At 45.5% G+C, this 144,179-nt stretch overlaps 4 protein-coding genes and 1 pseudogene across 6 annotated transcripts in view; 2 read left to right on the forward strand and 3 right to left on the reverse strand.

Annotated features, from left to right (window-relative positions):
- Window positions 1–12,349: 12,349 nt before the first annotated feature.
- LOC132452887 (uncharacterized) lies at window positions 12,350–14,549 on the reverse strand (annotated as a pseudogene).
- A 5,584-nt stretch (window positions 14,550–20,133) lies between these two features.
- On the forward strand, window positions 20,134–76,330 carry vipr1b (vasoactive intestinal peptide receptor 1b). Its single transcript, XM_060044472.1, has 10 exons — window positions 20,134–20,236; window positions 21,215–21,312; window positions 26,070–26,199; window positions 47,019–47,178; window positions 47,341–47,401; window positions 47,633–47,705; window positions 69,455–69,546; window positions 70,030–70,159; window positions 74,072–74,113; window positions 74,843–76,330. Exons 1-10 carry the CDS (start codon window positions 20,177–20,179, stop codon window positions 75,032–75,034), a joined length of 1,038 nt encoding a protein of 345 aa, XP_059900455.1. The 5' UTR covers window positions 20,134–20,176; the 3' UTR covers window positions 75,035–76,330.
- A 26,291-nt stretch (window positions 76,331–102,621) lies between these two features.
- On the forward strand, window positions 102,622–104,332 carry LOC132452680 (uncharacterized). Its single transcript, XM_060045399.1, has 4 exons — window positions 102,622–102,729; window positions 102,968–103,129; window positions 103,218–103,307; window positions 103,837–104,332. Exons 1-4 carry the CDS (start codon window positions 102,628–102,630, stop codon window positions 104,161–104,163), a joined length of 681 nt encoding a protein of 226 aa, XP_059901382.1. The 5' UTR covers window positions 102,622–102,627; the 3' UTR covers window positions 104,164–104,332.
- A 38,385-nt stretch (window positions 104,333–142,717) lies between these two features.
- The window catches only part of hhatlb (hedgehog acyltransferase like, b), an 85,422-nt gene continuing 83,960 nt past the window's right edge, over window positions 142,718–144,179 (reverse strand). Inside the window, exon 13 of one of the 2 annotated variants that reach the window (XM_060044675.1) lies at window positions 142,718–142,957. The gene's annotated coding sequence lies outside the window, so the exon portion shown is untranslated. The remainder of the gene's footprint in view (window positions 142,958–144,179) is intronic. The other variant, XM_060044674.1, reaches the window with a different exon arrangement.
- The window catches only part of sec22c (SEC22 homolog C, vesicle trafficking protein), a 9,415-nt gene continuing 8,547 nt past the window's right edge, over window positions 143,312–144,179 (reverse strand). For both annotated transcript variants that reach the window (XM_060044679.1, XM_060044678.1), the window contains exon 7: window positions 143,312–144,179. This exon is cut by the window's right edge and continues 1,497 nt beyond it. The gene's annotated coding sequence lies outside the window, so the exon portion shown is untranslated.

Here is a 144,179-nt window from a genome sequence, read left to right on the forward strand (position 1 = left end):
GTGGCGTGACAAATCAAAACTTGTCGCCGGTTTTCTCTCGCGAAAAATTCGCCCAATACGCGTCTCTACGTTCACTTGTATGGGATCTTGTCGACCCGTCGCGTTTGGTGCGAACGCAAAAAATTGGGCAATTTGGCTTGCAGATACTATTGAATGGTGCGCATCTGGGGGGATTTAGAAGTGGGTATACGCAATGATGACTGAAAAATAAGTGGGTATACGCCGTATATCCACGTATACCCTGGACTACACCAGTGGACTTACTTGAAACTGACATCCCTGAGTCATATGCATTTAAGAAAAGAAGCCTATTACAATTTTACAATGACATGTAATGCATATAGAAGTTTAACGTGGGGAACCTGCTTAAGTTTAGCCTACTTAATCCCTTTATACCTTTAACAAAAAGACTGCAGATTAATATATTATTGTTATTGATCGCATGTTTTCAAGGTCCTGCATGAGATAGAAAACAATGAATTAAAATAAATATTACTGATAGAAACAAGACAAGAACAATGTCACTAACAGGAGGATAGTTATGAGAAAGCCTTCATATTATAGCGTTCACATTACAAGCCCTCATTTTATATATATTTGCCGGTCTTCAATACATGGATTTCTCAGGTACGTCATCACTGTTGCACTGTGCAAACTCGGGGCAGAAAGAAGCAAGCAACATCTACCAGCCTGTACAGTATAGAGTATTTCATGACCGTTCAGTGTGCATCTCAAACGTGTGCATCGAACTAACTTCACCGAGGTGGCGAAAGCTGGGGTTTCTTCCAACGTTAAAAGAGTAGGCCTAAGCGTTGAACATTTCGTAAAGAATGTTAAACAGTATCACAACCACAGGTAGTCTGCCCTAGTTCTAGAGTTCATTAATCTTGTAAAAACAAAAAAATCATTCTTGTTAATCCACTTCTTTTTACTTACCGACATGAATATCTGAAGATCCGACTTCAAGGAAGATCTCGTGTGAACCGTGATTTACAAGGCTTATTTTTACCGCGAAAAGAGAAGATCTCGCGTGGACCGTGATTTAGAAAAGTACAAGTTACGCCTCATAGTACAAGTTACGCCTCCTACTACAAGTTACGCCCACTACAAGTTACGCCTCCGTCTTGCAGGATGCAGACAGACCCTACTCTCCCATTTGGGCTAAATTAGTTTAGCCCAAAGGCTGACCTTGGACCAGCTAGCACAGTAGCTACAGTACAGTGACCTTTGACCAATCACAGCACAGTAGCGCAAGTGCAGTATGGCGTATGTGTAGTTAAACGTTTCTACCATAATTTATTTATTTAAATAAATGAATAAACTTTAAATGTATCCATGAAATATAGTTGTTTCTGTCACACAAATTAATTAAATGCTGACTCATCTATGTAACATTTTATTATTACGCAGTGCATTACAGAACGCACTGCTTTTACTGTGCGGTCAGAATATGGCCGGTAATAGTGCATTTGTAAACGGGTCAACAACGTTTCGTATCGATACATTAAAAAAGCATTAACAAGTGTGTGGAGAAAGTGGCCCCTCTCCCAGCTGCATTTCAGCGACAGGCTGTAACAATAAGGTTCTCTAAGGAATCGGAAATGATCAAATTTAATGTTGCATACAACATTGCCAAAGAGGAGTTGCCATTCACCAAATTTAAATCCGAAATTATTCTCATGAAGAAAAATGGATTAAACGTCAACCCGACGTATAGCAATGAGATGGCATGTGCACAATTCATTGCGGTAATAGGCGACACCTTAAAGCAAAAGACAGCTGCGGACGTCGGAAACGCCACATACATGTCCTTCACGATTCACGGCGAGACAGACGTCTCGACCAAAGAGTGTGTGATCGTCTACAGCCGCATTTTTGCCCAAAGGGATACCGGTCAACATTTTAATTGTTTGGCCCTGTGAAGTATTGATAAATGTTAGCCCACCCACCCAAAAGCACCACCAGCCGTCACTGCACACTACTATATTCTCTTGCATAAACAACTATACTCTCTCACATACACCACTATACTCTCTTACATACACTACTATTCTCTCTCTCACACACTACTATACTCTCTTGCATAAACAACTATACTCTCTCACACACACTACTATATTCTCTTGCATAAAAAACTATTCTCTCTCACATACACTACTATTCTCTCTCACATGCACTATTATACACTCTCATACATACATGTAAAGGGAGTATAATAGTGTGTGTGTATGAGTATACTTGTGTATACGCGAGATTTTAATAGTGTGTTTAAGACCAAGTATGAATTCTGACCCAGGCGGCCCCTCATATGTGTGCGTGTGCGTGAGTGAGTTACGCTGCGTTAACAGTACCATCTTCTCTTGGCAGGGTGCCAGGGGATGTGGGATGTGGTTGCCTGCTGGCCCCCCTCCCTGGTGGGAGAGGTGGTCACCATCACATGTCCACATTACTTCAGTTACTTCAGCGACCAGCAAAAAGGTAAATATTTACCTTGCTCAAAACACAACCCATGTTCTGTCCTATGTTTCATATGCAATGTTTACTGAGCTGCTTGGTTATTGGTTGAGTAACATTACACAAGATTACTCAACCATACAACGCTATTCTAGCACAAACACACTACACAGGCACACAAACCTTTCGAAAATGATGTCTTTATGTTTTAATCATTGGTATTTATCGTGTTTCAATAAAATATTCCCAGTTTGGGTTTAATTGTATAATAACTTAATCAATGCACCGACAAAACTTCTCACTATATATTTGTGTAATACTTCATGGATAAATTCCCAGGCGTTTACCTCCCTTCAGGTAGACTGTATTGATTCAGTATTACACACACGCAGCACCACTGAGACACAGTGTTTAGGGAAAGGTTATCCTCTCTTTGGAAGGCGGGTGAATGCCAGTGCTCTGACGGTGCTCTGCATGTTGCATTGTGTTGTGAGGTGAAGGAATGTCATCGGGAGGCAGAAGAAGCTGGTTATCAGGTGAACTTTATTACTGGAGCCATGACCAAACAGGTTTCATGCTTCCTACTAATAACTCTTGTTGTGTCTCAGCATTTCCTTACTTTGAGCTCAGCGTTAAAATGTCTTCTGAACTCAACACTCGCCTAATTTCTAGTAAAACTGGCCTTATCTAATTTCAACTAAATAATGTGGAATGAGTGAATGCGCAAGTCAATACATTTTACATCAGGGTTAGTACCTGTGCGAGATGCAACTGGGTTTCGTTCTTGCTGATTACAACACAGAAAAATCAATCTTCATTTGTAACAGTAGTGGAAGTTATGTTATTAAAGAGGCTTTTATTTGACTGCACTAAAGGGGAGTAAAGAGAGAGCGAACTCACAGTGATATAAAGGGTTTCCTAAGCAACTCTTGTATGAAGGTGAATGAGCAAAATATTTCCAATTGTCTGCTTGCATCACCACTTTGCCATGTCCTGGACTCACCCCTACCTCGCATGTGAATCTCCTATTCCGCAATTTAACACCGCCAGATAGTGAACCATGTTGTCGTGGTTATTAGGAGTCATTTCCTAATTGGGCACTACAGTCAAAGGCCCCATAGAGAGGCTCCGGGCTGGGAGACGACTTGGCCATACTTCTCAGTGGCCATTCTACAAAATATCCAGTGATCTCAGTTGTTTACACAAATACTATTTAGTATGTATTGTTAATCCAATTACTTGAGATACAGGAGATCTGCAGAGGAGGAGGTGCAGACATTCCGTGAATCAGAAACCATAACCAGTACACCAACCTGTACTCAATCCCCATAAGAAATCCCCTTTGGTGTGTATGTTTTACCGCTAGTGTATTTGTAGACATTTAAGATGGTATTCAGGACTATACGTATTCCCCCTGTCTGGCTGGCTGGTGGTTGACAGAGCTTGTTAACAGAGGAGAGAATCTTCTGGACCGTGCATTCCAACGACTTTACATTCCCCGAGGTTCACCTTTAAGGCATTGGAGGCTGCAGGTGAAAACTATTTCCAAATCTCGTTGTTTGGACAACATTATCGATAAGCCTCGGTAGAACCCTGCAACAGTCGCCTCCGTAAGTTCTCCCCTGGGCCTCATGGGGTTAGGGTGTGTAGCAACCAATAACATAATAATGCCCAATAATGTAATATCTGCCAACAACGTAATAATTTAAATGTAATATATAGTGCTTTCAAGCGATTAAAATATTAGATCGCAATTAATCGCATTAATGTCATAGTAATGTCATAGCAATTAACTCATTAATCAAACATCTTTTTCTATTCGAAATATCCCTTGATTTCGTGCTGCTAGCCTTTTAGTGAGATCAGAAAGTGTTGAGAAGGACAGTAAGAAGAGAGACCCGCAGTGAATTCAACACGGCCCCCTGACGTCGGGTAGGTGCATGACAGTGGTAGGCCTACCGTAAAACTTCAATAGCCCAGACTATTATTTGTTTCAATCACTGAACTTTCAAACAAAACTCTTTGCTCAGCAAAGATGGGAAATACTATAACATTTATTATTTATACAGTATGAATATTCATATCGTACGTAGGCCTATACACATTACCAGGCTATCGAATAACGCCTACACACACACACACACACACACACACACACACACACACACACGCAGACACACACACACACACACACACACACACACACACACACACACACACACACACACACACACACACACACACACACACACACGCACACACACGGTGGCGGAGTGGTAAACGGGAGAGTCGGTAGAATTCCCGGTGGGCCGTTAACGTTTCGGGGCTGTCGGGCTGATTACTGCGGGATAACAATATTGCGTTTATTAAGGTTCCTTGCAGTGCCGTCCGGCAGCCTGAGCTGTGCGCCCGCAACCTCTCAACAGATGCAACACTCACAAACTGTCAACATTGCAACCAAGTCGATTTTGTCTAGAGGGGAGTAACTGAGCGGCCCCTCCCAAAGTGGTACAGCCCAGATGGGCCTTGAACTGCGATTGGTCAGAAAGACGTAACAGCTAATGACAACATTGAACTCTTGTGCAGGCTCGAATAGCGCGTAGACGTGTTACACTCGTTAAAGCGGCGCGTTAGTGGCGTTAGACGCGGAATACGCATGTAATGACGCACGTAAACGCACCAACGCGCACCAACGCGCAAAGAATTTAACTTTTGACGCGCCTACGCGTGACGCTTAGCCGCGATAGCCAACCAGCGTGGAGCTTGACCCGACGTCACTGGCAGAGAGTAGTGACGCTTGCACAGAAGCATATGGCGGACATCTTTCTTTATTCTGGGTGGAAATAATAACATAGTTACGCCATTAAAAGCGTTTATGGAAACATTTTTAGCGAGAAATGTGGATTTTACTTTCATAATGTTCGCTCGGTGAATGTGAAGGATGTTTGGTTTGATAGTTATGAGGGAACGCTCCATTCAATTGCATGGACAGCGTCTTTGGTTGCTAAGCAACCTCAAAGTCTTGGCGGACTATTTCTCTGCTGATCAACACTACGAATGCTGGAAACACACCAGATACACCATGTGAAGTTATTTAACCCGATTATTGTTATTTATATCCGAGATTATTTAATCTAAGCCGATCTAAACTCTATCATGCACCCAAACACGGCGGCGTTTGGGTTTCGTACCTCAGACTCGTAAATCCAGCGCAGCCACAGGCGCGTTAGGCGCGTTGAATCCTTTTTGTGACACACAATGATTAAGCGTCAAGTTTGGCGCGTTATGCGCGTTTTTTAACGCGAGTAACGCGAGCAGTCTGACCGTAGCATGACACACAAAGACACACACACTTTTAAGGAGTTTATCACCCGCTCCGTATCCTTGCTCACCCAAACAAGTTTGTGCGGCGTGCTTGTTGTTTTGTTTCCGGTGTAGATCCGGTATGGTGTTGCAGTTTTTGTAATATGACTAGTTGCTAGACAGCAGGTGAAAAAACTACGTTTGCCAAGCCAAAAGTGCATTAATCGCGCGATAAAAAACTTAACGCCGTTAAAATTGGTTTGCGTTAACGCCGTTAATAACGCGTTAAACTGACAGCACTAGTAATATAGCCAATGACGTAATAACTTGCCAATAATGTTATAAAGTTGTTGAGCCAATAACGCATTCACTTTTTGCCAATAATTACGTTATTGGCCATGTATTAAAAATGAATGTATTTGAAAAAGTATTAACTGAGCCAATAATGTAATAACTGAGGTATCACTTTATTTTATTTTCAATTTCGGAAGAGAAACTGTCATACTGAGCCTTAATAGTGCATCTTGCAAAACATGCTTAAATATCTGACCTTACAGATACCCCTCCACCCTCATACCCCCCTCCCCTGGATGCCTGAAAGGAGCCAAGAGTCGATTTATATGTAACTCTTAGGGTTCCGTAATAGTACTCTGTGTATCCAACTCCGTGAGGACACAGATGCTTCAACAGAGTTGTGAGCCTTTCGAAGTTCTGCGTTGCAGTTTTTAGTATGGTATTGCAATTCACCGCTGGAACGCTAGGGGCTGCACGAATGAGACATTAGCTGACCAATGACAGCCATATTGGCCGTTAATACGTTATTGGCCGTTATTACATTATTGGTTGCTACAGGGTGTAAGCCTAGTTAGGCTCCCGTGGGCCTCATGGGGTTAGGTTGTAAGCCTCGTTAGGCACCCCTGGGCTTCATGGGGTTAGGGTGTAAGCCTCGTAAGGCTACCCTGGGCCACATGGGGTTAGGGTGTAAGCCTCGATAGGCTCCCCTTTAAACATTGAAACCCCTCTGAAAGAGTGGGTTTTCAGACCAGCACTCTAATACTATCCTTACATAGGCCTATACATGTATGGATACATACTGCTCCCATTGTGTTTTTCACAACTCTTTTTTCGTATCCTGGCGCTGTTCATTGAACTGAGGAAGGGCAATAAACTCTGTCTGCACTCCATACTGATGGTCAATGTTTTGACAGTAAATGGGCTCTCGTCCTAATAAATGCCGTCATGACTTGAATTTCCCAAGCATCCTCTTTATAACTTTGGAGTCAATCAAGTCTCTCCCGAACACTCATTGGGTTGGACACAGGTTTGGATTTGAATTCAGAGAGCAGTCCTCGGGGGCGGATCGTTACTGCAGCCATATCTACCACACTAAAGAGAAGATTGTAAATCAGTGATAAAACCAACAGCCACATGGGGTCATTGACTGCGTCAGATACAAGACACAATGCAGAGCACGCCACTGGAATGAATATACTGTACTATACTCACTGCCACTTTCTTTTCACTGCTCCTGCGTCAAGATAATGCCCTCCATTTTCTCAGACTCATCTCTCCTCCTTATAGATGATTCCCTTACTGAGGGTCGTTGGTGGGTTCCCATCTCTCTTCATGGGAAGGCTTATTTTAGATTTGTATCTGTATGTCTTCCCTTCAATCAACACCTCTCCTCCCCTCCTCCCCTCCTCCCCTTCGCTCCTCCTCCTCTCCTCTCCTCCCCTCATCAGCTCCTTCCTACCCTCCTCCTCTCCTCTCCTCCTCTCTTCCTCCCCTCCTCCTCTCCTCTCCTCCCTTCCACAACTCTCCCCCCTCCTCAACTACCCTCCTCTCCTCCTCCCCTCCTCTCCTCCCCCCCTCCTCCCCTCCTTCTCCCCTCCTCCCCTCCTTCCCTCCTTTTCTCCTCCTTAACTCCCCTCATCTACTTCTCCCCTCCTCACTCACAATGAACAAATTGAAATGATCATTGTTATTCAGTTTCTTTGGCTCTAAATGAGACAGCTTGTAACGTAGAACGTTACAAGCTGTTACGAGTGTCAGAAACTTTTAGCGGTACATCATCATGGGCATGTATTTAGGGCGGTCTCCTCCATAGCTCCTGTCTGCTGGGAGGATTCATTACCAGGAGCGGTGGAGAGGCTCTGGCCATTAAGATGAAGGAGTTTTAAGTCTTTCCTTAGCCTGTCTTGGCCCTGGGCCGAGACATTCTAACCCCTTTCTCTTTAGAGGCAGCAGTCTGAGTGGCTGCATCAGAAGGTTAGGGAGGTGACATGGAGACTATGGCTGTATTGTTTTTGTGTTGCTTTGGAGCATGGCGTGTTTTGTATCATGTCTTGGTAGCCGCTCTCAGTTCCCTGATCTAACGCCCTTTGTACGCTCTCTGGCTGGGCTGTCAGATGGAGGAGGTACTGGAAACCCAGCAGCTGCTCCAGTCTGAGGGTCAGGGTTAAGACGGCGTGGTGCTGCTCTGGCTGCTCCAGTCTGAGGGGTCAGGTTAAGGTGGCCTGGTGCTGCTCTGGCTGCTCCAGTCTGGGGGGTCAGGGTTAAGAAGGCTTGGTGCTGCTCTGCTTGCTCCAGTCTGGGGGGTCAGGGTTAAGAAGGCCTGGTGCTGCTCTGGCTGCTTCAGTCTGGGGGAGTCAGGGTTAAGAGGGCCTGGTGCTGCTCTGGCTGCTCCAGTCTGGGGCTAACCGTTCTCTCACAGACCGCTGGCCTCACAGACCGCCCAGCTCCTACTACACATCATATACAACATGTACAAACTATAAAACATTTTCACACATTCTAAAGAAGTGTACTCCCGCCTTCTCCAATGAACCAAGAAAGCCGGCTCCTTGACTAAGGGGGATTTTACCCCCGCGGTTTTACACAGGCAAGACAGTGAAATTGCATGGCGTTCCAAGCTGCGACTGTTCCGGCTTGGCAGTGTAAAAATGCCACTCGCATCAAATACACAACATGTACGCACATTCGACATTCTAATAATATACACAACATGTACACATCATAGACACTCACATTATATACACACTATACCAGGGCAGGAGTGGGTCTCACTTTGGGGGGAGCGGGTGGGTGTGCTTTTTATATTTACGAGCCACTGAACAATGAAACCCTTTACTGGACTCATCTGTCGTACCTCCAAACCAACAAAAACGATTGACACACAATTGAAAAATCACCTAAAGAACCCATTGTTGGTTTCTTTAGTTGATTGGAGGCTCCCCCGTTGTGGGAGGCAGTGAGTGAGAGGTTGTGAGCGCACAGCTCAGGCTGGCCGGACGGCGCAGCAAGGAATTTTCTAAAGGCAATATCGTAATCCCGCAGTAATCAGCCCGGCAGTCCTGAAACGTTAAAGGTCCCATGGCATGCTACTTTATGGATGCTTTAATATAGATATTAGTGGGCCCCTAACACAGTATTTGAAGTCGTTCCCGAAATTCAGTTGTGGTGCAGAATTATGTAGCTTTAATGCACATGGGGAGGAGAGAGGCGGGTCAAGGAGGAGGGTGCCCTGAGCAGCTTGCAGCCATGGTACCATGCGCTCTTTTTACAGTGGATGCATCGCAATGGCGAGGCGCATACAGCTTTTGGCTGTGTTCTGTACATTTTCTAAAACACTCCGGGTGCCCCAGCGGGAGTCCTGGAGCTCTATATCTAAATAATATCATATTATACATTGTTATATATGTCATATAATAGATATTATCACGGCCATAAGCTGTGTGCGCCTCCAGACAATAGTATGAATTTCAAACGACACAGCGATGGGTTCTCCGATGTCTTTGGTATTTCCACTTCCACATCAATCTGAAGAAGACTGAACTGCGACATGGAGGAGGAAGGGATTGTTGACCGCGATTGGCTCCCGCCGGAGCCCCGCTGCCCGCTACCGAGGGACCACAGCCTCGGCAGTGGGCAGCACGTAGGCACCACCTCCTCGCCAGCGGGCAGCACCGAGGCACCACCGCCCGAGGCGATGGTGCCTCACGGTGGCGGTGCCTCGCGGCAGCTAGCAGCGGGGCTCCAGTGGGAGACAATCGCAGGCAACACTCCCTTTTTCCTCTGTCGTGGTTCATGTATTTCAGGGAATCAAAGCCAAAGTTCCTTTCCCCCAATTCCTTCCAAACCATGGCTGAGATAACCCCCACTACGATTCTCGTTGTCGAAATAGGGCTGGGCGATTTTTGCGGTTTAAACGATTAATTTGGATTTTTACTTTGCTACGGTTTGTGAAATGGCTGAACCGAAAAATCGCGATTTAAAAACAGTTCTAGACTCTTCAGATTTGTTTTGCTTTAAGGGACTCCGTAGTAGCCTCCTCTCTCACTTTCCAGAACGCGTGCAAAACTCAGCCAAAACTCAGCCTACTACAATCACATTCACCACGCCCCCGACAGACGTAGGGGAGAGCCGGGTTGATTGAAACACTTTTCTGTTAATCGTCTTTTTCAAAGATGACGTTACGTATACTAATAATTTGTGTTCAACAACTCACATGTGTGTTTTCTTAGTTACAAGTGTAATTTAATATATATGTTGGATGATCGAGCTGTTTTTTTACTTTGAATGTAAGTCGACATCTGTTTCAAACGCCCCGCCTAGTCGGGACGTTTGAAACACATGCGGGACGAATGAAACATCATATTTTAAAAATAAACTATTGACCTTACTCTTGTTTTTATGCAACCATATTCATATTATTATGGCATGAAACAAAAAACACAACTATTTATTACAAAAAAACTACCACAGGAAGGATTATACTTGCGTGCTGAACGTAGTGACGAAATTTGACATGAAAGCCTTGCGTGGTTTTCGAGGAAATCGCTGTGTTTCAATCGTCCCGTGTTTCAATCGACCCGGATCTCCCCTACCATAAAAATGTCCACGAACACAGATGAAGAACTCATTCATAAAAAGGGTGCTACTTCAGTTGTATGGAAGTGGTTTGGGTACAAGCAGTCAGACATAGAACAAACTGTTCCGTGTAAGGTTTGTAGAAAGTCGAACGCATTTTACAAGTTTTTCAGGGATGGCCTACAAGATCTTTTTTTTCAGTTTGATTTAAAAAAATCTTTGCACAATAATGACAGCCAAGTGGTGCTGATTTAATTTTTTATTTTTTATTCTCGAACAACTGATTGGTTCACATAGGCCTAGATTACCGTATTGGTCCGAATATAAGACGGCCTTTTTTCCCCTCGAAATAGGTCTGAAAAAGTTGGGTTGTCTTATATTCGGGGTCTAGTATTCAGAGCGCAGTTTCTCTTCTTCGCCTCTCCCTTTAAATGGCAATACACATTCGCGGCCACAGGTTGCGCCAGAAATTGGTTCCGGGAAGAAGTAGTCCAGCGTCCTTAACAACCAGACCGTTACCGGTGTTTCAAGACAGGCTGACCATTAGAGACAAGTGGCTCAAAAGTGAGTCAGGTCAATCAACAACAGCGGAGGAGCTATGATCCCAATTTTTAAATAATGGTCGTCAATAAGGCAGAGTCAAGTAACAACTGCCAAGCTGCCAAGAAGTTTGGGGTCACGGAGTGTAACGTAAGAAGATGGCGAGCACCAAAATAACGTCTCAAAGACGTCAACAGTCAGCGCAAATCCTACCGTGGTCCTCAAAGTGTCCGTTTCAGTGAGGTTGACCGGAGAGTTTTTGAATACGTCAGAGAAAACGCGCTTTCGGCGGAGCCGGTGGAAGCGGAGCAGCTGGGGAGCGATGACAGCGAGAGCAAACACAGCGGGGCAGAGGACGTGTGTGAGGGATAGAGAGACATCGGAGGAGAAGTTTGGCGAATTTTAGTTAAGTTTAGTTAAATATGTGGCCTGTATTTTTCTATGTTATTTAAAAATGTTCCCAATGTTGCTTGATTATTGCTTGATATTAATTTTGAATCATACTGTACATATTTTGCCTTGAAAGTGCCGTGGCCTTTACTGGCATTATTATTATTGTCATTAATATAACAAGTGTTTAATTCACTGTTCTTTGTTCTGCAAATCTGGTCTGCAAATCTTTTTTTCTAAATGTTTGTGTTGAAAAACGGGGGGTCGTCTTATAATCAGGGTCGTCTTATATTCGGACCAATACGGTACTTGGTAATCTCCTTTATTTTTATTGTGTTAATAAAGAAAACATGTATTTAAATTTTGCCTTGGTCTTTTTAATTTGTTTAGAGGAAAACAGAAAAAGAAAATCGAGGTTTAAATCGTAAATTGTCCATTAGTTAGAAAAAATTGAGATTTTCTTTTTAGGCCAAATCGCCCAGCCCTTTGTGGAAATACAAGAGACGTCAGAGAGTCCAACGTGTTATGCGGCATAACACCAAAAGCAGAGCGGTTATCCAAATAACAAAGAAGTGTACAACACTTCGTTACAGTATGTGCAATCTCACACACACACACACACACACACACACACACACACACACACACACACACACACACACACACACACACACACACAGCCATTGGGGGACCATAGGCAGGCTAGGGGAACTCATATTAATGTTAGAAAACCTCATAAAGTGAGCTTTTCATGCCATGGAACCTTTAACGGCAATTCTCCAAACTTTCCAGATTACCACTCCGCCACTGCAATATCCGCACTCACATTATACGCACCACATGTACACACTATCTTCTCCAGGTCAACCTTCAGCTCCCAGTCTTGTGCTGGAGAGCAGGTAGGTTGAGGGGGTCCTGGAAGATGCTTTTGGCCTCAGACCAGCTCTGTTGAAAGTGATGGTTTTCTTCGCTGGGCGGATATGTTTGCAGTCGTTGATTCCGCTGCAGAGTGAATATGTAGCCCCCTCCCCCAGGGCTTTCGAGCAGGATCTGAGAATATGCTCATGGGTCCCTGGATCAAGAACTTGATGCGATGGGGCTCCTTTATCCAAAGCTCGGCCCATGACACCTTTCGCTCCACCGCCTGCTCCCATCTTGTCCCGGCTCCCTGCTGCTGGATTGTAATTATCCGGCTGGCTCGCTCCTCCAAGACTGACGCTCGCACCTCCTCCAGGATCATGGGCCTCCTGTCCTTCCTCTTCGCCTTGTCGAAGCGTGGTTTTGTGCTACGACCAAGGCCAGCCCTCCCGCGTGTCACCATGCCTGTGTCCCCGCCGAAACTCTGCGACCTCGACGGCCTCTGCTGCCTTCCACTTCCGACCTGTTCTGACCTGGATGCCGGCCTTGGAGACCTTTGGGTCGCGCGACTCTCTGTATTGCAGGACCTCCCTTTTACGGGTCACCATGAATTCTTCCATCAGGCTGCTGAAGGGGAGCTTCAGCATGGTGTTCTTCCCATTCAGGGCAATGTTGCTCAAGGTTCGGGGAAGACCCAACCACTTCCGTAGGAATTTGCTGACCCTCCTCTTGAAGCCCTCAACGGTGGAGATCTTGATTTCGTAGACCAAGAGGGGCCAGAAGATCCATGTGAGGATGCCTGACTTGTCCACAGCCGCCACCCACGCTTCCAGTGGTTGCTCGGATGGATTCTGTGTCCCTCAGACTGCAGTCGAAAACCTTCCCCAGGCTCTTCCCTGGTTTCACGCTGATTGATGGTATCTGAGTGCCGCCAACAGTCAAGTGGTGATTGTTGACGGGATTGCCCTTCTTTAGCACCAGGGATCTGGATTTCACTAGTTTGAAGCTCATGCGAGCCTAATTGATCTGTTCCTCCAGACTTTTCAGGATCAACCTTTTCTCCGGGACAGATGTGGTTGTCACGGTCAGGTCATCCATGAAGGCCCTGATGGGAGGTTGTCGGACACCAGACTTGGGGAGGGGTCTTCTGCACTCAACCTCAGCAGAATTCACCAGCATGATCATTGCGAGCACGAAGAGGATCACTGAAATTGTAATCACTGAGAAATTGAGATCCACTCCGATTTTGTCCCAGAGAAAACCCTCAAACTGTAGCTGTAATAGTCCAGTATGAGGTCTCTGATCTTGCCTGGGACGTGGTGCCGGTTCAGAGCCACCTCCACCAGCTTGTGGGGTATGGAGCTATGGACGTTTGTGAAGTCCAACCACAGCTCCACCAGGTCCCGCTTGTTCTCCCGGACTTCCCGGATCATCTGGGTGACCACGCCTGTGTGCGACTGATCAATGTTCTCTGATCGATGTTCTCCCAGACATCTCCACTGAGGAGCAATCTTGCCCCTCCTCCAAATCACCTTCAGGATACTCCAGTGCCTGTGGAGTAGCCTCGGGCAATACTTACACCTTGTAGGTTACCTCACTTGGTCCTGGGGCTGAGCTCGCTCTTGCCTTTTTGAACACCTCCTGGGTCTCTATCAAGGTGGGCTCCTTTCCCTGGAAGTCCAGGGTTGGTGCAGTTGGATTATTCAAGAGCTTGCATTGGCCCAGATCTTGCTCCCTGGTTGCGTCACTGAAGGTGTCTCTGAGGTAGCTGTCGATCTCAGATTTGGGGGAGGTGAGCTAACCGCTGCGCTTCTGCCCCAGCAGCTGTTTATTAAAACCGAACGGGTTAGGCTGGAAAGGGGGTCCGCTTCCTGATCCTCCCCTTCCTCCGCCTCCGATGCAACTCGGCTCTCGTCAAGGTAGTAAGCTTCTTGCGGACGATGCGGGCACAGCTCTGAGAGAGCATCCCACTCCTCCTCACTCGCTTCGTTGTACTGTTGCCTCAGGCTCTTCAGCTCCTTCCTGAGATGGAGGAACTTGGTCACTCTGTTGCTCATGGTATATGGGGCTTTTGCTGCTTTATTTTCTTCCAACCCGAATCTTTCTGCTGCTAGAGAGACAATGATGGTGGTCATTGATTGGAGGCGTCTGTCAGCCTCCCTCTTGGCTGTTTCTTCCATGATGGAATCAACGTCTTCGTTGGAGCAACTCCTTCTCCTTGCTAGCTTGGGGCCACTTAACCCGACGATGTTCTGATATTCTACGTTGTGCTGAGGTTTGTGTCACCTGGAGGTCCCGAGCACTGAGGGTTGACTCCGGGCCTGGCTCCTCCTGCGTCTAACCAGGAGTAGCTCCTGTGCGCTGTGACACTTGCACCATTTGCACACATTTCAATTTGGCCTGGTGGATTTTCAGGCCACGTGGGTTCTTGCAGACTTTGCCACAAAAACATCAGTCCTAGTTCTGTATATCATTTTCATGATGGCAAGTGAAGAAAAGCCTTTCCCACACTGATATGTGGTCTCAAAATCCAAGGAAAAAGCGCACAGCGATAAGCACAGAGTGTGCACTGTGTGGCTGTGTCCAAAAGTCCAACAACGATCGCCCTCTAAATCCTTCTCATTATACACACGAATTCTGCAGAAATACACTCATATACTCAAATATCAAATCTACTCACGTAACATCAACACATCTATGCACATGACCTCTACACACGTACACATCCTAATAATAATAATGATCCATTTTATTTTTTATTTATATTTATTATTATTCTTGAGACTCAAGGTCACCTTACAAAATCAAACAGTTATAAGAGCAAGCAAAAACAACAACAACAACAACATAATAAAACAGTGTACAAGAGAAATTAGTGGGGTCATTCTAGCCCAAGAATGCAACTGATTTAAAGGGAGTAGGCTTGTCTGAATAGATACGTTTTCAGGTGAGATTTGAAGGTGAAAATGGAACTGGCTGAGCGACTGAATGCTCTTGACCCCATGGTAACCAGGCGAGCAGGTGGGAGGATGAGCTGGATGGAGGAAGAAGATCTGAGGGAACAGATGTGTGTCTTGATATGGAGGAGCTTGGTAAGAGACTGAGGGGCAAGATTAATGATGGCCTTGAATGTGAGGAGAAGGATATTGTAGATGATGCGATATTTGATGGGGAGCCAATGGAGTTGCTACAGGACAGGTGTTATGTGAGTGATGGAGGATGTTTTAGTAATGATACGGGCTGCAGCGTTTTGTACGTAGATGGAAGTATGCTGACCGAGGGACATAATTGATATGGGACTGAAATAATAGGGTGCTATCCAGGATGACACCCAGACTCTTGACCTGGGGAGAGGAGGAAACTGATGAATTGTCAATGGAGATGGAAAAGTATTTTTTTAAGAGTGGGTGGATTTGGTGCCAGTAAGGAGGATTTCAGTTTTATAACAGTTGAGCTTGAGAAGGCCAAGAGGGAGGAGATAGATAATGAACAGGAGGGGTCAAAGGACAGAACCTTGGGGTACACCAGAGGAGATGGGGGAAGAATGGGATCTAAATGTTTTGAGTTGGACAAACTGAGTACGGCCAGAGAGATACGATTTAAACCAGTCCATGGTTGAATCCGATATTCCAAGGGAGGCAAATCGGTCAATGAGGATGGTGTGGGAAATGTGGTCAAAAGCCGCACTCTGGTCCAGGAGGATCAGAATGGTGAGTAGTCCAGAGTCTGCAGCCATGAGGAGATCATTGGTTATTTTAACAAGAGCTTTTTCAGTGCTATGAAGTGTGTGCCCTAACTCACTAGACACTAAACATTGAAACGCTCACTTTACACTAAACATTGATTTGTGGTGATGTGCAGACGTATTTTTCGTTTATTTTGTTTTGTTTTTTCTGGAAAGTCAACCGGAGATTATTGTTTAATAAATGTGTCAGTATCAAGACTCTCACAAGTATCACACTCTCTGTGTGCTTTCAAGGAAATGTGTGTCGGACATCTTTGCCTCTAACCTGAGGTGGAACAAGAAGGGTGAGCAAAGGGTTTGCCACTACACAGTGATACGCACACGAGACACTTAACATTGATACGCTCATTGTACACTAAACATTGATATGCTCACTTGACGCTAAACATTGATATGCTCACTAGACACTAAACATTGTTATGCTCACTAGACACTAAACATTGTTATGCTCACTAGACACTAAACATTGATACGCTCACTAGACACTAAACATTGATATGCTCACTGGGTACTCAACATTGATAAGCTCACTAGGCACTCAACATTCATATACTCACTGAGCACTCAACATTGATACGCTCACTAGACCGGAGGGGGCGGTATGTGGCTCAGAAGGTAGAGTGGGTTGGCTGGTAACCGGAAGGTTGCAAGTTTGATCTCCGGAGTGTTGAGGTGTCCCTGAGCATGACGCCTCACCCTAACTACCAAGCTGGCTGTCGCCTTGCATGGTTGCCATCGGTGTGTGAATGTGTGCATGATTAGCTGAATGTTGGGCAATATTGTATATATTATTGTACAATATTGTACGCTAAACATTGATGCACTCACTATCGCATAGCAGGAGCAGTGAAGCGCTGACCTCCTTAGCGGGGCCTTCTGATTCACACACAGGACACTTTCAATCACCCGCCAACAAACCATTTGCAGGCAGCAATGATTTGATTAACATGAGAGCAGGCTGCTCTCCATTAGCAGGAGTGGGAGGTGTTGGGATCCAGCTCCGCCAACATGTTGTGTAGCTTCCACTCCACAAAAACCTGTTTTATCAGCACTCCTTGTGTTGCATTACACTGCATTTTCATTAAGGAAAGACAACAACTGAATGAGCAAATACAAGTCAGTAATATCCCTACATTATTTTCGTAGATGAGGAACTCCATTGCAAAACGATGCAGAGAAATGTGAAACTGATATATTATATTGTTGGTTTTATACCCTTGTCCTTATAATTATCTTTTCTGACAAAGCACACTTAAAACCTCAACTTGCAATCATTTCCATCACATCTATTCACAGTTAGGATTTTCAAAACAAAAGCATTGGGTGGTCATGTGATTGCACATGATGAGATAGGGTCAATAAATAAGAAAAAGGCTCTACTCGTATTGCAGGGAACATGTTGAATCCCTGCTCGACTCTGGGCCATTTAATTATCTAGAGCTTCCGGGCGGGAAAGAGATGAAAGTAAGTGTTCTGATTGAAGATTGGCTGCAATTACCCATTCCACCCAGACAGATGGGTGGGACTGGGTTTTGGCTTATTCCTGCCCAGTTTCAATTTAAAGCCCTGAAAAAAACCTGTTGCTCTTCCTCTGAGAATGAACACTCATTGTAAACGCATATACTGGACCTACAGGCAATATTTCTCCCACACACACACACACACACACACACACACACACACACACACACACACACACACACACACACACACACACACACACACACACACACACACACACACACACACACACACACACACGTGCACATGCACATACACACACATAGAGCCAAAAGGCTAATGTTCTCCCAGTCTTTCAGGGAGGGGGTTTAAGGCAGTTTCAGGGTTCAACAAGTTGTGCTCTATAAGCTGTGCTGAATTGTATCGATGGAATGGTGTTGTTCCCTCTGCATTTTGATTACACAATCAAACACTATAGAAACTCACATCATATACACAACACAACGAGAAAGGGCGAAGCCTCCTCCTCTTCAATTTGCACAATCACAAACCAACCAACCCCTATATTCTGATATAATGAACCCTGATGTTTAGTTGCCGGGATTCTGTTCCTGGCTTATTCTTACATTATAGTCACGCCCAGTGAGGCTGCTATGGAAAGACTCCAGGAACAGCTTTACGATCCTCCGTCTCATTGTAGTGACTCAAAGGTGTTCCCTCTCTCTCTCTCTCTCTCTCTCTCTCTCTCTCTCTCTCTCTCTCTCTCTCTCTTTCTCTCTCTCACACACACACACAGAATACAGGTGTTGTTCATATGAATACTCACCTCTCTGAGTGATAGACCTGCTGTAGTGGGAGTAGGTGGTATCTTGAGTGACAGACTGGCTGTCAGAGGGGGTGGCAGGCTTTTGAGTGACAGACCGGCTGTGAGGGGAGGTAGTGTTTTTTTGAGTGACAGACCGGCTGTGAGAGGAGGTGGTGGTCTTTTGAGTGACAGACCGGCTGTGAGAGGAGGTGGGGGTCTTTTCAGTGACAGATCTTCTGAATGTGGACCTGTAAGTGTCTTTTGAATGGGGCCCAGGATTGAACCTTTCCCTTCTATTTGTCTCCCGACAGCCGTTAAGAGCCGGGCAGTTTTATACAACCCCAGTGTTTAATGTTCAGTAATTAACAAATTCAAGGGAAGGTAGGGGGAGGGATTAAACGAGTCTCAAGGACCTAGTATTAAGCAACTGTGGTATGGATCCCATTACATTTGATATCTGCTCTTGTTCAGGGGAGTCGTTTTGCCTACAGACACCCTGTTCTTTTAGAAACGGCTATTCCAGTCTTATATACTCCACTGGAACATGTGGTGAAAACATGTAGAAGATGAAGTGTATTTTGTGAACACTGCGAAACTTGTAGATGGCACTATCACATTAGATGATCTCATTATGAACGCCCTTTTCTTTTGTTTTAATTTTACTTTGGAATTCTGTCCGAGCTACGAGGCTCTCTCTCTCCATCCTGTAACGCAGCGATAGATCACCAGACTTCTCAGTGACAGCAGCACTACAGCATGGTCCAGACCCTAGCCTCAGCTCCACAACGCCAGACCTCTCAGTGACAGCAGCAGTGCAGTATACAGTGTGGTCCAGACCCCAGCCTCTTCCGCAGACAGGAACAATTTTAGCGTTGACTGCATTGCAGCAAGGGTTTTTAGACCTTCTTCTCAATGCCTAAAAATATTCAAGCAAGTAGGAAGGTCAAGTCACGACAACAGATATGGTTTTATCACATGCATCAGAAAACTGAATGGGCTGTCATGGCTCATACATGCATACTATGGACTCGTGTTTCAACGTTCAAATTTGCATTTCCTTTCCGGAGACAGAGATGATAATCAGAAACTCTTCTTATACAGTGAGCTCACGTAGACATTTCAGCTGCCGCTGCATGTAACCTTCCACTGAGTGTCCTCCTAACAGGACATTGTCTACACGGGGCCTCCCCCACAGTAGTACCATGTTAAAGGGGTGGTATCATGGTTTTTCAACTTTCCCCTTTGCTTTAGACTGCTATATGACGTATACATGTTTTACGTCTGATAAGCTAGAAAATCTAAGTATGAGCCAGGGGGAGCATTCGCGTCCCCCAAGAACGGCCCTCAATAAGTGTGTGAGACAGCCCGTTTGTGTTCAAATATTTTGCAAAGCATTCGACCAATCGAAACAGAGTGGGCGTGCTGACCAATCACAGCAGACTGGGCAAGTCGGGAGGCGGGCCTTAAAGTGTCACGATACAAAACAGAATGTTTTTGAAAGACACTGAAATTGATTTTGCAGAGATGAATAGTCTGAGAATAATAAGAGGTATTTCGAACATACATGCATGTAACCCTATTCTAGTAGTACCCCCAAGTGCAATTACAAACCCTAAAAAAGCATGATATGGGATCTGTAAGGCTGCCGGTCCCATTCCCTCTGCCGGGGTGTGCAGACCGGTGTTCTCTGAACCGACGTTCTGTTTCCAGGTAACCTCACCAAGACCTGCACCGCGGACGGCTGGAGCGAGATGCTGCCCATCGACATTGCCGTCAACTGTGGCTACAACCACAACATCAGCGGGGACGAGGTGAGGCCACACACCGACAGAGACCCTGAGGGCCCCCCTGCACCCTAGCGGGATCTTTCCGCCACACAGCAGGGAGCCAGCTCACAGAGCCAGGGGGATTGTTTATTTGCCGGCAGGAGATTCAGGAGCTGACAATGGTTTACTCATGTCCACCCTTGAAATCCTAAAACACAGAAGACTGCGTGTATCTCCCTCTCGTCAGGGAGTCGACAGTACTGCCAAACCTCAAAGTGATAATGATCTGGACGGTTCTCCAAAGGTATCATAAAATGCGTGTGTGTCCTGAGAGATGTTTCAGCGTTCAGGACGCCTGGCCAGCGTTTCAATCTCTCTGTCTGTGGAGGGCTGTGTCTGGAGAGATGTTTCAGCATTCAGGACGTCTGGGCCTCGTTTCACTCTGTCTTTCTGTGGAGGGGTGTGTGTTCTGAGAGATGGTTCAGCGGGCGGCAGGGAGCTGGCCCTCGTTTCCCTCTGTCTGTCTGTGGAGGCTGAATATCCTGAAGGATAGGAGGGCGTTCTTTAATGTTGTCTTCGTCTGTCTCTTCTGATGCCAAATGTTCGCTTGGTCAGACCTGCCTTAGAAGAGAGAGCCTTTTAACCCCTGCATTGAGTAATGGATAATGTCATGTTGTAATTTAATGAGTAAATATATAGGAAATAAATAACATGTCCTTGGTAGATGCAGGTACTCGATAGCAGCCGACATTTCTGTCCAATGCCTCTCAAGAAGGATCTTTCAGACCACTCGGGAGAACAAAGGGGGCTTGCTCAAAGACGCCGACCACAAAGCGCCAAGCGTTGGTGATCAAACCCTCCGGCCCCCTGGAGTTAGACAGGCATAGGACATCGCTCTGACACTACAAGGACATCTTCAAAGCCTTTCCTCTGTCCAGCAGCGTCACACACCCAACAACAAGCATCTTTGTGTTTCCATCAGAAGCCCTTTTGTTGTTTGTAAGTGTCTGCTGTCTCCTGCAGGGGAGGTTCTTCTGGCAGGTGAAGGTGGGCTACACCATCGGCCACAGCGTCTCCCTCGCCTCGCTCCTCACAGCTGTCCTCATCCTCTGCATCTTCAGGTAAGCACTGGGACCCACACATCAAACACCCTACCCTGCTCCTAATCTCCCACCCTGCTGCACCTAATGCTCCACCCTGCTGCTACTAATGCCCCACCCTGCGGCCCCTAATGCCCCACCCTGCTGCTCCTAATGCCCCACCCTGATGCTCCTAATACCCCACCATGCTCCTAATGCCCCATCCTGCTGCCCCTTATATCTCAACCTGCTCCTAATGCCCCACCCTGCTGCCCCTAATTCCCCACCCTGCTCCTAATGCCCCAATCTGCTCTTAATACCCCACCCAGCTCCTAATGCCCCACCCTGCCCCTGAGCCCGCCCCTGTTTCTAGTACCCCATCCTGCTCCTAATGACCCAGCCTGCTCCTAATGCCCCTGCCTGCTCCTAATGCCCCCACCCTGCTCTTAATGCCCAACCCGGCTACTCCTAATACCCCACACTGCCCCTAATGCCCCACCCGGCCCTTAACACCCCCATCCTGCTCCTAGTGCCCCATCCTGCTTCTAAAGCCCCTTCCTGCTCCTAATGCCCAACCCTGCTCCTAATCCCCCATCCTGCTCCTAATGCCACACCCTTCCCCTAATGCCCCACCCTGTTCTTAATACCCTACACTGCCCCTAATCACCGCCCGGCTCCTAATGCCCCACCCTGCCCCTAAGTCACCACTCAGCTCCTAATGCCCCACCCTGCTGCCCCTAATGTCCAACCCTGCCCCTAATAGCCTCCACTCTGCTCCTAATGCCCCATCCTGCTGCCCCTAATATCCCATACTGCCCCTTATGCCCCACAGTGCTGCCCCTAATGCCCCACCCTCCTCCTAATGCCCAATCCTGCTGCCTCTAATATCTCACCCTGCTCCAAATGCCCCACCCTGCTGCCCCTAATTCCCCACCCTGCTCCTAATGCCCCAACCTGCTCCTAATACCCCACCCTGCTCCTAATGCCCCACCCTGCCCCTAATGCCCCACCCTGCCCCTAATACCCCCACCCTGCTCCTTACGCCTCATCCTGGTGCCCCTAATATCCCACACTTCCCCTAATGCCCCACCATGCTCCTAATGCCCCACCCTGCCCCTGAGCCCGCCCCTGCTTCTAGTACCCCATCCTGCTCCTAATGACCCAGCCTGCACCTAATGCCCCACCCTGCTCCTAATGCCCAACCTGCTCCTAATACCCCACCCTGCTGCCCCTAATGCCCCTCCCTGCTTCTAATGCCAATCCCTGTTCCTCATGCCCAACCCTGCTCCTAATGCCCCAACCTGCTTCTAATGCCACACCCTGCCCCTAATGCCCCACCCTGCTCCTAATACCCCACACTGCCCCTAATGCCCACCCGGCTCCTAATGCCCCATCCTGCCCCTAAGTCAACACCCAGCTCCTAATGCCCCAACCTGCTGCCGCTAATGCCACACCTTGCCCCTAATACCCCCAGCCTGCACCTAATACATCACCTTGCTGCTCATAATGCCCCACCCAGCTCCTAATTCCCCACCCCGTTGCCCGTAACGGTCCACCCTTCTCCTAATACCCCACCCTACCACTAATGCCCCACCCTGCTCCTAATGCCCCACCCTGCTCCTATGCCCGTACCCTGCCTCTAATTCCCCACACTGCTGCTAATGCCCCACCCTGCTGCCCCACCCTACTCCTAATGCCCCATCCTGCTGCCTCTAATACCCCCACCCTGTTGCTAATGCCCTATCCTGCTGCCCCTAATATCCAACCCTGCTGCCCTTTATGCCTCCGCTCAGCCCCTAATATCCAACCCTGCTGCCCGTAATGCCCCACCCCGCCCCTAATTCTCCATCCTGCTGCTAATGCTCATCCCTGCATCCCCTAATGCCCCCGATCTGCGGCCCCTAATAGCCCACCCTGCTCCTAATGCCCCACCCTTCCGCACCTAATTCCACATCCTGCCACTAATTCCCAACCCTGCTCCTAAAACCCCACCATGCCGTTATTTGTTCTGAGAGAAAGAGACACGAGAAAGGGATAGAGAGAGGGGAAGAGGAGAGTGTGAGAGAGAGTTAGGAGAGTAAGAGAGAGAGACAGAGAAAGAGAAAGAGAGAGGGAGAGAGAGGGAGAGGGAGGGAGAGAGGGGGGGAGGGAGGGAGAGAGAGAGAGGGAGAGAGGGGGGGAGAGAGAGAGAGAGAGAGAGAGAGAGAGACAGGAACGAGAGAGAGAGAGAGAGAGAGAGAGAGAGAGAGAGAGAGAGAGAGAGAGACAGGAACGAGAGAGAGAAAGCGAAAGAGTGAGATTGAGTTTTTTCTAAACTTAACTTTAAGGCTTGTAACTTCCTGTGTGCTCGACACCTCCTTAACTCTTGGCTTCATGTAATAGTAGTCTGGAGATGACATCTATTATGTTGTCAAAGGGGGGCCAGCTAACTGCTCCAGCATATGACAGTGAATTATCTTTGATTGACCCCCTACGCTGTTGGCATAGAAATTAAAATAATAAGAAGGCTTACGTTAAACCGTGGCAGCATAGCGGGGGGGGAGAACAAACACTGACACCAGAAATTAGTTGTCCATCCCCCCACCTCCCCACGCTCCCCTCCCACCAGGCCTTCTGATTTGCTGTGTCTCCCCCGCGGGACGGCGTTGTGGGAGCCTGAAGGGATCAGGTGGACAATGATGTCTCTGATCTGTGACAGCGTCAGGGGATTGATCCTCTGCTCGCTCCCTATTGACCACAATCCCACAATCCCCCGCTCTTGACACTACGAATGAATATTGTCAGCTTACATTGGCATCATGACTATTCTCTAAGCCAGTGGTTCTCAAACAGTGGTACGCGTACCTCTTGAGGGACTTTGGAGTACTTGCAGGAGGTAATCAGGAAGTTTCACTTCCGAAAGCTAGACAATAGAAAATCGAGTTGTTGAAACTTAAATCTGATAACAAGGAAAAAGGAAAATATATGAAAAAGAAAGAGCATCCAGAAACAGAGCATCCAGTCAATTTCAGGAAGAATTTATTTGATAAAACTTAAGAAGAAGAATTGTTGAGCACTGCATGCAGCACTCACCTTAATATACTTCTACATGCTCTGACCCTCTCCTAGCATCTGCTTTTTTGTGGGGAGAAATTAGCCAACAGTTACATGAAGCACAGGCCCATGTTTCTCATTAAAGGTCCCATGATATCCCACCAGGTGTGGGCCGATTAGCTGTTACGGAAATCTGTCCCTCATGATATCACAGTCGGCATGTCCACCTAGATGTGTGCTGGATAGATCAGTCTACCAGCCTACCCAGTGGACTGTAGCAACGTTTGCTACAGTCCACTGGGTAGGCTGGTAGACTGATCTATTCGTCACACATCTAGGTGGACACGCCCACCTGTGATGTCATAAGGGACAGATTTCCAAAACGGCATGTAACGGCTAATCAACCCACACCTGGTGGCATGCCATGGGACCTTTAAATTGTGAGCATTTGTACCCTTTTAATTGTCATGTTTATACTGCCAAATAGAACGCACATACATTATTTATGTTCTTTTTAATTTTTTTTCCAAAATAGTTTTTGGCCGATATCATAGAGGGGATAAGTCAGTAGAAAAGGTTTGAGAACCACTGGTGTAAGCGAACCTCAGGAAGGGCTGAAAGAGCAGCCGTGGTCAGCGTCAGTCTTCTCAACAAGTGGTTCGTCATCTGTTACCTTCAGACACGCTGGACCTTCAGCGACTCGGTTTAGTATTGCAGTGTTCAGGTTGCTACGTCATACCTTGGAGCAGCATGCAGTGTGCAGACCTTCTCAGACCCCCACTGGTCCATCCCTCTTTGATCTGACAGTATTCTTTCCTTCTGCTGAATCAGTTTGTTGTACTGTTCAGTTAAATGTAATGAAATGCTAAGTGGTGCAGATCTGCTCTCATGTTATTCTACCAACAGAACATCTGTGGGATTTACTTTGAGAACTTTGGGATCCAACTTACAACTTCCATAAATGCTCTTATCCTCTCATCATGAACACATATTTATATAAAACCATGATGTTCTTCAGATCCGCCCATACAAGGTTAATTAAAATGTTATCCTCGCACTGATTACAGCTTCTATCCATTAACTTCAAGAACGTTTGGTAATAAGCATGGGGACCCTCTTATCAAAGGTTTTTGTGTGTGTGTGTGTGTGTGTGTGTGTGTGTGTGTGTGTGTGTGTGTGTGTGTCCCAATCCCAAGCCATCTAAAGGACTCTGCCTGCTGATGTCCTGCACCTGCAGGAATCTGCACTTATTATAATCCATAATGAGTGTTTTATGCTGTGATTTTATCAATTCTAATCCAGTGTGTGTGTGAGTGGGAGAATCCATGTTTGTTTGAGTGTGCGCGTTTGTTTGTAAGTGTGCTGTGCATGTGTGCATAAGATAAGATGCTTTTGTATGGTGAGTGTGTGTGTTTATGGTTAGTGTGCGTGTGAATTGTCTGTGTGTATTGTTAGTGTGAGTGTGTGAATGGTGTGTGTATGTTTGTGTATGGTTGGTGTGCATGGTGCTTGTGTGACGAATGAGGAGTGTGTATGGTGTGTGTGCATGGGTATGGTGTGTGGGTGTGTATGGTGGGTGTGTATGGTGCGTGTGTATGGTCCGTGTGTGTGTAAGGTCGGTGTGCGTGCGTATGTTGGGTGTGCGTGGTATGTGTGTATTGTGTATGGTGTGTGTGTATGGTCAATGTGCGTGTGTATGGTATGTGTGTGTGTCCCAATCCCAAGCCATCTAAAGGACTCTGCCTGCTGATGTCCTCCACCTGCAGGAAGCTGCACTGCACCAGGAACTACATCCACCTCCACCTGTTCGTGTCCTTCATCCTGAAAGCGGTGTCCGTGTTCGTGAAAGACGTGGTGCTGTACGAGGTGGGGGAGGAGAACTGCTCCTCAGGGTCGGTAAGTCCACAGACCTACACACCTTCAGCTCAACGGTGAGGTTAGGATATGGGGGCCAGTGTTGGGCAAGTTACTTCAAAAGCGTAATGCATTATTTATTACTTGTTACTGTCATTTCAAAGTAATTAGTTACATTACAATATTACTGTCTTTGAATTGTAAGGCATTACACTACTTTTACATTACTTTTGCATTACTTTCACCAAAATAACAGGAAATATGGATTTGGTGTTCTCAATAGATCTTCTTGTGTTCAATGCAGCTCATTACGCAGCAGGAGGTGATGTGGTTGGCATAATGACTGAGCTAGGCTTAAGGCTAACAAATGTACAATATAATGGTTGCATTTATGGCTCATGGTGCAATACATTTTATAATAGGAATACTGTATCTTTAGGTATTGAAATCAATAGAGATTGTAAAAGTCATGACAAGATACACAACCCTTTTTACATTTCTATCCCTTTATTTTCTTTCATTCACAGAGAATTCATAGCATAATGAATGACATAGCTAGACCTACATAATGGCTATGGCCATAGGTCCCCCCCCCCCCCCCCCCGTCAACCACTCAGTGCAGCTTAAACTTGGGCAGTGAGACGGAAGCCAGTAGTGCAGCTTTGGATTCAATTTTAGTGTGACAGACTGTTCTGTGTTTAGTTTGGAAAAGGAGGTGTGTCCCTCGGGAGTTGCCGTAAGGGGGAAGTTCGGGGAAGTGTTACGCCTCGTGCCCACTACCTCCGTCCGTTGACTGATCCCCATTGACTTTGAATGGGGACGGACGCGCAATGCATTGTGGATCCGTCCGTTCCGTTGGAGCCTTCGGCTCTGTCAAAAAGTTGAAAAAATTTCAACTTTTTCGGCAGCGACGGATCCGTCATCCAATCAGATCGCGTATGCAAATTTAAGCACTGTGACGCGACTCGGGCTCTGACGATACTGGAAAGCGGGAAAGCGGGTCATCTTGCATCGCAACAAGCAGGAAGAAGCGGGAAGAACCCGGCGAAGCGATTTGATTGGCTGACGGATGCCTCTGCAAAGACTACTCCCCCATCCGTCAGCCACGCCTTCCCACGTCCGTTGACTGACGGTGCCATGTAGGGTTACGCTCATGTGTTGTGTGCTGTGGGTGTGTCTGAGATTTAACTCAAGCGGAGTTGGCTGCTGAACAGTGACACACTATCTCGTCTCCGGTCCCGTTCATTGTTTTCTATAATACTACAGATAGGCGAACCCAGAACGCTCGGCTACAGTAGCATACCCATCTCGCAAATGTAGAGTCCGACTCTGCTGCCGCTGTCCTCTTCTCCTCTAGCAGTAAGACGAAGTAAACATTTGCGCCTTTTTTTCTCCTCTGCGAATCTCGCGGTGTTGGCGAATTTGTATAAAAACAACACACCAGTAAATTTCGGGTTAAAATTGCATTGTAACGCGCGTTACTGAGATTTGTACCGAGTAAAATATTACCTTTTTTTTTTGGTAATGCCTTACATTACCGCGTTACAGCAAAAAGTAATACATTACAGTAATAACATTACTTTTGTAACGCGTTACTCCCAACACTGATGGGGGCTCAGCGTGTTGCCTGCTGACACAAAACACAAAGAGGAGACACGGATCCCCTATAGCAGTACAACTCCACATGTAGGATCTATTTGGTCGGATTAGTGACACTCTAGCTTGACGTTCCGTATTTCCCCTCGACATATACCTCGTCCAATATCCATAATAATCCAAGGGACAACGACGTGAAGTTTGAAAGGTTTACTTCTCAAAATCAAAATACGAAAATCCTTTTCCATAATATGAGGTTATGATCAAATGAGAGCGAGAGAGGCAGAGGTAAAAAAACTGTGTGGCTCCGCTCTTGTTAATCCTGACTGTCACAGGTCGTAAACACAATAAAGTTTCCTCTCACACTTCAAAATATGGTACATCTGGCCTTATTCAGATTGAAACATAACAAAACAAACACATATTACATAGTTACACAAACTATGTGTTGACCACTTTCAGAAAAACTGAAATCCCATTAACGGTGAAGGCCATGGTTTTGTTTCTGAAGTCAAGTTGGACAAAGCCGACTTCTGAGGGTTCAACCAGTCGGAGCTGGTTTTGTCCAGCGTGGTTCCTCATCATCCCAGCAGGTTGACGCAGAGAGCGTAGCCAGGACTTTTCAACAGGGTTGGCCATTATTTTGATTCCGATATAGGCAGTAGGCCTACAGCAATTGTCCCAAAATTAAACAACACTTGATTTCATCAAAGTTCAGACGATAAATGGAAAACCGTAATATCCTACATTGATTATACATTATTCGGCCCCGGAAGGATTTTAAGGCACAACATGCAGGCATGAATGTGATTTTGACATTGAAAATGGAGACTACTAACTAACTCAAATAGCTAGTGAACACCATGGAGAAGAGAACCACATAAAGTAGCCCGGACAAAATATTAACAAAAGGTTGTAGGCTATTGTGAGCGCTTTGTAAACATGTAACAAAAAACAACCTGGTCAATACAGCCTGAACCCAAAACATTGATTCTGAAGAAGGTACTACTCAAAGTACCAAAACATAACAGAACAACTTCTGACCAAGAAGGCTATTGGGTTCAACAAACATTTCAAGGATTTACAATTCCGTGCGTGCGTTTCGGGTGTGGCTGGGTTTGACTCGGAGAGAGCTGAAGCGCTGGGGCAAGGACTGGACTGGGTAGACAGGTCGGCAGGCGGACCCCTGGACTGACGGGCAGAAGGATTTTGAGAACTACTCACACTCTGAGGCATTGAGAGAGCTCTCCATGCCTGTGGTGGTCAAATCTAATCTTGGTCTTTTTAAAAATGACACCAACATTTATTTTGACATATTTGTAGACTAACTGAAGTTAGACTACAAGTTCCAGCCAATGTCGTCACAGCTTACGGACGCACACTGCGGCCGCCTACATAGCTTAACCCAATCAAAATTAAGCGTAGAATATAAAAAAAATGAACAAAAATAGCATTTCTGTAAATATTTGTAACATAATGATACTTTGCTGAAACAAAATGTATGTGACACAATTTTGTCATTATGTTGAGTAGTATATGGGCTGTTTTTGCGTTCCTTGAAATTCAAGTTAATGCAAGTTAATAACTTATGATAGGGTGGGCCAGCTGTCAATCATAGAGGCACTGGCCGATGTTCGCCTTTTTGTGCCTACGTGCCAGGGCTGATGGCTGGTGTTGTTGAATCACTCTTATTCAGAGTGAACCGAACAATGAACATTAAAGAAGTCGTTTCTCAGTGTTATCACAACAGTGCTCAGTGGGCTGGTTGGAGAAAAACATTGTTTTGGAAAACTATTATGCAACTGTTATTATATCTTCTTATATCAAAGATATCAAGCATATTTAATCTAATTCTACACTTAATTTATAGATCCAAGTGTTCTTATTGTCCTTTAGGATTAATAACGTTTTAGATTCAGCCCTGGTCTCACGTCGGACTCCCTGATGGTGGTCCTAGTGGGTCTATGTTACACTGGTCCTAGTGGGGTTCCAGTGGTCCTAGTGGGTCTATGTTACACTAGATGCGTTTACATGGCACAAGAGGTCATGGGACAATCACTTAATCATGGCAATCTCGCCTATCTCCAAGCAGGGGCGGACTGGGGGGAAAAAGTGGCCCGGGAGTTTCTGTCAGACCGGCCCACTCAATACACGGCGCGCGGCCCACTAAGTACACGCCGCGTTGCCCACTCAATGGATCGCGCGTATCGAACAGTCAGTGGCCTTCTGGGAAAAATACCCATACACTTAACATTATTTTGGATGATTACAAAGAAATTACATCATATATGTATGTTTGTTTTTTAATAACATTTGGATCCACCAATTTGCCTGGATGGACACATGGAATAAAATGATTATTGGCTATTGTAACACTCCAAGGTAGGTATAGTTTGCTAGATGAATATGCTTAACTCTTGGCTAGTATCAGATGGTTATACAAGTATAACTACAAAGAAAGAGAGAGAAAGACCACACAATAAAGAAACTGGAATCAGAGGGTAGAATTAGCATGAACAATATATTAGAAATGAACAGAACAGAACATACGATGGGGTGTGAACATCAGTGGTATCAGTAGTGTTGCATGCTGGGTGTGTGATTGTTTGTGTGTGTAGGGGTGCTGAATGTGCATAACAAAACAGTAAGTTACATAACGACGTTCCCGAAATTCAGCCGTGGTGCAGAGTTACAGCCACTCCGAGCCAGTCGCACATTGAGCTTCCCCCAAATGCGCTGTTTTGGTGGCTGTAGCTATAATGCAAATGAGGAGGAGCGAGGCGGGTCAAGGAGGAGGGTGGGGGTGTGGCCCTGAGCAGCTTGCAGCCACGGTACCATTCGCTCTGTTTACAGTGGATGTATCGCAATGGCGAGGCTCACACAGCCTTTAGCCGTGTTCTGTAAATATTCTAGAACACACGGGAGTCCTGGAGCTCTATATCAAAATATTATCATATAGCCTACATAGCCTATATCATATAATATTATAACGGCCAAAAGATGTGTGAGCCGATATTATGAATCTCAAACGACCGCGTTGGGTTCTCCGACGTTCCTGGTTCTTCAACGTCCTCATCAATGTGAAGTAGACTGAACCACGACAAGGAGGAGAAAGGGATCGTTGCCGGGCAGCGCTTAGGCACCTCCGCCTCCGGCGGTGGTCCCTCAGCGGGTCTCAAGCTGGAGACATTCGCCGCTAACAATCCCTTTCTCCTCATGGGTTGAGCGCATGCGTAGAACTGGGTGCCGCGTTGCGTGTATAAGAACCAATTTAGAGGTGTTTATTAATAAGGTGGAGATCTTTTCTTACTTTGGACTTCCGAAGTCTGTAAAACACATATTAGAAGACACTTAAAAAAAAATCGAAAAATAGTCACCATGTGTGTGAAGACCGATTGCGAGTAGCAGTATAAAACTCAGTCAGTGCGATTTTGATTAGATAGGTATAGCTCTTGGAGAAAATTACGCTTGTGCCGCTGTGATAACCATTGTAGAGCTGATGATGATGGGCGTGGGCCGGTACATAATAGTATTTTGGGCCATCGGCCCACCGGGGATGTCCCCGGTATTCCCGATGGCCAGTCCGCCCCTGTCTCCAAGGCTTAGAAAAAGAACCCGCTCACGGTGCAATGTCTATACCAAATCTGTCTGACTAGCTAAATAAACGGACCATTTTCCCCATCGCTTTTCACCCAACTCCTTTTGAAGTCATTCTTTCCAAAGGATGTAACTGCTTAACAATGCTAACAAAGAGACCAACAGTAGGAGCATTTTTCTGAAGCCAGCATTTTGTGACGCCCTTTTTACTTGCTGCCAGCAAAATCTATAAGAGGTATGCATCATCTTTACTTAAAAATAAATAACCAAGATAGAGAGATAAGAACGTTACACTGATATTGAGGCCCAATGTTTTTGTAATAATCAATGCCACTTCCTTCCAGAAAGACTGAATAAGTGGGCAAGAACAAAAGACATAGGCATGATCGACCAGAATGTCCCCACAGTCCCTCCAGCAGCCTAGCTGGGTACCAGTTTGTTTTGACTTCTGTTTTGGGGTGATAAAAAAACGAATCAAGTTTTTCCAACAGAAGTCCCTCCAGGTCCGGGAGTTGATGGAGGAAAACTGTGTTGTCCAGGCATTCAGCCATATGTCTTCAGTTATTACAATGTTCAGTTCTTTTTCCCATCGTTCCTTCACATAGTCTGTTGAGTCCTTGTTCAAAGATATGATTCCACAATACAACTTGCTTATCAGACCTTTGATGTTTCCAGAATTATATGCATCAATAAATATTTGAACAATAGTTGGTATTTCTCTTAAATTAGCACCTCTTATCTTCTGTACGTCCACACCAGGAGCGACCATAGCGTCAAAGACGCTTTGGTCGCTCACAAAGTTTTCTGTTCGCTTTGGTCGCTCAAGTCGCTCATGACGTACAATTCAATTATGCAGACGCATTTAAAGGAGCCGTATGCGTTTAGTAGGCCCTACAGACAGCCAAATCAAATAGTGAACTCTCCCATACACCTTAACTTGGCCATATTGCCGAGACGGTTTTGCTTGTTCGATAAAGTGCTTCGACAACAAGTAGGACAGTGATTCCCCCCAATATACAAAAAATCCTAAAATGTAGGCTAAATACAACCGAGAACAAAAAACCCTGCGTGCTGTAGTAGTTAAAATATGTTTCACTGATCTGGATCTGCAAATCATGATCTGCACTCATTCGTCACATTCAAAACAAATAGACATTAGCGCACATGGCTAATTTGCATACGTGCACAGGACTGGTTGGCTCCGCAAGGCAAATAATGGAACATATCTATCTATCTAGGCCTTTCTGTCTATCTATCTATCAACGCGTGTCTAGTTTTAATGTGATGTATTGTGTGTATGTCCAGTCAGACTTGTTCTGTGTGGTCTTGTAGGCTACTGTCCTGTGTGGGACGAACCACCTAAATGGATTCCCGACGATTTGTGTCGTTTGGTATTAATAAAGACTTGACTATCTATCTATCTAGACTATTTAATTAAAAATTATTCACCTCAGGCTCCGTGAATAGTGGGGAATAGAGGGATAAATGACAAGGGATATATCTCTTGTCTTTTATCCCTCTATTCCCCACTATTCACGGAGCCTGAGGTGTGAGCCTCGTCTTGTCGATTAGTTTGTTTATGTGACGATTTCAAAAACTTTTTTGGTTTTGTTTAAAGCATGCTACACGCGATTGGTTGGTTAGATTGGTGGCATGTAGAGCAAATTATAATGATTCCCGCTTAAATACGAACGTTCTAGATGTAGCCTATAAATACTCCCGCTTATCATCGCTTGATATCCAAACCACTATGGCGTTTCGATCTCTGAACTGAAAAAGGGTGGGTTCGTACAACACCGGGTGCCCAGTTACAGCCGCGATTAATACTTCAGCCGACATTTTGTTCAGTGAGTGAATAAAGGTAGGTAGGAACCAAAGTGCCTGCCGATGTTCCCTGGGATCCACGCAAGCGAAGAGCGTCTACATTCCTATTGGCTGTCAGTGTTTGGTCGCTGAAGCGAATAATAGTGATTTGCATAAAGTTAAAAAGTTTTCAACTTCTTTTTGACGCTCTGGTCGCTCAACTTTGGCCGCTGGTAGCGTTGGTCGCTTTGGTCGCTTTGGTCGCTCTTGTCCATAGAAAGTGAATGACTTCCGGCGATTTGGTCGCTCAATTCGCTTCTGGTGTGGACGGACAGTTACAAAAATAGTCACGAAGCTGCAAGTATCTGTAAAAGTCTTGTCTGCCCAGCCCGTATGTTTGACATAGGTTGTCAAAGCTTTTAAACTTGCCCATTTCAGCGGTCTTACAAATAGCAGTAATACCATAATCAACCCACTGTCTATACCTATGATCCTGCAGTGCTGGTATGTAGTCAGGGTCGTAGGCTGGCCATCTAAGCATTTTAATGTCTCTTTGGAGTTTAAAACATTTTACGACTTCCCTCCATACTTTTAGTGATAGATTAACCCTCTACTTGTATAATTTCGTTCTCCTTGTCAACAAAGCCAAGCAGTGATTGTATTGGTGAATCTGTTATAGATAACCATGGTTTTCCAGTTGGCAACGTAGGATGGGTTACACCAATAAACCAAAGGCCTCAACAAATAATATTTTCTTAAGGAAGGGAGGGCCATGCCCCCCCTTTCCTCCGGCAGCTGAAGGGTAGAGAATTTTACCCTTGGTTTCTTTTTATGCCAAATAAATCGAGAAATATGCTTACCCCATTCTCCAAATTGGTTCTGGGGGATTTCTACTGGAAGTGATGAAAAAATAAATAATAATCTGGGAAGAGTATACATTTTAACGGATCTAATTCTACTGCCAAAGTCGAGAGGAAGGCGGGCCCATCTAGTGAGGTCATCATATATATTTTGATTAACTGAATTATAATTGATAACAAATAGCTGTGAGAGATCCTTAGGTAGACGTACTCCAAGGTAATTTATGTGAGTTGAATTCCAATTAAAATTATACCTTGTGATAAAGTCTTGCGTAGGACAATAATTAAATGTCAAGACCTGGGTTTTGTGTACATTAAGAACAGAACCTGAATGTGTTTATGGAAGTCCTATTTTGTACCTCCCACAGATATGCCTTTAAGTCCGTCCTCCTGCCGAATTGCTTCAGCCACGTTGCAAAATTATAGAGTTGGAAACACTCCCGTTGGGAGTAAAAAAAAAGCTTGAATACAGCATAATCTTTGCTAAAGCCAAATCTGTTCATCACTAAATAGAGGAATTCCCACCCAAACAAATCAAAAGCTTTTTCAGCATCCAAACTGAGGACCATAGAGCTACTATTTTCCTGCCTAACCTGCTGAATGATATGCAATGCTCTCCTTATATTGTCCTGAGTTTGTCTATTTTTTATAAAGCCTCATTCATCTATTAATAGTGGCATTGCGGTTTCCATTATTTTGGTTAGGATGGTTGCGTAAAGTTAATAGTCTGTGTTTAAAACACTAATAGGTCTGAAACTACTACACTCCATCTTGTCCTTTCCATCCTTAGGGATGACTGATAGCCTCGTTCCAAGAAGGGGGAAGAGAGCCTTCTTTTAAGACAAAATTAAAATAGGTTACAAGTAAAGGGAGCAGATGGATTTGTACCATTCTGGGGGGAAACCATCGGTACCGGGTGACTTGTTAGCATTAAGACTTGTAATAGCCTTTTCTATTTCTTCTACTTTTATTGGGGAGACAAGTTTATCATTAATTTCTTTACCAAATACAGGAAGGTCTAAGGATTTTAAAAATTTGAGTATAGTCGTTTCATTACTATGTTATTTTTGAGAATATAAAGATGTATAATCATTTTCAAATGCCATTTGTATACAATCGATACTAGTAGTAATCTTTTTTGTCACAGGGTCTCTAATCTTGTGGATTGTATTGTCCGCTTGTTGCTTTCTAAGCCTCCAAGCTAACAGCTTTGTCGCTTAAGGCCTGACTCGTAGTATCTTTGCCTCATGAATCTAATATTTTTCTCAACTTCCTCGCTTGATATTTGATCTATTTCTTGCTTTAAATTTCTGATTTTATTTATGATACTGGCCTCTTTATTGACAATTTGCGTTCGCTCTATTAATTCTTCCTGCAGTTTTGATAATTTTCTTGCTTTTATCTTTTTCAACATTGATGTCCTGGCTATGATTTTCCCCCTGAGAACGGCTTTACCTGCATCCCATAAAATACTAGGATTCACATCTCCGGTATCATATCCTGTAAATATGAGTTTAAATCAGACACTATTGAATTCCTAAAAGCAGGGTCATTCAACGTACCGGTGTTGAGTCTCCACAGTGTTTTGCGCTGTCTACTGTCTAAATGTAACGTCAGATAAATTCCAGAGTGGTCCGAGAGGTCTTTCGGGCCCATTCTACAATCCCTTACTCTATGTAAATCCCCACCATACATAAAGCAATAGTCGATTCTAGAGTGAACTGAGTGTCGCGCAGAATAAAAAGTATAACCTGGGACTGATCCATGCACAAACCGCCATCCATCATTCAGTCCAAGGTCTTTTAGTACTTTATTTATATATTTCTCAGTAGCGTTATTTTTCATCTTTCTATTCGTTGTATCTAGTAGGGGTTGAATTAGCATGTTAAAGTCTCCGGCAAATATTAGAGTCCCATATGTTTCAGAGGCTATCAAATCAAACACCTTTCCAAAAAATTATTTATCACTCCCAGGGGGGGCATATACATAAAAGAGAGTCACTTCTATTTGATCTATTTTTCCTTTAATGAGAATGAATCTACCATCTTTATCACCTATTTGGGATATAAATTCGAATGTAGTCGAATTTGAAATTAGTCCGGCAACTCCCCTCCGTTTTCCATTTTTAAATGATGAGTAAAAAGAGTTCCTAAAGCCCATTTTTTTAAGTTTTTTTTAAGGGCCAGAAAGGTGAGTTTCTTGCCAAAATGCTATGTTTACCTTCTCCTTTTTTAATTTAGTTATCATTTTACTTCTTTTGATCGGATTATTCAGCCCATTTACATTCAATGACAGTATGTTATAGTGTTGGTATTGCATTATGTGTACTCATGAGCAATTGTACTGAGTTTAAAATAAAGTAGAACAAGAGAACTAGAACAATAAAACAGAACATCAAACTGAGCTTCTAACAAGCAAGGTGACATGTCGCCTCGACAGTGAGGGGACCAGGCCACAAAGTGGGGCCCCTCTGTAGCAAAAAGAGAGAAAAAAAAGAAGGAAGAAAGTCTCGTGGCTCTCTGTCTGTGCGCACCGTAGGTATCAGCAGTATAGTACAGTGTATTTGTTAAGTCAAAAGAAAGTGTCGGACAGGGGTTTCATCAAGGTCAAAAAACACTTGTTTGTTTTGGACACTGTTTTAAGATGTGTTCAATAATAGTCCTTAGTATCTTTCAGGATATTTATTTAACATTCACAGGGTTCATCGACTAACAGACATCTCTTGGGTGGCCACGAACTATCTTCCTCCGACCTCCGTGCCAGCACGCATGCGCACATGCCTTCTCGCTCGGTACGGAGGCTCACCTGTGACAATGCGTATGAGCATTGCATATAGTTCTACAGACACGCAGTTCCTTTTTCCAAGCTGTATAGAGAGCCTTCTCCTTCACTGAAAACCGGAGGAACCGAACCACTATCGAGCGTGGAGGGGCACTTGCAGGAGGTTTTGGTGCCAGAGCGCGATGAGCGCGCTCTATACCCAGGACACGGCCCCTATCCAAGGGCAGACTGTCTCAGAGTTCAGTCTTAATCAGGTTTTCAACGAAGGTTACAGTGGATGTACCCTCGGCGTCCTCCGGGACGCCATATATCCTAACGTTGTTGCGCCTGGAGTGACCCTCCAAATCAGACACTTTATCCCGCAGAGCTAGTTGATCGCGAAGCAGTTGGTTGAGGGCGTCCTTCACTCCAATGTCCCATCTTTCCATATCGGCCATTTTTTCCTCCATCTCATCAATGAGTTTCACCGCGCCCTCAATCTGACCAGCCGTATCTTGCATTTTCCGGACTATTTCTGTGGAAAATTCCTCCATTTGTTTTTTAATGTCCTCCCGAAAACTGGCATGAAAGTCTGAGAGGTCTTTTTTCAATTCGGCTCGGAACGCTGCCATACCCGCGGTCATAACTTCGCTCACGGCTACACGGATTAGGTCCAAAGTATCGCCTTCTCCGGGGCCGCCATCTTGACCTGCTAAAGTTTCGCTAGCCGCATCTCCTTTGTCGATTTTCCGATCGGCGTTGTATCGTAACCCATATCCGCCTTTCTTGCTTTTATCCCCATCCATTGTTATTCAGTGTGTATCAATTTGAATGAACAAAAACGCTTGAATTAGGGGGAATTTAAAGGCTGGTACCGGAGCTCTGTTTCTAAGCTGTCATGCTGTTTCGCGCGCCACCGGAGGGTCAGTTAAGAAGTATTTTAACGTTCAGCCTGCAAAATTACTAGTAGTAGCCTACTCATTTACAGTTATCTCGGACGCGCGCAGACACTACGATACGCAAACACGTCATTAATAAACACCCATGTCCCGTCGCTTAGCAACCGGACACGCTTACCGGACTACTTACGGAGTGGTAACAATGACGTGAATCAGGCAATAAATCCACTTTCCTTGACAGCGGTCAAGTTCGGTGTGCATAAAAATACCGACGGAGCTCAGTGGACCAATTGCGAACTATTGCAGCTGCTCTAAGTTAAACCCCAATCTATTCAGAATAAGTGTATGCATGTCGATTAAAACAGACTACACCACCTCTTCTATTCGGCATAGAATTCTATGCCGAACAGATAATTGTAAACCGAATGAGGCGTATATATGATCATTTTCTATTCCGCATAGAAATCTATGCGGGTCAGATGTGTCCATGTAAACGCGGCTACTGTTCCTAGTGGGACTACAGTGGTCCTAGTGGGACTCCAGTGGTCCTAATGGGGTTCCAGTGGTCCTAGTGGGACTCCAGTTGTCCTAGTGAGACTCCGGTGGTCCTAGTGGGGTTCCAGTGGTCCTAGTGGGACTCCAGTTGTCCTAGTGAGACTCCGGTGGTCCTAGTGGGGTTCCAGTGGTCCTAGTGGGGCTCCCTTACAGTGGTCCTAGTGGGGTTCCAGTGGTCCTAGTAGAGCTCCCTTACAGTGGTCCTAGTGGGGTTCCAGTGGTCCTAGTAGGGCTCCCTTACAGTGGTGCTAGTGGGGTTCCAGTGGTCCTAGTAGGGTTCCAGTGGTCCTAGTAGGGTTCCAGTGGTCCTAGTGGGGTTCCAGTGGTCCTAGTGGGGTTCCAGTGGCCCCAGTGGGGCTTCCTTAGAGTGGTCCTACTGGTGAGGATGGTCTGTAAGATGTTGGTCTTCTTCATTCAATTTTTGTAACAACAACAAATCAATCGCACAGTGGTAAGCTTCATTATGGTGCTCCCAGTTAGGTATGTCGACCGAGGGGGCATTACAGGCCAGGCTGAAGCCCAGTCCTGGGCCGTTATCACTGCTCTGATAGGGACTGTGAGCAAATGTGCTCGTGTGTGTGTGTGCACAGGTTCTTGCATGCAAAAGCAGTGTTTGTAAGGGTATTGGAAGTGGTGTCTTTAAAGGCTGGGCTTTGCTGCAGCAGACTCATCCGCTGATCTCTGGTGTACATGACCCATTCGTCTTTGACAGCTGTGGGCTAAAGATGGTGCACCAGAGAGTGATTTGAACTGATTTGCGAGAATTCAAACCAGCTGAAGGAAATTAGCCAGCAGGGGCCCAATCACATCGTTCAACAGACCGTGAGGAAACCAGTTCCACGTCCAATGAATCCCAGTCTAATCTGAGTGTCTGGTACCACCAGACACTCAGAGAACCTCCACGAGGAGAGAGACATGGACAAGCCCGTCTTTGGGTGTTGAGGAACCTTTGGACGGACAAGCTCAGGATATGATTACTGACAGCGAGGGCCCGGTCCAACCCTCTCTGGATGACCGGCCCTCTCCCAGGAGCCAGGTGTCAGGCCCCCAGTACACAGAGGAATAAGACCCAAATCCCCCTCCCAAGAGCCAGGAGCCAGGCCCACGGGACAGGAGGACCTCCACCCTGACCCTCCCACCAGGCCATTGGGACACGAAGACCCCCACCCTGACCCTCCCACCAGGCCCATGGGACACGAGGACCCCCACCCTGACCCTCGCACCAGGCCCATGGGACACGAGGACCCCCACCCTGACCCTCACACCAGGCCCATGGGACACGAGGACCCCCACCCTGACCCTCCCACCAGGCCCATGGGACATGAGGACCCCCACCCTGACCCTCCGACCAGGCCCATGGGACACGAGGACCCCCACCCTGACCCTCACACCAGGCCCACAGACAAAAGGAACAGACCCCCACCCTGAACCTCCCACCAGGTCCACGGGACAGGAGGACCCCTACCCTGAACCTCCCACCAGGCCAACGGGACAGGAGGACCCCCATCCTGACCCTCCCACCAGGCCCATGGGACACGAGGACCCCCACCCTGACCCCCCCATCAGGCCCACGGACAAAAGGAGCAGACCCCCCCCCTGACCCTCCAACCAAGCCCACGGGACACAAGGAACAGACCCCCACCCTGACCCTCCAACCAGGCCCATGGGACAGGAGGAACAAGAACCCCACCCTGACCCTCCAACCAGGCCCACGGGACACGAGGACCCCACCCTGACCCTCACACCAGGCCCTCGGCCAAAAGGAACAGACCCCTACCCTGACTCTTACACCAGGCCCACACAGGCTACTTCTGTCCAGTAACTAGTGGTAGTGTCTCAGAGGCCAGTCCAGCTCCTCCAAACCCTGTCCTAGGTGGCCCCATGTGATGAGGGACCACAAAGAACCCACATAGCTCCAGCAGCAGAAGACAAAAGCAGAAGAGGGGCAGTATGTATTTTGACTCCAGTCAGACCTTTATAGGTTCTCTCCTAGTTTAAACAGATCTTATCATTAACATTTTATACAATGCCGGTCTGTACTGTCAGTCACTCTCTTTGCCTGTCTCTCTCTCTCTCCGTTTGTCCCTTGTCTGCCTCTCCGTCTGTCTCTCCATCTGTTTCTCCACCTGTCTGTCTCCCTGTCTGTCCCTCTGTCTGTCTGTCTCTCTGTCTGCCTGCCCACCTGTCTCTCTGTCTGTCTCTTTGCCTGTCTCTCTGATTGTCTCTCTGTCTCAGCATCACAGGCCAGTATCCGTGCGTTTGTTGGGATGGATTAGCCAGCGTCCACACCACTGGCATTTGTCTGTGGAGGGTCAGTGTGTCTGACCCTTGACCCAGTGGTGCGTAGCAGTGGCTGAGGTCCGGGGATGGTGAGTGTGGCCGCTCTCCAGGGCTCAGACGGTTAATATTTCATGGTAAGCCTTCAGACGCATCCAGCATTTATAGCTTCCGAGGGGGAGGAAGAGGAAGAGGAAGAGGTAGAAGCCAGAAGCTGTGTTTGTGTGTGTGTGTGTGTGTGTGTGTGTGTGTGTGTGTGTGTGTGTGTGTGTGTGTGTGTGTGTGTGTGTGTGTGTGTGTGTGTGTGTGTGTGTGTGTGTGTGTGTGCGTGCGTGCGTGCGTGCGTGCGTGCGTGCGTGCGTGCGTGCGTGCGTGCGTGCGTGATGTGTTTGTTGCCGAGTAGGAGCCAGCGGTCTTTGTTAATGCTTTGTTGTTTTGCGCATCTTCATCTTGCTCCTCCTCATCATCATCATTGTTGTTGTTCCTTATTAATAAATGTCCACATCATATCATTGTTCTTCAATCCATATGCCTTTTTTGCTTCGGTATTTTATATTTTTAATATGCATTTATGGACTGCACATGGAGCCGTTCCAGCCTGGTCTGGCTGCAGCCTTCGGAGAGGGTTAAGGTTAGAAAGCTCAGAGTGTTCTCTCTGCTACCTCATCACAGGGTTTGGTCTGGCTGCAGCCTCCCCCCTCTGGGAGAGAGCTACGTGGGTTCTCTGTGGTCCCTCATCACATGGGGCCACCAAGGACAGGGTTTGGAGGAGCTGGACTGGCCTCTGAGAAACTGCCACTTGTTACTGGACAGGAGCATCCTGTGTGCTGCCTGCCCACAGCTGGCTGTTGACCCCGTGAACCAGAGAGTTCCCTGCTCCCAGAGGTAAAGATCTTTGTTCAAGAATCACTGGTCTCATATGACCGCAGCATTGAAGATTACCATATGCCAATATGTCTCTGGTTGTGATAGCAAGCCGTGCTGAATAAATTATGCAGGGCTTAATATAATGCACTATAAACCAGGGCTACCATGCCTGGTATCATCTATGTGTTTGTGCCCCCCCCCCCCCCCTTCCAGGGTGGTTTCAGAATTCAAGGAAACCTACTCCTTCATTATGTATTCTCTTCTGCATAACACCCAAGTTATGAGACACATCCTCCTCCCTAAAGCCCCCTCTTTTAGATTAAAGAAGATATGCAAGCTCTGCCGGACACACACAGACATTTATAAGAAGCCGCCGCCTCCCTGTCCACAGACCAACTTCTTACCTTCTGCTGCTGTGAGTTCAGCCTGTCTCATGTAGAGCTTAGAGGGATCCTGCTTTATCACAGCACAAAGCACTGAGGGAATGTCCCAGCTACACCGTGACGGAGCCCATCTCCGTCCTCCTCCGTCACCCACAGGACAAGACAACGAGCTTCAAAACCGCCTTTTGGCACACACTCGTCCACTTCCTGTCCATCTACTTACCCCGAGGTGTGTTTCCTGTTTACCACTGCAGGCCTGTGTGTCGAGTGTCTACCGTCTGTATGCTGTGTGCTGGGGGAGGGGGTGTGATGATTTATACAGTGGCTCAGGTGTGGGGACTACTGGTCCGTGAGGTTGTAGGTACGATCCCCGGTGTCGGGAAGCCTGTCATGCGAGCAACATTCGTCAACGCTGACGGACTCCTGCCGCCTTGGACCTGAATACACCTAGGGTGGTACTTTGGATATAAATGTTGCATCATAGAATTCTGTGAGTCGAAAAATCTCAACATTGAATAGAAGCCAGCTACCGGTTTTGGCTTACGACAGCTTCTTAAATTGTATATATTATATTGTTACCTGATTTCACCCGAACCAGTTTTTTTTGGTATGCGTGTGCATGCATAGGTTCACGTACAGCCACTATACACCCCCCTGGTCCAAAGACAGCCGGTGACAACTCGCACTATCAGGAGGTGGTCCCCTGAGATGGAAAGTGCCCTGAGAGACTGTTTTGACACCACAGTATGGGATGTGCTGATTGACCCGCATGGTGAGGACAGAGAGGGGATGACACACTGTCTGATGGAGTCCTGACAGTCCTGTCAGGACTGTCCGCTGCTACCCTAATACCAAGCCATGGGTAACGCGGGAAGCCAAGGCTCTCCTCAAGAAGAAGAAGGCTGCCTTCAGGAGCAGGGACAGGGAGGCCATGAAGGCAGCACAACAGGAGGTGAAACACTGTTTGATGGAAGCTAAGGACAGCTACAGAAGAAAGGTGGAGCAGGAGCTGAGGTAGAACAACATGAGGGAGGTCTGGGAAGATGTGAGGACCATCACAGGTCAAAACACAAAGACCAGAGCTACAGGGGGGGACAATGCAGACAATGGAGAGGGCGAACGAGCTGAATGACTTCAACAGCTTCAACCAGCCCTCGTCCCCCCGAACACCCCCACCCTCACCGCAGCCATCCCTCCTTCTTCCCTCTACACACCTCCCCCCAGACACCACAACACCCCCCTCCCCCCCCCCCCCCCCCACCTCAGCACAATCCCCACCTCACATCACCACAGACCAGGTCAGAGGAGAGCTGAGGAAGCTCCGGCCCAGAAAAGAAGGAGGCCCAGACAAAGTGTGTGTGTCCGAGACTACTGAAGACCTGCGCTGCAGAACTGGGGGAACCACTACAACGGATCTCCAACCTTGGCCCGCGGCTAGGGAGAGTGCCCATGCTCTGGAAGACATCCTGCTTCGTTCCGGTTCCGAAGAAGAACAGGCCCAGCGAGCTGAATGACTTCCGACCGGTGGCACTCACTTCACACCTGATGAAGACGTTGGAGCGGCTCTTCCTCAGCCTCCTCAGTCCCCAGGTACAACACGCCCAGGACCGCCTGCAGCTCATGTACCAGCCAGATGTTGGTGTGGAGGATGCCATCCTCTACATCAGGGATGGGCAACTGGCGGCCCGCGGGCCGCATACGGCCCGCATCCTCACTCAGTCAGGCCTGCACATAATTAAAATAAATCAATGTTGGGCCACTGTTTTTCAGTTTTGTGACATCATTGAATGATGATGTATGTGAGCCCTTTGCACTGATAAAAATACTACCCATTCATGTGGCTGTTTGAGCATGGAAAACATGAAATGAATGTATGTTGGTTCAAATAAAATACCGCACATAGATTATGTTTCTGGAAGATTTTTTAGTTAGTGGCCATCCTCAAAATGCACCAGAATACCGGAAATCATATCTACCAAATACAAAATTGTGTAGCTTCTCTCAGCTCACGTTAAGTTGAAGTGTGCAGTCATGTGGCCCTCTGATGGGTATGATGAAAAATGTGGCCCTCTTTATCATGAAAGTTGCCCATCCCTGCTCTCCATGTTACACCAAGTCCACTCCCATCTGGATAAGGGAAGCGGCACAGTGAGGATTCTCTTCTTGGACTTCTCCAGTGCCTTTAACACCATCCAGCCCCCTATGCTTCAGGACAAACTGAACAGGATGGGAGTGGACCCCTATCTGGTGGACTGGATTGACGATTATCTCACTGAAAGGCCACAGTACGTCAGGCTGAAGGACACCATGTCTGACACTGTGGTCAGCAACAATGGAGCCCCCTAATGCAAAGTGCAGGCCCATCTTCTCTTCACCCTGTACACCTCAGACTTTTGTTACAACTCGGAGCTATGGCACATACAGAAGTACACCGATGACACAGCCATCGTTGGGTGTATCAGGGGTGACAGAGAGGAGGAGTATCAGAGTCTGGTGGGGGACTTTGCTCTCAGGTGCCACACTAACCGGCTACAGCTCAACACCTCTAAGACAAAGGAGCTGGTCATTGACTTTATGAGGGCCAGACCAAGCCCGCAACCAGTCCTGCTAGAGGGAGCTGAGGTGGAGGCTGTAAAATCATACAAATACCTCAGGGTGTGGCTGGATAATAAACTGGACTGGACAACAAACACCAGCTACCTGTATGGGAAGACACAAGCAGGTTGTATTTCCTTAGGAGATTGCGGTCCTTCAACATCTGCAGCAAACTGCTGTGGATGTTTTACCAGTCTGTGGTTGCCAGCGTCCTCTTCTACACTGTGGTGCGCTGGGGAGGCAGCATATAAAAGAGGGACACCTCCAGACTGGATAAACTGATCAGGCGGGCCGGCTCTGTGGTCGGCATGAAGCTGGACTCACTGGTGACGTGGCAGAGAGGAGGACACTGGACAAACTGCTGGACATTATTGACAATGCCAGCCACCCCCTGCACAACGTTGTCAGCAACCAGAAGAGCCTGTTCAGTGGAGGGCTTGTCCTTCCCATGGTTAGAACCAACAGACTAAAGAACTCCTTTGTCCCTAATGCCATCACACTCTACAACTCGTCACTCGAGGGAAGGAGGAGGAAATAGAGGAAATACAGTAAAAAGGACAGAAGGGAAGGAGTGGTGCACTGTGCAATAATCTAATCTACCCACATACATAACTTGACACTATTCTTCTTTTTTTGTGCAATAACCTAATTAACCGCTTAATTTAACTGCTAATTTAATTTATTTAACTGCTAATTTCTGCGATTTGTCATTTATCATTTATTTATCCACTGTATGACAACACAATACCATATACAGCCATATATTTATCTATATTTATCCTCGATACAGTTCTCTATATTTATTTTCTTTTATTAAAGGTCCGAGCAGCGAAGCTGCTTGGCCCCTATTGTTTCTGTAACGTTTTTTTTCCCCTCAAATTATGTAAAAGTAATACTGCAGCCTATACCGTAGGTCGAAAATTCTTGAAATTTGCACTTATGGTTACCAATAACCCCCTCTACCCATAAACCCTAATAGTGGTACTGCACCCAAAGGTGGCGCTATTGTAAATAAATCATGAATTCGGCTAATTTCTCCTCACCAGAGGACCTGGACTCAAAATATTCTTTCAGAATATTAATCTCTAGAATCAGACGCATTTATCAAACCCTGAATGCCTCTTATGCCCTAAAAATGTACACTTATCCCACAATTTCATATTAAACCTCAACATGATAAAAAGATTCACAGGCTACAAAATAATAATAAAAAATTCACCAAAATCGCCAAATAAAATCTTTAGACCAAGCCTCACAAAAATCATTGGACAGAATTTGTTTTACTTAGTTCCATTTGAGAAATATTGGCCAATAAAGTTGGAGCAGTTAGCCCATTTTTCTTATATGACCATTTTGATATTGTATAAAAAACCATACAACTATTATTAGGTGGATACCAATACCCCCCATTACTAATAAACCCAAATTGTGGTACTGCACCCAAAGGTGGCGCTATTCAAAAAAATTATGAACCAGCCTTATTTCTCCTTGCGAGATTTACCTGGACTCAAAATTCTTTCATCATATTCATCTCTAAAAACGGATGCATCTATTCACCCTGCCGTGTACTGGTGATCCTTAGGTTGAGAGTTTGAATCCTGATTAGGGCATTATGAACAACCTGAACATGACATTCTGTCATTGCCACTCATTTAAGAAACACAACACCTAACGGCACCTGAAATTCATCAGGCAATCAACATTCCACTTTCAACATTCATTAGTTTCTAAGAATCGGTCTGCCAAGACACAAAATGGCATTAAGGGGAACTTCTTCTTTAACAATTTTTCCTTCATAATGAACTCTGTCATATCAATATTTCTTCCATTAGTGTTCTTGACAACAAATGTTTAATTTCCCCAGAAGATTTTTCAGGTATTTGCTTTTAAGAAAACCCTTAATTAATTTGAGAAATGTTTCCTTGGAGTGTTCTGGATGTTGTGTGCTTATCAATAGACATTTTGACCATGTGAATGAGGCTACATTTCAGGTTTGTCAGTGGCTCAATGGGGTAATGCATTGTACTGGTGATCCTTAGTTTGGGAGATGAATCCCGATTAGACAATTATGAACGTGCTGAAAATGACATTCGGCCATTCCTATGCAGCCCAGTCACCTGAAAGCCGAGGCACAGTATGCCATTAAGGGCAACATCAACATCTTTCCTTCATAATTATATGTCATATTTATATCTTCCATTAATGTGTTCTTGACTTTTCGTTTTGCTCGGACCCCGTTAATCACGGCTAGCGGTTATATTTTTACTTGAATCCTGTTTTACTTCCATTCTTATCTCTACTTTCAATATTAGCTAAGATTTTACTTATTGTTTACTTTTTATAGTTAGCAAAGAGTTTATTGTTTTATCTTATATTGTATATATATTGTGTTGTGTTTCTGTAAGCTACTGGAAATTCAATTTCCTTCAGGGTGTCATCCCAAAAGGATCAATAAAGTCTAAGTCTATGCGCGCATTGGCGTGTGTGCATTTGTGTGTGCATGTGTACGCGGGCACGTGCGTGTTTGTGTGGGTGCGTGTTTGTATGTGTGTGCGTGCATGCGTGTGTGTGTGTGTTTGCGTGTGTGTGTTGTGTGCTTGTGTGCGTGTTTGTTGGTGTATGCATGTGCCTGTTTATAATTGTGTCTATGTGCTTGTGTGTGTGTTTAGAGGCTGTTGGGCTGCAAGGTGGCGATGGTGTTCTTCCAGTACGGCGTCATGGCCAGCTTCTTCTGGCTGCTGGTGGAGGGGCTTTACCTCCACGCCCTATTGGCTGTCTCCTTCTTCTCCGAGAGGAAGTACTTCTGGGCCTATATTCTGATTGGTTGGGGTAAGAATGGTTGTCCAATCATGCCTTTTTACCACACTGCAAACAAAAATAGGAACTTGACCTTTAGAGGCAGTATAGATGCACAACAGGAAGTGACAGGCAGCGAAATTGATGGAAGAACGTGTCTAGATTGTGTTCATACGTTTGTCATTGTGTCTCCAGGAGGGCCGATGGTCTTCATCACAGCTTGGACCATCGCAAAGGCCAAGTACAACGATGTGGGGTAGGAACCGGCCCAGACCGGAATGAGTGTGTCCTGGAGTGACAGAACAAACCCAAACTGGAATGAGTGTGTCCTGGAGTGACAGAACGGGTCAAAACTGTAATGAGTGTGTCCTGGAATGACAGAACCGGACAAAACTGGAATGATGTGTCCTGGAGTGACATAACGGGCCCTAACCCGTTGTTACCTAGAGTGATGCTGGACTGACTTGTGTTTGTTTTCCTGTGCCAGGTGCTGGGATATCATCGAGAACTCGGATGGGTTCTGGTGGATAATTAAAACTCCCATACTGGTCTCCATTTTGGTACGTTCCCACTAACGTACACACATTCTTCATTCATTATCAATGTTTACTATATCATCAAAGACGAAATCCGAAAGATAAATTCAGATTTTTGGCATATAGTCCAGGCAAACTCAGATTTGACTAGGAAAAAATTGCAAATGAAATATAGCTAATTTGCATAAATCCAATATGGGTGCAAAAAAAATCCATAATTTGCTCTGACAAGGCAAAAAATCTAAAATCTGTGTTTTTGGACACCAATATTATTTGGAAATATGGTTAATTTATTTTTGATGAAATTCTCATTTGCAATAATCCAATATGACTGCCAAAAATCTAAATTTCCCATATTTTTGCTCTCAGAAGACATATTCAACTGATTCTAATTAATACAATATTGCTTTGGTACACCAGGATTCATTTGAACTATATTGCAATTTGAGTGTGGTGGTGGAGTAATGCACCACCAACAAGAACTTACTGGAAATCTCCACCGGACTTCAGACACCATAGGACATCAGCATGACTGCTTTGGTTGCCTGGAGGAGAAGAGAGGGTCATTCAAACAGTGCAGGGGGGTGACTAAAGAGTTCATACTTGATGGCACACAATGATGGAAGATCTTATGTTTGCTCTCCCAAGGTTACCAGTCTCTTGAATATCAGCTGTGGGTCCACCTTTATGGATTCTCCTTTGATCTTCACAGCTGATCTTGATCAAAGTGTCATCGTTTGGTCAGCCTTCCGCAATATGAACTCTTGAAGCATTCTCGATGAAGGGATCTCTGTCTCTGAGATGGCTGATCAAGTCTAGTCTGTCACTGAAATCTCTCTCCTGTCTGGCCTTCGACATATCTTTGTGCTGTTCGCTGGTTTCATAAGATACACCACTGAACTTCTGCATGGCATCTTTGAGTTTTGCACAGGCAGGCATCTTCATGACCCAAATTAAGCGTTGAGTCTCTGTCATGCCCTTTCCTTGCGTCGGGGCCCATGCATCTTATAACTTCTCATCATCACCTGTTCAATTATGAGGTCTGTGAACAGTCCCCCCCAATACGCCGCACCACATGATATCCTTCCACAAACTTCTGATGGACATCTGGGTGTTTCAGACAGATTAATCATCTAATGAAGGTATACAAATGCAGACTTTGCATATAGCCTATGTCCGGATGCTTCAAAGTATGGCAGCATTTCATGTACCAATTAAATGAATGGACATTCAGTTGCATGTCCGTTCAGCTTTAAGTATCCTTCGAAGGATGTCCACCATATCGAGATATTGGACCCATCATTTTGCTGTCCGTGTAGTCATCGTTTCCTTCTTCTCGTTTATTTTACCTTGGATTGTCACCAATGCTTCTGCTGAACACACTTCTACCGCAGATAATGTACCAGACATTGCACCATCATACAGTTTTGCTGCTGCTGTCAAGTTGGTTGTGACTATATCTCGTTGTGTGTCTTGTATCCCTTCATAATTTCCGTCAGGATCAGATGTAGTTATTTGGTCTTCAGATTCCTCAGCTGTCTCCTAGGTTGGTACTGGTACATTGTATGCATCTGCAACAAGAATGGGGTTGAGTGCAGCATCTACTAGCATATGGCCACGCACTGCCCTTTACACAGCCTTGCAAGTCATCATGTGGCTGGCCGTGTTGCCAGGTTGTACAACCTTGTGGACTTCTTGCAGTCCTGAGCCTGCCATCATTGAGTGAGTGCTTGCACAGGGCGTGTATGATGCGTCAGTGCAGTAGTACTGGAGTAGTAGTGCTTGTAGTTAGTGTATGCTGTATGCTGCCCCTGCTTGCTACTCTCTGCTTTCAGCTACTGCCGTCGCCTAGCCCTCTTTGTAGGGGGTGAAAAGAGGAGCCGAGTGCGTAAGTCTCCTCCTGCTGATACACAGCCTCTCTACCGCCAAGACTCCTACAGTGCCTCCTCGTGGCCACACACGGTAACTGGTACCTTGCGGTTCCAGGCTAAACTGGTGGAGATCTCGGAGCAGCAGTGGGCCCCAGTGACACAGTGTGCAGGCCCGCCAGCATGCGGACACGCCCTGGCACCTGTCAACCACTGTCCCAGCTATGGGTAAATAGTGAGCAGATAGGGCTCTGCCATGGTAGGCCACCCATCTAGGAGAAGGTCACTCCGAACAAAAACCACAGGTGTTGCTCGCGCCTGGCTCCGCACCGTATACCACCTGAAGGTGTGCAGCAAGGGTGGACGAAGGCATTAAGCCTGAAACGGCTAGAGTAGGGCTGTGAGGAGCTGCGCCCCACAGTCTTTAATAATGCGCAATGTATAGCTTCCATGGAGACACAAGACATCGATAATCCTATACTTCCAGCGGCGGGAGTCCGCAGGAACCACGCAGCGGACGGTGGTGCTGGTCCTCCTCCGGGGGGACACTATGACGACTCAACCCCAAACCCTCTCCAACGGGGAGGGAGGGTTCAGTCTGACCACAGCCCAACGTCCAATGCACTCTTGCGCTGTAGAAGGCCACTTATTATGGCAACCTACAACGCAAACACAGTGAGGGAAGAGGCGAGGTTGGAAGAACTAGCGCACTGTGCCGAGGATAGGGGAGTGGAGATCCTGGCAGTCCAGGAGCATAGGAGAGTACACACAGACCAGACAATTAACTATCGCAGAGTGGGGGGACGCACGTTCATCACCTCATCTGCATGGCGTAATGATGCCCAGGCAGCAACGGGTGGCGTGGGACTCATGGTGAGCCCCCGAGCACGAAAGGCCCTCCGTAGGGTGCACTCGCACACCAACAGGATCCTTAGTGCCGATTTCGAGGGGAACCCAGTAACAACGGTCATGAGTGTATACTCTCCCACCAACGTAGCACCGATCGAGGAAGTGAAAAAGTTCTACGATGACCTAAGAACAGCGATCCACCATGTGCCGGCTCACAACTTCCTCATAATCCTGGGGGACTTCAACGCGAGACTCGGACCGGAAGACGCACCGTTCACGTACCACACCAATACCAACCGCAACGGAGAACATCTAGCTGCCCTTCTTACGGAACATGAACTACTGGCCGCCAACACCTTGTTCCGTAAGAGAATGGGCAAGAGATGGACATTCCAGGACCGAGCCAGCAGTATGCGACGTCAGCTGGACTACATACTGGTAAGGAGGAAGTGGAGGAAGTCCATCCTAAATGCAGAGTCCTACAGCACGTTCGATTCTGTAGGCTCCGATCACCGTGTGGTCGCCACGAGGCTGCGCCTGAGCCTAAGGGTCCCCAAGAGCGCCCAGAGAGCCCGGCCCGACTGGGAGGCCTTCGCGGGAAGCCCTGAACTCCAGGCCAAATACACAGCGGAGGTGAGAGCCCGCCTACATCTGGCCGAGGAAGGGGAGCCAACGGCCTACGAGCGGTTCCTATCCGCCAACGAAGAGGCAACCAGGAAATGGGTGCCAACAAAGGGGAGACATAGAGCCTCTCCTAGGTCCAAACACCCGGAGGTTGTGCGAGCGCGGACACTGGTGGAAGAGGCACGCAGAAGCTTTGAGAGAGAGGGGACCGCAGAGAGTCGGGAGGAGCTGAACAGCGCCAAACAGCAGCTGTTCAGCACCTACGACAGGATCAAAGGGGAAGAATTGATGGAGAAGGTGAAGAAGGTGGAGGCAGAACATGGCAAACAGAGATACAAGCAGTGGCGTTTCTACATTAGGGGCAGGTGGGGCAGTGCCCCACCAGACCCACGAGATGGCGCTGTTGAGCAGAAGGCGCAATCCATTCCTACTTCGTGGCAAACTATATATATTTTTTTATATACAAAGTAGCGTACACATTTGTGTGAATAAACTTGACTCACAAGCATTATAGCCTTGTTTTGGAGTAATTTGATTCGTGTGTTCTACTGCCTGTGTGCTTGCTTGAATGAACGTTGTCTATATTTACGTTTCCTGTTTCCGGAGGGGCAAAGACCCACGCTGCCCCACCGTTACCATAGAAACACCAATGAGCGCGAACCACACCGGCCAAAGTTAACATTGAGGCTAGGGGCAATTTCAAATTTGCCCCTAGACGTTAACTGCGTAATCTACGTATTCTACGTAATGTAGAATTACGTAGAATACGGGTGGGGGCCTGCACGCGAGTGAGACCGTGTTGGGGGTTGCCGGGGTAACCGGGGTTTGTTTTGGTCCGGTTTTCAGCTGTTGGTGACAATGTTGACAATGTTGTTACAACGTTACGGGTTTCAGTGACCTGGTTTTTGGTTCATTAAAACTACCTTCAACTACTAATGACTCGACATGATTATGTCACCGGCGAGGTCGTTACACTATATTATAGTGCGTACCATGTTGGCGCTCTGAGATTCTTTGGAACGTTTGCGTTTAAAATATAATGCAATATTATTATTATTATTATTATTATAGGCAACATCTTTGTGTCGTACTGAGCGCTAAAGCATGTGAAATGTATTTAAATAGGATGTCTGCTCCCTGCTGGCACTCAAAATGCAGCCCATAGTATACCTGACTGGTCTATATACGTAGGCCTACTGTTATAATAATCAGCTACCTCTATTTTTCTGACGTAATATGACGTCATATAAATTTGCCCCACCAGAAATTTCAGGCTAAAATCGCCACTGGATACAAGGAGTCATGGAAGGTCATAAACGAGATGAGTGGGCGCAAGAAGACGAGAGAGGGACAGCTAGCAGGCTGCAGCCCAGAGGAGAGAGTGACCTCCTGGTTCACCCACTTCCGGGATCTCCTAGGCACCCACCCAACAGTGGACGGAGCTGAGGAAGAGATACCTGCAGTCCTCACAAACCTCAACATTGACGATGGCCCCTTTACAGCTACGGAGTTTGCCACAGTGAAGTCCACCCTGAAGCAAGGAAAAAGTGCTGGGCCGGACGGTATCCCCCCAGAGGTCCCTAAACACTGCGATCTCGATAACATCATACTGGAGATCTGCAACCAGGCTCTGATAGAAAACATCAAACCCGATATATGGTCCCTCTCTAATATCATCCCGGTGCCCAAGTCTGGAGATCTGGCTAAGCCGGACAATTATCGTGGCATTAGCCTGACCTGTGTCATAGCGAAGATGTACAACCGCATGATACTAAACCGGATTAGGGACGCCATTGACCCACACCTGAGGGACAACCAAAATGGCTTCAGAAAGGGAAGGACCACCGTAGGCCAGATCCTGGCCTTAAGGAGAATCATTGAGGAAGTGAAGAGGAACAACTTGACAGCGGTGCTATGTTTCATTGACTTCAAAAAAGCATTTGACTCAATAAACAGAAGCATGATGCTGAAAATCCTTAAAGCTTACGGGGTCCCCCCGAATCTACTCCGGGCCACAGAGGCCATGTACAAGGGCACAAGAGCCAAGGTGGTAACTAGGGGTGTAACGGTACACAACAGTCACGGTTCGGTACGTACCTCGGTTTTGAAGTCACGGTACGGTACAGGACGGTTCGGTTCATAGTTATGGTGAAAAAACGGATTGCTTGACAGAACGAACATAAGTTTAATTAGTAACGAATTAAACACAACAGTTTTAGCTGTCAGTATGAAACATACAAATAAAATGATGCAATTCTCCAATAACCCTAACATAAAATTAATGAAAAATCCAGTTTTAATGCTCAGTCTAGGCTCTTTAAGCTGGTATGTAAACAAAGAGTTTGTAACATATTCCTGCAGCTCTCTAAAGCTCTGAAGTTCTCATAAATATAATCAATCATTAAATAAAAGTGCAACTGCAGCCTTAACTTAAATTACAGCTTATGTATTTTATAATCTATTGGTGTTTTCATTGCCTCTCGTAGGTCAGAGGCAATGAAAACACCAATAGACCTGGTGATGGCATTTGCCCGTTCTGAATTCCCAGACAGGTGTAGGGGTTGATTAAATAGTGTAGGGAGCTGGGTTTGAACGATTTGAACAACTTTTTTTCATTTTGCAGCGGTGACAGTAACACCTGGATGGTGCCGTCACGTTAAAATTGTACCGGGGGCGAAAATTTGTGCAAGTTCGATGTGTTTCCATTTGCATAGACGATCGCTGTTGAACAATGTCTGCACACAGCTTTCGACTTGTCCACTCGTCTTTCCCCATTGTGATAATTAACCTGGAATCCAAAGTTCTCCCACACTTGGGATTTAAATGACAGGGGGGCATCTTCAAGCTCCGGTTTTCTGTTGTCGCTCGCCATGCAGTTCGCTCTCAGTTCGCTAGTCGACATCAATCCACACACAGTCGCGATCGCGCTCTGCTACTGCTACTACGCGGAGTTCGCGCACGTGCGAGCCGAGCCTAATAAGGCTAAACGGTCCGGGGGGAACTCCGACTTCAAGTTTTAAGTTCCGCACCGCAAAACAAGCATTTACATTCGCCATATTAACGCTATGTACGCCACATTTACGGACCGCGGTACACCTCTGTAACCGCACCGAAGTGCCTGTACCGTGACGGTTCGGTTCAAATACGTGTACCGTTACACCCCTAGTGGTAACCCCAGATGGCATCAGCGAGGGGTTCGACATCCTGGCAGGGGTGCAGCAGGGGGACACTCTTGCCCCCTTCCTCTTTATCATAGCCCTTGACTACGCGCTCAGGAAAGCCATCAACGGGCGGGAGCAGGAGCTGGGCTTCACAATCACACCAAGGAAGTCTAGAAGAAGCCCTGCTGTAGCCCTGGCAGACCTAGACTACGCAGATGACATCTGCCTGGTGTCTGACCGCGTGGAGCAGGCAGAGGAACTCCTGAACAGAGTAGAGGTGGAATGTGCTAAGGTTGGCCTCAGACTGAACATAAAGAAGACTAAGGTAATCACCTATAACATCTGCACAGACCATCTGCCGATTACAACATCAGAAGGCAGCTCTTTGCAAGAGGTCAATGACTTCAAATACCTGGGTTCCTGGGTGAACTCCACAGAACAAGACCTTAAGATCAGGAAGGCGTGGAGGGCCCTGAATGTTATGTCAAGCGTGTGGCGCTCAAATCTCCCCCGTCGCATAAAGCTGAGCCTATTTCATGCCACTGTGGAGTCCGTCCTCCTGTATGGCTGCGAAAGCTGGACCCTGACGCCCACCCTGCAGAAGTCCTTGGATGGGTGCTACACCAGGATGCTACGAGCAGTGCTGAATGTAGACCAGAATGCCCACATTACCAACAAGGATCTGTACGGGCGGCTGCCGAGGCTCAACCAGAGGGTAGCATCCAGGAGGATGAAGCTGGCCGGCCACTGCCACAGACATCGGGAGCTCCCGGCCAGCAGGCTGGTCCTGTGGGAACCAACGCGCGGGCATCGATCGCGAGGACGTTCCGCGCTAACGTACGTGGACGTGCTTAAGAAAGATGCGGGAGCTGAAAGTTCTTCGGAGCTGGCCGGGTGTATGGAGAACTGAGAGGATTGGAGACTCCGATGGAAGCTCGTCTGAGGACGACCGAGAGAGATCAGGGGTCTGATGCTGCCCAGCTCATGTGCATGTGAAATCCACCAAGCCTGAGGATCATGTGCATCAGGGGACTGGTGTCTGGCTGAGACCGGATAATAATTTAAAGCTTTTCGGTATGAGGACTGGTCAAATGTGAGGACTTGAATTACATTATAATTGCACAGCCTGAGCTGATTAAAATTGCAGTGTAGAGTAGATGCAGGATACATTGCTTTGATCAAGGCCAATCATTGGTAGGAACATTAAAGAAGCCTTTCCTGGGTGGTGACCATGGTGTAACAGCTGCATCATTCAAGACCAGACTGGCCTTGGGGAGTGAAGGAGTAGTGAGCTCTTCCTCAATACATGGTGTAAGGGCAGGTAGGCGAGAGGTGCTATTGATGAAGAGATCTTGAAATACTGAATATTCAACCCGGTATCACGCGATTGCGTGCTCCTGCGCACAAACGTTAATCTATTGAAGCGTGTTCCAGAGCACGATAGTCCGACTTTTTGCGTGCTACACAGAACGAAATGTAAACCAATGCATTCTGAATGGGCGTGTTCTCAGACAATTAACGTGCTCCACAAAACGGTACGAGAGAGAAAGAGAGAGAGGGAGGGACAGAGAGGCTTCAGAAAGGGTGTGCGCAGATAGTACAGTGCACCCTAGTTATGTTTATGCCAAAACCACAAATGCTATATATGTATATATATATATATATATTGCCTAATTATATATATTGCCTACATATATGTATAGGCTATATATATAATTAGGCTATAATTATATTATTTAGCGTGTAATGAGACAATCTATAGCCAAATTGTCGAAGATGCCCGAGAATCTCCGGGGATATCAGCATGGGAAATCGGCGAATCAGACCCATGAACCTATAAAGAAAGACGTCATCTCAAGCGGGAGAGAACGTTTGCGGTGCTGGTTTGTGTCACGTAAGTACAGGGCTCTCATGTCTCATGCATTCGGCGTGAGACACACGCAATTCAACCCATGCACACGCTCGAACCTGGGCTCACGAAAATACGTGACACTGTCACGTTATTTAATCTATTGAAACGTGATCAGGGACACGTAGGCCTATTTTCTAAATTTTGTATTTCAATTGGAAGTAGGCTAGTTGTCGTGTCACTAAGCATGACTTCCAAACTAAGGTTCTGTCCGGGAGCGTTCTCCTAATGTCCCTTATGGAGCTCCGTACAGATCATTAATTGTTGAAAATTGTCTGTGATAACTAACAAATGACAGCTTTTGGCCACCCGTTTCTACTTAAAATTGTCTGTGATAACTAACAATATGACAGCTTTTGGCCACCCGTTTCTACTTTCACCTTTGATACTGAGAAATTGTGACAATACACGGATATATTAAATGCAGGTGCGCTGCTCTGTAGGCAAACCGCGAAGGAAAAAAGGGTAGCTGCTTCATCTGTTCTTTTTAGAATTGTATGTCTTGATGTTTATTTTATCTAGCCATCTATTCTCTTGTTTTTGGCTATGTGAATGAACGTCCGCGTCGATGCCTCGATCGCAAGTCCAGTGTCGCGAGCGGACGTTGCCATGACATCTAGAAATCATACCGTATTTAATGGGTTGTAGTGAGTGTAACATAATTCACCTACAGTATTTTGTTATGTGTTGTTCTTTCAATTGTGTTAGGCATGTCGTTTACTGTCTTGGTGGTTCAGGGATCGCTGTCCCTTTAAAGATTACGAGCGTCTCATGACGTCAGAGCCCATGCGGGATTTGTTTACATTCAGCACGTTTTGATTTCCTGTTTCTCTCTTACTAAATAAACGAGTCACACAACTGTGTGCTCAACGTGCGAAATTGTATCCCTCACTTATTGCAATTTCCACAGGGTTATCATTAATATTGATGTGTAGGGGTTGATTATAACTCGTGAATAATATTGTTTAGACCACGGTCTGGGGGAATACTCGTATTCTGATTAGCTGTGCGTGCATTAACTCCTGATATAGCCCTACAGACACCTGCTTAGTAGTTCCAGTCAATGTTTAGATTCTCTGCCCGAGCCCGAGCCCGACGCGGGCCGGGTCGGGCCGATATTTCCCACCACTATACTCGGGCCGGGTCTTTGATCGAGCGTTTTTATTTTTATTTTACCATTGGTTTATTGGCCTAATCTGAGGAGAAATCTATGCCATAAACAGAAATATTATAGGCCTTTATTGCACGGGTCTTCTCAATGCCGTGGAACGCTCCATTCACTTGCATGGGTAGTAGTCCGGTGACTTGTCTACCCCAGGGTCTTCCGTTGCTAAGCGACGTCACCGTCTTTGCGGACAAATTATTTCTCTGCTGATCAACACTACGAATGGCCAAAAGACTTGTATCCCCCCCCCCCTTAAATAAATACTATGGCAGAATTATTATTATTATTATTCTCATTCAACTTGAACATGTGTTTTTACAGTAGAGTGGTGGAGGGATGACGTATGTTGGCCAACCCGGAAGTGAGCGTCGCCCTGGATTCCCTCGACAAAAAGCCAACGGGTTTTGCCATTGGATTTTGGATTATTGCAGGAACATTTGCATCTTTGAAGCACCTCCTCAAAAACTGTAAATAAATAAATATATAAAAATAACCGTGCTCCAAAGAACGAAATGTAAACCAATGCATTCTGAATGGGAGTGTTTCTCTGATTTTTCCATGCTACACAGAACCAAATGTAAACCCATGCAAATAAAGACTTCATGGTCATAATAATTTAAATATCATTAATATCCTGAGTGTGTAGGGTGGTATTAAATTTTTTTCAACGGGGCTGCATCCAGTCATTTGACCGTTATGGTTGCTATGGTGGTTGCTATGGACCGCCCCCTCTAATCCTTACATGGCTCTAAAAACCATGTAAGGATTAGAGGGGGAGGTATCATATATATGATACCTCCCAGTGGTGGAGGTATCATATATATGAAAGAGGGCATTCAATTATACTATAATGATAAATTAGGAGGCCGAAGCCCTAAAGGAAGTGATGCAATAGGTGACTGAGGGTCAACATTTGAGACCCCCTTTTATCAAAGGGGGTCTCAAAGGACGCATACGCTTCAACCTGTGGCTCCAGCCCTACAGGAAATGACTCAGCAAGTGCTCCATCTCGTTGCACCTGCACCCAGCGGCTCGCTTGAAAGATTTTGGCCTGAAGTTCTTCCCAGACCTACACCCTAGCCATCCAACATGCATATCTGAGAATCAGGCCTCTCTTTAATAATGACAAAAAGTTATGAGAGAAATACACATTAACTTTTGTTATCTCATAAGCGGCGTGGTGCCGGCTCCTTTTGACCTTTTGACCCCAGACTTCTGGGGGAATAGCTGAATTAATTCATTAGTCAATCAGAAGTATGTAAATATCTTCCCGGTGGAGTAAGAGGGCGAAAAAGGTGTCCTTCAACATCTACGCTTCCAGGCGATTGCAACGGTGCCACACATGAGCATATTCTAACATGTTAAATGGTAGTAATTAGCTGTCGAAATTGGAGGCCTTAATCAATAATGAGCAGCTATTGATTTGCTTCCTGATGGAAATTTGTGACAAATGACATGTTATTTAGCATCTACACGTTGGGTTGAGTCCAATGACACCAAGCATGACACTCTAGCAAATGGTAACATGTATTTTACATGGTACACCTACATGATCTCGGTGTGGCAAGAGGGCGAGCTTGATCTCATTGGACTCAGCTTAACGTGGAGATGCTAAATAACATGTAATTTGTCAGAAATCTCCATCGGGAAGCAAATCTATAGCTGGTCATTATTGATAAAGGCCTCCAAAATCGACAGCTAATTACTACCCCGAAACATATTCAAATATGATCATGTGTGGCACTGTTGTCAAAGCACACCTTGTTTGCCCCATTAGGCCACCGGGAAGATATTTTCATACTTCTAATGGATTGATTCATGTTTTAAGGTTCTCGGAGTGAGACTTTAAGTGGCTGCAGCAGAAGTGTTGAGACGAAAGATGATATCAAGACATTTATAGAATATTCCCATTCAAATTATGATTCTTCGTCATAACATCCGACCAAACATCCTTCACATTCACCAAGCGAAGATTATGAAAGTCCAGGCCCCCCCTTCCTGCACTCGGGGTCCGACTGGGCCAAGTTTCAGGCAGGAAGGGCCCCCCCTTCCTGCCCTCGGGGTCCGACCGGGCCAAGTTTCGGTGCGGGGGTCCCAGTTAGGCCCTAGAATAAGGCAGGGGTTAATCTAAACCGGGAAAGAGGGGCGCTGCGCCTCCTTGTTTCAACCCAGCGCCTCCTTGTCGAACATTTTTAATTACTTAAAATCTCCCGGAATGGAGAGCGAGCGAGCAAGGCCGCGCACAGGAGACAGACGTGCTCCTAACCGCGTTCGCATCAGCACAACAGAGCGAGCGCGCAGCACAACAGAGAGGGATCTAGAAACTGTGCATGAGGCAGTGTGCAGTGTGCACGTGAGCCTCAGGCGCCTCCTGATTGGCCTGGATCGGTAAGTCAACCAATCAGTTTACAGTGTAGGCGGGCTTTTATCTCTTCTCCCGAACCAAATTTATCAGTTCAGTGAATCTGAGAGTGTCTGAGAAGAAAGAAAATATAGCGTTTGGTGACTTAGTTTACAGTGTTTTTAAAAACGAGTCAACATACTGGTCCTTCACAAGCCTCAGAATGATCCATTTCTACCTCAAATTTTCAAAAGCTCTGCACCTTGATGTTTTCCCCCTTGTGAATTTTTTCTAGAAAAACCCCTGATAAGGTATTCAAATTTCAGGGCGGTAGGACCTTCCTATCTCAAAAACTGTTTTTCCACCACATTCTGAACCATTAGGTCTGGCAGGCAACACTTCTGAGGGGCTTTGTCCAAATGACAGTCCATTTGGGAAAAAAATAATTCTTTAAGGGCTATAACTCCAAATCTCGGATATGTCGTTCTCGGGGCCCCGGGAAATGTGTGTAAACATTTAAGTATCCCTGGCTATCTCAAAAAGGCCGGAAAAGGGGCGTGACCTCCAACAGTACAGAAAATGTAGATAAGACAGAGGTTAGTTTCTAGTCCCCATTTTTTGTGGGATGGAGGTGTACATTTGTGGCTTAAGGTGTGTAGACACAGCTGGCCTGTGGCCACGTTTTTGAAGTCTGGGGTCAAAAGGTCAAAAGGAGCCGGCACCACGCCGCTTATGAGATAACAAAAAGTTCATGTGTATTTCTCTCATAACTTTTTGTCATTATTAAAGAGAGAACTGATTGTCAGATATGCATGTTGGATGGCTAGGGTGTAGGTCTGGGAAGAACTTCTGGCCAAAATCTTGCAAGCGAGCCGCTGGGTGCAGGTGCAACAAGATGGAGCACTTGCTGAGTCATTTCCTGTAGGAGCCACAGGTTGAAGCGTATGCGTCCTTTGAGACCCCCTTTGATAAAAGGGGGTCTCAAATGTTGACCCTCAGTCACCTATTGCATCACTTCCTTTAGGGCTTCGGCCTCCTAATTGATCATTATAGTACAATTGAATGCCCTCTTTCATATATATGATACCTCCACCACTGGGACGTGGCAACAATTCTCCAAATCCATATGGGGAGGGGAGGGGGGGGATGCTTGTGGACAGTAGGGGTGTATACTCGACATAAATAGGAAGCAAACTCAGGAGAAGTAATGACATCTCACAAATATTTATTTAATAAATTGTTTCATATAACACTGCCTCGTTAAATCAATGAGCTTGGTGTTTTGCTTTCAAAAATAGGTTACAGTAGAAGTCTAAACTGCAGAAAATAAAAACATCCAAGCTGCCTTTTAAGGATACCTTGGAATATCTGCCTATTTTCTAACCATCGGACCCTAGTTTACAACAAAAACAACACAATTGACGGCAGCTCCTTTGCCGCGTGGTTTTTAGAGCCATGTAAGGATTAGAGGGGGCAGTCGATAGCAACCACCATAGCAACCATAACGGTCAAGTGACTGGATGCAGCCCCGTTGAAAAAAATGTAATACCACCCTACACACTCAGGATATTAATGATATTTAAATTATTATGACCATGAAGTCTTTTTTTTCATGGGTTTACCTTTCGTTCTGTGTAGCATGGAAAAATCTGAGAAACACTCCCATTCAGAATGCATTGGTTTACATTTCGTTCTTTGGAGCACGGTTATTTTTATATATTTATTTATTTTCAGTTTTTGAGGAGGTGCTTCAAAGATGCAAATGTTTCTGCAATAATCCAAAATCCAATGGCAAAACCCGTTGGCTTTTTGTCGAGGGAATCCAGGGCGACGCTCACTTCTGTGTTGGCCAACATACGTCATCCCTCCACCACTCTGCTGTAAAAACACATGTTCAAGTTTAATGAGAATAATAATAATAATTCTGCCATAGTATTTATTTAAGGGGGGGGGGGGGGGGGGGGGGATACAAGTCTTTTGGCTACTCGTATTGTTGATCAGCAGAGAAATAATTTGTCCGCAAAGACGGTGACGCAACGGAAGAAGCTGGGGTAGACAAGTCACTGGACTACTACCCATGCAAGTGAACGGAGCGTTCCACGGCATTGAGAAGACCCGTGTAATAAAGGTCTATAATATTTCTGTTTATGGCATATATTTCTCCTCAGATTAGGCCAATAAACCAATGGTAAAATAAAAATAAAAACGCTCGATCAAAGGCCCGGCCCGAGTATAGTGGTGGGAAATATCGGCCCGACCCGGCCCGCGTCGGGCTCGGGCTCGGGCAGAGAATCTAAACATTGACTGGAACTACTAAGCAGGTGTCTGTAGGGCTATATCAGGAGTTAATGCACGCACTGCAGCCAATCAGAACACGCGTATTCCCCCAGACCGTGGTCTAAACAATATTATTCACGAGTTATAATCAACCCCTACACATCAATATTAATGATAACCCTGTGGAAATTGCAATAAGTGAGGGATACAATTTCGCACGTTGAGCACACAGTTGTGTGACTCGTTTATTTAGTAAGAGAGAAACAGGAAATCAAAACGTGCTGAATGTAAACAAATCCCGCATGGGCTCTGACGTCATGATCTCGTAATCTTTAAAGGGACAGCATCCCTGAACCACCAAGACAGTAAACAACATGCCTAACACAATTGAAAGAACAACACATAACAAAATACTGTAGGTGAATTATGTTACACTCACTACAACCCATTAAATACGGTATGATTTCTAGATGTCATGGCAACGTCCGCTCGCGACACTGGACTTGCGATCGAGGCATCGACGCGGACGTTCATTCACATAGCCAAAAACAAGAGAATAGATGGCTAGATAAAATAAACATCAAGACATACAATTCTAAAAAGAACAGATGAGGCAGCTACCCTTTTTTCCTTCGCGGTTTGCCTACCGAGCAGCGCACCTATTTAATATATCCGTGTATTGTCACAATTTCTCAGTAGGCTATCAAAGGTGAAAGTAGAAACGGGTGGCCAAAAGCCGTCATATTGTTAGTTATCACATACAATTTTAAGTAGAAACGGGTGGCCAAAAGCTGTCATTTGATAGACAATTTTCAACAATTAATGATCTGTACGGAGCTCCATAAGGGACATTAGGGAGAACGCTCCCGGACAGAACCTTTGTTTGGAAGTCATGCTTAGTGACTGACACGACAAATAGCCTACGTGTCCCTGATCACGTTTCAATAGATTAAATAACGTGACAGTGTCACGTATTTTCGTGAGACCAGGTTCGAGCGTGTGCATGGGTTGAATTGCGTGTGTCTCACGCCGAATGCATGAGACACGAGAGCCCTGTACTTACGTGACACAAACCAGCACCGCAAACGTTCTCTCCCGCTTGAGATGACGTCTTTCTTTATAGTGTAGGAGATCGCAATGAAATGGAGACGGAGACTTGATTGCCGGTGAAAAACACGAGAAGGATTTATTTCCCAAAACACAGAACCCGCACAGCCAGAGGTGCGTTCCTTAAGACCTGCGTTGTAACACCAGGTGGGTGCCACGCCCCCTTCCCTTAAAGGGGGCACGCACCATACAACATACACAGTGAATACGATACCGCTACAGACGCCGCCCCAGAATTCACACTCCCGAACAGTCAAGGCCAACGGGAAGGAGCCCTGAGCACCCGCCCGAAACGACTCAGCGGAACCGGTGCGGGGGCCGAGGGGGCCACAGCAGGCAGTGCAGGAGTCATGAGGCGGTGTGGCTTGGAAACCGGAGGACGACCCCGCCGCGGGGGCAGAGCCAACCCCACGGGCTGGTCCAGATCCAGGTGGGCTGGCTTGAGGCGATCGACCGAAATGTAGTCAGGCCTGCCCCCGATGTCTACAAAGAAGGCCTTGTCACCGGCCTCCAGGACGCGAAACGGACCGTCGTAGGGACGACGGAAAGGGCCCCGATGGGCATCATGGCGGATGAACACATACCCCGCCGTCCGCAGGCTGGGCGGCACGCAAGCCTTCGGGAGGCCGTGCTGCGAGGTGGGCACCGGCGTGAAACCCCGGACCCTGTCCTGGAGCGAGGTCCGCTCCTGGGCTGCCGACCAGGGAGCTGTGGCGGTGGGGATGAAATCCCCAGGAACCCGTAGTGGCTGTCCGTAAACCAGCTCGGCCGACGAAGCCCGCAGGTCCTCCTTAGGGGCAGTCCGGAGGCCCAACATGACCCAGGGGAGCCTATCGACCCAACCGTCATCCGTAAGGCTGGCCCGGAGTGCAGCTTTCAAGGAGCGATGAAACCGCTCACACAACCCATTAGCCTGTGGGTGATAAGCGGTTGTTCGATGGAGCCGCACACCCAGGCCCCCGGCGACCGCATTCCACAGCTCGGAAGTGAACTGAGGTCCCCTGTCAGAGGAGACATCAGAAGGGGGGCCAAACCGGGCGACCCAGGTGCCTATGAACGCCCGGGCCACGTCAGAGGTCGTAGTGGATGCCAGCGGGACAGCCTCCGGCCAGCGGGTGGTCCTGTCCACCATCGTTAGGAGGTAGCTGAACCCTTGAGAGGGCGGCAGGGGCCCCACCAGGTCCACATGCACGTGGTCGAACCGCCGCTCCGGCACTGAAAAATGCGCCAGCGGAGCAGTCACATGCCGATGCACCTTGGCTCGCTGGCAAACCACGCAGGCCCGAGCCCAGTCCCGAATGTCCTTCTTAAGGCCATGCCAGACAAACTTCCCGGCCACCAGCTGCTGTGATGAATAACAGACCCCCAGAACGGCCGACACACACGGCAGCTAGCGAGTGCCGGCCCGTGCATTTCCCGATGCCACGAAACTGCACGGGGGGCGGCACCTCCTAGCTTTGGGTCCATACAGGGCGTGGAAATAGCACAGGCCTGCAGACTGCTGTGGCTGTCGTCGTGTCGCCGCGGCCACAGCGATGGTGTCCGTCATCTCCAGGTCGCCAGTGGTGTGAGCCAATACGGCCGTGCAGCGCTCGCGCCCGGCGGCGAAAAAACGATCCGCCTCCCTAGCCAGAGCCCGAAAGTCCGTGGTGTCACTGTTGGCTAGAGCTGCCCTAACACGCACTGGCAGCTGCTGCATAAATAAAGCCCGAAACAAAAAACAAGGCCTATTACTCCCCAGGAGATTGAGCATGTGATCCATGAGCTCCGATGGTTTGGAGTCCCCGAGGCCATTCAATGCCAGAAGCTGCTCGCCCCGTTCAGCCTCCGACCAACAGAACGTCTCCATCAGGAACCCCTTTAGCAATGCATACTTCCCACGGGCCGGGGGGTCCTCGAGAATATACATCGCTCTGGCCGCCGTCGAGCCACCAAGCGCGGAGACTACATAATAAAACTTGGTTTCATCCGCAGTAATCCCCTTCAGCGCGAATTGCGCCTCCGCTTGCGCGAACCAGACCCGCGGCTGCCGTTCCCAAAACTCCGGGAGCTTCAGGGAGACTGCCATCACCGGAGCAGCAGCCACGGAACCTTCCGCCGAATCGAACTCCATAGCCCAATCTCCGATCTGCGCGTCCTCGCTCTTCCAGCGCATAGAACAGTAATCCGGTAAAACGTCCGGAAACTGTCAGGGTCACCAATGTAGGAGATCGCAATGAAATGGAGACGGAGACTTGATTGCCGGTGAAAAACACGAGAAGGATTTATTTCCCAAAACACAGAACCCGCACAGCCAGAGGTGCGTTCCTTAAGGCCTGCGTTGTAACACCAGGTGGGTGCCACGCCCCCTTCCCTTAAAGGGGGCACGCACCATACAACATACACAGTGAATACGATACCGCTACAATAGGTTCATGGGTCTGATTCGCCGATTTCCCATGCTGATATCCCCGGAGATTCTCGGGCATCTTCGACAATTTGGCTATAGATTGTCTCATTACTCGCTAAATAATATAATTATAGCCTAATTATATATATAGCCTATACATATATAAATGGGCAATATATATATATATATACAGCATTTGTGGTTTTGGCATAAACATAACTAGGGTACACTGTGCTATCTGCGCACACCCTTTCTGAAGCCTCTCTCTCGCTCTCTCTCTCTCTCTCTCTCTCTCTCTCTCTCTCTCTCTCTCTCTCTCTCTCTCTCTCTCTCTCTCTCTCTCTCTCCCTCTCTCTCTCTCTCTCTCTCTCTTTCTCTCTGTCCCTCCCTCTCTCTCTTTCTCTCTCTCGTACCGTTTTGTGGAGCACGTTACTTGTCTGAGAACACTCCCATTCAGAATGCATTGGTTTACATTTCGTTCTGTGTAGCACGCAAAAAGTCGGACTATCGTGCTCTGGAACACGCTTCAATAGATTAACGTTCGTGCGCAGGAGCACGCAATCGCGTGTTACCGGGTTAGAATATTGATACGACTAACAGCAGCAATATCAGCAGCCGTCAAATTTACTCTAGGAACAGGCTTGTTGCCTTGTGTTGCTGGTGTAACCGCAACAATTATACCCATTCCATGGAACCTACCAGAACCATCGACTTCATCGACATATTGTGTTCTGATTTATACCCAGGTATTTTAGTACCTTGTGATGCTGCTGCATTCCTTTCATATCTCATAGGTACATGAGAAACCTTGTCCATGAAGCGTGTCTAAGAAACGGGATGAAATGTGATGGTGCACTTGCACTTGAAGGCCTAGTTGCAGAGGTGCTAGTATGGCCCTTGGACGTATTGCTTGCATGATACATTGTCCAATTCCCAATATTATTTTTTCCAGCAAACATTGTTCTGTGACTATCCGCTATTTCAATTACCTGCATACGACGAATGAGAGCAAGGATATGACAAAATACAGCTATTTGGATTTATGCAAATGAACATTTAATCCAAACAAATAATGGCATATTCCAAATGAATCCTTGTGTCAAAAATAACATATTTTAGCATTTTAAATCATTAAATTGTGTGTTCTGCGAGCATAGATATGGCAATTTATGTATTTTGTGGCCATATTGGATTTATGCAAATAAAACATGCTACCACAAATGTTATTTTTTAGGACTTTTAGTATGTTGTTCAGGGACCACCATCAATTCTGTTGCAATTTATTCCAAGTTGAGTAGGGTTATATTTTCCTGGACTATTATATAGTCGTCCATCGACACTCAATAGTAGGTGCCCTATATCCATCACATCAAACACTGGAGATTATTGCCGGTATAATTCTTCTTCCTCACTTTAATCACACGTCGATACAACCAAGATGTCAGTATGACCTCTCAGGGCTCCAGAATTGTCAGGAACGGATGATAAGATGATAACAAGCAATTGGTCTCTTGTCCATGCGTCGCTTACCTGACAGTTAGGCTTTCCTATGTCTGCTTAAACATTCTTTTGTTTCACAGCACCAAGCACTCAAATACAGAATGACAATAGGGAATATCATCTTTTAGAACGCAAAACAATTGAATTTAGTGGAAGTATGTTAGTGTGTGTATTTTTGTGTACGTTTAAGTTTTAAGTGTGGAAAATATTGAACCTGTGTAGTGGCTTTATGTGTTTTTTTCCATTTTAAAATGTGCGAAATGAGCGGGTTAAAAGTGAGAAGTAGCAATTCAATAAAGGTGGTAAAGAATTTTCTAAAAAGCTTTAGTGACATGGAAAAGGAACACATAAAATCCTTTTTAGGTCTTTAGTGACATGGAAAAGAAGCACAAAAGGTATTTTCTAGGTCTTTAGTGACATGGAAAACAAACACATAAGGCCCTATCTTGCACCCAGCGCAATTTACGACTCATGAATCGTTGCTAGTTTGCAGCCGGCGCAAAGCTTATTTTCCCCCGCAGCAAAATCGAGCCTCTAAACTTCGCCCTGAGAGGCGTGTCGGCGAAAAGCGAGGCGTTCTCCGGCGCAAATGATACATGGTGCTGTCTTACAGATCGATTTTGCAATTGCGCAACTGACCGAATGGCACAGTTGGTGTTGCTATTTTGACGTGTCAAGGCAGGTCGGAACGTAACATAAGCTTACACATACGTAGGCTATACACAGCACAAACATGCAAAGAATTACCCTGATTTAAATATTATGATGTCAAAGATTGTTCATAAACGTGAAACTGCATAGAAATAGCATGTGGATTGTGGAAACATTTTCAATAGGGGCTGCATGAATGAACACTGTAGTAGGCTATGCCATGCATTAAGTGCAAGAGTCATTTATCCGCCGATAAATTAGCAACAGCGCCAGAGACCCGCTCACAAAGCTACTTCCGTTTTGCGCTTCTCACTTGCGTTTCGGCCGTTAAAATAGAGCCCATAAAGTCCTCGTTAGGTCTTTAGCGACATGGAAAAGGAACACATAAAATACTTTTCTGGTTTGTAATGACATGGAAAAGGAACAAATAAAGTACTTTTTAGGTCTTTAGTGCCATGGAAAGGAACAGATGAAGTACTTTCTAGGTCTTTATTGGCATGGAAAAGGAACACAAAGTACTTTTTATGTCTTTAGTGACATGGCAAAGGAACACAAAGTATTTTCTAGGTCTTTAGTGAGTTGGAAAAGGAACACAAGCATAAAGCGAAAGCCTTGTCCTATTATTCCCTGAGTCTCAGCAGTCTTTTTCCAGCAGACTATATTAAAAACACACAAACGCTTTTGTGTTTTGATAAAGCTCTCTGACGTCTATTATTCATGTGTGATGCATGTTTTGATGGCCTCTTTTCAAGGCTTCTGTCTCTCGGCCCATTACTCAGGAGGGTACTTGGCCGGGCAGGTTCTGCTTTGTTATTTGGTGCTAGGCCTACCATTTCGACCTGGCCTCAGCAGTATCTCCTGAGCTTTCTGGGGCGGCCGGACAGTGGTGGAGAAAGCTTGGGCCACCGCCGTGGACGCTAATCCCATTTGGATGCCAACATTTTCATTAAACGTTTCTTTATTATTCGATACGATATGGTACAATAGTACTTTATTGTCAAAGCAAGTCTGAAATTTGTCTTTCATCCCAGCAGCTATATTTACAAACATCACAGACAAGACAAGGACATCAAAAACAGGACATCCAGATAGGACCCACAAATATAATAAAAGTATCTAAATGAAGACGCCTGCTTGATTTTTTTCTTGATGGATTACACAAGCCAAATACAATCTCTTCTGTTTTTAGTTTATTATAAGTTTATTATTGTCTTTAAACCTTCTTCCAGACTGGCGATATCACCTTAAGGGTGAAACCTCTTTCCAACTATACATGGCTCTCAACTTCTATCTTAAAACATTATTTGAAATGGATGACATTTTCATATACCGTATTTTCCGGACTATAAGTCGCGTTTTTTTTGTAGTTTGGCTTGCCCTGCGATTTATATTTCGAAGCGACTTATATGCCAAAATTGTGCGTACATAATCTTCGGCCGCAAGATGGCACCGTCATTCATTAGGCCTACAACTGAACGCTGCAAGCCTACTGCACCACCGAATAAATTATAAATAAACTAGACCGTAGACAAAACAAAAGAGAACACAAAATAAAATGCCGCCAAAAATAAAAAGCTATACTGCACAATTTAAACTGCAGATTATAAAGTATGCAGCCGAAAACGGCAATCGAGCAACAGAAAGAAAGTTTGGGGTGAGTGAAAAACTTGTCCGGGACTGGCGAAAAGCCGAGGAAACTCTCTTGTTTAAATGTTTAAAAATAAATGCGACTTATACACCGATGCGACGTATCTATGTTTTTTTCCTCGTCATGGAGCATTTTTTGACTGATGCGACTAATACTCGGGAGCGACGTATAGTCCGGAAAATACGGTATATGTATATAAGAAAAAATTATTCTTATGAAGAATCATTTTTTTTCTTTGTAGCATGCTTCATAATTTCTTCCCATCTCTTGCAAATGTTGTGCAGATGAACTTCTTCCTCTTCATCTGTATCATTCGAATACTTCGTCAAAAGATCAACTGCCCGGATATAGGAAGAAACGAGTCAAACCAGTATTTGTAAGTTAATTAGAATGTTTCTTTCCTATTGCAACCTGTATTATTTCCTTTTCTTCTTCTTCTTCATTAGTTATAATAATGGTAACCCTATGGTATATTATTTATGTCCTCGTCCAAACTTGGTCCTCATTCTGTGGAGGTTAACGCGATGTACAAGTTTATTTTAGAAGTGTACAGGCAGTTATCTCTAAGGTAGCGTTTGGGTAAAGATCGATAGCCTGTGTGGGAGTTAAACATGAAACCATGGCTCATCTTAATCTCCCTGAGGCATACATTATTGGAATATTAGATTTTTCTCTGATAGGATTTCAAACACCCGGATAATACTTTGGCGTGAGTTCATTCCCAGCTGATGCTGACATCTGTTCTTCCGTCCGTCTCAACGATCGCCTGGGAAGAGGAACCCCTGTAGAGAGTTTTATCATCACCTTTAGGCTTCAACCAAACTTTCTAAGCCTCTAACCTCTTGTTCCTCTGTTACAGGAGATTGGCGAAGTCTACCCTGCTTCTGATCCCTCTGTTCGGGATCAACTTCATCGTGTTCGCCTTCATCCCGGAGCAGTTGAAGACAGAGATGCGCCTGGTGTTCGACCTGATTCTGGGATCCTTCCAGGTACACTTGGGCCCTTTTAGCATTAGCATTGTTTTAATTGATCAGTAGTGGATATTCTACTTACATTTCATTCATATTTAGGGCATTTAGCAGATGCTTTCATCCAAAGCGACTTACAATAAGTACATTTGTCGTAAAAAAGTTAAACAATATATCTAGATTAACCCATTCCCTGTAAACAACAAAGGATAAAATGCTAGATAAGTACTGTAACAAAATACGACATACAATGGCCCTCATTTATCAAACAAACGTAGAAATGAGCGCAAATCTGAACGCATGATTCATCTTACGATAGGACCCACGTGAGATTTACAAAACCTTCGTATCACACCAATCCCAGCGTACGAAGGATCTTGGTGTTGATAAATACGGCGGCTGAGATCGATCGTAATTAACGTAACACGCCCATATAAAAGCACGTCTTCAGAAGTCTCGCCCCTAACTTTTACGACATGGAGAAACGTCCAACGGTAAAATAGAGGAATTTTTCCGAGACCCAAATGGAGACGCTCGGGTCACTGGTGGATGCGAACCGTCTGGTTTTATTTGGTAGCCTATAGCTGGCATTAAAGGCCAGCAAAAGAATGCTATATGGAAGGAAATAACTGTTGCAGTGAATAGTGTTTCCAATGTTCGTCGGGCTACAGAAGAGGTTTGTTAATTAAATTAATTAAATAATAAATTAAATGTACAACTTCTGTTATCCAGCTTAAAACATTTCACATATATGCTATTGTTTGCATTCCGTTAAAGTTATTTAATTCCGAATAAGGTGAAGAAAAAATGGTCCGACATGAAGCTCAGCACCAAAAAACGTGTTGCGGCTGTGAAGCCGGCCAAGCAAGAAACGGGAGGAGGCCGGTGCAGTGCGACTGCAGCGTAACTCACCGAGATGACTCTGACCATGTAGTGCGCCCTGATGTAGACGATGCCCAACGTTGCTATTTTGGAAAATAAAAGAATCGTGCGTGCCCCCAGGCCATCGGGCTACCATGTTCAGGATTGACATTCTGGCATCGCAAATAATCTGAAAATTAACTGAATGGTAGCTTTTGCGGTTGATGTACGCGTAATCATTAATAGATGGTTCATACGCACATGGGTACAATCAACCGCACCAATCACATTTGGAAACCTAGCAATAGCATAAAAATCCCGTTTGATTCCAGTTTGCTGATCGTTATTATATGGGAATTTAATATAACGTTCGGAGAGGGACATTATAGCTGCCAAAACTGCTGGCATGGTTCGGCTAATACTTGGCTGGGAAATAGCAGACCTGTCCCCGATCTCCCGCTGCAAGATCCCAGTGGCCAAAAATCCCAAGGTAGAGCAAACCTGCACAGGTATTGCGTTTGATCGCCTAGTTTCTCGCCTTAACTGTGGCTCCAAAGCATTGCATAGCTCCATCAGGAGATGCCTTGGGAGACGAAAACTACTCAAGAGCCATTCATCGCCCTCCTTAAAAAAATCGGCGCGGTCTCGAAAAACTCTCTCGTCTGTGCGTTGAGGTCCTTAACAGAGCCAGATCTGCCATCGCTGAGACACGACCACCTATTTGGCAAAGCTCCTGTTAATATAGACAGCTGAATAAACATTTCACCTGTCACATTCTAATTATTTTCATAGCAATACTGTTTTTAATTAGGCCTGACTTGATTGTAATTGTTTGAACGCTGGGCTAATTCCAATTTATTTAGTAATTAATACAGATGTTGAACATGGGCTACTTGTGCTGCACTATTCATCATTGAAATACCCGTATGTTGCGCCAAAAAAACTTGCGTACACGAGCTCAGACCTGACGTGAGATTTCATCGCAGCCTGTGCTCACGTTCAAATTGATAAATGCCAAGCTCAACGTTGAAATGAGCGTACGTCCATTTTACGCACGTTTTCTGTCGTACGCTCGTTTGATAAATGAGGGCCAATAAGTGCGTATGTTCTTGTGGTTCTGTGTAGCTCTGCTGGTATAGCATGGGGTTTGCACTGCACCGTCTCTGGGTTTCAATTTCCACTCTTCTATTCTACGGGTGTATCCAAATGGTCAGACCTTTTAAAAAAAGGCGGCCACCAAATGGCCGTCATGAATTCATTTTCACAGTGCCCTTAAAGTATCGTGTGGAACACCTCGTCCCAACTGATCCTAGAACCAGTATGGACTTTACTGGATTCATGCTGGGATTTGCAGTTTTTGGCTGGACCTGGCTTGGTGAATCTCTGTGTCCTCCTCTGTGCCACCATTGAACCTACTGTCCCACTTTATAGTGAGCCAGCTATGCAGCTTGCAGCAGACATTGATGCTCCTTTGGATCAAGGCTAGTCAGTTTATCATACCTTTAACCAGGAAGTGTTTTGGAGTTTTTTCATGTCATCCGTCAAACCTCTTTAAGGAGCCATTGAACCCAAATCCCTTTTTATTTAGTTTTAAATATATGTCTTATATGATCGTCAACATAATAATCTATGAAACTTTATCAACATAGTAATCTAAGACGGTTCTTTAGTGACGTCTGAAAGCCTTTCCAGAGGCGTTCAGACGTCACTAAAGAACAACCCCTGATCAGCCCTGTTAGTCAGCATTTTCAAAATTCCATGTGTTAATCTTGCAGAAGGCCCTATTCTAGTGTTGATAGTCTCATACTCAGTGGGTCTGTACAAAACATCTTTGGCTACTCACTTGCAGAGAGCTGCTAGTCTGCGATATCATCGGTGGGAGAAGGAGGAATCAGGAGTGGTCATGTATTTGTAATGGTGTTGCTGCTTCATTAAACATTGATATAAATATTCATTAATAGTTGTCAAAGGAATCCATGAAAACATTATACTATTTTACAATCGTCTTCATCTAAAATAAACAACATTGTGAATACAAGTCGTTCACCTCTGGCTCTGTCCTGCTGAGCCGTATTCTCGGGAGCCAGCGAGCGATGGCTCATCAGGATGTAGTCAATTCCACCCTGTTGACCTAAGAGCTCATCAGGGTGTAGTCGACTCCACCCTGTGTCCTAGAGACAGAAGAGCTCATCAGGGTGTAGTCGACTCCACCCTGGAGACAGAGGAGCTAATCAGGGTGTAGTCGACTCCACACTGTCCTGTAGACAGAGGAGCACAACAGGGTGTAGTCGACTCCACCCTGGAGACAGAGGAGCTCAACAGGGTGAAGTCGACTAGGCAGGTTTGGAGCACATGGCAGTGGTCCCAGTGGATCCCTCACCCTGACAGAGTCACAGCGGTCAGCCTGCTGTTAGAGCCCGATGAGCCATGAGAGGGAGAGGAGCCAGACCACCTGACCAAGAGTACTGGTTAATTAACGAGATTAACATTCTGTCCCCACACTCCTTGTTAACCTCATGTCTCAGTTGTCCCAGACTTCTCCGCCAGCATGTGGAGTGTTTTGTAGTTACTCTGATGGTAATGGGTTGTGCTCAGCCTCACTTTGCTTTGGATAAAAGTATCTAAATGGTAATGTATCTCCTGTTAGTTTACCTTTCTGACACACTGTAATGTCATTCATAGCCGATAAATCCTTCACACAGGTATTGAGCTTGAGCATACACATCATAAAGCGTGTGTAATCCTCCAGCAGGGCTGAGTGATATCGGGCTCATATCTAGAGTTTGTACCGTAGAGCGGGCTGATATCTACAGTGTGTACCCCAGACCGGGCTCATATCTAGAGTGTGTACCCCAGACCGGGCTCATATCTAGAGTGTTTACCCCAGAGCAGACTGATAGCTAGAGTGTGTACCCCAGAACCGGCTGATATCTTGAGTGTGTACCCCAGACCGGGCTGATATCTAGAGTGTGTACCCCAGATCGGGATCAAATCTAGAGTGTGTACCCTAGACCGGGCTCATATCTATAGTGTGTAGCCCAGACTGGGCTGATATCTACGTGTGGTCCTCAGGGCTTCGTGGTGGCCGTGCTGTACTGTTTCCTCAACGGGGAGGTAGGTACCGGCGCATTACACACTCTAATATTCAAGTTCTGACCTGGCATTCTCACCAGGTCATGCAATGCAACAAGCACAATATTTGGCACTCACACACACACTCACACTCTAACACACACAAACATGTAGGGACCCACACTCACAGAGGTGGATGTTGGGTGTGAGGAGCGATGAGTCACTCCTCCTCAACGGGTGGAGGAGAAGTATATGGAGGGTTGTGTCTCGGGGCAGCTTCCTTGGCACTCTTTTATTTGGGGTGGGATGTGGGTTGGGGTGGGTGGAGGCTGGCTGCCGCTCCAGAATATGAAGTCACTGGCTGTGTGTCGCCCATGGGAATACTGAGAAGATGCTAAAACCAAGCTCAGAGGGATTTAATGCGTTTCCATTTGTCAGGTTATTTAGAAGCCGTGCCAGAGACGACAACACATGGAACACAACATGAACCCTCCACTCTCTCTCCTCTACTCTCTCTTCCACTCTCTCCTCCACCCTCTCTCCTCCCCTCTCTCTCTTCTACTCTCTCCTCAACTCTTTACTCCACCCTCTCTCCTCCACTCTCTCTCCTCCACCTCCTCTCCTCCCCTCTCTCTCCTCCCCTCTCTCTCCTCCACTCTCTCTCCTCTACCCTCTCTCCTCCACCCTCTCTCCTCCACTCTCTCTCCTCCACCCTCTCTCCTCCACTCTCTCTCCTCTACCCTCTCTCCTCCACCCTCTCTCCTCCACCAGGTTCAGGCGGAGGTGAAGAGGAAGTGGCGGCGGTGGTTGCTGCAGCGCTACATGGGTTCAGACTCCACCAAGTACCAACAGCCGTCCAGCAACGGGAACACCTTCAGCACCCAGATCTCCATGCTGACCAAGTGCAGCCCCGTGACCCGCCGGGTCTCCTCCTCCGGCCCTGAGGACTCCTCCGTCATCTGACCTCCATCGCCATGGAGACGTGTCAACGTGTGTGTATATATCCCCGACCACAAGGACTGCTCCGTCATCGGACCTACTGGCCGCCCCATCATGACCTATGTACCTGTGTGTATATAGATGATGACCTATGTACCTGTGTGTGCATATAGGTCAGGACCTATGTACCTGTGTGTATATAGGTCAGGACCTATGTACCTGTGTGTATATAGGTCAGGACCTATGTACCTGTGTGTATATAGGTCAGGACCTATGTACCTGTGTGTATATAGGTCAAGACCTATGTACCTGAGTGTATATAGGTCAGGACCTATGTACCTGTGTGTATATAGGTCAGGACCTATGTACCTGAGTGTATATAGGTCAGGACCTATGTACCTGTGTGTATATAGGTCAGGACCTATGTACCTGTGTGTATAGTCCCTAGGTCAGGACCTATATACCTGTGTGTGTATAGGTCAGGACCTATGTGTGTATATAGTCCCCAGGTCGTGACCTATGTACCTGTGTGTATATAGTCCCCAGGTCATGACCTATGTACCTGTGTGTATATAGTCCCCAGGTCGTGACCTATGTACCTGTGTGTATATAGTCCCCAGGTCATGGGTGAAGATGGAGTGAAGTGTGTTTGATTACTTAAAAAAAAAATAATAATAATAACTGATTGAAATAATGTAAACACACAAAGGCACACTAAGACAAAAGGATACACACTTATTGGACTTTTGGAAGCTGTGAATCGATTCAGAATCATAGAAGCTAAGAATCCCAATTCATACGTGAATGTTTTTTTTCTACACTCAAACGACAAGCTTTCAACACATTAGCTCTCCTGTATTATATCCATGCCATACATGGAAGCTTTCAGACACAGGGAGGAGAGGAAAATAAATACACATTTGCGCACGAGCAGACAAAATGAGAAAATTAGGTTATGCATGTAAAATCGCTGATTATAAATATTCCATTTTCACAAGCAGCTCATCACACTTACTCACAAAAAAAGAGAAATATCAATGCATTCATTAACCAGCAATAGCTGATCCTCTTGTGTTTCCACCAGCGATGACAACTTACAGTGAACGTAGGAGGACAGGGAACGTGACAGAGGCATCCCCTCGCAGCCCAAGCCCTCTGTCAAGGGCGGTGGATGATTCGTGTTACAACGGCTAATCGCTTGATTTCCCATTGATTCCCTAAGCTTCCCTGTCAGTGAGCAACAGGAGATGTAACTTATTAGACGAGCTTTGGCTGAGAATCCAAGTGTGAAATGCAGGGAAAATAAAGAAAATCTGCTGGCGCTGCATTTTTATTTAATTATGAACTGATTGAAGAAATCACTTAAGGGGTTGACCCCTATGCTGCCTGATCCCCTACACAAATGCCCCCCTCTGCCAAACATCTTACAGGGAATAACATAATCAATACTTAGGAATCAATACTACTGGAAATTTGTCAGCTAGAGAGTAAACGGGAGGGCAAACCGAGAAACCGAGAGAAAATTGAATCGGAATATTCAAGGGTGTTGATGATTGGGATGGTTGTTCACACAAACATGTTGGCAATATCGTATTGCGTTAGTGGGATGACCAATCATTCGTTAGTGGTGGTCGGTTCTCATTGTTCATTTATTGAACGATCTTCTCTGTACTCGTCGTCCTCATCAGAGGCTGTCCTCCACCCCACAGCCTACCTCCAGCCTCCTCACCAACTCTGAGCCTTATCCTCATCAGAGGCTGTTCTCCAGCCTCCTCACCAGACCCTGGGCCTTCATCGTAACCTTTTCTCTCTCGTCAGGTTTGTTCTGTCTTAACTTCTTCATTTCATTGTCTATGGGCACTCCAGAGTCTTTCAAAGGCATGTCTGTTAGAGTTACTTTTTTGACCTGGTTAAAGATAGATTCGTTAATAGGCCTACTTCTTATTTTTTGGAATGTTTTTACATTTTAATTTTTTTATGCTAAAATGAATTGAGCATCGCCATGAAAGAATGGTCAATAAGGTTTGTATGACAACGTTTCAACTCTATTTGATAGTCTCAACCACATCAGATAAACTGCCTTGGCACAATAATTCCGACCCATTAGATCTACAGGGACATGATGAAAAGCAGAACATTTCATGCAGAACATTCGTACTGCTCGTGTAAAGGGGCAATCGTAACCCTTCAATGGTTCCAGTCAGATCAGCCATTACACTGTGGAGCGAGGAGGGGGCCGAGAATGCTTCACAACACTTGACTCTCTCCATCAGTCATCAGTGGATTAATGAAGTCACACATGCGTGTGTGTGGAGACGGCTGCTCACGGTAGGCAGCCCTCCAGGAGCTAGCTAGCTAGCCGAGGTTCTGCGGCTCCGTCCGCAGCGGCTGTCAGAGTTTATGTTAAGCTAAGTCAATTGCGGAGAGCAAGCCCCTTTCAGAATACTGTCACCAGTTTTCCACTTCACGAGGTTGGACTTGAAACTCAAGACGCAGACTGCATTGTGTGCTTTCTAAGAGAGTCTGGCCCAAACTAGAGAGCTGCCATCTCAGTCCGCAGGGTTGAGTGTTGGCAGAGAAATAACTTGTTTATGTTTCCCCTCAAGCGATTAAACCCATATCAATGGCAGTGGGAGAAACCATGTGGATTGGCTGGGGGGGGGGGGGGTCTATTCGAGGTTACTATGATGTGCAGAAGGTTCCTTTCAGCTTATGAGCCATGATTTGGTTTATTCTCCAGTTGATGTTCTCATGTAGCACTAGATCACATGTCCCAAGAGGGCCACTGAAGCCTAACACTCCAGTTTGTTTGTGAAGGAATGCTCTAATTTCCTTGATTTCTATGAAAAATTCTTTGAAGATTTTGAGAGCCATATGTTGTGCTATTGAAAATACCTCCTTCCATAGCTTCATACATGGTGGATGTTTTTTGAAAGTGGAGATATCTGAAGGATTGAGTTCCAAAGCTGTGTGAGACCCATAAACAGAAACAAACATACTCCTGGTAACATCTTGGTAAGAATGTCTGCTGTATATCATTCCTAAAAGTTGGATTATGAAATTTGGAGCTGTTCCACTATGACTGGTCACAATGGCAACAGAGGAACAAACAAAGGTGCCTCAAACGATGATCCTGGTGATCCTCAGTTTGGGACAATGGACACGGTTACGGAATTACTGGACCAACAGAAGAACTTCTATGAGGATCTGCTGAATAGGCAGGAGACTTCATTTCGCAGTTTTTCTCAATTGATCATGGACTCAACAAGCAAAAGAGTTGACTCAGTTCTGAGTGAGCTACAAGAAATTAAGGTGAGCCTGAATTACTCTCAAATTGATATTGATAAATTGATTGATTTAGTTCAACAGATTATCGTTCGTATACTGTCCATGGTACTAGCAACCTGCTCTGGTGCTTCTTACCTATGTATTGTGGTAACCCGCTCCTTGAATGAGCCGGGTTACCAGTACAAACGACGCGTTTGTGGAAGGTTAAAGCCATTCCAGGCATTTATTCACAAACACTTCAATCAACCAGGGTTCTCACGGTCTCTAGGGCCTCCGTGGGCCTCTAGGCTCTCTTGCTGCCACGAGCCCTTCCTTCCTGCACCCGAGCCGTGCTGTGCTGTGCTGTGCCTCCTTTTAAAATGGCTCCTCCGCTTTCGGCCAGGTGTCCCCCAATCACCCTGATTGGGGAGCCGAAAGGGCTGCTCTTCGTCGGACAGTCCCTCCCGATTACCACGGGGACCGGTAGGTGGGGGACAATCCCCGCCCGGATCGTAAACACACCGTGTGTGGTGCGGACAACCACGTGACACGTGGGGTAGGTCCGGGTGTCCCCGTGGACGCAGGCCACCTCCATCGGCTCCCCTGCCTTCCCACCCGCCAGGTCGGGGCGAAGGAGGGTAACCGCACTGCCGGTGTCCAGGAGGGCCTGCGTGTCCTGGTTCATCACCCGCACCGGGATGGTCGGAATACCAGAGGTTCCCTGCGCCCAGCAGGTCGCCAGCATACAGGGCCGACCCGTCCCCACGTACGCGCCGGCCGGCGGCGCAGCCCTGTCCCGGCCTCGCGCTGCGGCCTTCTCTCCCGCTGCGGCGGCGGCGTCCCTTGCGGCGGCGGCGGCGTCCCTTGCGGCGGCGGCGGCGTCCCTTGCGGCGGCGGCGGCGTCCCTTGCGGCGGCGGCGGCGTCCCTTGCGGCGGCGGCGGCGTCCCTTGCGGCGGTGGCGGCGTCCCTTGCGGTCGCCGCCGCGGCAGGAGAGGCAGCCGCCGCCGGCGCAGCGGGAGACGAGGCGGCGGGAGACGAGGCGGCGGGAGACGAGGCGGCGGGAGACGACGCTGCCGGAGACGAAGCTGCCGGAGACGACGCTGCCGGAGACGACGCAGCCGGCGCCGCAGGAGACACCCGGCCCCGGCGAGATACCATCCTGGGCGGGTCCCTCGGCTACCTGGGGCTTGGACAAAGGGTGGAGGAGTGTGGCATCCCGCCACGTGGTCCTCGGCCTGGACGGGCCCGGGGTGCCGTAGAGGACGGGGTGTACCACCCCCACCCACCAGCCGGCGATAGAGAGCAGCCCTTTCGGCACCCCAATCAGGGTGATTGGGGGACACCTGGCCGGTGGCAGAGGAGATATAAAAGGGCTGACACTTGGACAGCACGGCACAGCACGGGAGGAAGAAGGAAGCGCTCGGGTCCACGTGCAGCTAGAGGCCCACGGAGGCCCTAGAGACCGCGAGTGCCTTGGTTGATTGAAGTGTTTGTGAATAAATGCCTGGAATGGCTTTAACCTTCCACAAACGCGTTGTTTGTACCGGTAACCCGGCTCATTTAAGGAGCGGGTTGCCACAGTATTCAGGCTAAAATGACTTGATTGTCTGATGCCTCATCATCCCAGCCAAAGAGTATTAGTATTATTAGTAATGGCTATTTGCCAAATCGAAAAAATAACTTCACACAGTGTGTCTTTTTCCAATGTATTTGTTATCATTCGTAGTGTTGATCAGCAGGGAAATAATTCGCCAAAGTCGTTGACGTCGCTTAGCAACCGAATATGAATGTAGTCTACAGCATTGAGAAGAGCCGTGTAATAAGTAAGGGATAATGTATAGAATGCCGGTCATTATCGGGAAAATAAGCCCCGACAGGGCGAACAGGACACCGACACGCAGCGAGGGTAATTGCTTCCCACTGAAGGGGCTTAAATTCGACCGGCGACGTTCTATACATTATCCCGCTTATTACACGGCTACGTGCCAAAACGAAAAAATGACTTCCACATGGTGTGGCTTGTTACAATCTATTTGTTACTGTAGAAGATAAACCGAGATATAAAACACTTAGACTAATTCAAGAGAGAGAGTAAAATGAAAACGAGGGGTCCGGAGCAAGAATTGACAAAAGACTTTATCGTGAAGAAGAACAACAACGATAACAGCCGAGTAGGATCTATAGAGTCACTCTCGTTCACAAACTGCGGCGTCTTTTTATACACACAAACAGAGCAGCTTCTCCTTGAGGTGTCTGCCTCCACTCAGTCATAAATCCATCTTAACCTGAATGGTCAGCAAATAGACAACAAATGGTCAACAAAGATAGCCCAAAACACAAGGCTGAGGTCAGCATGCCTTATCCCCGTAGCGTCCTGCTCCTTTTTAGGGGCACCATCTGTTCTGAACCCAGACACCCAGGCCCCGTGTGTTTCTCCACTATTAGACACACAGATCTCATCACAATCATGGTTCACCACAGAATATACTCCTTCATTTCTACCACACATTCCCCCCTTTTTTGTAAGATAAGATCACAACAAAAACATAACAGTCGTTTAGGCTATATTTTGCACTACATTTGATCATCATTAAAAACCTTTAAGCATGTTCAGGAATCTCAACCTGTATAATTCTCAGGATTTTAAACCTGTTTAAGGCAAAAAGATCTATCAAATGTTTAACCAGATACTTTCTGTTATAGCCCCATGTATTCTTGACGTTACTGTTAAACACCATTTCATTGGATTAAATTGGATATTTACTTCACACCGATTTTTCCTGTGCACATGTTCACGATTCTGGTGGAAGGTTAATGCACATAACGGTTGGTTATCCGACATAACAGTAAACACAAATTCATTAATTTGGTCTCGCGGTGGTATCTGAGCATATAAGACTATTTTCCCTTTCTTGTTGACTATTCCTGAGTGAGTTGGGGCCGGATTGTCCTGTGTTTCTCTTAGGCTTCCTTCAGTACCAGCCCCTGATTCCTGGCTCTTCCAGGTCTGTGTTGTCTCCGTGGTTTCATCCTTCCTCGGGGTCTGTGCTTGTGCCAGCGAAATCTGGCACAACCCGTAAAGGATCAGAAACAGGCTCCCCGTTTTCAGCAACATCATGTTGCTGAATCTCTTGGCTCGACTGGATCTGGTCCTGGGGCAGTTGGTCAGCCCCAGGTGTGTCTGCGTCTGGCTCCGGCTCCTCCTCACACTCATCCCTGGCTTTAGGTTGAGCGGCTTTTGTGCAGTGGTTGAGATGATACCATGTGGCACTTCCTTCCACTTGGATGGCTGTTGGTGTTGCGTTGGTGACTTTGTATGGCCCTTCTCTCCTCGGTTCGTTCCACTTTCTCCTGAACACTCTGAGATACACGTGGTCACCCGGCTCCACCCCCCTTGGTGGCTCCTCCTCCAACTCTGGAACTCTGCTTTTCTCCTGTTGCAAAACAAGCCTGTGTATGCCAGTTAGTTGTCCCATATAGCGTCTTAATTCAGTTTCCAATTGTTCTAACGGAGGTCCTTTATGAGGCCCTCGAATGATAGGTGAAGGCATGGGTCGACCCGTAAGCATTTCATGCGGGGTTAGATGCGTCGTTCTGTTAGCTTGCATGCGATAACTCATTAGTGCCAGTGGTAATGCATCAATCCAATTCAATTTAGTACTTGCACAAATTTTGTTAATTTTTGTTTTTAGCGTCCCATTCACTCTTTCCACCATACCTTGTGATTGAGGATGGTAAACGCAGCCTAATCTTTGTTTGACATGCAGATGCTGGATTACTTGTTTTAGTGTTTTCTGAATAAAAGCAGCCCCATTGTCTGAACTTATTTCTGACGGAATTCCAAACCTTGGCATGACTTCTCTAGTTAGAAATGTAATCACTGTAGCTGCACTTTGGTCTTTTGATGGGACTGCTTCTACCCATCTGCTAAACCTGTCTATGATAACTAACATATACCTTTTACCACCTATACTTTTAATCATGTCAACATAGTCCATGACCAAATGTCTAAATGGTCCTTCAGGTGTAGGAATGTGCCCCAATGGAGTAGTGATTGTTTTTCTTACATTGTTTTTTGCACATACTCCACACTCATTTAGCTGGTAATCAATCATTGTTTGCAAGTATGGTGAAGAAAAACCTTGTTTTCTAATTCTCCTCACAACCTCCCCCCTTGCGCAATGGTCAAAACCATGAGCATTAGTGATGAGTAACCCCAACAGTGTCGTAGGCGCCAACATCATCCCGTCATGAGTTCTCCATAACCCTGCGGAGGAGCGTATAGCACCTCTTTTCAGCCACATGTTCTGCTCATAGACACCAGCTTTCTCCTGCATGCGGACAATGTCGTCCTCAGTAGGCGCGGCCTCAGGCATGGATAACACTGACTGGACTGCCCTGCAACTGTCCGAAGCTACTTTTGCAGCCTCATCTGCAGCGCTATTACCTCTCGTGATATTATCAACGCCCTTTCTGTGTGCTCGACATTTGATTATTGCCACTTGTTTTGGCAGCAACAATGCCGACATCAATTCCACAATCTGATTACAATGCAATATGGAGGATCCATCAGTTTTCTTAAACCCCCTCATTTTCCACACTGCCCCGAACAAATGACGCCGTGCGCATATGCAGAGTCTGTGTAGATGTTCACCGATCTACCCGCACCCTCTTGACAGGCCGCTGTGAGAGCCTTCAACTCAGCCAACTGTGCCGAGCATGGCTGTGCGCACTGAGAACTACGAATAACGGCGAATGTGTGGTCCGGATTCTGTCTAACCACTGCAAAACCTGCATGGTTACCCAAATGATCTCTGAAACATGATCCATCCACAAAGAAATCCTCTTCTGCCCCAACCATGGGCTCAGACAATAGATCAGGCCTTAGTTTAGTAAAAGTGAGAGAATCAGCCACACAGTCATGTGGTGTCCCTTCAAAGTCATGTGGAATTCTGTCTGCTGGATTCACCGTGAAACATTTTTCTATCGTTACATCTGGAAATGTTAGCAATGCCAAATAATCCAACAACCTAGCGTCCGTTAACACAAACTTTCCTTTCTCAATCAACTCTGTGATTTTGTGATGTGTTCGAATCGTCACCGGATACCCCATTGTGATGGATGAGGCCTTGTCATAGGCATATTGAACTGCAGCCAATCCTTGGTAACACGGTGGGTAACCCTGTGCTACCGCATCCAACTTTGAGCTGTAGTATGCTATTGGTTGACTCCGCCTACCAATACACAAGTCCTGCATTAACACTGCCGATGCATAGCCCTGACTTCTATTAGCTACATACAACAGGAATGGTTTGGTGTAATCTGGAATTGCCAATGTGCTTGCCCCTTGCATTTCACGTTTTATGCTTTTGAATGCCGCTGATGCATCTATATTCCATGTTAACCGAGCTTGTAGGTTAGTTGTTCCCGCCTCCTTCATGATGTCACGCAATGACGCAGTTTTTAAAGCATAGTTCTCTATCCAATCTGAACTAAACCCTGTCATCCCCAAAAAGGTCATCATGTGTCTGACTGTTTCTGGTTTGGGTGCTTTAGCAATCCCTTCTAGCTGACTAGGAGCTATGGTTTTAGTTTGATGTGCTACCAACCTGCCTAGATATTCAACCTCTGTCTGACAATATTGTAATTTCTTCTCTGACACCTTGTGTCCGCCTTTTTCCAATTTTCTTAATACAGACATGGAGTCTTCGTGACATTGTTCCATTGTGGGGGAACATATCAGAAGATCATCCACATACTGTATCAGAGTTCCATGCAATTCTAATTCTTCCAAATCATTTTTCAGCACTAGATTAAACAAATGTGGGGAATGTTTGAATCCTTGTGGCATCCTTGTGTATGTGTATTGTTTACCTTTATACGTGAATGCAAATAGATATCTGCTTTCCTCCGCAAGCGGCACACTGAAAAATGCTCCACATAAGTCAATTACTGTAAAGTATTTAGCATCTGGAGGGATGTTGGTCAGCAGCGTGTGTGGATTTGGAACTTCTGCATGCATATCTTCAACAACATCATTTACAGCTCGTAGATCATGCACCAGCCGCCACTTTTCTTTGTCAGCTTTTAACACTGGAAGCAGAGGAGTGTTACAGTTGCTTTTGGTCTCTATTAGTACTCCTGCTGTTATTAAACCTTCTATGGTAGAAGCTATTCCTATCTCAGCCGCTGGTTTCATGTAGTACTGTCTTCGCCATGGTAGCTTAACATTTTGTCTAGTCCGGACTACCACTGGGTTAGCTGAATGTACCAAACCCACATCTGTATCGAACCTTGACCACACCTGTCCAGGTATGGCTGCCAACATTTCTTTTCTCATCTCGTTCTGCCTATCACATGGTTCCTCTACTGTCATCTGTCGTGGTTTTTTCTGAACCACCTCCACTTCCTGTAAGATTCCTGTCATATGCGCATAACACAGAATCTTCAAAAACTTCCCGCAACATGACATGAGAACCAACGGATTCTCTGTGTTTTCCCAGGTTTGTTGTTTTTCATTAAACATCATTTCCCCCAGATCTTTTGCTTCAAATCCCTTGTTTATCAACAACGTAATATGGGCAACTTTGTTAGTGTCTTTAAACCAATCCTTTATCGCTGATGATTGATCTGTATCTTGTATCATCATGGCTGCTCCTTGTGGCCCAATTACTATGTACTGAGACTCTATCTCTGCTGCTTTTCCTGCCGCTTTCTTCTGCCATTCGTTTTCCAAATCTGGGTCCTGTGCTGGGTCATACATTAGAGTGCAATGATATCCTATCCTTGACTCCCTTGCATTTGGGATCTGAGCCTTGATGTAGCTACCCCATTTCCCCACTGCCTCTTTTACCTGGTCCTGAATTCTACCTATCCAATACACATTTGAAGTGTCAGGCTTTAATAGAGTCATTTGAGATGCTGTTCCTGTGGTTTCAATCATTATGCCCTGTGGTGTACATAATATCTGCAATCCTAATTTACACAATGCATCCCTTCCAATCAAATTAATCGGTGTAGTGTCTGATACCAAGATGGGTAGCTTGGCTGTACGTCCGTACAGTTTTAGCGTTACTGGAGCTGTCATAGGTATTAACTGCGTGTGTCCCGAGAATCCTACAGTTTTGGCGAATTTTCCTGCCATGGGGAGGTGAGAGGCATATTTTGAACCTACGCAAGTGTAAGTGGCTCCAGTATCAGCCATCATTGGCGTGCCTCTATCATTTATCAGAACCTGCAGTATTGGTTCCTCATCAGCTTGTTTTGTGATTGCTACAAGCTGACCCTCCCCCTGTGGATTCTCTGGGCACCCCTAGTATCCCTGACCCATGAAGGGGCCCTGCTGTCCCTGGTTGTAGCTCCCTTGATCTTGCCTCCCCTGATTGCCGTTGCCATGTCCTTGTTGGGATGGAAGAGGGTTAGTCAAACAATTTCTCTTCATATGTCCTTCCTGGTTGCACCCATAACATATTAAAGGACCTTTGCGTTGTCCTTGGAATCCTTGCTGTTGATTATTTCTATTCTGTCCTTGGGACCCCTGCTGCTGATTATTTTTATACTGTCCCTGGGACCCCCTGTTGTGATTCTGCTTGTTCCCACCCATTGGGTTCCCATTGTTATGTGTGTGTATATTTATGGCAGGTGGAGTGGGTGACCATTGGCTCTGAGGCTGTTGTACTGGGGGGGAGAATGCCTGTTGAGGAGGTTGGGTTTGTGGTGCGCCCTGCTGGACGGCTTGCAGTATTGTATCAACAGACTCGGAAACAACCGCCTGTTTTTTCTTCTCCTTTTCTCTTTTTGTGAGTTCTTCCAACTGAAGCTGAGATAGCTTCCTCTGCACCTCTTTGCTTTGTTCCTGTATTTTGTGTTCATTTTGCCGATATTTGTCCACTGCATGAACCACATGATCGCAAAAGTCTCTGTGAGATTTATTTGTAACCAGTCCAACCACATCTTCTAGCTTAACTTTGATTGAGCTAGGTAGAATCTCTATCACAGAGTTTCTGAACATGACCGAAAACACAGGATGGATCTCAGGATCCTCATTCGTCTCCAAGCGCCATCTGTCCACTTGGGCCTGGAGGTAAGATGCAGGATTCTCTGTGTCATTGATGGGGAGGCCTCTCATGTTTTTATGATCGATATGGGTAGGGAACTCCCTTCTGAGTGTGTTCCACATCGCCACTCTGTAGCGATCAAGTGTAGTCCCATCATACATTCCATCCATTATGTCCAACCCTCCATTCCTCAGTACAGACTCCATTTTAGATAACCCCAATACTCTTGCCAACAGAGCTTTCAGGTCCCCCACTGCCATTAGCTTTCCCACTGTGAGTTCCTCAAATGTTCTAATCCATTTAGACGCCCCGTTATGTATGTTAGGGAGTTTAGAAATGACTCCCTCCAAGTCCTGTGAGCCCCACGGTTGATAGTGGACCTGTTGTCCTTTGACTAAAATAGGAAAAATTCCTGGGACGGTGTTGGGTGCCTTTTTTCCTCTTTGTGATTTCCGTAGTTTCTCATCTAACTCGAGTGGTGTGGGGCATAGTACTGCTGTACTGCAGCCAGGCTCCTCTGCCCCTTGTGTCCCACTAGACCACTCCTCCTTTCTTTCATTCTCGTTTTCACCCTCACTACAACAAATGTCATCATTGTTACACTCTTCCCTTGATTTCCTGATCCCCTCATAACAGTCCATGTGTATGGGTGCGCCCCTCCTCCCCTGTGTGTTACATTTATTATTTCCTTCATCTAGTGTGACTTCCCCTCTAACTTCTAAGTTGCCTGTTAACAGTGGATACATCTTAGTTTCTTTGTACGGCGGTGGCTCGAGTTTCAGAGGCAAAGATTGAGCCTCTTCTTTCTTTGTGATTATTTTTCTGGCCACCCGTTGTAGTGCACGCCACCTCTCTCCCTCCTCTTCGAACAAAGCTAGCACTAACTTCTCCCTGTCTCTCTTCTCCAAGGCCTTTTTACCACTTCTGTTAGGTTTGTAGTTCCTTATTACTACCTCCATGTCTCTACACATTGTTGGATCAAAAGTCCCTCCCGCGGGCCAAATTGTACCTGATTTAACTGTCCGCTTCTCCCACTTCTCAGAAATTCGTTTGATCTCATTTCTGAGGAGTGGATTGTCTCTGCTCAAAACTTCTACCGCTGTTGGTGCCATTTTTAATGATTACTTTATTACCGTATTTATTTTTTCTGAATTACACTATTTATTAATACAATTTATTTGAGTTTGTTCTACTAGTTAGTTTAAATACTTTACTATCTCTAAGCTACAAACATGAAGTCCCCCCAAGCGCTCGTCTCTCTCCCAAAGATTGGAATGTAGCCCCCACCCTTTACTGCTACCAATTACCAACTCTGCCTTGCAGGCTCCTGCTCGACCCCTGTGTGTTTGCTCGTGCACGTGCAGTTAGTCAGCGCGGTGATGTCAAAGAGGATTTACACATTTATTCAGTACTTCAACAAATTAACTATTCTCTATCCGTCTAATTTATTTATGATTATCAACTAATTTAAACAAATTAACTATTCTCTGTCCACCTAATTTATTTATGACAGAATCAACAACAACAAAAAATGAACCGGGTCGTAAAAACCTCCGAGGACTTAATCCTAACACGACTTAAATACAGACAATAAGCCGGTTCATACAATTTCTTTATCTTATATTAAAAAATGTCTGAATTGTTTGTAATTAATTACAAATAAAAAGTTGACCGAGCATAGAAACTGGCCTTTTGGTTAATCACATGAACGGTCGGATGTATAATGAATCAATCAGAACTTCAAACAAGAATGATTGCCACAAAGCACCAAGATCAGAATTAAAGACTGGCCCCACCTTCAGATCCAATATCTGCAGTTTAAATGAACTCATACAAACGATGTTTCGCACAACCAGTCTATTCCTTCAAAATAATGGCTAATCACATAACACACTCGACCAGATTACGAACAAACAAGAGACTCTTCAAAATACCAACTCAAACGGTACTCCAATCAAGAACCTTATCTATTCAAAAGTGCGAGAAGCCCGTTTTCTCAAGATACCACGACCGGAATTAGCAATCCCCCTTTTCTGCAGTCGAACTGGTCCAAGCAAAGAGTCTAAAAATCACCCGTCGGTATCCCACGGAAGCCCTTCTCAAAATAAAAATGAATTCATCAACGGCAATAAATTCCAACCCAGCTTTCTGGGATACTATTGCCGCTTTTCCACTGCATGGTACCAGCTCGACACGACTCGACACGACTCGACTCAGCTCGCATTTTTTGCGTTTCCACCGCGGTACCATGGTATCTGGTACCTGAAGTGGCTGCTTTTTCTAGTACCTACTCGCTCTAGGTTCCAAGCGAGCTGAGCCGATGCTAAAAGGTGACGTCGGCAGACGGCCGGCGACTGATTGGCCAGAGAGTGTGACGAAGTCACGAGAGCGACATGGCAACCATGCTGGTAACATCCATAGCAGCGCCGCAGCCAACATGTTCCACTTCTCCAACTTCTTCAACATGCCAGCTAATAATAGTAATGCGATCGATGTCCTCCATTGTTGTTATGTGGGTTCTGTCCATGTGTGGGTTGCGTATGTGTTGTTTGCGTCGCGTACACAAATACGTCACGGCCCTTTCGCGCAGCCGACCCCGCCCACGTCCAGGAGGTACTATTTGCGGTGGAAAAGCACCCGTGCTGCTACCGTGTCGAGTCGTGTCGTGTCGAGTCGTGTCGAGTCGAGCTACATGTGCGATGGAAAAGCGGCATATGTCATCCAACAGGTAGGCCTACTTCAACCGACCTGCGGACCTGCACTGTCCTTCCTTCTTCCAGAAGACAGCCACAGGACTTTTACAGAAAGCCAATTTAAACAAAACACTGCACTGTCCTTCCTTCCTTCAGAAGACAGCCACAGGACTTTACAGAAGGCCTATTTAAACAAAACACTGCACTGTCCTTCCTTCCTTCAGAAGACAGCCACAGGACTTTACAGAAGGCCTATTTAAACAAAACACCAAAACACCAATAATAACAACTCGTGTCAAAATAGGGAGCCAAAAAACGTCTTGGTCATTTAGAACCACAGAACGCGTTATGGCATATGTGCGCGCGCACGTCAATCTCTTCCGGAGCTCCCGTCTCTCTCTCTCTCTTTAGGTTCGTTTGACTGAAGAGACACTTTACCCGTTCACCAAGCGTTCAGACGGGGCAAAAACAGATCAACCAACCATTAAATTAGTGGTAAGCCAACTTACCGAGAATAATTTTGTGCGCTTGGTTGTGTGATTCGTCCGCGCCCCGCCTTGCAGCCCGGCAGTTGGGCTGTCTCTTTCCAGTCCTGGTCGCGACGCCAATATGTAGAAGATAAACCGAGATATAAAACACTTAGACTAATTCAAGAGAGAGAGTAAAATGAAAACGAGGGGTCCGGAGCAAGAATTGACAAAAGACTTTATCGTGAAGAAGAACAACAACGATAACAGCCGAGTAGGATCTATAGAGTCACTCTCGTTCACAAACTGCGGCGTCTTTTTATACACACAAACAGAGCAGCTTCTCCTTGAGGTGTCTGCCTCCACTCAGTCATAAATCCATCTTAACCTGAATGGTCAGCAAATAGACAACAAATGGTCAACAAAGATAGCCCAAAACACAAGGCTGAGGTCAGCATGCCTTATCCCCGTAGCGTCCTGCTCCTTTTTAGGGGCACCATCTGTTCTGAACCCAGACACCCAGGCCCCGTGTGTTTCTCCACTATTAGACACACAGATCTCATCACAATCATGGTTCACCACAGAATATACTCCTTAATTTCTACCACATTACCAGCATTCGTAGTGTTGATCAGCAGAGAAATAGTCCACCAAAGACGTTGACGTCGCTTAGCAACCGAAGACGCTGTAGTTGAAAAGTTACTGGACTACTTGAGGAGTGATACCAAAGACGTCATTATAGGAAAAAAGTCCTTTGTTTTCCTTGACAGCGGTCAATTTATATCTAGCATTCACCGCAAAGTTGTGAAGAGCCAATGCAAGCGAACGGAGCGTTCCACGGCATTGAGAAGACCCGTGTATTAATCCATAATAATTAAACTCGATTTTATTTTTATTTAATTTTTTAAAAGTGGTGGGTACAAAATGATTCTTGAAAAAATCTGGTGGGGACGCGTCCCCGGCATAATCGACGCCTATGCCCATAGGCAGATTGCTGCATGGCATTCACCACGTATTCAAATTTTAGAGGTTGAAGTCAAATGGAAACAAACAAGGCTTCCTTTTACAGTACAGTTTCAGCTTACTTACTGGGTAAATTGTCATGATTTACTTAATAAAATTGCAGAACGTACATGGTACAAGTTGCAGTTTACTGCATAGACAATGGAATGTATTTATTACAAATTATATGGTAAGAACCTGGAAATACCATGGAAACAGATGAGGCTTCCTTTTACAGTACAGTTTCAGTTTACTTACTTTGTTACCGTATTTTCCACACTATAAGGTGCACTGGTGTGTAAGCCGCAGCAGCTAAATTGAATGAGGTATACATGTATAAGCCGCATTGGACTATAAGCCACAGGTGATTTAATGTTTAATTACCATTAGGGCTGGCCCGAATGCCATTTTTCAGGCTTCGAATACTCAAAAAAACACACCATCAAAAACAACATTAATAATCCCTATATACTCCCTGGAACCGATTTTGCCAGTATCTGCATATTTTATTGAAGATTTAATAGCTATTGAACGTTAATTAGTAGGCCTAAGTAGGTTGAAGTTCCTTTGTTTTTCCCCATGAAAGCGAACAGCTGTTGTTCCGTTCCAAATCAGCTGTCCTCTGCCATCTCAGCCCTTACGGGAGCTTTTCAATTCATCCTGGAACGTGAATCTTTTCAGGGAATTTGTACAATAAATCCAGAACAAATACCGAATATTGATTGTCTTATGCGTCCATATTATTTCCATTATATTGACCGGGTATTCCCAAGGCTCTGCAGAAAGCCAGTCACAGTTGATTGGTGCTGCGCTGTACAGCGAACGTAAACAAACAACTAAGCTAAGGTTAGCATTTCGCTAAGTATTACTTTTCCCCCCGAGATCCCACTAATGTTGTGTTATAAAGTAAAGGGAAACAAGATATCTATTCTTCCTCCACCGCGTACGTGAAAAAAAACAACGAAGCTCTGAATACTGATTTAAGCTTTGAATACTAATATTCCGAACGAGTATTTGAATATTTGAATAATTCGGGCCAGCCCTAATTACCATATGTAAGGGTTCGTGCACAGAGGGGATTGTCGGGAAAGAGATGGCTGTCTCGCTCTCGTAATGTTTGTCTTGCTCTCGTTCTGTCTCTCGTACCACTCTCGGTTCCACTTTCACTTTTGCGCGCTACCTGTCTCACTCTTTTCCGGCCTCCAGCTTTTCCTGCTGGAGCCCGCCGCTTAAAGGTGGGGGGGCGCGGACCGGTCATAGAGCCCATAGAGTTAAAGTTGGTGGACGGTAACCTGTAAAATCCATAGATTAAGGAGGTTCCCTAGTGGACGTTAGCTGTAAAAATCCATAGATTAGCCGCACCGTTAGGTGACCTTGGGTGTCTTGAAAGGCGCCTCTAAATTAAATGTATTATTATTATTATTATTATTATAAACTGCAGAATCGAAAAATGGGAAAAAAGCCGTGGCTTATAGTCCGAAAATTACGGTAATTGTCATGTTTTACTTAGTAACGTTGCAGAACGTACATGGTACAAGTTCTAGTTAACTGCATGGACTGGAATGTATCTATTACAAATTATATGGTAATGACATGGTAACACCATGGAAACAAACGGCTTCGTACCCAGTACTTAAGAAGATGTACCATGACACTAGAGGAAAACTGTTCCTGCAGTGTTTTTTTACCAGGTAATTAATTCCATAGTTTCTAAGGTAAATCTAATAAACCCTTTCTAAATGGGTGTAGCTAATAACTGTAAGAAAAAGTAATTTATTGGAAAGTACTCTGGTAATTTCTAGATAGTGCATCATTAAGCTTGTGCTGTTACCAACCTAAACCTTGGATAACTACAAGTGTAACTTGAATTAAAAGGTGTTTCTAAGAATTGGTTGCCTAAATTCCTAGGAAGTACACAATAATATCTGAGTTATTACCAACCTAAATCAGTTACAACTAGACGGTACTTAGTTGAGTTGATGGGTAATAGTGGAGGTCTTACTTAGTACTTCAGCTTTAATTCCTCTGTATTGACCTTCTGATACCAGAGGTAATTACCCAGTGATACACTCTGATTTACCATATATTTACCGGGTAATTCCTCTGTATTTACCTTCTTATTACCAGTGGTAATTACCCAGTAATGCACTATGATTAACCATATATTTACCGGCTAAATACCTAGTAATTAGGGAACTGTAAAAGGAAGGTTGTGTGGTCCAGCGCCGCTAAAAAACAAATAAAGAAACTCCAGCTGGCTCAAAATAGAGCTGCAAGGTTGGCTCTTCAATGTACTTTTAGAACGTATGTCATGAAGATGCACAACAGTCTTTCATGCTTGACCGTTGAAGCTAAAGTAACATCTAGTCTTGCAATGTTTACCCGAAATGCCGTTGTTGATAGGAAACACATTTTTTTTTCAGAACAGCTTGTTCAGACAGGCTCAACAGTCATATGACTAGACTGGTAAGAAAAGGCTGTTTTGACCTCCCACAGCCCAAAACAAATCAACTGAACAAGGAAGTCATTTACAGAGCCGTCAGTCACAGGAATTCCTTACTCATTAGCATAAGAAGCGTCAACGGTAAATATAGTCTAAAAAAATCACTAAAACAGATGCTGAGGGAATCTACACCACAGGAATGACTCTCTATGCTTGATGTATTTGTAAACTCTTTTTTTTGATTGAGAGGATAATGATGCTTGTACAATGTATTGAAGTGTTGTATATACAGTTTTTCTAACTTTTGTGATATTGATAGGTTTTTGTACTGTATGTAAGTTTATATGTCTGTGTATTGTTTATTGTTTTATGTGGACCCCAGGAAGATTAGCGACCACAGCTGTGGAAGCTAATGGGGATCTGAATGAATGTAAAAATTAAAAAAAATAAATGTAATTGTGAGTCAGTGGAAGTAGGACTTCAGTATCACATTGATGGAAGTATGCATGAATATTGATACCAGCTGCATCGGGACATGAAAAACATCACGCCTAAAATAAAATGTTGGAAGAACACAGTAACACGTTGTTTGAATTATTTTACGATTTATAGTACTTGACTGTTATTGGAGGGGTCTGTTTTGAATATGGGTGTGATATAGTTTCATGCCGAGAGATATTGTTCCAAACTACTGTTAACTAATGTTAATTGTCTGTGTGAGTAGTAGTTCACACTGGATATTTTGTGTGTATATTCAGAGCTGATTCTTATGGTTGCATTGTTGCATGTAGTCCTTGTAAATTAACTCTGAAACTATGAGTGTACTCTTTGAGTAAAGGTTGTAGTTCTTCAGTAATTTTTGCTGTTAATGCTGTTAATTTATTACTCAAACATTGACTGTGCAGTTTCGTGTTTTGATGATTCCATTCGCTGTACAATGTCTTTAAATAGTTATGTTGCCAAATTGTTTTTTTTCATGAAGCTTGTAAAGTCGTTTACACAATGTGCACACAGTGTATTAAATTATTTTGAAACCCCTTCTCATCGTTTTTTAAGAGAACTAGGTTTATTGAGTACCAAGTGAGGTACTACACAGGCAAAGTATAAAGTCACACACTAAACCGAACCGCAAACCCGTCATCACTACATCATCTTTATTGGGCTTGATCTGTTAATTATTAGTAGTGTTTTTTTTAGTAGAGGTGGATTGTGGTTGTGGCAATTGCAACCTATTCCTCTAAAACCTTTAATCATCTGGAGCATGATCCAATACTTTCCAGAGGCCTACTGCTCTACATGAGGATTCAACACTGAGCTGAATAAGGGGATGAGGTAAGTGTTCCCAATCTAGCAAATTGATATCCCTTCATTGGCCTATTTGTTTTCTGTGAACGTCTACTCCTACATAATGCGTTCTGTTAAGAGGTTGCGTTGCCTTTTCCCAACAGTATTCATCAGAATTTCTCGGTTGGTTCTGCTGCAAACCAATCAATTAAAATGTCCAAGGCTATCGAAGAGTTCAGCAGTTCTCTGCGACACGGCACATCCATTGAGACGTGACTACAGAGGCAGCGCTCACAAGCCCACAGACATTTTACAGCTTCTCCTAGCAGAGCACAGGCATTGTCAAATTATCTGTTTTTTTTTTTCATTGGTGCTTGCCCAACTTGAAATGCCATGGATTAGACAGAGGATGCAAGACAGGTCAAATCCTTTTCCTTGTTTTAATTGAACATGAATTGTGCGACAAGCATTTCGAATTAGGATTAGGTTGAAAACCTATTGATACAAAGAGAAAAATATAATAAAATTAGTTCTCCAAATAATTCAAAATGCGTAATCAAACATTTAAATCAAATCCAAATAAATCAGTTCGATATTTTCATTAAATAAATTATATAATTACAATATCACTATATAGGTTCTCCCAAAATATATAATATTATAAAATATATGGTAACACTTTATTTGAAGGTGTATGCATAAGACTGTCATAACCATGACATGACAACTGTCATGAACAGATGACAGATTCTCGGACTGTTGCGAAAAATTGCATTGTGAAAAGGAATCGCACCAAACCAAAAAATAAACATTGCGTTTTGGTCTGGACCAAAGAGATCGAACTAAGGACTTTCCTGGTAAAAATACGCCCTAAGATACAAAACAAAAAATGTATACAGTGGTGGCCAAAATGATTTGGGAACAGGCGAAGAGTGTATGTTGGATGGAGGGAGGGGCAGAGATATAAAATGAGTACCTCATGCCATGTTTCTGACAAATATTTGTAATTTTTCCTCTGATGATCACATACAACCTCTAACAGCAAACAAGATCATTATGGTTAAAGAAAGCTATTTTTATGTAGTTTTTCTTATGCCAATTAACTGCAGGCAGACTGGGATATCATGTGTTTACCAAATCCGAACATTAAATACATACTTAAAACAGAAATAAGAACCACAAAAAAAAAGTTCCAGTCCTTAACTGAACAAGTACGACAACAAAACAGTGGCATTAAAATAAATAACATTAAAAATGGCTGCTCAAAATAGATAAAAAAAAATCCAACCATAAACACCAGGGGCCGTATTCACAAAGCATTTTATCTTACCGCTAGGAGTGCTCCTAACTCGCGCTAAAACATTTTACGTAGGAGTTTTTTCTTAAAAGTTATTCACAAAGCCGCTGAGACCTACTCTTACTAAGGATAAATCACAAAGAGTGAACTAAGAGTGACGCGCCGTTGCTATGGATTACGTCAATTCTCATGCACGAGTTTAGAAGCAGTCAGTTCGGTGATTGGTTGTTCAGACGAGCCCACTGAATCACCGAAAAACAAGGAAATAGCCTAGGCTAGAAATGAATTCCTATTAAGTAGTTATAGTGCAGTTAGCAGAATACACGCATGATGACAATTTTGTGCAGACCACGATAATGACGTTGTAGCCTGCACGTTCAAGAGAGAGAAAGCAAACAATAAAAATACGTACAATTTAAAAGAAAATAAATGTTATGAACTACACAAGTGTTGACTGATTTGTGCCAAGGTGTTTACCTAAAATGTGTTTTCAAAGTGATCCCTAAATGCCAGTCCACTCGGTTCCACACGGCCAAATTCATTGTCATGTTGATCGCCATCATCATCATCATCATCATCATCACCATCGTCTGGCTGTGGAATGTTCCTCCGCTTGCAGAGGTTGTGTAGAATGGCACATACAGTAATGACTGTGCTTGCCCTCTCTGGGGTGAGGCGTATTTCGCCGTGGAGGACATGAACCGACGTTTCATCTGCCCAATTCCTCTCTCCACAACATTTCGTGTATGTTTGTGTGCTCTAGCATATATGGAAGAAATCAGTAAACAATAATAAATATGGATTCAACAAATAAAAGGCGTCAAAGAGCCAATACAATGTGTTTTACACGTAGGACTAAGCGTAATATGCGTAATCACTTACATGTTATACTTTAACTGTGCTCCCGGTTGTGGATTGAGGTAGGGTGTCTAGAGCCACGTCTTGCATGGATAGTCACTGTCTCCCAGCAAGTGACACCCAACTGGTACATCTCAAAAAGCTGCCTCAGACCGCTCTCCATTAAAATGCGCGAATCATGGGTAGCTGAAGATCCAGGCCACTTTGCAACAACATCCAGTAGGCTATGTTCAAATTTGCATCAAAAACAACCTGCGTGTTGATGGAATGCACTTTCGTCCTATTGACGAACACGTCCTCGTCTTTTGATGGCGCAATTATTTTTATGTGCGTCCCGTCAATAGCACCGACCACACCGGGCATACCTGCAATTGCCATGAAGTTGGCTTTGATCCTGTGTAATTGTTGAATGTCCAAAGGAAAGTTTATGGCACGGCTGACTGATGGTTGCGATATTTTTAAATCGTCGGCATTGCAAAGTTGCATTTCCCCTGTTGCTAAATAACGTAGTGTGGCCAAACATTTTATTTCGGGACTAATCGGATTATTCCTGTTAGTCGGGGATGTTATTGCATTGCGATTAACTCCACAACAAGTTTAATACCCTAACATTTCGTCTCACAGGCATTTACGATTCTTTGTGAATAGGTCTTACTGAGTTAGGAGTCCTCTTGAGGACTTTTAAGCTCTCCTAGACTTAGGTGCTACTTTTAGGCCTAAAATACTTTGTGAATTGCTCTTAGTGAAAAAAGTTAGGAGTCCTAAATTTAAGAGTGACACGCCCATTATTTTTAGGAGTTACTCCTAAATTCGCCAGTTAGGACCTACTTTTAGCCCTAAAATCCTTTGTGAATACGGCCCCAGATGTTTTGTTGAGGGGATTGTGTGGAGATATTCATTGATTTGAACAAACTTTCAGTGTTGCTCATGCCCCTTTGAACTTAAAACCCATATACACTGTAAAAAATTATCTGATCAATAAGTTATGATAACTTATTTATTTCAACAACTCTAACTTAAAATAATGTTTTATGACCTTTCAATTCAAATGTATGATTTTTCAATCTTCCAATTTAGGTTCATAAGTTACTTCAATGAATCACAAATTCCTGATGCTTGAATGAACTTGCCATTTTAAATTGAGTGCAGTGCAACTGGCGTGTGCGTAGGACAGCTCTTTGCGCATGTGCGAGTCCAGCCTCGAGACGTTGAGATTGAATTTGGAGTTGGCGCCACTCGCCAGCCACCTGCAATCAGTCGAGACGGCTTTTGGTAAGTGTTCGTGTTTTTCTTTTTATATTTAGAATGTGCGTAGATGAAGCAAATAACTTGATTAACGTTAGCTATCGTTCGATATGTGCAATACTTGTGATATCATTTTAGCGAGGTACATTCCGAGTTGGCTGGCGTAGCTAACGCTAGCAAGGCAGACATGTGCACTTGCCCTTCTACTGTCTATGCACTTGCCCTTCGGCCCTGAGTAATGTTAGCTGCCTGTCGATCATGGCGGCGTGGCCGCTAGCTAACGTTAGCAGTCCATTGTTCGTAGCTTGGTTGTGCAAGTTCATTACTGTTTGTTTTACTGAACATCGATCGCATTAGCTACACGGATAGCCAGATAGACCCACTTGTCGTGTGTGATTATTTTAAAATGAATGAATTAAATGAGAACTGAATTATTTTAGATTGTCTAAACAAGATAAACTACTTTAAAGACATTCTTTGATGAAAATAACTGCTGAAACCACTAACAAGGACTGGTGAATAGTACTGCGGCCACTATCGACTAATCTAAACGCCTAATTATAGTGTATATATACGTATATATAGTATATTTTTAAATACGTAATATAACGCAGGTGCGCAAGGCAGCCACATGAGACGCCAACATTGTTTTCAACCGCTCGGTACCGTGCCGTATTAATTCCCAAGTTTTGAAAATAAGTATTTTAAGCGATGCGGTTTTTGATTTGTTTATTTAGTTTTGAACGAATAGTTTTGGATGCATGCATCGGCTTTGAGTTGGTTTGTTACTTTGAAATCGCATACGCTCGCCACACACGCACGCGCGTCATATCAAAGCAGTGAAGGCGGGGGGAGGGGGAAGAAAGAGGATAGCCGATTAACCAGAAGGGTGCGCAGAGGCACATATTTGTGTGGAGGTGAATTACAGTGAGCCATTTGAGACGGGAGAACAAAAATAAATAGGCGGTCAATAGTAAAAAACGATTCGTTGACAAAAAAAATTGCCGTCAACTAATCGCGGCAGCACTAGTGAACAGAACACATGTTAATAAGTTCACTGTATTTTGAACTTGCATAGCAATGAATCATGTCATGGTGACACTACATTACAAAGAACAATCCAAAGCTTAATTAGTCAAAATAATGAAGTGAAGCAATTCATAAATCCAATTTGTTAGTTAGACTTAACTAGAAATGTGCTCTTGTTCACTTTTGCAATTCACATCACTTAAAGCGTTTCTTCTGTTTTGTGTATTTCAGGTGCTTTGTGAATTACCAGGCTTGGCTACACGTTAGATGAAGTGGACTTGTAAGTTTTGCAAGTTTGCCTCATACAAGCAAAAGGTTATAGTAAATCATTACAAGGACAAGCATGGACGTGGAATAACTGGTTTTAGTTGTATTTACCCTAATTGTTTTACTGTCTTTCAATCCCATGTGGAACTTGTACAACATTTGAAGTGCCACAAACAAGGAACGAGTCCCATTGCTAAACTTCGATGTGAACTTTGTAGTTTTTCAGCGCCAAGCAACATCAAACATTATTTTCTTCATTTAAAGAGACATTTGATAAATAGAGAGACTGTGAATTGCCCGTTTGTGGGGTGCTCTTTTAAATCTAGAGTAGCCTCAACCTTTACTGCTCACAGAAGCCGGCATCATCAGGCTTCTACATTCAATCATTTCAAACCTGAACTTATTGTTCATTGTCCCAGTCAAGATTCTGTCAATGATGAAGAGGATAACTTTGATTTAGAGTCACCAGATGTTTCAGTGACTGAACCTGACTCTCAGCCTACACAGAAGTCAGTTGAGCGCCGAATTGCATCCCTTTTCCTTCGACTGCAAGCCGTCCTTCATGTGTCAAAGTCTGCGATTCAAGAACTTGTGGATGATTTGTTCGATATTGGAGAACGTGCTGGACAAATAACTAGGGAGTCAATTGAGAATGTTTTGAAGGAGCATAATTACTCATCTGAGGAATGTTTGACATCGTTGACTGAAGCATTTCAAAGTGCTAACCCACTTAATTTGCTTTCAAGGGAAGGATCTTTAGGCACCGACTACAAAAGACAGTCATATTACAAAAAGAACTTTAGTGTCATTGAGCATGTCGAATATCTTTTGAACAGACAAGAAAAGTCTCATACTGTTGTCTATATCCCTATTCTAAAGTTACTTTCCAATCTTCTTAAAAGAGAAGAGGTACTGCAAGCATTAGCGAAAAACAAACCAGTTGAACAGTCTGGCCACTACAAGTCTTTTCTGGATGGTGACTTCTATAAATCGAATGGAATTCTCTCAGGTCAAGAACTAAGTGTAGCTATTACTTTGTATATTGACGACTTTGAAATCTGCAATCCGTTGGGCACATCAAAAAAGAAACATAAAGTCTGTGGTGTGTATTGGGCTATTGGGAATTTACCCTCTAGGTACAAGTCAGCATTGTCATCAATCTACCTTGCTTTACTGTGCAAGGTTGAGCATGTCAGGATTTATGGTTATGATAGTGTTTTGAAGCCACTGATTGACGATATTAAATGTCTTGAAACAGTTGGTGTGTTTGTAGACAAACTAGGGTGTAATGTTAAAGGCACCATCTTGTTTGTTGCTGCTGACAACTTAGCTGCACATTCCTTAGGTGGTTTCCAAGAGTCGTTCAATGTTGAGAACTTTTGTAGGTTTTGTCTAGTTAGTCGTAAAGACATACAGACGTGTGATGTTAGAACTGGGAACTTTGTTTTAAGGTCACCAGAGTCATTTGATGAAGCTCTAAATGTGTTGAAGCAGAGTGACGTTGCATCTGTTGATGGTGTGAAACGAGACTGCCCTCTCAACAGCCTGACAGGATTTCACACATGCACAGGCTTTCCACCTGATTTCTTGCATGATGTGTTGGAAGGGATTGTACCTGTAGAACTAAGTCTGTGCCTTGCAGATTTGATTTCAAAGAAGTATTTCAAATTAGAAGAGCTCAATAGTGAAATACAGAGCTTTCCTTTTAAATTCTCTTGTGCGTTTCCTTCCCCTTATCATCGGCCACCGTGTTCCAGAAGGAGATCAAACATGGGAAATAGTCCTTGAACTGAAAGACTTGGTTGAGCTCTTGGCAACTCCATCTTACACTTTAGACTCACTTTGTTATTTGCAGTCCAAAATATCGGATCATAGACAGTTACTACTGACAGTTTTCCCAGATTACAAGTTACGCCCCAAACATCACTTCATTGAGCATTATCCATGCCTAATTCAAAGGTTTGGACCCTTAATAGAGTGTTGGACAATCAGGTTTGAGGCTAAACATTCTTTCTTTAAAAAGGTAGTGCGTGATGCCAATAACTTTAAAAACATTCTGCTTACCCTGGCCTCAAGACACCAATTTATGCTTGCATATTATCTTGAAATGCCTAGCATTTTCAAGCCTGAGACTGAGACGGCAAAAGTGACTGATGTCTGCCTGGAATTCTTAGATGGTGGTGTTAGACTAGCAATCTTGAATAGATTCAGTGATGTTGACACAGTTGGACTGACCCCTAGTATCTTCTTAAATGGAACGCAGTATTCAAAGGGAATGATACTCTCTGTTGGAAGTACAAGTGGACTACCAGACTTCGGAAGGATTTTGGAAATATGCATTGTGCTGGCTGGTCATGTTTGTTTCTTCATTGAGCGTTTTACAACTTTCTACGTGGAGCATTTGAGGAGTTACCATCTCGTGAAAAAAAGCCCTGCTGAGTGTCTCTTGGTGAAACCAGAGGATCTCAATGACTACATGCCACTTGTGTCATACTTCATCCAGGGGCACCTGTTAGCCACTCCCAGAACCTTCTTGCTTTAAGGCTGCGGTAAGTTTGAGTGTGGGGGTATCTGGGTATAAGTCGTCACTGTTATCCTGCATAATTAACCCTCTTGCAATGTTTCCAAATCTCTCTAGCAGCAATCCAGGTGTTGGATGTCCTGCAAAATAACATTTAACAGCCTGATCCAAAATAATTAACCCTCTTGTGTTTTACAAATCTTTCTAGGAGTAACCATTATTTTTGTATGTATACAGGGGATGAAACCTTTTTCCTTCTCCAATTTCAGGTTGAAGTGATCCACGATGCTGCTGCGAGTTGTCCTCTGTGAAACGGATATCAGACGCCTTTCCATCGAAAACACCCCCCAGAGTGTTGAGGAACTGTGCGAGGTGTTGCGTGCAAACCTTTCCCTGAGAGGTGGATTTATTTTACAATTTGAGGACCCTGCGTTCAAGGATCAGCTGACCAACCTGACCGACATCCGAGACCTTCCTGAGGAAAGAGCAACATTGAAAGTGTTGTTCACAGCCGATGCAGCTCTCTCAGTTTCCACATTGGATACAGCCAGCCTTCCATCTCTCAGTAGTGGGGAATCTGACTCCCAGCAATGGCCTGATCCCTTCCCGATTCCACAGTTCTCACATGACGTTGAACTCACGCTGCAAGAAGCAAATAGAAGCTATGCAAAAGATGGATCTGTGATGGTGATTCCTAAAGGTATGAAAACCGATATCCTGGACACACTTGCAGACAGCATGTCAAAGATCAGTCCTTATCCTGAGAGGCAACACTACGAGAATGTTGCAAAGGCGCTTGTGGAGAAGCATCCCAGTCTCAAAGAGCCAGGTTCTGGAAAGGGTTGGTACGGCTGGTTCCACAGCCTGAAGTTTAAGCTCGGAAACTATCGGCAGAAGTTAAGTGCAGCTGGATGCCCAGAGGTGAGAGTCAACAAAAGTGTGAAGAAGTCAAAGAAGGGCGAGGTCCACTACTGTCCAGATCCCCCTGAAGGACTGAGTGCTGAAGACATGGAAGGGAAGCGGAGGATGATTGAGGTACATCATATACACGCATACACATCATACCTACACTTTGGTTTTGTGTTTGTGAAGCCTACTATTTTGTCTTAGTATGTGTCCTTGTGCTTGTGCAATCCAATCCAGGTGGAAATGCTGAAAAAGGACCTGGATCATCATAGAGGAGCTGATGTCTGCCACATTCTCCAAGCGCAGAAAGGAGATCGTAGGGGATCAACCTCTCATCGGGGATGTCATGACCAGATGGCCGGCCATGTTCTGTGAGAGACAGGTATCACAATAAACAACTCGGCCTGAGATTAGTCACTTAATCCAAATATGTTTGACCGGAAATCAATGTGTGAGCTTCCCTCCAGGAAGAGCTGGATTACATTTTTGCATTGAGTCTTGCAGTTAGTATAACTGAGTGGATGAAAGCCTTTGACAAGACAACCTTAGCTTACCAAATGGTGATTCTATGCTTTGTATATCTGTTCTCGAAGCTCTTAACCTTTTTGTCTTTTTCTCAGGTTCGGGCGGAGTTCAAAAGAATCGTAAGCACAGACCTTCTTGAGTCATTCCTCAACAGACTTGATGACCTGGTACCAAGACTGCTTGAAGTGTACGAAGCTGTGACCAAGTCGGGGAAGAAGCCTGCACTGAAAGCCATTTTAGACTGTGTGAAGAAAGATGTGAGTAGACGAGCTGAGAATTCTAAAATTGGGCACCAGGTGTTATGTTTGCAATAAAATCTCATCACTGCTTATATTTGTCTTGTAGAACACAAACGAAAGGAGAAGGACTGCTGCTCTACTGGGTCTGCCACACTACCTATCCGAAGACCCATCCGACATCATTAGGATGTGTGATGTAAGATCTTTTTCTGTCATGCATAATAGCACACATACACACAATCTTTAACACGGATTGTATTAGATCCACTCATGGGCGGTGATAAAGTCCTGTGGCAGCCGAATAGTGGTGATGTGGGGAAGAGTGAGGGGCAGACTCAGCCAGTTCTGTAAAAAAAGACTCAAGCTGGGAATTTGTTGCTACCAATATGTGCATTAATGCATATTGAGCGAGTCCTAAGTGAAACTACAAACACTACATACAGAGTATAAACATAATTTAAGACATGATTCATTCAGCTCTTTGGTTAGATAATGTAATAGTGATGGGGAGGAGGAGGGATGGGTAGAATAGTGGTGATTAGAAGATTAGCAGTAACCTCTCAGCATTGCACATAGAATGCACTTGCACACTCACAACGGAAATCCCAAGGAGACTCTTATTAGCCCGAAAGCATGTCAAGGTTTATGATGACAGACTTAAGTAGCTTTGCAGCGCATGTACTTCTAGACCCAAACATTACCACCATTTTTTTCTGTTTTTCAAGGCCCATGGTGAGAGTCTGGCTGCAGCCATGAAGGGGATGCAACTTGGCCTACTGATAGGCTATGAAGGTGACAACCAGGATGCCTTTCCAGAGGTCTTCGATGTGGCAGTTGTGGTTGAAGAAAACATTGTGCTACACAACTTCAAGGATGTGCCATCCAGCTTCACCATGCTTCTGGGGATCATCTACTGCGTTAACCTTGAGTATCCACGAGCCATGAAGTATTCCTTTGAGTTCCTGCAGAAGGTAGTGATGAAGATCAAACCAGATGAGGCCTCTGCCAGAGTCCACGGTGTCCGAAACAAGCTCCTGAGGTATAAACTGTAAAGCATGCCCCACTCGGGAATGGAATGGTAATGCAAAAAAAATGACGTGATTTTGTGTTTTTGTTGTTTTACTGTTGTAGTGTACGTTCATGTTGTTTTACTGTTGTAGTGTACGTTCATACACGCAAATGCCCAGAGTGGGAAACTACTGTTACTGTACTGTACATTCACAAGCTTGTGTAGCTTTTATTGGCTTAACATTGGTTTTAATTAAAAAAATAATTGTACTCAAATTTGTGTTTTTGTAGCTAATTTTTAAGTGAAAACAAGACATTATTTTAGATAATCTTAACTTGATAAGCTGATTCAAAGAAATTACTTAATTGAAATTACAAGGTTGAACCCACTAAAGAGGATAAGTGTATGGAATGCATATTGATGAATAAAACACATTCTTAAATTTAAATTACAAGTTGAAGCCACTAATGGGGTTAAGTAAACAGAATACACATAAGTTAGTTCACTTTATTTTGAACTTGCATAGCAAAGTTGAAACGACAATAACTGTTCAGTCATGTTGACTCACAGAAGGTAATTCAAAAGCTTAACTAGACTCAAAATAATGAGTTGTTTTTACTTGAAATTTTAAGGCAGCTGGGAAACTTATAATTTTAAGTAGAACCAAGTAGATATTTTTTACAGTGTACCTTTGAACCTAAAGCCCAAGCCCTGAATTATATTTGTACATTATCGGGCAAACCTATTGCACTTTTTTTTGCAAGGTCAATTGCTTTGCACAACTATTGCACTTAACATCTATAAGTTAAACACACTAAATTCCAAGTTGATTTAATTCACTCGTAATGTTCATTTATTTCCCCAGTTAGTCCAGTTAATATCTTGTGTTGTATGTTGTGTTGTATGAACCTTTAAATAGTGAGAAAAACAAAACAACAAAGTGGCATTGCTTTTGTGTTTTATTTAACTTAAGAAGTTTTAGCTTCACTGTCAAGCTATTCAAATGACAGTAAAATGTTTGTATTGTTTTAAAACTTAACTTAAAACTCTGAGCACTGCACTGTGCTACAGGATGGAGACCCATGTTTTTAGCAGATGACCCTTGAATCATTAGCTGCTGAGACGATATTTTGCATAAAACAGTAAAACAAATTTAAAGGCCTAAAAAACAATCTTTGTCAGTTGTTTTAACTTTAAACGATTAAATACGTTCACACTAACATCACAACAAATTACATCAAAATTGTTTTTAGATAAAGTGTGCAAAAAAGTCTGAACAATAAGCTTCAAACTGTAGCAGGAAAATTCTTAACCATAGCCAAGTTCACAATGCTGCCACTGCTCACTTCTTAATGCTAGAAGTGGTTGGATATAGAGACATTAGAAGTATTTTCTTACAATTCCGAACAAACATCTTTTTGAATGTAATCGAACCACAGTATCAGTGCCCATCTATAACATACAATCAGTGGTGGACAGTAACGAAGTACAAATAATTCGTTACTGTACTTAAGTTACTTTTTAGCGTACCTTACTTGAGATTCGTTATTTCTGTGAGACTTTATACTTTTACTCAACTACATTTCGTAGGGGAAAATCGTACTTTTTACTCCACTACATTCCAAAAACATGTCGTTCCTTTCAACATTCCTTTCCACGACATACATGATGTGTGTTTATGTGTTTGTCTGCACCTGCCCCCTGCGTGCGTGAATGTGAGTGTGCGCACGTGTGTGTCTCTCTGCGTGAGTTTGGACGGGTTTCTCCCAACTTCCTCGTCTCTGTTTTGGCTTCGAATTTACCAAGTGATACACAATAATGGAAGCGCCAGATGATATTGAGCACCCATGGCCATATTTAAGCAAATTATTTGAAATCGTGGAAAAGAAGAATGACTCTTTCATTTTTAAGTGCCTTCTGTGTCTGCCTCAGAAGCATACAATTTCCTCATTCAAGAATTTGCCATCGAATCTAAAGAAACACATAGAGGTAAGTAATTTTCAGTTTGACTCTGAAACCAACTAAAGGCTAATATACCTGTCGTTTGAAGCAAACTGGATATACGCTCATACTTGTGTTAACAATAAATGTGGACATCGGTTGCATTGTGCAAGATTAAGCTAGGAAACGGCAGACTAGCAGCAAGCTCATTACACCAAGGCAAAATAATACCCTTCAGGGTGAAGCAAGACACCTCCGCTTCGCGTCGGGGTTCGGTCCGCCCTGTCTGGGCTTATTTTCCCGATAATGACCTGCTGCGTTCTGTACAACATTATCCCTTACACATATCAAATAAGTCCAGACCAACATAACGGTTGTGTGCGAGAGACATACGGACGTACGCTTACCACTTTTGTAAATTCCATATATACAGTATATTCGGATGCATGATAGGAATAGATCTATTCCGATTATAAATCTAATCGGATCAGAAGTGTCCATGTAAACGCAGCTATTTAGGCTTCTATTTGACTAGGTTAACAATTAACATTAAAGATATGATTGGTTGCTATTTGAACAGTAGCCTGTCTGCTATTGATAGGCTAGCTAGTTATTCAGCCTTCTCGGCAGCCTACTTGGTACATGCAAAAACACATGAAAAACATTTATGAAATAATTGATATATTGCTGTGAAGATATGATATTCATGATGTGTTTTTTCTCTTTCTTTCCAGAGAAAGCATTCAAGTCACTTGGCAAGATACAATGCCCTTACAGTCCCTCGAAAAAGAAAAGCTGAAAACCCAGTTCCCTCTACTTCCAGGCAACTGAAATTGGGAGAAACTAAGATTGTGAATCAAAGAAATGCAGACGACGTAGTCATAGATTTTGTAATTCAGAGTCTTCAACCATTTCCTGTGGTAGAACAGCCTGCGTTTCAGGCTTTAGTGCAAGATCTACAGCCTAATTCACATGTGATGTCCAGAACTTGAGATGCAACACTTGAGATGTTGCGCAACGGAATTGCTTCCGGGTATCGGGTTGTGTAGTCAATCAGGACTAACACAAATCGATAAGCTAGGCCATTCACCAACTGGCACTCGGGCCAGAATACGCACCACCTGCGCACCTCCGCCCGAATCCCCGGAAAATTATTAACCATAGCCAAGTTCACAATGCTGCCACTGCTCACTTCTTAATGCTAGAAGTGGGATGATATAGAGACATAAGAAGTTTTTTCTTACAATTCCAAAAAAACAACATCTTTTTGCGCAACGGAATTGCTTCCGGGTATCGGGTTGTGTAGTCAATCAGGACTAACACAAATCGATACCCGTGTGCGGAACGTTGTAATGGCCCGATAATGTGCGCCCACTCCGGGCAAGGCCACCCTGACACCTCGGGCACCCCCTGGAAAGTTTTGAGGAAGGCCTCCGCGTCATCTGCCTCCCCCATCTTCGGGACGTGGATGTGGGTTGCGGCTCCCGCCCCTCGGGGTCCTTCGCCGCGTCCGCCGGAGGCGAGGAGCTCACGGAGCATGGCCCGATCGGCGGCCAAGGACTGGGCCAGCTCCGTGAGCGCCTCGTTCTGTACCTGGTGGAGCTGGCCTTGCCGCTCGGCCATTTTGGCCAGGTGCCCTAGTACCTTTCCTAACGGGGACTGGGCCATTCTTTCTGCCCTCAAAGGGCTGTATTGGATCCACAAAGGTTCAAAGGTTTTTTTATTCGCCATTTGTGCATAAACCAGACGGTTCAAACACATTGGAATTCTTGTGCAGGGCTTCCCAAGTCAAGTACAGTATTAATACAATTAAGAGAGAGAGAGAGAGAGAGAGAGAGAGAGAGAGAGAGAGAAGCACAATAAATAGTAATAATAAAAAAGTATAAAGAGTTTTTAAAAATTTAAAAATATACATATTAAATTAAATTGAATTCAGCAGTGCAACCATACTGTATAACCACATGTAGCAGCGTTATTGCAGGTAGGAAGTGGGGGTAGGGTGGTGAGTATATATATATTCAAATAAATAAATAAAATAAATAAGTAAAATACAATATTGCACATTGTATTTTTCAGATGTTCTCTGTTAATGCCATCAGTCGCACTGTTGCAGGGAAGAAGCTATTGAAGAATCTTGTTGTGTGTGTGATGACACTGTCCGCTCTACTGTGTCTGAGTCTGTATTTGCAATGTTTGTTAATGAGTAGAGGGTGAGCTGGGTGGAGGGAGTCTCTAATGATTCTCACTGCCCTTTTCCGACAGCGCTGACTGTAAATAAAGTCCATGGAGGGAAGTGTGGTCCCAGTAATCCTTTCAGCAGTCTTTATGACCCTTTGGAGTGCCCTCCTCTCTGCCTGTGTGGTATTCCCGTACCAGACAGTGATACCTGAAGTGAGAATGCTCTCTACAAGTCCACTGTAGGCCAGGGTGAGAGGACGCTGGTTTAGTCCCGATTTCCTGAGCAGTCTGATGAAATACAGCCGCTGCTGGGCTTTTTTCACTGTGGCAGCAGTGTTAAGAGACCAGCTCAGGTCAGACATCACCTGCAGTCCCAGGAATCGGTGGTTGTCCGCCCTCTCCACCTCAGTCCCTTGGATGGTAAGGGGCTGTAGGGGGGCAGGACTCCTCCTGAAGTCTGCTATCACCTCTCTTGTTTTGGCTACGTTGAGGATGAGGTCATTCTCCTCTCCATAGATGAGAATATCCTCTATCACACTCCTGTAGCCTGACTCGTCACCCCCCTTGATGAGGCCCAGGATGGTGGTGTCATCAGCGTATTTGATGACAATGGTGTTATCGTGTGTAGAGGCACAATCATGCGTGTACAGGGTGAAGAGTTTGGGACTGAGGCAGCAGCCCTGTGGTGAACCTGTACTGACTATGAGCTCAGCAGACACCCGCCTCCCCACTCTCACCACCTGTGGTCTTTCAATCAGGAAATCTAGGATCCAGTTACAGGTGGGAGTCGGGACACCGAGGTCCTTCAGTTTACCAATCAGCTTGCCCGGGCGGATGGTGTTGAAGGCAGAGCTATAGTCCAGGAAAAGCATTCTGACATATGTTCTGCTGTTGTCCAGGTGTTGCAAAGTGTGATGTAGGGCTATGGCCACCGCGTCATCCACTGATCGGTTGGGGCGATAGGCAAACTGGGATGGGTCGACAGTGTCCGATACCGTGTCGTTTATGTGGGTAAGAACCAGCTTTTCTAGGCACTTCATGGGGGCTGAAGTTAGCGCCACCGGCCTTAAGTCATTCAGCGTGGATGAATTAGGCTTTTTTGGAACCGGTATGATTATGGATGATTTAAATACTCTGGGGACTACTGCCTGGGATAGGGACAGATTGAAAATGTCAGCATACACACCCACTAGTTGTTCCCCACAGGCCTTCAAGACTCTTGGATGAACGCCGTCTGGTCCCATAGCCTTATGGGGGTTCACCTGCTTCAGAGCCCTCAGAACCTGTGCGTGTGTAACCTGGAAGGCAGTGTCCATGGAGTCACAGGGGGCTTTTGAGGGAGTGTTCAGCCTGTCGAACCTGGCATAAAAGTTATTAAGGCGTCTGGAAGGGTGGCATCTCGGGTGTCTGGGGTCGTCATGGTAGTCCTGTAATTCGTAGCTGCCTGGATTCCCTTCCACATGCTGCGCGTGTTGTTGTTCAGGTAGAGGCTTTCAAGTTTTTGGGAGTGGGCCCTTTTTGCAGCTGTGATGGACCTCTCAAGGTCATACCGGGCTCTCTTATATTCCTCTTGATCTCCTGACTTGAAGGCCTCTCGTCTAATTCTGATGTTTTGTTTAATGTCCCCATTAAACCAAGGTTTTTGGTTAGGGAACACACGCACAGATCTTGGGGGTGCACATATAGACGTGCACCAGCTGATGTAGTCGCTCACAGTCTCTGTGTAGTCGTGGATGTTGTCTGTGGCATCTCTGAAGATGTTCCAGTCTGTGGCCTCCAGGCAGCCCTGCAGACTCGCCTGTGCACTGTCAGTCCACTGTCAGATTTGCCGAAATGGGGTAAAGGTGCAGCAAGAAAAGCATTTTTAATGTTGCTATAGCATTGATCCAGTGTTTTGTTTCCTCTGGTGGGGAAAGTCACAGACTTATACAGTTTTGGAATATATTTCCGAAGGTTACAGTGGTTGAAGTCTCCCAGAATGATGAAAGCAGCATCAGGGTAAGAGTTTTCATGCTCACTGATCGAGTCGTGCAGTTCTTTAAGTGCAGCCTCCTCATTGGCAGAGGGGGGGATGTACACAGCGCTCACAATTATGCATTGCAGTTCTCTGGGTAAATAAAACGGCCTTAGCCTTACCGTCAAATATTCCACGTTTTCCGAACAGGATTTGGAAATAATCCTGCAGTCCTTGCACCAGGATTGTTTGACGTAGATGGCCGTTCCACCTCCCCGGGTTTTACCGCTATCCCTAGCGCTCCGGTCCCCCCTGAAGACCGTATATCCGTTCAGTGTCACAGCCGCGTCAGGTGACTTTTCCCCCAGCCATGTCTCACAGAAACACAACAAGGTGCAATCCTGGATGTCCTTCTGCGTGGATATCCTCAAATGAAGCTCATCCATTTTATTTCCCAAAGACTGAACGTTCGCGAACAGTATGATCGGGAGAGTTAGCCTCCCTATTGTGGCCAAACGCCCGAGCCTTCGCTGCAATCCTCCCCGTCTACCGCGTCTCCGCTTCGGGCCGTTGTGGGTGGGAGAGCTGCCGGCCGGTTGTTGGCATGGCGATGCGATGAGTAGCTCCGGGTAATCGCTCAACGTACTCGGGTCAAACAGGCCAGAATTACTGCGCTCTCTCAGTATCAGTAAGTTCGCCCGGTCGTATGTGCTGTTTAGGGATAGTTTGATTGCCATAGTCGGCACTAAAAAGCAAGAAAAACATAAAAGACGCAACTGCACAGACACCAGGGTTGCTTTTCAGCACAAGCAAGTCGTTTATTTCGACTATGGGCAGTTCATAAATCACAAATCAGCCAAGGCGGTCACAGGGAGCGTTTCTGAGGATCTCTTGCAGTGATCGTCCATGTGGTTCAGTCATTCCTCTCTGCTCCCAATCCTCCTACTACAACACAAAGCAGGCACATAAGTACACACTCCCTGATTGGCCTGATTGCGAGCAGGTGTCCGCAATCAGGTCCAATCCCCCCCCCCAGCCAATCCGGTGCACTCCAAACCTGCCCATACTCCCCCTGCAGGCCAAACGTCGCACGTCCCCCCAAACTAACCATTTGGTTTCCGTTTAGTATATTGTGCTTATGATAATTTCAAATTATATCAGTAGTACCTGATATCACAAATAGAACACATTGTATTTAGAGTGGTGTTAGTGTTTGATTTTTTTTAACCTTAAATTATTGGACTGAGTGTATAAACGACATAGCAAGACATTGGAACTACATTGCACCAAATTACTTTTACTTTTTATACTTAAATACATTTGAAGCCAAGTGCTTTTATACTTTTACTAAAGTCGACGTTTAAAGGGAGTACTTCCACTTTTACTGGAGTAATATCTTACACTAGGTATCACATCTTTTACTCAAGTACGTGGTCTGAGTACTTCGTCCACCACTGCATACAATGTATAAACATAAGCAGCAACATGTCAGAAGTGCATCATTTCAACCAAGCAACTGATATCTGCACAAGTCAGGAACCAACTTTACCCTGAGAGCTGGTTTTCAAAAAAGACTGGAATTTGGGTGCCAACTGACTTTTACCCAAGCTGAGCATTACCTGCTGGAAAAAGCAGAAAATATTTTTCATGTACTTGGGATAGTCCAGATGTAGGGCGTAAATCAACCCAAAAAGGATGCAGAAGGCCTGAGGAAGGCTGGCCAGGTCATCCATCACAAGACTTCCTTCCAAGACGATTCCCACTTTGGATGGGTTCAGCTGTGGGCTTTCTTCATCAATACAAAGGAGTCCCACTGGAGTTTGAATGTATGAGTCCTGGGCCTCGTTTCCCAATAACGACGGATCTTCGCTCGTATGATCATTCTCACTATGGATCTTGCGAACCATCGTGGATATCTTTGGAGCGTTTCCCGAAAAACCTCTTAAGATGAACGCGTATTCGCTGTACTCACGACGTTCGTAGAATTGTACCTGTCCACTGACACGGTGCTGAAACGGGCTATGACGCAGGGGGAGACGCAGGAATGTCGAAGGGTTAAAATATCTCCCCATCAAGGCCAACAGCAGAGTAGCCTACGAAAAGAATAGACTGCAACAATATGAATGGTAAAGACATTAAAACACAATTGATTAGGCCTAGGCCGACATATGCCATATCAGTCCTAATTCCTGAACGTACTGCGCATACAATTTTTTCACGTCATTTCCCCCCCTTAAATAATTCCGTATTACAAAAATCCAAAATAGCTTGTGTGACCACTACATTTATCTTAATGTGCTGATTTCTGAAACATACTGTAGCGTCGGCCAAGAAGAACACAGAGTCAGGCTAAGGAAAGGTAGTTCTGCGTCCCATACACCCAGAGGTGTCAAGTAACGAAGTACAAATACTTTGTTACCTTACTTAAGTAGAAATTGTGGGTATCTATACTTTACTGGAGTAATTATTTTTTTACTTTTACTTCTACTTCTTACATTTTCACGCACTTATCTGTACTTTCTACTCCTTACTTTTTAAAAATGGCCTCGCTACTCCTATTTCATTTCGGCTTGTTTTTATTCCGCCGGCGTTCAAAAAAACACAAACAAAAAAAACCTATCCAGATAATTTGCGCCATCGGATAGAGTGAATTGGATTGGTTGGATGAGAATAGAAACATATACCATTCTGACACCCTATTGGTTTATACGCGATCCATGGCACCTGTGCATGACCAGAGCCCGTCTTCATTCTCTGACATGACATAAATCGCGCCACATTTCAGCTACGAAATAGCAGACGTGGATGAGCGAAATGTCCCAACCATGCACCAGTGACGAGGTTGGTAGCCAAGAAGACCAGCCAACCCTTCTACATCCCTGGCCGTACCTGGAAGAATTTTTTTGAAATGGTTGGTTGCAAAAAGGAACTCAGTTCTTACTCGTTACATCGTAAATTCCTGCAGCTAAGCTTGGATACATATATTTACATTTCCAATAAAGGCTTTTGATAACATGCCTCTGAAGTTTGACTTTTTGCACCATTCCAAATACTTACAGTATTGGAAATAGTCATCATATATTCCGCTCCATGAAACACATGTTAATGCTCAGTAGCCCACATATATGGTTCTTTAATGTATTTGCATTGTACTAATATGCGTTCATTTTCAATGGGCATAAATGTTTCTGAAACAGGTGCATCCCAATTTTTTCAACATTAACATTATAGTCATTAGATGGCCTTAGAAAAATGTTTTTTGGGGGGAAGTGGGGCAGTGTGCTATAGAGGTGTGTCACTAATTCACGGATGGGATAAATGCAGAGACCAAATTCCTTGTATGTGTGAGCATACTTGGCAGAAAAGATGATTGTAATTCTATAGGCCCCTATGGCAGGGCCTAAGCTTTTGCCCTTAATGGCATTTTTTTTCCCTTGCATTACTTTTACTTTAATACTTTAAGTAGTTTTGAAACCAGTACTTTTATACTTTTACTTAAAGGAGCATTTCACCGGTGGAGGCATGAATATGTATTGAAATTGGGTCCTATGTGTAGTCGAATAATAAAATAAAATTCTAATTTGGTGCCGTCTTGACGAGTAGGGTCCGACTGCGTCCTGCAAGACGGGGGCGTGTATTTTGAGGAGGCGTGTCTTGTAAGGAGGGCGTGTATTTAGTCGGCCCTGATTGGTCTGATTCACGACGGCGTCTGGCGTCACACATAGCCTCGTGCAGAGCCATAATCTATTCTATTTGACATTTGCGGATCTCTTCTCTTGTCGAACCTAGAGAAGACCACGCCCGACCTGTTTGTATTGATTTGATTATCATCATTTCGCCGTGTTACCGATTTGAAGTTGTCATCCCATGGCTATGTGGTTAGCCGCTAACTAGTAGGAGCGGGAAAGGATCTGCACACTGCTTGCAAAGGACTTAATTAGATCAAAGATGCCTGAGGAAGATCTGTCTGTTTGTGTGAGCCATGTTACAGCATCTATGTCACACCTGCGCTTACATTGTATACACTTGCATTTATCTATAGGGTTGGTTTAGTTAATTACACATTGGATGCCTAAGAGCTGACTTAAACTGTAAATCTGGTTGAATTGTTTGTGCAGTGTTGGGAAAAACGGTCTGTCTAGCTACTGGACCAGATAAAATGAGACAGAGAGGTAATAAAGTCTATCGGCACGAGGACCTTGGATTTATTAAGTAAAGTGGCAACGGTTATACAGAGTCATAATGCGTGAGAGATCGAATATGTCTAAGTCCCTAATCAGCGCTGATGGTTCGTCCGGAGCTTCGCCTCCGTGGAAGGTCTGCTTCAGAAGAAGGTGAAGAGTCCCTGTGTGGTGCAGTCTTATGCTGTATCCTCCTCTCGATGAGGTGTGTGCGTTTGAGGTGTGTGCGGTTCTGTGTGTTTTGGCTCCCAGGCCCTGAGAGAGCTTCGTAACGGGGAGAGTTCCTTGTGTCTCTGGTGTGATAAATTAAAACGGGGAGTGCCCCCCTGAAATGTCTCGTGTGTGATAATTTAATGTGGCTCTCAGGCCCCTAGTATCTGCATGTGTTCCTTCTAGTGGGGGAGAGCTTCGAGGTGTCTCCTGTGTGATAAATTAATGTGGCTCTCCCGTTCTGGAGATGATACTGGTGCATTGTCTGAGTGTCCACCATCTGCCTGCCTGGGAGATGGGGCCTTCAGCTCCGGCCTTGACCTGACTATATATTATCATGTTTGTGTTGTTGGGTTAGTTGACTATATTATAATGTGTCCATGTGATGTGCTCATCAGGCTAGGGTAGGAGTTAGCTATATTTATAATGTACATGTGATGTACTCAGCAGGTTATTTTTCCCAACAGCAGCAGAAATTACTTTTTGTCTTTTCAGATCCATCCAACTGTCTGCAAACATGGATCTCTGATGCATCTCTCTCTCTCTCTCTCTCTCTCTCTCTCTCTCTCTCTCTCTCTCTCTCTCTCTCTGGGCCCCCGAAATGTTGTAGAAGGGGCCCCTGCGAGATGTTTGGCTGCGCCCCCCCCCCCCCCCCCCCCCCACACGCACACACATCTGCTCTGCCTCTGGGTCCCAATTCTGGGGGCCCTCTTCTCCGTCCCCTTAATTTTGTACTTTTTTTTGTGTTAACTTATACCTGCCAATGCCTCTTGTGTTTCCCATTTTTTATAATAATTTTATCCCTTAATGTTATTGCACATATTTTGTATTTACTTTTTTATTTACTTTAAATGCTTTGTGTAATGACCTTCCCTTTCTCTGTAATAAAAAAATGTAGCCTACCCTTATGGCCTGAGTCATGTTCCCTATCGTATGCATAAGTATTGTCTGTAAACAATACAAGTGGAATAGGGGCGAAAATGTACAATTCTAAGGCTTGTATCCTTTAAGTAACTTTACTTTGTACCTCTGTAAAGCCAAGTCTATGCATTTGACATCACAGTTATCAGTAAATGCAAATTCGGTTTCTCTTCATTACTCTTTGGTCAGCCTGACATTTTCAGAGTAAATTCCAATCAATATTTTTGTGAATATTAAGAGCCAGAATTTAAATGACACCGCCCATGAGCAAAATATTACACTAACAGCTTCGTAACAGAAGAGTTAACGATGATGTTGCTCAACAAGACAACTGCTGGAGCTCCAATAAAGTTGCTTACAAATAAACTCCAACATCAGAGTAAGGAAGGACGGGGGAATCGCTATTTTTTACCCGTCTCTGTGCTACGTTGGAAAATTACGTATTACGTCATCACGCTGAGATTGGTCGGTCGTTGTATAGGCGGCGTGTATTTCACACGAGGGGCGTGTCTTTGTACACGGGGCGTGTCTTGGCAGGAGGACGCAGGACGCAGTCGGACCCTAGGCCTAAAAAATTTTTTCGTTTGGTTCCGGTTTCCGACCGACCCTGTCAATTTATGTGCGACCCAAATTATTTTATGAGCTTTATAAAAATAAAAAATAATACTTTTTTTTGATGCAAACTATAATTACGTTTTGGTACAGCACCTCTTCATTCTGTACAAGGATGAGCGAATTTTCTCGTTTTTAAATGAAAACAACCTACCTATCATTCGCTGCCGCTGGAAAAAATAAAATAAAAAAATAAAAAAAATTCCCTACCTACCCATGACCTCAACTGACAACCAACAGGAACCAAACTTTTTTTTTTTTTAGGCCCTATTGGTCTTGACCGAGAAAAGGCAGAAAGTGACTTTTTGGCGCTTGTGGATTGAAGACAACAACTCCCACCATGCACCACGATGCACAGCTTCGCTGGCGGCCACTCCCGCTGATCATCTCCGCCTATCGGACACCTCCTTGTTCCATCTACTAATGGAACAAATCAGCGTGGAGCTTGACCCGACGTCACTGGCAGAGAGTAGTGACGCTTGCACAGAAGCATACGGCCGACATCTTTCTTTTTTCTGGGTGGAAATAGTAACATAGTTACGCCATTAAATGCGTTTATGTAAACATTTTTAGCGAGAAATGTGCATTTTACTTTCATAATGTTCGCTGGTTGAATGTGAAGGATGTTTGGTTTGATAGTTATGACAAAGAGGGAACGCTCCATTCACTTGCATGGACAGCGTCTCTGGTTGCTAAGCAACCTCAACGTCTTGGCGGACTATCTGCTGATCAACACTACGAATGCTGGAAACACACCAGACACAGCTAAAATGTTGCTTGACCATTTTGTGTCAAAAATGGTCCTACATACGCAGCTACGCGCCTGTGGCTGCGCTGGATTTAGGAGTCCGAGGAAGGAAACCCAAACGCCGCCGTGTCTGGGTGCATGATAGAGCTTGAATCGGGTTAGATTAAATAATCTCGGATATAAATAACAATAATCGGGTTAAATAACTTCACATGGTGTGTCTGGTGTGTTTCCAGCATTCGTAGTGTTGATCGGCAGAGAAATAGTCCGCCAAGACGTTGAGGTTGCTTAGCAACCAGAGACTCTGTCCATGCAAGTGAATGGAGCGTTCACTCTTCGTCATAACTATCAAACCAAACATCCTTCACATTCACCGAGTGAACATTATGAAAGTAAAATGCACATTTCTCGCTAAAAATGTTTCCATAAACGCATTTAATGGCGTAACTATGTTACTATTTCCACCCAGAATAAAGAAAGATGTCGGCCGTATGCTTCTGTGCAAGGGTCACTACTCTCTGCCAGTGACGTCGGGTCAAGCTCCACGCTGATTGGCTATTGCGGCTAAGTATCACGCGTATGAGCGTAAAAAGTTAAATTTTTTGAACTCCTCGCGTACGCGCGTATATGTACGCGCGTATATATACGCGCGTATATGTACGCGCGTATATATACGCGCCTCATACGCCCCTAACGCGAGTAAAATGTTGCTTGGTACGCATGATACGCGTGTACGCAGCTCATACGCGCGTAAACCAATGCTTCCCTATGGAAAAATTGCCGATTTTATACGTGTGGTACGCGGGTAACGCGTTTGGTGTGGCCGTACCTTTACGCCACTATCTGCCAATGGATCGTGGATGCCTGGACTGATATAACAGTCTCAACTGTGGTCCAAGCTTTCACGAAGGCAGGAATAATCACTGAACTGCCAGGCAACAGCAGCGACACTGACTCGGATAATGACGAGAGGGATCTGGGCATGTTGGATGCCGTACTCGCCCAACTGTTCAATTCGGACACACAACAATTCGAGGGATTCGTAGACGGGGAATGAACTGAAAAAGTGAGCTTATTGTTAAGAGATATTGATATTGATCAGATATTGATCAGATATTGTTAATATGCACATTAACGTTTGAACATCGTTACCATGGGAGTGACCGGAGTTGTCAGAACGCTTAATAAAGTTTGACTTTATCTGACTGTTTTGTTGACATTCCCTTTAGCACAGCTCGGTCTAGTCGATGCATAACGCAACCCCATTCAAACGTTTGACTGCAGTATCTTCTATTCTATGCGCCTTATAATCCGGTGCGCCCTATATATGAAAACAGTTCTAAAATAGGCCATTCATTAAAGGTGCGCTTTATAATCCGGTGTGCCTTATAGTGCGGAAAATACGGTAGTCCTCGTTTGTATTTCTTTTGAAATGGTGAACTTTTGCCTGGTGCCATCTTCTATGTCAGATCCAGTACCCTCCGCCATTGTACTTCAGTTTTATCAACAGCCTCTGTTATCTTAGCTTCAGACGCTGTGGATGTTAGTTTCTGCTGGTGAAGTCCCACCCACTGGTACTGCTCTAATAGGTCTGTAGCGTCAGTGGGTCCCACCCCCTAGAGGGGGGTGGGACTAGTGTTTGTAGTCTTACGAGAATCCTCCCCTCTTACACTTCCTATTTTCTTGTACGCAAAAATCGTCATATTGCGTCATCTAAAACAGGAAGTGTTGGAGATCGATACGGATCTCTCCAGTGTCTCCAGAAAATAAGGGAATGATGCTAGACCATTCAAAAATATGCGGGGGACTCACAAAGAAGGGGAAATACAAAGCTTATGTGAAATGGGTGAAGTTGCCCTTTAAGTAAAAAGCTTGAGTTGATACTTCAACTTCTACAGAAGTATTTTTTAAACGCTAGTATCTATACTTCTACTTGAGCAATGAATGTTAATACTTTTGACACCTCTGCCTACACCGCACGACTGCAGAACCTTTATTTAAAAATGTCACACAACACACAGCGCACAGCAACACCCAATACATGCAATTCTCGGTAACGGTTGCCGGCAACACTACATACAACAAGTAACACTCAACAACACACAACTACATCCTACCGACCACACACCCCAAACCCGTTAACCCCAACACAAAAAGAGAATAAAACCCCTTTTCCCCCAACCGGCATCACGGATACCCAGACTCCCCGGGGGTAGGAGTCGCCACACAGCTCCCACCTGAGGGGTCAGCCGGACCCCCCTAGGGGCTGCAACTGCAGGGCCCGCGGCCCCGTCCGGAGAGTCAGCAGGGGCAGGGGAGCCGCCCGGGGAGCCACGAGGAGTTCCGCCACCCTCGCCAGCAACAGACGGGGCGAGGGGGCGGTACGGCGAGAGTCTGTCCTGGTGCAATGCCGCCAAACGGCACCGGCCCCCTGGTCGGCATCCGCAGGCGGTACACCACCTCGGACACTCTGTCGAGGATTTCCCCAGGCCCCTGCCAGTGGCTCCGCAGTTTAGGGCAGACCCCTTTCTTTCTGACGAGGCAGTACACCCACACCCTGTCCCCGGGTGTGAACGCTCGTCCCCGGCAGCGAGTGTCATAGCCCCTCTTCTGCCTCACCCCTGAGGCAGCCTGAGCCTGGCAGGCGTAGTCATGGACCACCAGCAGGCGATCCCTCAGCCTGCGGAAATATTCCATAGTCGCACCCCCAGCGATCTCAGGCTCGGGCGGGGACCCGAACACCAAGTCCACCGGTGTCCGGAGCTCCCGCCCGAACATGAGGGCAGATGGCGTGCAGTGACTGGACTGTACTGCAGTCCGATAGGACCACAGGACCAGGGGAAGGTGGCGGTCCCAGTCCCGCTGGTGCTGGCTGGAGAGGATGGCGAGCTGAGTGGCCAGGGTGCGGTTAAACCGCTCCACCAACCCGTCACTCTTGGGATGGAGTGGCGTCGTCCTCGTCTTGTGCACCCCCAGCCGCCGGCAGACCTCCCAAAAGGCCTGGGACTCAAAAATCCGCCCCTGGTCGCTGTGGAGCTCAGCAGGGACCCCGAAGCGGGCACACATCTCCTCCACCAGCCTCTCTGCGGTGGTGGCGGCACTCTGTTCCGGCACCGCATACGCCTCAGGCCATTTGGTGAATTAGTCCATGGCCACGAGGACGTAGCGGTTGCCGGAGTCGGTGACTGGAAATGGCCCCAGGACGTCGACCCCCACCCGCTCCATCGGTGCTCCCACCAGGTACTGCTGGAGCGGGGCGTGGGAACGCTGGGCAGGCCCTTTCTGCGCTGTACAGGTGTCACAGCAGTGGACGTGCAGCTCAACGTCCCGTCGACAACCCAGCCAGTAGAACCGCCCCCGAAGGCGATGCAGGGACTTAGTCCCGTAGTGCCCCGCTCCCACCGAGCCGTGGACTAGCTGCAGCAACTGGGGACGAAGCACACGGGGCACCAACAACTGTACAATGTCGCCCTTACCCCTAGGGTCCTGCCACCTGCGGTGGACCACCCCATCATGGAGCTGGAAGCATCCCCACTGGGGGTGGTAGGTCTTTACCTCAGGTCCTCGTGCCGACACCTCCGGCCAGCTGGGGCGCTGCCCCGTCTCCAGCCAGTCCCTCACCAACGCCAGGGTCTCATCGGCCCGCTGCTGCTGCTCCAACTGACGCGCCGACAGCGGGAGCCACCCCTCTGCCTCGCCGATGGTCTGGGCAGCCTCAGTGGTCTGGAGAGCCGCCACCATCGGAGACTCGTGGGCCCGCTCCTCTTGCCGCAGGCAGTAGCGGCACTCCAGGACTGCACAGGGCCGTCGGGAGAGTACGTCGGCGTTGCTGTGGAGCCGCCCTGCCCGATGCTGGATCTCGAAGTCATACTCCTGCAATACCTCCAGCTCCAGCCATCGAGCCACCTGGCTCTCAGGGTTCTTAAAACTGAGGAGCCACGTGAGGGTCCGCACGGACAGAACCACAGCCAACAACTCCCGCCGGGTCACGCAGTAATTGCGCTCCGCCCGACTGAGAGTGCGGCTGAAGTAGGCCACGGCACGTTCCTCTTGCGCCACCCCCTGGGAAAAGACCACAATGACCCCCACATTACTGGCATCGGTGTCAGTGACGAAAGGGCGTCCAGCGTCGGGGTAAGCCAGGACCGGATCCTCGGTGAGGACCACCTTGAGTCGGGCGAAGGCCGCGGCGCAGGCGTTGTCCCAGACAGACGGCCGGCCCGCCTCGGTTAGGCGGTGGAGGGGGCTGGCGACCGTGGCAAAGTCCTGGACGAACCGGCGGTGGTACCCCGCCAGGCCCAGAAAACTCTGCAGTTCACTGGCGTTGGCGGGGGTCGGCCAGTCCCGGACCCCTGCCGCCTTGTCCGGGTTAGTGGCTACGCCATGCTCGTTCACCACGTGCCCCAAGAACAACGTTTCCCTGGCCAGCAGGGAACATTTGGAAGGGTTCAGCCGCAACCCCGCCCGGCGGATGGCCTCAAGAACCTCCCGCAGCACCCCGCCAGCACCCCGCCGAAATCGCGGGCGTGCACCAACAAGTCATCCAGGTACACGACACAACGACTCCAGGGGACGTCCGCCAGCAACCTCTCCATCATCCGCTCGCACGTCGCCGGCGCGTTGCATAGTCCGAACGGCATGACCCGAAACTGCCACAACCCCTGCCCGATGGTGAACGCAGTCTTATGTCTGGCCTCGGGCGCCAACTCCACCTGCCAGTAGCCGCTACGCAGGTCCAGGGAGCAGAACCAGCCAGACCCCTCGATGTAGTCCAGGGGTCGTCGATCCGTGGAAGCGGGTATGAGTCCTTCCAAGTGACCTCGTTGAGGCGCCTGTAGTCCACGCAGAACCTCCAGCTACCATCCTTCTCCCTCACCAGGACGACCGGAGCCGTCCATGGACTGGACGAGGGCTCGATTACCCCCCCGGCAGCCATCTCGCGGACCTTGTCTTCCGCTGCCTGGCGTTCGGCCAGTGCCAATCAGTGGAGCCGCAGGCGGATTGGCTGAGCAGAGCCGGTGTCGATGGCATGCTGCACCAGCCCTGTCCGCCTGCAATCCTCATCCCGAGCCGCAAATGTCCCATACTCCTCGAGTAACAGCCTCAGCTGCTGACCCTGCTGCACGTCGAGCCCAACTCCACTGCGCAGCCAAAGCGCATTGACTGCCTCGGCGGTCTCGGGGGAAGGAAAGGCCGCAGACACAGGGCCGCGGGGGAACGCAGGGACTGGGCAGAGGCCGAGGCTCCCGGGCCATAGCCCGGTGACTACTCCGCCGGCCCCCAGAGTCCCTGTGCCCTCCCCGTCCGGACTGGATTGCACAGTCTCTGCGCCCACGGTGATGGCTGCTATAGCCATGTCCACCCAGGCACCCCAGCGGGTTAGCAGGTCCAGGCCGATGATGCATGAGTCCCGGATGGCCAGCCGCTTCCTCCCCATCATTCTGGTCTCCTGTCCCGTCACGGTCATCAGGCGGACGCTGGTCGATGTCCACCCCCCAGAGAGTGCGCCGGTGGTACCCGGAAAAACGCCCGGACGCACCAGGGAGATGGTCCACCTATTGTTCGCCACAATACTTTGTGCAGAAAAGAGCAGACTTTATCTGATTCCGCATAAGGTTTCATTGATTGGCTCTCTAGTCTAGAATATTTGTAGACATTAGAAATGCAACTTACCATTCATTCATTATCATTCAAACGCAGAGGCTAGGCACGTCTTTGGCTAACTATTTCTCTGCTGATCAACACTACGAATGGTAACAATTTAATTGTAAATAGACACCTTGTGAAGTTATTTTTTCGTTTGGCAAGTAGCCGCTCATTATCAAAAAAATGCCCCTTCAGGTCGAAGCACCTCCGTTTCGCGTCGGTGTCCGGTTCGCCCTGTCTGGGCTTATTTTCCCGATAACGACTGGCGTTCTATTATCCCTTACTCAACGTCACTATTACTCTGTATTTGGAAGGGAAAATAGCTTTATTTGTAATTACAATATTATGCTGCTGTATTTTCATAGACCTCCACAGATATTTGAGTTTGCTGCTATCATGGGAGCCAGACCTCTCTCTATGGAAGCTCAGCTTCCACTGGCTCCCACCTAACTCGAACCCTGGCTATAGGACTTTTTAAACTGCCGAGCCGGTTCGGTCGCAGCTTGGTATGCCCGGCGATTTCACCTTCTAATCTCAAGTTTCCTGTGTAAAACCAAGGTGGTCAAATCCCCCGTTCGTCACGGCGCAGGCTTTCTTGGTTCACTGGGGAAGGCGGGGCTGCGCACGGAGTCTCTGACCTCTTTTGTATAGTTTGAATTATTGCTCCCGAATGTTTTAAATTTTTTATGAATGAAGACACCTGCATGCAATAATGAGTTCACGTCTGAGTGTAGACTACAAACGCGATTAACTATGGTCAGGGATGTTCGTTACTGTCTAGACAGGGTCCAATAAATAGTGAACTTCATTACAGCCTCACCGAAGCGCCTACAGTGCGTAATGCAAACAATCGCAACAAAAAATGACTGCAGAAATTCTCTGACACCTGCTGGTCTAAGCATGATGCATGTCTAGTAGCCTATGTCTTCTGTCAATTGATCAATATCAGGACATTTTAACCACGATGGTTGAATTAAAATCAGAGGGAGACAGCAGGTGCGACGGTCGACAATGCTTGAAATGCTAGTTAACGAGAATATTCCTGCATCCGGCACGTCATGCACTAGTGCGTGGCTAGGCCCCCATGATGTGGAAGCAAATCTCTCCTCGATGTTGCCCTGCGCCATTGAGCAGTTTTAATAGGAATGAATGGGCGGCCATGTTTTAGTCAGCTGTCCTTTCTTTAATAGGTCCATGGTTCGGATGAAGGAATTCCCCTTTTTTTGTATTTACACAGTTTCTGAAACACATTGGTTTTCCAAGTAAACTATACATGGTAAATATGGAAAATGGATGCAAAAAATGTGAAGACAAAGTAAAATGTGAACTTCAAAACAAATATTGTTTCAGAATATTGTATCAACATACATTTTTATAAAACTTGTGATGCAAAAAAATCAACAAATACAACATGTAGCCTACTAGATTAATACTTTGAGAAACAGACCACTATTTCGGGAACACTAAACTATGTCGCCTCACTTTCAGGGACCCATACATTATTATAAATTTATTTAATTATTATAAAATTATATCCTGCAAAAAAATCAACAAGTAGGCTACAACATACTAGACAAATACTATGAGTCTCATGGTGTTAGTATAGAACATGTTGTAGTTGTTGATTAGCTCACTTTGTTATGGCAACGAAAACCCCCTCAGCTGATAAAATTTAACGGATAATTAGCACCCTTGTCAACTTTTTCTGCTCCTTGCGCCTTATCATGCTTATCACTGTGCGTTCACACCAAACGCGACATTTGTCGCCCGTTCGCGTTGTCGCCGAAGTTTTGTCACGCCACAAATAATAATCTCTCGTTCATTCTTCATGCCAATTCATTCTCAACCACGGCCGAGATAACCACCATAACCAGCATGTCTTTACCTTTTGTGGAGGAGGGAGAGACTTCGGAGAACCCAACGCAGTCTATTCATAATATTGTAATGACCACGGAAGAAGGCAGGGAATGAAGTATTGATTAGACAGAGATGTATTAGATTGGCCAACCTAATAAACCGTTGGAACACACAAGACCGGAAACCGTAGCAACGCCGGTAAACAAACCCCGAGAAGCCCAATCCCTACGAGAGCTCCCCGCGCTACGGCCATACGGAGGCGCACAGAGCTTTTGGCCGTGATATTATGTATACAATTATATCATATTATATACTATTATATATAGAGCTCCGGGAGTCGCAAACGGCAACAATCACTTTCTTCTCCATGCTGCAGTTCACCCAGGACTGCACTGCACTGAGTTTGCCGGTTGAACGCTGATTGGCTGTAGTTACACATGTCACTGAGGCCCCGTCCACACAAAGCCGATTTCATGGCGAAACCGCAAAGGTCTTGTACGGTTCGGCCTTCCGTCCACACGAAGCCGGCGAATCCGCTGACCGAAACCGCAAACTTCTGAAACCACCCTCGGAGGTGGTTTCAAATCTACCCGGTTTCGTTTTGGATTCGTGTGGACGCCTGAAACCGACTGAAACCGTGAACCATGACGTCATCGCCCCACCCCTCGACCCTCTAGCCAATGACTGTTAAGCCCGCGGAGTCTCAGAACTCACAACAACAAGGATTTCTGTAGCAGAAGCAGCGCTCCTTATAGGCCTGGAATGTGTACTACAGCGTTTCTACAGATCTACCCGGTTTCGCTTGGCTTCGTCTTTACGGAGATACTGCGAAACCGGATAGATCGAAACCGTAACGGTTTCGCCTGTTTCGGCTTCGTGTGGACGGGGCCTCAGTGACCACGCTGTTGAACGCTGATTGGCTCATCACGTGAATGTCGCGTCAAAGTTGAGATATTTCAATTTGAGCGAATTTGTCACGCCACGAATCCTCGTGAATGTGCTCTCCTGTGCAGGGCGAAAGTGTGGCGCGACAAATCAAAACTTGTCGCCGGTTTTCTCTACCGAATAATTCGCCCGATACGCGTCCCCAGGTTCACTTTGTATGGGATCTTGTCGCCCCATCGCGTTTGGTTTGAACTGACAGTCATGCTACGCACCATTACAAGTCTCTGCCGACGAACTGTGCGTTCACACCAAACTCGACATTTGTCGCCCGTACGCGTTGTCGCCAAAGTTTTGGCGCGCCACAAATCATAATCTGTCGCTGTGCAAGTTTTGTCAGGCGAATTTGTAGCGCCACAACTTTTGGCCGCCAACGGTGCTTCATGCCAATTCATTCTCAACCACGGCCGAGATAACCACCATTGCATTCTTTACCTTTTGTGGAAGAGGGAGAGACGTTCTATTCATAATATTGTAATGACCACGGAAGAGGCAGTGAATGAAGTATTGTTTGGACAGAGATAGGCCTACCTAATAAACCGTTGGAACACACAAGACCGGAAACCATAGCAACGCGGGTAAACAAACCCCGAGAAGCCCAATCCCTATGAGAGCTCCCCGCGCTACGGCCATACGGAGACACACTGAGCTTTTGGCTGTGATATTATCTATACAATTATATTATATACTATTATATATAGAGCTCCGGTAGCCTTAAACGGCAAAAATCAATATCTTCTCCCTGCTGCAGTTCACCCCGGACTGCACTGCACTGAGTTTTCCGGTTGAACGCTGATTGACTGTAGTTACACATGTCACTCAGTGGCCACGCTGTTGAACGCTGATTGGCTGTCATCACGCAAATGTCGCGTTAAAGTTGAAATATTTCAACTCGAGCGAATTTGTTGCGCCACAAATCCTCGTTTTCTCTGGCGAATAATTCGCCCGATACGCGTGCCTATGTTCACTTTGTATGGGATCTTGTCGCCCCGTCGCGTTTGGTGTGAACGAAAAGTAAACGTGAAGCAATTCAAGAAGAGGCATAGATAGAATCGTCTTGTGGTCAACTGTCATTTAATAGACATCTGACAGATTATGTCAAGGTTTTAAAATTAATTATTACCTGGTCATGTTATAACAAAGCTTGAAATCATGGCTTTTCTGATAAAGACTAGATAGCCTCATTGACAGCCTCTTTTGACGAAACAGCAGAAACGATGTTAGGTGCGCTCGTGCTGCACTTTTGGTTTTGTCAAACAGGAGACGCCCACCCACCAATCAGAGGTAAGAGATTCCTGCAGGACGGTTGGGCTCGATATCACTAGCCCATTCGTGCCTATTCATTAGTGTAAAGCATCAATCCTGTGACACCTGTGACCCAGCAGTCCTACTATGTTAAAGCAGAACTCCTAGGGAGACTCGCTTGGCCGTCTCCCTCATCTGGTGCAAGGGGCGGAGCTACACCTTGTTTCCAGTTTAATTGCGGAGATATTCTAGCGAAGAAAACTAACTTTGCTCATTGGAAGAAGCTGTGAGAGGGGATTTTAATAAGTGTATTTCTACAGAGACCAGTCTACACTGTGTTGATTGGAAAGTGTTTACAGACATGGTTTGCTGCTGCATCAACAAAATGACTGGGCTGAAAAGGACAAAGGAGGGACAGGTTGAAGGTCACAGCCCTGAGGAGAGGATGGCAACCTGGTTCAACCACTTCCGAAGCCTTCTGGGCTCAACAGCATGGGGCAGAGGAAGAAATTCCACCAGTCCTCCAGAACCTAGACATCGATGATGGTCCATTCACTGTCACTGAGCTAGCCTGGGCGAAAGCCACAGTGAGAGCTGGAAAAAGTCCTGGGCCAGATGGCATACCCCCAGAGGTTTTAAAGAACTGTGACCTCGCTGACATCATGCTGGAGTTTTCCAACCTAGTGCTACTGCAAAACAAACTGCCTGAAGTATGGTCTCTCTCCAACATCATCCCAGTGCCTAAATCAGGAGACCTCTCAAAGCCAGACAGCTACCGGGGCATCAGCCTGACATGTATCACGGCAAAGATATACAACCGCATGGTATTAAACAGGATCAGGAGCGCCATCGACCCTCACCTGAGGGAGAACCCAAATGGCTTTCGCGAGGGGAGAACCACCACAGCCCAGATCCTGGAACTAAGGAGAATGATCGAGGAGGTGAAGAAGGATAACCTGACAGCTGTACTGTGCTTTATCGACTTCAAAAAGGCATTTGATTCGATCCACAGAGGCACGATGGTGAAGATCCTTAAGGCCTACGGTGTTCCTCCCAACCTACTCCGGGCTATTGAGACCATGTACCCAGGAACAAGGTCCAAGGTGGTTACCCCAGATGGCAACACTGAGGAGTTTTATATCCTGGCTGGAGTAATGCAAGGGGACACACTAGCCCCCTTCCTTTTCATCAAAGTCCTGGATTACGCGCTCAGAAAAGCTATTAGTGGGCGGGAGCAGGAACTCGGCTTCACCCTAACCCCAAGGAGGTCAAAGCGACACCCTGCAATTGTCCTGACAGACCTGGACTACGCGGATGACATCAGCCTGCTCTCCAACAACGTGGAACAAGCACAGGAACTCCTGGACAGAGTAGAGCTGGAGTGCGCCATGGTTGGACTTAGGCTAAACGCCAAGAAAACAGAGGTCATCACCTACAACATCTCACCGGAGCATCAACCGCTGACAACAACTGGTGGCACTGTGCTGAAGGAAGTCGAGGACTTCAAGTATCTGGGCACATGGGTCAACTCAACCGAGCAGGACCTAAAGGTGAGGAAGGTACTCGCATGGAGGGCCCTGAACGGCATGACCTGTGTATGGAACTCCAACCTCCCCCGTCAAATCAAACTCAGCTTCTTCTATGCAACGGTAGAGTCTGTTCTCCTCTACGGCAGCGAATGCTGGTCCCTGAAGCCAACCTTGCAGAAGTCTTTAGACGGGTGCTACACCAGAATGCTGCGTGCAGTACTTAACATCAGCAAGAGTACACCGACAGGATCCTGTATGAAGGAATACCAAGGGTGAGTGAGAAAGTAGCTGCCAGGAGAATGAGACTGGCAGGACACTGCCAAAGACACAAAGAGCTGCCAGCCAGCAAATTGGTACTATGGGAACCAACCCATGGGCATCGGTCCCGAGGACGTCCTACACTAACATACGTGGATGTACTCAAGAAGGATGCAGAAGCGCAAAGACCGATGAACTGGCCAGATGTATGGAGAATCGGGATGACTGAAAGCAACGATGGAGGGCTCGTCTGAGGACGACCTAGAGAGAATGTGTTTCAAACACAAAGAAAAAATCTCTTTACGGGCGCTGCCAAATGGGGGGGGGTGCCTCTGTGAATTGCCGCAGGAAGCTGGGAGATTTCCCCACTTCCAACTCTGAAGGCTGGTGTCGGAGGCATCTCATATCAAACCAAGATTCCAGCGAGCCTTGAAGCAGTTATGGAAACTCAGGCAGACCCAAATAAATAACTGGTAGCAATGCCAAACACTACCTCCAATATTACCACCAACTACCACAATATCACAAAAGGTGCGGCAATGAATAAAAAACGTAATTTTTTTAATTATGAATGAAGAAATAAAACAGATGTGATTAAGTCCAACCTCTGATAATTGCACTTACCATAAATACATGTTACTACTTACACTAATGATGATAGGATCCATTCATAACCAGTTTCCATGGTTATTCAAATGCTACATTACTGCCCACTGGGCCTGAGCAGAGCCATTACAATCTGTGTTTCACATGTATGCTTGATGTTGAATATTGGACAGCATGTTGTTGTTCATGCTGGTGCCTCTCGGGTTATTCCTGCTTCCACTCAGCCCATAATTACTGCAGTAAATATCAAGTACCATGTGACATCATAAGCCATTTGTCAGAGACTCATCCAGAGTACGATGGTTTCACCCAAGTATAGTTTGGTGGGTGCCAACATGTGTACACTAGGTGTAAACAGGATTAAGGAAATGGTTTCACAAAGTTATACAATGACAGGATGCTTGTGGATCACTTTCTACATTTATATATGATTCAAAGCCAATTTTCCAATTGAGTCTGGAAGTGTAAGACATGAGTCATGGTGCTTCACACGGTTCCCAGGCCCTGTTTATATCACATTGTATGGATCAGGGCCCCGTTTCCCGATATCGATGGATCTTCGCTTGTAAGATCATTCTCCCGATGGATCTTTCGAACCATCGATAATTTCTTTGTCGCGTTTCCCGAAACTCCTCTTAACGTGAACGCGCATTCGCTGCACTCACGACGTCGTAGGATTGTAACTGTCTACTGACACGGTGCTGTAATGGGCTCCGTAGGAGGGGGAGACGCAGGAATGTCGCAGGAAAATTGTGTTAAAAAGGGTTAAAATATCTCCCCATCAAGGACAACAGCAGAGTAGCCTACGAAAAAAATAGACTGCAATTATATGAATGCTAAAGACATTAAAACACAATTGATTAGGCTTAAGCCGACATATATCAGTCCTAATCCTGAATGCACTTTGCGTTTCACGGCATTTTCCCCCCTGAAATAATTCCATATGACAAAAAATTTTAAATAGGCAATGATGTTTGATATAGGCCTACCCTTAACAAATTAGCTGTTTAACATTACCGAGTGTCTGATTGATTGTTAATCATGTGTTGATAGTGTAGTGTTGTAGGCATGACGCATCAAATTAACAATCGTTGACAGGTTTGATTAATTAGTCTCTGAACATAGGCCGATATAGTGCAAGGGACAATGCAGTACGTCAGTGCAAATAATGGCTGGGAGACAGCGTGTGCTAGCGCTCCGTGCGCAAGAGGGAGAGGAAGAGAGAGAGAGAGAGAGAGAGAGAGAGAGAGAGAGAGAGAGAGAGAGAGAGAGAGAGAGAGAGAGAGAGAGAGAGAGAGAGAGAGAGAGAGAGAGAGAGAGAGAGAGAGAGAGGCCTCCCCGGAGTCGCCTTGTTGCGATCAATGGCCGAATCCGGGACAACTTTGACCCCCTCAAGGTCTACACTGACGCGGCAGTCATACAGCGCTACAGGCTGCCCAGGGAGGCCATCAGACAGCTGCTTGGGGCGATCAGGCAAGACCTCAGAAGTGCTACAAGGAGGAGCTTTGCGCTCACACCGCAAGTACACCGCAAGTGCAGCTCTTGGCCGCCCTCTGATTCTACGCCACAGGGAGCTTCCTGCAGATGGTAGGAAATGGCCAGGGCCTGTGCAAGGCGTCAGTGTGCAGATCGGTCCAGGCAGTGACGTACAGCCTCCTTCGTCTCGTACCGAGACGCGTCCGTTTCCACAGCAGAGACGAGATGGGTGCGACCCACGAGAACTTTTTTCGGTCGTTCCGCATCCCACAAGTGGCCGGAGTCGTGGATGGAACTTTGATTCCAATTCTCACGCCCCACGTTGATGGACACGTCTACATCTGTCGGAAGGGATATGCCGCTGTCAACTGCCAGGTGGTGTGCGACCATCAGGGCCTCATCCTGGATGTCGTAGCGAGATGGCCTGGAAGCACTCACGACTCCTTCGTGTTCCGCAAGTCCTCCATCGGACGGCTGGCTGCAGCCTCCAGGGGAGAGTGGCGGCTCCTCGGAGACAGTGGCTATCCGCTTAGGCCTCACCTGTTCACCCCAGTGGCTAACCCGGGAGACGTCCACGAGGAACAGTACAACGAAGCCCACCGTCTGGCCCGGTGCATTGTCGAGCGCACGATCGGCAGGTGGAAGTTGCGCTTCCGATGCCTCCACAAGTCCGGCGGAGGGCTCCAGTTTACGCCAGCCAAGTCGTGCGCTGTGATCTGCGTGACAGCAATGTTGCACAACATTGAAGCCAAGGCTGGGGTGGCGTTGGGTGAACCGGACGAGGACGAGGTCGAGGACGAGGAAGATCCGTTTCGGGACGGCCTCCCGGATTAAGCTGCTGGTTTGGAATCACGCCGAAGAGTGATCGCGGGTTTTCTTTAACCCCTCCCCCCCCCCCCCCCCCCATGTCACTAAACATCCCCGTCAACGTGACCAATCCCCACCATATCCCAGCCTTTTGCTTGCTCCTTTTGCCTTTCATTTTTTTTTTTTCTTTCATTCATTATTTGGTTTCTTTTTTCTTTCATTTCATTCATTATTTTATTTTATATTTTTTTCATTTCTTTCATTCATTATTTTGTTATTTTAGTCTGTCTATGTTTTATGAGTAGCCTATGTCACAGTCTGCACAAATCCCCCCACTTTCTCTCACACATTTTGAGTGCCCTGCCTGCGCAAACATTTTCTGGACTGTCCCGTTTTATTTTGGCCATTTTAACATCTTTATTAATAAATTAATTAATAATCTTTATTAATCACCAAACTAAGAACATAAAGGCGCAATGCGTTTTAATAAAACGCATCCAATACACGGAATGTCCGATGGTGACGCCACTGAGGCTATAGTAGGCGATGCTCTTAGCGTCCTACGAGTACCTACGAGTACACCTGGAGTACTCGTTAGCTACGAGCGTTTTCAAGACGTTCGTTACCAACGATGCTTTCGGGAAACGCGGTGAAAACTCTTTCGACGCACTTCACGATCCACTTAGGCTAACAACGCTTTCGGGAAACGAGGCCCAGGTCGGTGTGGGCATTCACGTCCTAACAAGGTGCTGCATTCTGTCTGACCGCTGAGATGAACCAATGCTTCATTTGGTCATTCAAGTAGTAATATGGCAATTATTTTGCAGATTAACTTCACCAACTTTTAAACACATATATCTCAATAATATTTTCATGTTCAACAACTCACATATCATCCAATGAAACTATTGTCAAATAGTCAATGATACGCAAAGTTACAACTTTACACTGTTGGGGAACGTAAAGCTATGTTTTGCAAAGTCTTGCTTGGCAATAAACATCTTTCATCTGTCATTATTACTTTCACAGCCGTAGCCAGGTAATACATCATAGATGGCATGTTTCAAAAGCTTTCACACAGTAAATGATCCAAGTAGTAGTTTAGTTCTTGTGTTGAAAGTGTAGAAAGAAGTAATATCAGAAACACTTCCCTTTAAAATAAATCCAATAACCTTTACTGCAACAACCTAGCATGGAAATAATGACTGAAGCGTCTGAAGAGGAATGTCTCTCCCTTGATGTGCTCCATAGAGCTTCTTAGACATTTGCCTGTGCATTACGTGGCCGATTACCTTCTGGAAATCGTCTCTTCTTTGACCTTTGGATATGAAAAGTGCTGCAGCTTTGGACAATTAAATGACATCCTTTCAAGAATTGCATGTGGGAATGTGGTCCACTTTGAGGCTGGCTGAACTCAAAAAGAGCGACTAGAAAGAAGGATAGGTAAACATTTTCAGGCCCACATTTGCAGTTGTGTCTGTGACGATCCATGAAAGGGTGTGTTTAATCTCACCTGCCATCTTTCTTTTCAGGCATACAGGTTTTTGAAAACGTTTGACGGGGTTTTTGAATATGTGCTTAATACTTTGGGCTTTCCTTTAACTTGCTGGATTTCTTTAATAAGGACACGATTAAAGACCAATTAATTCGAATCAACATGAAATTGTTTAGCTTTGGATAACATGTTGATATAGATTCAGCTCACGTTGAACTCCAGTTATCAGCAGACTAATTGAGTCATTAAGCAATGACTAAAGCAGTGTTTTAGATGTGAGAATTGTTGGGTCCGGTCCAATGCAGTCAATAAAATGTTCAATAAAGTGTGTTGTGAGATTATCACTGGAAGGACTTCCTTGGAAAATTAACTAACTCATTCTCAAATGGTTATTTAGTTTGAGAAGTTATCTATTATCTAATTAACTAACTTGGTCCTGACCTTGATACAAGCAAATCCCTGCACAAACAATATATTACATAAAAACATCACCTTTTAATCCTGTACCCAGGAAGTCAAGAATAAAAGATGCAGACAAATTCCATTCAGGGCATGAAGCAAACGCTTTTATTTTTTTTGTATTTTGATGTAAAGTGTTGAACTGTATATTGACATAAATTTCAAAGTGAAGTTATATTGAACTATTGGTTTGCAATTTAGAAGTGATCTACTCAAAGTAAATAATTATATGCATTATAAATGAGCAAAGAAAATTGAAATCGGTTCGTCCTAGCCTGAGAAAAGGCAGAAAGTGTCTCTCTGGTTCAGAAGTAAGTTATCCTCCAACTACCACATTGCATTGCGCTCGCCGCCTGTTTCCGTTTGGAGGGGGAAGGACCTAGCGCGAGTGGTAGAGCGAGCAAACTTTGTTTATACATATCCCCGTGATACGTTCACTAGCTTAGACTTCAGGGCCCCGTTTCCCGAAAACATCGTTAGCCTAAGTGTTTGTGTTTAAGTTTCTGAAGTGCGTTGTACGAGCATCGTACATTTTTCAAACCGTGTCCCAAAAGCATTGTTGGTAAATAAGATCGTGAGGGCAGTGAATTGTGGGGAAAAACGGTCTGTCTAGCTACTGGACCAGATAAAATGAGACGGAGAGGTAATAAAGTCTATCGGCACGAGGACCTTGGATTTATTAAGTAAAGTGGCAGCGGTTATACAGAGTCATAAAGCGTGAGAAATTGAATATGTCTAAGTCCCTAATCAGCGCTGATGGTTCATCTGGAGCTTCGCCTCCGTGGAAGGTCTGCTTCAGAAGAAGGTGAAGAGTCCCTGTGTGATGCAGTCTTATGCTGTATCCTCCTCTCGATGAGGTGTGTGCGTTTGAGGTGTGTGCGGTTCTGTGTGTTTTGGCTCCCAGGCCCTGAGAGAGCTTCGTAACGGGGAGAGTTCCTCGTGTCTCCGGTGTGATAAATTAAAACGGGGAGTGCCCCCCTGAAATGTCTCGTGTGTGATAATTGAATGTGGCTCTCAGGCCCCTGGTGTGGGCAGAGGTATCTCTTGGTTCCTCCTAACGGGGAAGAGCTCTCAAAATGTCTCCTGTGTGATAAATTAATGTGGCTCTCCCGTTCTGGAGATGATACTGGTGCATTGTCTGAGTGTCCACCATCTGCCTGCCTGGGAGATGGGGCCTTCAGCTCCGGCCTTGACCTGACTATATATTATCATGTTTGTGTTATGTGTTCGTTGGGTTTAGAGCAAGAGTCGACTATATTATAATGTGTCCATGTGATGTGCTCATCAGGCTAGGGTAGGAGTTAGCTATATTTACAATGTACATGTGATGTACTCAGCAGGTTATTTTTCCCAACAGAACGTGCGTTAATGTTAAGAGTTTCGGGAAATGCTCCAAAGAAATTTACGATGGATCGTACGAGCGTGGATCCATCGTTATCGGGAAACGGGGCCCTGCTGTCGTTCTTTAAAACACATCATTTGTATATTGCTGTACGGCATAAGTAGCTCAACAGTAGCTCAGCATATCAAGTATTTGTACTAAACTTTTTCTCCCCAGTTGATATAAGGGTTTATCTAATACAGTAGGGCTACTTTAGTATACCAGCACTTGGGTTAGTAAACAAATCACAACAACCAACATGAATTAAAATTTCTTTTTTATGAAAAAATATGAACTATTTGCAAAAATAAAACGTGTAGGGTGCGTTTGCTGGTGTCAAAATAGTCACAGCTCATCTTGAGCATCTACTGTCTCCTGGTAGCCACTTTACTGCCCATCTTGTGCTGGGTAATTAGCTCTGATGGCCTGGACAACACAGGGACTCAAATTCAACTCTGAACCGAAGGCGGCATTATTTACAGTGTGCGATATCAGATGAATTGTCATTGCGTTGTGCAGCGGTTAATTAGCCAGCAACATGGACAGGTTTTGGAAAAAAAAAGCTCTATCACAGTCTGATACATCTGAATCTGAGCCCTCAACATCGTCATCATTAGTCAGTGAAGGAGGTAGACACCTCCAGCAAGATGAAGAAATTATGTATGTATTATGATGACAATTACCTCACGTTTGGATTAATCTTCACTGGAGAGCTGTCATGTCCTCTCGCCCTGTGCCTGTTATGTGGTATGAAATTGTCCAACCATGCTATGGTACCCAGAAAGTTGAAAAGACATCTGACAACAAATCACCCATCACATGCCAACCAATGTAAGGAATACTTTGTTTGTTTGAAAAGCGAACACAGCCGACAGGGTCAGGTGCAAAAAAAAGAAATGCACTAAAGGCTAGCTACCTAATAATAGCTAAGGCTAAAAAGCCTCACACCATTGCCGAATCAATAATAGAGCCAGCCTGCACTGCTATTGTAAACAAAATGATAGGCCCACATTATCTCTGTGTGGTTAAATCGCAATTGCGGTGTTAATTAGCGATTTTGTCAGCTTACTCTTACATTAAACTGTAATCAGAAAACGTGGTTATATGCTGTATAGACCCTATAGTATCTGTGGTATAAAGGCTGGGACGAATTTCAAATTATAAATATGTACCGTATTTTCCGGACTATAAGTCGCGGTTTTTTTGTAGTTTGGCTTGCCCTGCGACTTATATTTCGAAGCGACTTATATGCCAAAATTGTGCGTACATAATCCTCGGCCGCAAGAGGGCACCGTCATTCATTAGGCCTACAACTGAACGCTGCAAGCCTACTGCACCACCGAATAAATTATATTCTCGTCCTCAATGTCCTCCGGTTCAACCAAAGCTACCCCAGCCTTAGCTGCAATTTTGTGCAACATAGCTGTCACACATATCACAGCGCATGACTTGGCCGGCGAAAACTGGAGCCCTCCGCTGGACTTGTGAAGGCATCTGACCGCGGCGCATACGCGTCCGGTGGAATCCCGGTGTCACTGAATTCGGTATACTCTCAGAACTACGAGGGACCGACACACCTATATTGCTATTGCAATTTCATTCAGTCTCTCCAGACTAAACGTTCTTGTTTAAATGTTTAAAAATAAATGCGACTTATACACCGATGCGACGTATATATGTTTTTTTCCTCGTCATGGAGCATTTTTTGACTGATGCGACTTATACTCGGGAGCGACGTATAGTCCGGAAAATACGGTACACTTTATGTTGAAGGTATAGACCGTTGCGATTCCCATTTAAACGAATGGCGCAGTGATTATTCTTCAAAATGAGAGCTGGTAAATTGTGAAAAATGAATCAAACTGCAATCAGACAACGCGGATATATGCTATAGACCCTAGAGCAGGGGTCTCAAACTCAATTTACCTTGGGGCCGCTGGAGGTAAAGTCTGGGTCAGGCTGGGCCGCATCAAGTATTCCACAGAAAAAAGGAGCACATCTGACCCAATCTAAGTTAATGATCGGGCTATAATTAGATCACGTTGGCATGTAATCGCTGACAACAGGGTCGTTGGTGGAACGATTCATAGTCGTTGGTGGAAACCAGGACATTTTAGCGTCCTTTGGCTTTTGTCGGGACTCAGGACACGCAACTCAAAATTGGGACTGTCCCGGCAAATGCGAGACATCTGGTCACCCTACCACAAGTGATAAAAAAGCGTGGCAAGCGACTCAGCAGAAATGTGCGTTCGACAACAACGTGGGGGTCGCACTAACACTACATTTTGATGTCAAGTAGAGGGCCACAAAATATCATCCCGCGGGCCTCAATTGGCCCCCGGGCCGCGAGTTTGAGACCCCTGCCCTAGAGTATCTGTGGTATAAAGGCTGAGACGAATTTCGAATTATAAATATGTACACTTTATGTTGAAAGTATAGACCGCCGCGATTCCCATTGAAACGAATGGCGCGGAGATTATTCATCAAAACGAGAGCTGGTAAATTGTGAAAAATGAATTAAACTGTAATCAGACAATGCGGTTATATGCATTTCATTTAGAGGCGCCTTTCAAGACACCCAAGGTCACCATATATATATGGTGACCTATAGACCCTAGAGTATCTGTAGTATAAAGGCTGGGACGAATTTCGAATTATAAATATGTCCATCAATAACGTTAGCTCTCTAGCTCATAGCTCAACGGACTAGAATACCTCCCGTTGCCAAGTCGTAGCTACGGTCCGTCCTATTTATGTGAAAATCTTTATAGTTGGATTTTAAAACGCATGAAAATATAAATGAATGATCTTAATTTATTTTCTTTGGCAAGTGACCATGGTATAAGCGGGATAATGCCCTTCGAGGTGTCAAAAACATGTTTGATCGATCGTAATTAAAGGGGACTACTTTTTGAGGGAGATTAACTCAAACAGAGTATACATTTAATAAGCATGCAATATGAATAAGAAAAAGCATAATTATTAAAGTATTTTAATTGTTTTATGTTGGCAAGCAAGAAGTAGAATAAATGGGATAATCAGTCTTATTAATAGGGTTTATGCAACCAACCGCACAACAAGACATGATTGTGGCTCTTGTCGCTCTCGTCTCTTTCTTCAAATGACATGCGCGTAGAGCGGGGAGTGACGTAGAGTGACGTAGACTGATAATCCCTCTATAGTGGTGGATGTGCTGGAGCATAAATCTATAGACTTGTATCACCAGAAAGAATGCCTTGTCTTGAGAAATGTGCTGTTATTGAAGTGAAAATGTATTGCACTGAACTTCAACCCCTGTCCCCTTAGCTGAGAGCGAGGTGTCAGATGCCTCCTTCTGCTCAGAAGAGGGGTCGTTCTCACCATTCCAGCCTGTGAGGTCATCTCAATCAGTCGAGTCTGTGAACTCCACAGTGAGTACAGCTTCAACGGTGAGCCCAAAAGCATGGAAAAAGCGACAACTGACTGAGGACGTGACCATAACATGGCAATAGATGTGAGTTGGTTTTAAGTTGCTGGTAGGATGTTGATCTATTTTCATAATTAGTAGCGGGCTGGCATGGGATCTCTGTTGCAGATTGTTTCTAATGCTCTGCGTCAGAAACCAGGGGGTCAAGATGTATGCAAAGAGTATAACCAAACTAAGGGCCTGTCTGATTCTACAAGAAAGAAACTTTTCAACATCTTGGTGACAGATATGATTGAGAGACAGATGGGTTAGTATTTGTCATGTTCTCAACCTTTTACAAATGTTCATATTTCTAAATGAAAAATTGAATGTTATTTCTATCTGCTGTGGTGTAGGAGGATTACTATGATCCTCGCAGTGGTCAAGGTTACCTTGCTTATGGATTGAAAACAGTTCAGCACAACAGTACCAGCAAATCTGACCCGAATGCCAGGCCTGCTAATGAAGGTGGCCCAAAGGTTCTGCGAGAGATCTCAGCATCTGAACAGCTATCGGGTGATGAATGCATGGAGGCAATGTCCATCATGAAACATTCGGTGGACCAGCCAGATGTCACAGAGAAAATGCGTGTCCAACGTTCAAGCATAGACAGATGATGCTACATGATCCTGACCAGTCCTCGCTTGTCCTAGATCACTTCCCACGATTTCTGGATACACAAGGCCTGGTAAGAAGTAGATGAACTTGACAACAATTGATAGATATATATAGTGTGGACATATAGTGTTGTGTTTTTAATATGCTTTTCTTTGTCTTAGATTGACCAAGACTGCACCAAGCTCTTTGGAGAGGATGCCTCTGGCAAGTTCATTGCAAAATAGCCAACTTTCTACAAGACTAGGGTCATCACTGTCTGCAAAAGCCTTTGCCCTGGCACTCATCTGGATGACCTTCTGTTTGCGCAGGAAGAAGCAAGTGAATGTGTTAATGTTTATGGATGTTTGCTTTCAACAGTATTCATTATGTATATGCTTATGATCTGTGTGTGTGTGTGTGTGTGTGTGTGTGTGTGTGTGTGTGTGTGTGTGTGTGTGTGTGTGTGTGTGTGTGTGTGTCCACTAGGATGGGACAGTGACTTGGCTGCTATCCTACTCCTCGTTCATCTCTTGCCTCCAACCGCAAAAGGAAAAAGACACGGAAAAATCAGTACTTCTGAAGCTGCTCTGCTGTGCATGTGCTCAAATTCATGAAGGTATGTTGTTGACAGATGTTTTACTTCTCGTAACATCACATTGATTCTCACTGTTTGCTAGCTGTGTGATCTCCCTCCAAGAGCTAATAAAAGGAACACTGTTTAACAAGACATTGTAAGAATCTTTTTTGTCATTTTGATTACATACAAACTTAAATCACTTTTCCTAATATCTTAGCTTGGGACAAGCATGGCAACCTTCCTTCACGGTGTTGAATCCTCACAACCCTTCCTCCTCTGCGGTGGGGAAAAGAAGACCATTCCCTGCATGTCGCCAACTGCGGTAGGGGCCTTTGATGAACTGTTTAAGGTGCACTTTGTGTTTTCTCTGTCCTATGCAGTGGCGATTCTAGGGGGTGGCCTGGGGTGGCCAGGGCCACCCCTGAAAGCTCATTGGCCACCCCTGTGGCCACCCCAGATCTGATAGGTAGTTGGTCAAGTTCGTCAACACAAGAAATAAGAGAAATACTGTCAATCAATGATGACAGCTGATCAACTGATTTAGGGTCAGTTTTACATTTTTAACTAACACAGTAATGGTCGTACTGAGGCTGTGAGAGCTGATTTCTGCTCGGCGGACATTTAGCTATGCAGGTCAGGTGACCCATGAGATGAGCGCGCTGCACATGCTGCTGGTCCGTGAAACAGGAGGACGACAACGGTCACAGTGACAACGTGAACAATATAAAAACGATAAAGACGCTGAAATCTGTCGTTGAGAGGTATGGTAATTTAATGTTTAGTTATATCGTAGTTCCCTCTGAATGTGTAGGAAAACTTTATCCAGCACTAAGTAGCAGCTAAAAGACGAACTACACTGCACTAGCTAGCTTAAGAACAAGCTGTGTCTTATTTGTTGCATTCAAATGCCACAAATGCTTGAGATGCAATATGTGTTAATTGTGTTATTAAAAGTGAGTTGTAAGAGTGGTAGTTATGTAAAAAATAAACCTTTAGATCCTATAAATAGACATAATTAGGCACATTGTTGACACCTCCTTTCTTTTTGACATTTTAATGGAGTCAAAGCTGTTATTTAAGGGGTTCCAAGTTATATTCGGTCTGGTGGCATTGCATTGGACTTTAAGTCTTGTCTTGTGGTCTTATGGCCTATGTGAAAGCATTTTGTAGCAGGAGAATGAGCAAAAGCAAGAACTAGCTACCTCTATTGCACTTTGTTACTATTATTAGAATCCTCTATTGTTCATGAGAGTTTGAAGGTTTACATAACATTACTTTATAGTATATACTTTGGAGTTAAGATTTGTTTGGTTTATGTTACAATTGTTTATGTATATTTATCAAGTTAATTTGTGATTCTAAGGCTTAACTGTTTGATTTAAATAAACTTCATAATTTATGTTGAATCAAAGCCAAGGGGGACCAGAGAGTGTGTGCCAATTACCGGGGTATCACACTTCTCAGCCTCCCTGGTAAAGTCTACTCCAAGGTGCTGGAAAGGAGGGTTCGGCCGATCGTCGAACCTCAGATTGAAGAGGAACAATGCGGTTTTCGCCCCGGACGTGGAACTACGGACCAGCTCTTCACTCTCGCAAGGATCCTGGAGGGGGCCTGGGAGTATGCCCATCCGGTCTACATGTGTTTTGTGGATCTGGAGAAGGCGTATGACCGGGTCCCCCGGGAGAAACTGTGGGAGGTGCTGCGGGAGTATGGGGTAAGGGGGTCTATCCTCAGGGCCATCCAATCTTTGTACTCCCAAAGCGAGAGCTGTGTTCGTGTTCTCGGCAGCCAGTCAGTTTCGTTCTCAGTGGGTGCTGGTCTCCGCCAGGGCTGCGCCTTGTCACCAATCCTGTTTGTGATATACATGGACAGGATGTCGAGGCGTAGTCGTGGTGGGGAGGGGTTGCAGTTCGGTGGTCTGAGGATCTCGTCACTGCTTTTTGCAGATGATGTGGTCCTCATTGGATCATCGGCCTGTGACCTTCAGCACTCACTGGATCGGCTGGCGGCCGAGTGTGAAGCGGCTGGGATGAGGATCAGTACCGCTAAATCTGAGGCCATGACTCTTAGCAGGAAACCGGTGGATTGCTTACTCCGGGTAGGAAATGAGTCCTTAGCCCAAGTGAAGGAGTTCAAGTACCTCGGGGTCTTGTTCGCGAGTGAGGGTACTATGGAGCGTGAGATTGGCCGGAGAATCGGAGCAGCGGGGGCGGTATTGCGTTCGCTTTACCGCACCGTTGTAACGAAAAGAGAGCTGAGCCGCAAGGCAAAGCTCTCGATCTACCGGTCGATCTTCGTTCCTATCCTCACCTATGGTCATGAGGGCTGGGTGATGACCGAAAGGACGAGATCGCGGGTACAAGCGGCTACACCCACCCGCTCCTGTCTTCGCCTTGCCCGCTGGTTATCTTTTGAGTTCTCCTTTACTGACAATAAACCGTGGATTGTCCGTACTGTCTCTGTCTCTGCATCCTGGGTCCTAACCAATCTTTTCGCCACCGTAACACATAGTGCAAAATAAAGCGGTGCAAAAAGCAAAAATACAAACACAAACAACAGCAATAGGCACAATAAATATAAATATGCAGACATAACATATAAGTGTCTTTTTTAAATAAATAAATAAATATGGTAGAGGATTTCACATGTCCATTGGGGGGGGGGGGTCAGGCGTTAAGTAGACGAATTGCCCAGGGGTAGAAGGTATTCCTCAGCCTGTTTGTCCGGCTCCCAAGGGACCTGTATCTCCTACCCGAAGGGAGGAGTTGGAAGAAGCCATGGCCGGGGTGTGATGTGTCACTCATAATTATTTTTGTTTTAAGGTTATCACTTTGTGTTTTGAGGATCACCTGAATGCATACATAATTGGGGAAGGGGAGAAAGTCTTAACGATCATATGCGTGTCCAATCTCATTTATTATAAACCCCATGATCGGCAGTTTTCAACTGCAAATGATGACCAAACATATATTGTGCCCTATTGCTGTTATATTTGATCTGTGTGAGGAAATGCTGAAATGAGCTGTGATGAAATGCAAAAATATTGACTGTAAACTGTTTTCAATGAAAAATGTATCTATTCAATTGAGCTTCTTTGTATTGTCTTTTATTTAAGATAGTGTGGCATGAGATATTTTTTTTTTACTTCATAGTGTTAGCATAGACACCAGTAGGGTTAGTTAAACACCCAATAGTGTCATTATCACATAGACTTTCCACACTACATATTGTTGCATTCACACTACACCGGTGTTGGTGTTGGAAAAATAGATTTAACTTTTAACATTATATTTTAACATTAACACCAGTGTAATGTTAATACAACACTTCCAAGTGTTGTGCCGTCTTAAATTACAACAAGAAATAATGTTAAGATAACTAAAAGTATTCAACATTTAACACTCTCCGAAATGTTACTTTTACACCAGGTAGTGTGGCTGCATAAAGAATCTTTGCCGGTGTTAAATTTACACCAGTGTTTTTGCTGTGTACGTGAGCTTCCCCCCCCCCCCCCCCCATTCCTTATTGGTGAGCTCACAAATTTGCGGACCAGTGGTTTGTAGTCCTCGGCCCTACATGCTTCTAGCGGGCAAGCAAAGTTTTACTGAGATGACGTCAAACGCGTCATTTGACGTCATCTCAGGAGAAAATTAAATCAGGAAAGCTGGGCCAAGTGAAGACTGGGTTAGACTGAGGGAAAAAGTTTTTTTTTTTATATTACAATAGCGATTTTATAATGATACAACGCCGGTTCGAAATTGGTGAAGTATCCCTTTAATTTAATCTATTTCAATGTCAAAGAAGCACACGTATCCATGTGTGTGAACTTGATAATGTGGTGTGAAATTGAATGGAATCACAAATGTCAATGGACTGGCAGCACCTAGACCTTTCCTCTGGTAGTGTAAGGGCGCCCCCTAATTTCACAAATCAGAAATGCATTAGTGAATAGATAAGGTTAACGTTGATCAACCCAACAATTTGAGACTACATTATTTCTGTGGTTGGCAAACTCTGTGTAAAGGTTCAATCCAAAAATCCAAAACTAATCCTAAACTACGATTATTTTTAATTGGGGTGGGCTAAGATCATGTATTTTTACAGAATCCAATGATAAAACAGCAAATTAAAAAGCTCTATTTATTAATTAAATGTCAGTTTTACCAAAGCGTAAGACATACTTTATCCAGAAATTCCAATGAATAATCAAATGTACGAGTTATTTTTAAAATTGAACAGGAAAGAATGTCCTGCCGTATGGCTTTAAGACAGAAGGCATCAAAATAACAAAACAAATCAAATCCTAGCACCTGATATGCGGACAATGTTTTAGACCCAGTACTGTGGCCAGGTATGTACCATCCCAAAAATAAACAAAATTAAACAGTGCAGTCTCCAGTGTTCCCGAACATACAATCTTATAATATTTACTGAACTTTCACTAGGTCATAAAAATCATGTTGGTAGTGAAAGCCACAGTCTACATATTTTGTCAATCTCCCCTCTTTTTGCATTTTTCTTCGAGAAAAAAATCTCTCAGCATCAATGATGTACTGATCATTATACAAGATCACATATATGAAATTGTTACAAAAGACTTGCTTTTATATAGTTGAAAAACAAATCATTTAGACAAAACAGGGCAATATGTTCAATTCTTCTGATTAAACATCTTGTTTAAAAATGTAAGTATTAATATATACAATGACATTTCGATAGAAAAACTTCAAAACAATGACATGACTGAACTATAAGCTAGTAAGCTATGTCTGAAGGCCATCCATTCGTGGGATGGCCTTTTCTCATGATCATGTGTTATTCTTCATTTGTTATGAAAGAGCATTTGAAAATTAAAGTTATGACAGGAAGGACAGCAACAACATGGTGGCTGCTGTGAGCACACAACAGCCTCTCTCCGTCATCTGCTTCTCTGCTACACATACACACGCCCTCTTCACACTGCACAGCGTTTAGGCACATTTCTACTAAAACTG

Source organism: Gadus macrocephalus, chromosome 23 (genome assembly GCF_031168955.1).
Source record: "Gadus macrocephalus chromosome 23, ASM3116895v1".
NCBI lineage: Eukaryota > Metazoa > Chordata > Actinopteri > Gadiformes > Gadidae > Gadus > Gadus macrocephalus.

Excerpts from the sequence above, each read along its gene's own strand:
- vipr1b (XM_060044472.1), top strand. The coding sequence starts at position 20,177 with ATGCTGCCCATCGACATTGCCGTCAACTGTGGCTACAACCACAACATC. Across the intron at positions 21,313-26,069 it reads CTCATCCTCTGCATCTTCAG|GAAGCTGCACTGCACCAGGA; the intron begins GTAAGCACTGGG and ends CTCCACCTGCAG. Across the intron at positions 47,402-47,632 it reads GCCAAGTACAACGATGTGGG|GTGCTGGGATATCATCGAGA; the intron begins GTAGGAACCGGC and ends TTCCTGTGCCAG.
- LOC132452680 (XM_060045399.1), top strand. The coding sequence starts at position 102,628 with ATGTCTGCCACATTCTCCAAGCGCAGAAAGGAGATCGTAGGGGATCAA. Across the intron at positions 102,730-102,967 it reads CCATGTTCTGTGAGAGACAG|GTTCGGGCGGAGTTCAAAAG; the intron begins GTATCACAATAA and ends TCTTTTTCTCAG. Across the intron at positions 103,308-103,836 it reads ACATCATTAGGATGTGTGAT|GCCCATGGTGAGAGTCTGGC; the intron begins GTAAGATCTTTT and ends CTGTTTTTCAAG.